At 37.6% G+C, this 144,179-nt stretch overlaps 2 protein-coding genes and 1 pseudogene across 2 annotated transcripts; 2 read left to right on the top strand and 1 right to left on the bottom strand.

Annotated features, from left to right (window-relative positions):
- Positions 1 to 11,999: 11,999 nt before the first annotated feature.
- On the bottom strand, positions 12,000 to 15,026 carry LOC128320988 (stonustoxin subunit beta-like; annotated as a pseudogene).
- A 25,443-nt stretch (positions 15,027 to 40,469) lies between these two features.
- Positions 40,470 to 51,948, top strand: ufm1 (ubiquitin-fold modifier 1). Its single transcript, XM_026941565.3, has 7 exons — positions 40,470 to 40,502; positions 40,605 to 40,682; positions 40,762 to 40,818; positions 43,722 to 43,779; positions 45,623 to 45,662; positions 47,308 to 47,340; positions 51,307 to 51,948. Coding segments are annotated over exons 2-7 (276 nt in total). The 5' UTR covers positions 40,470 to 40,502; positions 40,605 to 40,680; the 3' UTR covers positions 51,393 to 51,948.
- Positions 51,949 to 77,133: 25,185 nt separating this feature from the next.
- On the top strand, positions 77,134 to 143,259 carry frem2a (FRAS1 related extracellular matrix 2a). The gene is made up of 24 exons (XM_026942055.3): positions 77,134 to 82,245; positions 85,798 to 85,887; positions 94,008 to 94,154; positions 101,910 to 102,140; positions 107,133 to 107,258; positions 107,828 to 108,079; positions 114,618 to 114,767; positions 117,380 to 117,589; positions 117,739 to 117,936; positions 119,200 to 119,367; positions 120,054 to 120,236; positions 120,732 to 120,862; positions 122,872 to 123,030; positions 126,224 to 126,527; positions 128,966 to 129,097; positions 131,086 to 131,417; positions 133,660 to 133,852; positions 134,581 to 134,685; positions 135,175 to 135,302; positions 135,585 to 135,719; positions 136,783 to 136,909; positions 140,191 to 140,378; positions 141,214 to 141,360; positions 141,567 to 143,259. Exons 1-24 carry the CDS (start codon positions 77,277 to 77,279, stop codon positions 142,068 to 142,070), a joined length of 9,309 nt encoding a protein of 3,102 aa, XP_026797856.3. The 5' UTR covers positions 77,134 to 77,276; the 3' UTR covers positions 142,071 to 143,259.
- The last annotated feature ends 920 nt before the right edge of the window (positions 143,260 to 144,179 follow it).

The raw sequence follows: 144,179 nt of genomic DNA, 5'->3' as shown, positions 1-144,179 counted from the left end.
CCTAAGATCTTCTAGACCTTAGCCTAGAAGATCCAAATGTCAAGTCACTGAAACAGCAGGGGATAAATGAAGTGCACTAACAAGTGCACACACACACACTATATAGCTAAAAGTTTGTGGACACCTGAGCATCACACCCATATGTGGTGTGTTATATATATATATATATATATATATATAAGCATCAGGTAAATTTTTCACTCTGATCCCTATTGATCATGGCATCTGATAAACATTTACATCCTCAACAGTGCTTTGTTCCTTGATGAGTGGTGAGTATACTGACATCACCCAGCTTCCAGGCTTTAAGAGAAGTTTAGGTAATGGCTAAATTATCTATATTTAAAGTATTTCTGAATGTCAGAAACCAAAGCACATTAGCTGGATCCTTTCATGTTGAAAAGTGGGACCACTTAGTGGGTATTTGGATGGTAATTCCAAGTGCAGCATCAGGGATATTGATCTTGTTATTGTTATTATTATCTTGTTATTCCTCTGAAGGTGCCTGCCCTTTATCTAATTTTTTTTTATTAATAGTTAACTTCAGTCTACATCACAATATTAAAAACTCACAGCCTATTTTATGTCCCTTTATTGGTTAAATGTGACACTTGACACTCCAAAATGTTGGGATGAAAGTGTAAATTCTTTTTTTTTTGTAAATTTAGGCTGTTCCTACCTCAAAATACATAATCATAGACATAACCATCATAGGAGAGTAGGCAAGGCGACTACAACTTCACCAGGATGTTACACACAGCCGATGAAGCAATTATGTCCAAGATGACCTGTTTTTGCAATTTTTACAACTTCTACATTTATTGCTGACAGGCTCAGCATCAAGAGAAATTCATGGCACTGAGAACATTGTGTTTCACAACTCGGTCATTGCTTGCCAAGGAGGGGTGCAATGAGATTAATGACTATTGATTGGAAGCTAGGTGCTCATTTAATCACTATTTGCTGCAAGCAGACAGCTTTAATGGAACATTATAAGATAAAATTTAGATTTGAGTGCAGCACCCTTGCATCCTGTTGTAATCTGAATTTGCATGTAAAACAATTAAGCTATATTTTACTTTATACATGTAAGGTTGTAGTTACACAGAGATGTACAACAGAGAATATTTGATTTGTTAAGAAAAATAAAAAGGCTAAGCAAATCTAGTATCAGAGATTAAGACACAGGGGGATTTAAAAAACAGAAGCAAGAAATGATGCAGAGTCAAAAACAGTTAAGAGGCAAAAACAAACAGCCCACTGTCATCAATCTTCACATTTATATGTTACACCGAGGACAAGACAAGGCAGCAAGGTGACACTAATGCCAGGCAATTAGAGACAGGTTAGGTTAATAATTGGGCAAGGCAACGGATCAGTACTCTAAGGATGGTGTTCTCTGGTGCTCTCAAACTGGAAAGATGTCAGTTGTAGCTGTGACACATGCAGTATATTACTTTTGCAATTTACACCAGTTATGTTGTAATTGCATATCTAGTCTAATCTTTGGTGTTGTATTTTTGTCCTGCATATTTCAAATCTTAAATCAAAAAATGTGTGTATTAAAAACATATTCATATAATTAGACACAGACAAGGAGGATCTCAGAGTAAGATATTAATACAGAGGTAGTGTGTCCCCCAAACTAAACCCACCATACATACTGTCTTCTTTGCTTCACAAGCCTGTAAAATATTAGTAAATGGGCCAAGCTCCAGCTTGTGAGACAAATTGTGACAAGACAGGCAATTAGGATGTATTGGAGGAAAAGATGGTGGTAAGCACTGCACAGCGCAAAGGCGGAAAATATGATGGGGATGGCAAGTGCCAGTTACTTGGATTTGGGGGTGGAATTATCTAAGGTGTCATGAAAATATTATGACTATATCTTGGTTCCAAAAAAAAGGGCTCAAAGTCAGCCATTTTCAGTCATCTTCAGTGAACCCTAATTTTAAAAAAACAAAAAAAAACCTTCCTGTATGGTCAAGCCTGCACTTAAAATGTTGACACATTTATTTCCATGACCATTGCAATCTACAATATTTTAAAATTGTCTAATTATACTATAAAAAAAAAAAAACTCTGCACCTTCTCAGTGCATCACAGCCCACTCACTAAATGAAGCACAAGGCGCTAATTAGCAAATCTGTGATGCAGTACAAATCTTCTGGCTTCTTGTCATTCCAACCTGATCGTGAAAGCTAAATATAGCACACGAAAATGTGATGAACTGTGAAAAAACAGCAACAACAATATATTCAGGGTGCTTATTCACTGGGATAACTGGGTAAGTATAAAGAAATGAAAATACACTTGGTAAATATGAGTATAGTATGATTTAGTTAGATATTCAGCAATGTACATTAACTTATTAACTTGTTCAGTTCATAGATATTGTCACAAAGCATCATTCAGATGTGTTATTCCTAGTCTGAACACTGGTATGGATATTATACTGTGTGTCAATATAAATATATTACCATATATATGCTTTGAACATATGTCAAAACAGACACCATATGCACAGAAATGCATGCTAATGAACTGTCATTATAGAGACCATTTGCACCTTCTACTTTAATGAAATGCAGAGATATGTGGCACTGTGATATATTAGCACATTGCACACTGGCTCACCAGGGAGCACAACTACTGCACTGTCTCTGGGTAGAAATTGCCCTTTGACTCTAAGACCTTCTTTCCCTTACTTGAATTGTGAGCTTAACCAAAGGAACATCATTATAAAGAAACTACTCAAAGATTAGTTACCCTCTATAAGACTTTGTAATTTATACGTTTACTTTATTGCTCTATTGAACTTTGATTCTAAAAAATAAATGAAGTCTAATGATTTAAACCTTTTTTTGGAAATAAATGTGTGTATTTTTCTGAAAAGCATTGTCAGGATTTTGTAGCGGAGGCGGATGCAAGTGCAGATTTTATTTATGTGAAGCATAAACAACCAATACAGTGAAAACAAGAACCATAAACCTGAACAGAGGACACTAGGAAAAACCATCCAGCCTAAAAATGAGACTGTAGCAACATACAACCACACACAAACACAAGAACAACAAAAGCTTGAGAATAAGATGCTGAAAAACAGGAACTTATATACAGTAGTGGTGCTAATCAAGGGGAAACGAGACACAGGTGAGAGTGATTGAGACATGTGACATGCTGGGGCTGATGGGAAGTGTAGTTCAGCGCCTCTTGGGTGCTATCATGACAAGCATATATAGATTTTGCAGTGTTAAACCAAGTTGCCAGGACATCATTTGCTTGATGACCCAAAATGTGTTACTTCTTATGTTCTTGTGTTAACAATGTTGTGACAAAAATTTCACTTTTTATGAAACTGAAGTTTTATGCTAAATGCTATTTAGTGCTTTTTCTCATGTTATTCATATATGAAAAATCCCATAAAAAGTTGCCTGTTACTCCTATTTGCACAGCATCAGTTACATAATTCTGTCTTTATCATCCATTACCAGACTGAATGAGTGGCTTCCATCAGTGCTAATACTGGCTAGATGTTGGGTATCTGGTAATATGCCTGAAATATTGTTTTAGTCATGTCTGTATTGGATATCTCAAATCTTTCAATAAAGAAAGCAGCATAGCTGTCTATTAGTGACCTCTATTTTATACTGAATTTAGCTTTATATGATATGAATTCTGGGCACATTAAAACAGGATGTTTTATATTGAACTGGGAAAGCTACAGTATCTGGGATCTATAGTTTGCAAAATTGTTTATAAATAAAAAACATAAATGTGCTTGCATTCATCTCTATTGCTGTGAAACCCCTAAGTTGATTCTTTTGCAAAGAGCCATGGTTACCGTATCCAATTTTTAGCTTATTAATGAAACATTACACATTTTCTGCACACTGTGGCAGTAGCAGGGTTTATGGCACCGAGTTTATTGCTCTAGTTTATTCTGCCTAGTGAAATAACAGAGCTTGTTTTTAGAATTGTTCGATTAAGTTGTGGTCCACAAGACTCTTATCTGTCTTATCTGTTTCTTGGTAGGTGTAATAGCATGATTCAGGGAATTATATTTCATTTCCTTTTCCCTTTCAGTCCCAATTTTCTCCACCTTTGCAGAAGTTACAGTGTCTGTTTCTTTGATGTTCATTCACCACAGTATTTTTAAGGCTATATTTAACCATGTATAAATGATTTTTTTAAAAATACTTATCTGGGTTCTTTCTTTATTACTTAATTTTCTATGCCATTGTCTAAATATCCTTTATATTTAAGAAAGGGGGGGATAAAATGCATTGTCCATGTGTACAAATTCAATGAGTAAAAAGAATAAAACATTATACCTGAAAAAAAAAAATTCCCATACCTTATTTTAAGAGGTTCCACAAAAATATGGCATTTACCACTTAGGAATTGAAGCCATTTTAAGCAAAGTACTTCCATTTTCAGGGGCTCAAACGTATTTGGACAATTGACTGACAAGACGTTAATTGACCAGGTGCGGTCCATTCCCTCATTACTTCAAGACAAATGAAGCAGATAAAAGGTCTGGAGTTGATATCAGGTATTGAGTTGGCATTTGGCAGCTGTTCGACTGGAGCTACCAATATGAAGTCCAAAGAGATCTCAATGCAAGTGAAGGAGGCCATCATTAGGATGAAAAAACTAAAAAGACCTATCAGAGAGATAGAAAAAACCTTAAGAGTGGCCAAATCAACAATTTGGTACATTCTTAAAAAGAAGGAATACACTGGCGAGCTCAGCAACACCAAAAGGCCTGGAAGACCACGGAAGACAACTAAAGTGGATGATCGCAGAATCCTTTCCTTGGTGAAGAAAAACCCCTTCACAACATCAACAGAATTCAAGAATACTCTGGAGAAGGTAGGCGTATCATTGTCAAAATCTACAATCAAGAGATGCCTTCATGTATGAATGTAATGTAAATACATAGGGTTTACAACAACGTGCAAACCACTTGTAACATTCAAGAACAGGAAAGCCAGATTAGACTTTGCCAGAAAACATCTAAAAAAGCCTCCCATGTTCTGGAATAAGATTCTTTGGACTGATGAAACCAAGATTAACTTGAACCAGAATGATGGGAAGAGAAAAATATGGTGAAAGAAAGGAACAGCTCATGATCCAAAGTATACCACATCATGTGTCAAACATGGTGGAGGCAGTGTTATGGCATGGGCATGTATGGCTGCCATTGGAACGGGCTCACTGGTGTATATCGATGATGTGACTGCTGACAGAAGTAGCAAGATGAATGCTGAGGTGTATAGGGCTATACTCTCTGCTCACATTCAGCCAAATGCTACAAAACCGATAGGATGCCTTTCACGGTGCTGGTGGATAATGACCCTAAACATGTATGTATGTATGTATGTATGTATGTATGTAAGTATGTATATACTATTTCAGGATTATGATTTATGTTAAATTGGAGTAATTGTGATTTGCATGAGATTTATGTAATATATTTTCCAGCCTTAAACTGACTGTCCAATAGTGTGGACACTATGCACAAAAGTGTTAAATAATGACCAAAGAAAATAAGGAGGAAAAAAAAAACAGCAAAATATGGAGACCAAATGTCATGACTGCTTACGTGGAACTGTTTTTTTCTCCTTATCACCATGTGGCAGTGACTCTTACTGGGTGTACTGTCACTATCAATAAAAAAGCAGTGCTACTGATGGTCAGCATCTCTAAATAATTCATAATTCCTAAGCCATAAAAAATAGAATATATATACCAAGTTTTATCCATAATAAAATCAGTCATAAAACAGATATGTTCATACCGTCACATCTTTTTACACTTTCACATTTATACTTTCAAAAAGCAACAAAGATTTCTCACAAAGCATAGTTATCTCTTTCGTTTTATGATCACTCATGCATTAAGCTAATTAATTAATTATCCATCCATCCATCCATTCATTCATTCATTCATTCACTCATTCATTCAGCACTTTGAAATAATAATAATAATACCTTCAATGCAATATGATCCTAGCATATTTAAACCACTTAGAACTGTTCAAGCTTTAGATTGGATTACGTCATTATCAAATGGGCCACAATTTTTACAGTTATAAACTTCAGTATAAACTTCTGTTTACCTTAGCTAGATATCAGCCTGAATCTGTAGAACCTCACCACCCAAAGGTTGCAGCTGGTTTGAAATGAAATTTAATGGAAATCATTTTGCTAGTGTATAGTTTCTTCGTTCAAGTATCATAATGCTCTCTGATTCTTCCTTTTTGGTGAGGAACCACATCTATCTACTGCCACAAACTGCCACTTAAAGTATTTATTGCCCTAATCAGTGCTGGGTTCTGGGATTATGTGAAATAAATGTAAATATTCAGTACAAAATGTTTTATTTTTCAGTGTTTGATGTTATCGTTACCTGTTAGATGCCCTTAAATAAAAAAAAAAACTCCCATTCTTAAGCATTTCAAAATAAGTATAATTTGTGCTAACTGACCAAAAGCATTTCAAAGTGTGAACGTGAACAATGTGAGGCATTTATGTTTTCAAGTAGAGTAAGATTTTATAGGCATCTCATTATGTATTCATGGAATTTATGAAAAACACAAAATATTTCTTATGTACGTGACACATTCTAGTGAGGAATTGCTGCAGAAAAGTACTAATTGGACACATTCTGCACAATAGACTGAATGCCTGTTCTACCCATTTGTTCAAAGACCTGTGCAATTAGGGCTCAGGAATAGCATTTTTTATGCTATTCAAATGCAAGCACTTCAGTAGCTGTCAGGCACATGTGAACTTGTTTTAACAGTTAAATTACACACTCCCAATCCTTTTACAAAGGAAATGCTGCACTTGTGAAAATTATGGGGGAAGAAAACACAATTAAAGTCAATAAACTGACATGTTACAGGAGTGAACATTTTTTTTTTGGAAAATGTGCAGTAAATATGCTAATACTTCATTTATTAGGCATTGTGTCCACTCATTTGTTGCCTAAAACTCTGCTCCAAATGTTTTTGGTAGTATACAGACAGGTGACAGTGAAAGGAAAAACCTGTGGCGCTATAATGAAGTGGGAGGCATTTTTTGGCATGGGTTGTATCCTCTTGTCCCATTATAGTGAAGAGTCACTGCAAATCACTACAAATCAAACATTACTCTAATACAATTGTGCAAAAGTTGTTCTCCCCATAGTCTCCCTGCTGAAAAATCCAGCTTGGCCTGACTAGCTACCAGCTGCCAAACAGAAAAATGAAACAGATTCTAATTTGCAACCACTAATGCTACATCATAGAAGTGTTTTTTTTTTAAATATGAAACAACAGTAAGCCAATTAGAATATCTCAAACATTTATTGATTTAGTCAAGTAATAAGGAAGCAGGAAAATAACTTCCAGGTGGGAAATGTGGTCTACCAGCTTGACCAGCTCTGCATGTGTTTTGGCGGCTTGTTGCTGGTCAAGCTACATTATTCCCTGTTGTTCCCTTTATTTCTCTTACAAGTAAGCAGGTAAAGGGTCCCGAGTTGACTTCAAGTGTGGCATTTGCATTTGGAATCTGTTGCAGAATCATTTGGAGTCCAAAGAGCTGTCACTGCTAGTGAAGCATCCTATCATTAGGCTGAAAAATCAAAACAAACCCATCAGAGAGGTAGCAAAAAACATTAGGTGTGGCCATACATTCTTAAAAAGAAGGAATGCACTGGTGAGCTCAGAAACATCAAAAGGTCTGGAAGACCATGGAAAACAATTGTGGAAGATGACAGAAGAATTGTTTGTCCTTCATTAATCCTAATGAAGAAAAAAAAAAAACCCTTCAAAAACACCCTCTAGGAGGGTAGGTGTATCTGTGTCAAAGTCAATAATGAAGAAAAGACCATTGGTTAAGGCTCAGAAACAAGAAGACTAGATTAGAGTTTCCCAAATATATCTTAAAAAAAAAAAAAAAAGAAAAAAAGCATGTAGGATGAATTCTGAAGTGTATAGGGCTATATGATCTGATCATATAGTATAACGTATAGTATAACTGTCAATGTCCAAATATTTATGGACATTACTGTAGGTTTAGTAAATGCAAAAATTCTTAATATAATAACTATATTATATTATATATTACAATTATAACAAAATAATAATAATAATAATAATAATAATAATAATAATAATAATAATTTATTATTTTACATTTTATAATAATATTACTAATTACTACTATTACAACTACTACTACTACTACTACTAATAATAATAATAATAATAATAACGTTTACCTTGCACCTCCGGGGTTGGGGTTTTGATTCCCCGCCTCCGCATTGTTTTGCATGTTCTCCCTGTGCTTCAGAGATTTCCACAGGGTCCTCCGGTTTCCTCCCCAAGTCCAAAGACATGCGTTATGATTATTAAAAATTGTTAAAATTGAAATCACTGCAGGTTTGTTATAATGTTTAAATATCGCTTGTGCCCACATTGTTTCTTTTTTCCCCTGTGTCAGTGCATTGTACTTTTGCACAATGAGTCAGAAGTATTTTGTACCGACAGTCACAGAAACCATCAATATTAGGCAGGAGGAAATTGCTATATCTGCTGTCGAGAGTATCAGCAGAAGTGACTGGACAGACCGCACAATATAGCATATCATTAATATCAGATTTTATAGTTATATTGCAGGAAACCATGCAGACTTGAAAAATATACTTTGTGTATGCATTTAGGCAACTTGTAAGGAAATTGCAATAAACATTATTATTCCGCAAATCTATCACATTCTTTCAGGTGAAAATAAAGCATTAAAACAAGTGCTGTGCTCTTGTCAAAACTTTATTCAAAGAATTCCATGTCACATTTTTTTTTCCCTCTGGATAGCAGTTGGTTCAAATGATAACATAGTAACTGATCATGCAAAAGTACTTCATTCTACAGCAATAATGTTTATAAAGAAAAAATAAAGCAAATTATTTTAAACAACAAAAGAGATGCAAAATTATTTTAATTTTGAAAGGGAGATTTATTATGCAGTTTATTCACAAAATTGAGTCATAAATATTATGATTAGAGGTATATTGAACATTTACATTTATCTGCATGTATATTTGCACCTTTGGAAGTATATTTGTATATTTAACAGAATTCACTGTTTACATTTACTCAGATATATATTCATTCAGATGTTTACAATATATTTTTCACTCTGTTTATTTATATCTATTTATTACAAGTACACTGCTGTTACCTTCGTACAAATTCTGTTCTATATTGCGCTGACTGCATTGACTGTAAACACTTGATAAGAGAGAAGAGAAATGGTATTTCAATTCCTCTGTATGCACATATGGTGGCATTGACAAATAAAGAACCTTGACCTTGACCTTATGATTAACTCAAAATTTTAAATGCTAGTTTCTTTAAAATTTGCTCAGCCCTAAAGTGCATGTGGTGCCACAAAGAAACTCATCCGACTCATTATAGTGTCTTTAAATTCCTTAAATTCTGTTATCAGACTGGAATATAAGACTTTAAATTCTCTAAATGTAACCAGTAAAAAAAGCTACTATCAAAGAAGTTAATTGGTCACTAATTTTAGATTGTTTTAAAGTACAAATGTTCAACCTTTAACATCTGCCTTAACTCTGAGTTGGTTGAATAAGGCAGCAACAGTGTTCTGGCAAAGGTGATATAAGCTTACAGATTATACATGGGTTAAATAAAATATTCTCAGTATTTTGTAGAAATTTACTAGTGTTAATAAGACATCTTGCAAGCATGCTAAAAGTTTTATTTTTAGTGAAATAAAAGTTAAAAACATTTAGCTTATATTTGTAGAATGGAAAAGAATGACTCTACTACTGAGCTTTTCAAATTACACAAGTGAATTTGGTAGTAATGGTTGTAAACACTTAAAGTACATAGCGTTTGAAACATTTCGGATTTTCTTTCCCAGATCTTACATAAAATTAAATTAACTAAAAGCATACTTTTGAACTATTGAACCTATATAGTGCATTTACCTATTGTGTCATTAAAATATAAATATATAAATATGCTTTTTCTAGCACTGGATTAATGTGGCATATCATATCTGATAATTAGTTTATTATCTAAAGACCCATAGACTGCTGTATTTCCTCTTTCATAGGCACTTTTATAAAGAATAATACAAGTCATACATACTTGTATTATTCTTTATGAAAGTGTTTATCATTAGTATTTAAAATAATAGCAAAACATTTGCATTCCCTAATGTCTAACAGTGATGAGCCAAGATAGTCAGATGAACACCACTAATGGGATCATTACACGACTTCACACAAGAAAAAACAAGGTCAAGCTCAAGGGCCCTGGTGACAGATATGTCCTCAATTCAGGGATGAAATATGAAGTGTCATATTAGCATTATCCAGCTGAAAGGAAAAAAATACAGAAATATATATATATCAGTTGTCCTAATAAATTAAATAAGTTCAAGCACTAATTTTAGATCTGAGAACTCTGTTATACTTGGTAAACAAGTTAATAGTAAATATATTAGTATAGAATATGTATATAACATTTTACATATTTCACATATCAATATAGCAAGCATATATTTTAAAATAAACCTTAAAGGATAGAAGGGGAACTGGCCAAAATGATGCAGACTCATCTTTTTTGCTATTAGATAAATATTTGCACACAATAATTTTAGAGCAATCTGACAATAATCATGACAGCAACTTACATGAATAATGCCAAATGTATTCATGAAAACATCTCCAGAGATATGAAGTGTGGACGCATTGCTCATCGGTATACATTCTTGAAACTTGACATAATTGCCGTCCATTTATAATTACCTAAACAGATAAGAGAAAAGATTTGAATGTGTGAAAATGTTAATGACTTTACATTAACTATTTATCCTCTCATTTTGCTTCTTTAAACTTCTTACATCCCAGAGTCCTGGTTTGAGAAGCATGAATATATCAAAGGCCTCCCCTTCAGCAAATATCTGATCTTCTAAGAAGTGTTGATTCTGCCATTTCCCATTGCTGCAGCTGTCACAGACCACAGAGTGTAGGTTGGTCTTAAGACAATTTGACGATTTGAAGCAGATCAGTGGTCCGGCACTGAGAGTACACTCCCAGTCGTCAGGAATTGAATCCAGGTCGTGGCGGTGAGAGCACAGGATCCTTTATTGCTAGACCGCTAGGGAAAACTGCATTTATTTCTAGCAAGAAGCGAAATTATTATTATATACAATAAGACAATTTGAAGCTTGAAATTAGTAAACATGTCTAGAAATGGGTTATTAATCAAATCTTCACTTGCTAAGATAACATTTTTTTGTGGTACTTGTGAATGAAAATCAAAAATCTATTCATTTACAATGATCCAGATCCCTGGACAGTTTAAATTTTTCTGAACATTTTGCTTTCCTTTCTTCCAAATTGCTATACCCACTATATGAAAACTCGAATAACCTTTGAAACTCTGACTTACTGGAACAGTACCAATGGCGTTTATAATGACATCTCCATTAATGTAAAGTGTAGGCACGCTTTCCACTGGCATTTGGTGTTTGAACGTGCAATATCTCTGGCCATTCCAATATACCTGAAACAAAAACAACTGTCAGGATATTACTTACATTATTTACTTGAATTTGTCTACTTATTCATTTAATCTGCATACGTCATAGCCTTCTTTTTTGATGACAATGAATATAACAAAGGTTGAACCTTTGGATAAAGAACACCCATAGTAATATTGTCTATCTTTCCACTGTCCATTCTTTAAAGTGTAACAGTCAAAATTGTAATTGGGCTTAAACGTTAAATGGAAAGCGATGTCATCAAGAGCTTTTGTCCCAGTCTTAAGATCAAAGTCAAAGCTGTGAAAAAAAGCAAAAAAGTATAAAGTATAAAGCATATTATCAGTAGGTGTAGATGTAAATAAGATGTAAATAAGAGTGAGAAACAGACCTTAATTCAAAACTGGCCTTAATTAAAAGAAAGAAAGAAAATTAACTGACCCATTTCTGGCCCAAAGAAAATTTGAATTTTCCGTGAGGGGAGTAGAGGGCAGAGTCGCTGGCTTCACTCAATCCCACTTCACTGATTGCTCTGTACCGGATCCAGCATTGACTTGTAAGCTCAAACCCAGTCAGTGTGAAGTTTTCCTGAACATCTGGAGTCTCTATGGGTTCCCATTTTTCCTCATCATCCCCTGAATCAGTGGCTTGTATTATCCTGTATTCCACTCTGAACCTTATTGTTGATCCAGTTGGGGACTTCTGGATCTTCACGATCAAATTTCTGTTCTGGATGTCCAACTTGGGTGCAGGTGGTTTGGACACGGGCCGAAACGTGCTGTCCACCAGTCTTCCCTTACTATATAGGCAGACGGAGGTTTCAGGATTGGAGGGGTCTGAGAGTGAGACAATGACAAACCTGGTTTGTGTCTCATCTTTATTAGCCTGGAAAAAACTTCTGAAAAGAGAATGGTTATCTTTCATCTTCTCAATTACTTCATGATTTTGGAACCAGACCTGGAAATCTTCAGCTGACTCAGGAATTGTTGACAAGTTTTCAAATTCATCTACTTTCAGAAATTTAGTCAGAGTTGACAAATATTGGTCTTCATTCTTTAGAGAGGTGAAGCAAAAGCACACCACAGTATCAACATTGGGATCAATGAGAATGTTGTTGAACAGGGCTGAGTATTTTACAACTGGTACACCACTTATTTGCTGGGTATAGAGAGTCAGCAGATTTTGTTCACTCTGATTATACTCTAACCACTGATTCAGCTTCTCAGCTCTAAAGGGGGACGTCCGATGGATAGTTACGATGTCTGCCAGTTCCTCCTCCTTCGCCTTTCCACCCCAAATAGCAGGAATGAGCTTACGCGTGGCTTTTAGAAACATCACTTTGTAGTCTACTAACATGTCCTGAAATGTCTTCAGCGTCAGTCTGACATCCTGGAAATCATTTATTTTTGTGTTTGTAATCAGGTCATTGCATAGAATCTCTGCATTTCCCAGTTCCTCCGAAACAGCGTCTGTTCTTGAGATCAGCGTCTTGTGAATCTCCCTCTCCAGTATAGCTGCTTTTTTATTCAACAGAGCAAGGGGATAAAGCCAAACCTTCATTGGCACAGCATCATTCTCCCTCTCCCTCGGCAGAGACGGAAGTGTCTTGTACGCCTGCAGGGCTTCCATGTATGTAGTGGGGTTTATCTCAAGCTCGTAGTCACCGTAAAATGTACATCTGATATGCTCAGACATTTTTTTTCCCTTTATCATTCATGCTTAGAGCATGACGGAAAGTGAAGGAATCTTTCTGACCATTACATATAGGTTTCCCTCGATTTCTTCTTTGTCCTCATTCTCACTGGCTGTTAGATCAAACACCATGAAAGCCTGAGCTCCATACAGTACAGCTGTAACAACATGGGTGGCAGTTCCATCCTCAAACACTTTTGGGTAAATGATGTTGCGCAGCTGGTTCATAATCAGTTGTTCATATTTTGTTGTCTGGTAGTACTGCAGAGAAATCCGGCTTTGATGTGCTGACAATTTGTTATCACATATGTACCAGGCTTAGCCAGCAACATCCACCAAACCACCCAGGATGCTAGCTTTAAGTGAGGCTTTATCACTGAGAGTGTCAGAAGCAGTAAAATTTAGATGTGTCTTGGGCTGTCGATATGAATCCACACTATAACGTAGTGATTCTTTATCCCATAAAGTAATACCTGAAATGAGCGAAAGACTGGAACTCATACTTCTGTCACAAATGGCAGCAGTCAAACTATTAGCTGTGTTTTTAAAATGAATTGTCAGATCAAAATTGTTTTGAAAGTCACTTGGTTGTCATTTCCGTCACTATGGATTTGTATACATTATGTCATGCATGATTCTATTCCTTTTTATGTGCTCACTCATAAGCCTGTGTTTGAATTGGAAGTATGTAATAATTGTTAAAGAAGTTCCCATCCAGAAGAGTGAGGATTTAAAGCCTGCAGGATACTAAGTTAGCAAAGTTAAATCCTACAAGTTATGTAATTTCTAATATGGATTCATAGTATACTCCACTTCTGGCACACTATTACTTGTTCCATAATGAATGCACAATGTATACCACAAAGTTTGTTTCATACATAGCTTCAGCAGCATGGTAACATACTGAAGAAGAAATGTTATTTTATTACACACCTACTACTGACCAACTTGAATATATGTGGGCAAATGAGAATATTGCACGTACCATCTACACTTTATATACACTTCATATATTTCCTATTTATGTGACTTGTGTAATTTTGTGTGATTCGGTGTATCTTATGGTATTATTGTCTGTATTTATTGTCCATATTTATTGTTCTCTTTTAGTCCTCATTAATTCTATCGTTGTCTTTAGTCCCTGTCAATGTATACTACATATTGCACAGTAGTTTCCTGAAGCAGCTGTGTTTCGTTTTTATCCATTGCCATGCGATGTGCTAACAATGACAGTAAGGCTGACTTTGACCAGGGCTGCCATACAACAACTGAGCCCCAGGAGCAAGATCCTAAACCTTCAGTTGCTTGGATTGTATCCTCTCATTTATAAATCACTTTGAAATTTAAATCATATGCTAAATTTAATAAATGCAAGTGAGCAAAAAAAAAAAAAAAAAAAACGGTAAAACACTAATTTAAAGCTCATTTTGTTAATCACTTGGTCTGCAGGATAAGTAATGTGATTTTCAGTTATCTTTCCTACTAATACTTGACAGGATTAAAGGCAACTTTGCTTTTATCAATTATTTGAGAGGCTTATTCTTAATACATGCTTTAATAAGGCTGAAATGGAACATTTGGAACAAGTACATTACTAAGTAGTAATTGAGTTATCATTTATTTAACAGTAAAATAACACTTGGATTATGGAATTTTGAAGAGTAAAGGGCGTTTACCTGGAATGAATTTGTCACTGCGGCAGTCATACAAAGTGCCAGGATGCAGAGCCCTTCCTAAAGCTGGTATTTCAATGATCTTTGGGTCCATAACTGTCAAGAATACAATTACTAAAAGTTTCATGGCATAAGATCAGGCACATTGTTTCTATTTAAAACCAGTGCTGAAGTGCAGAGCCAGAACAATAATAAATGGGTGAATCCTTCTTCAGAAACAATGACTGTAGGAGCATAATAATAACTGTATAGCATTAATAATATAAGAAATAATAGAATTAATAATATTAGTAGCAGTGATAATAGTAGAGTTATCTCACCAATAATGGGTTTTTCTCACAGATAAATAATTTCAGTACAGGCGAGTATAAATATTTTGTTGTTGCCAGCCTCACAGTCTTAACCAGCTTACTTTATTTTATCTATGGTGTGTCAGGCTTTTATAGCCTCAGTAACGTTTCACATTCAGTTTTTTAGAAAAGGGCACCACAGAAATTCACTTCCAATTAGAGCAAATAACCTTTTTTTCAACCTGAGGCCAATCCACCCACTAAAAAAAATTGCTGTGCTTCTCTCACACATTAGGTGTAGTTTCACAAGCTCTAACCAATAAATACACAATACAAATGAGAAAAGAGTTAAGAATTCAGAAAAAAGTTTATCAACACTAATTTAAATATGACTATGTGGTTACAACACAAATAAAAGAGATGATTTTTTGCTATAAAGTGGCTATGACAATTAATATATACTTGTCTGTAAGTGAAATGAAGGATGTTTAGTTGAAACGTACATCTTTATTATATAAAACAAATTTGAACAAATTACTTCTAATATCTTGTCATGCTTAAGACTGCAAATCCTACAACATGTGTTCCAGAGCATCAACCCCAGACTGTTTCTGTTAAACCCAAACCATGGGAAGTGGCCTGAGGTGAGAGATTATTTTGAGTCTAATGAGGAAGATTGAGCGTGCCACCAATTGCTATCCGCAGATGGCAAAATAAGCTTCATTTTATCTATTGCTTATGTAGCGAGAACCTCTCTGGATTTCAGGAGGAAATGGAGTTACTTCACATACACTGGCAAGCTTACAGTCCAGAATAAAATTGAGTACTGGGTGGCTGCTGTTAATATCCTGATGCTGGTGGGTGAAACATATTCACTGATTCAGCACCTCAGGACCCACATCTTCCAAGTCCTTCCCATGATGAATCACCAGAGTATTAGTTCTAGCAGACAAACTGTGTTCTTCAAGCATTACCCCTCAGTTCAGTGTTATGATTTATTGTTTCTCACAGTGTGTTATCTGTTCATCTTCGTGCTAACATGTTTTCATGCTTTACTGAAATCCTGAGAGCCAATTACTCATTTTAAGTAACACTTGCTTTGAAAACTCCGGCCTTTAGTCCTCATGCTTCCTGACTAAAGGATTACAACATGTTGCAACAACATGGTTAAGCATTTTAGAAAGTCTTTGCATGAAATTTCAATAACTATTAGCTATCTCATACAATCCACTGAAATCTTTTGTTTTATTTATGTCTAGCCATGGATATGATAGTCATAGAAAATTAAGCTTAATTGGATTTTTTAAAAAATGTACTCCAACTCAGCGCTTCAGTTGTTACTATAATATTATAATGCACATTTAACAATACAGTGTCAAAAACAGATTGTGCTTAAATAGAAAAATATTTAATATGTGTTAAGACATTTCAAGTTGGTTAAACTTAGAAACAAAAGTTCACCTGCTACCTTAAAAACGCGAGTAAAATCAACTTGAAAATAACCTGTGTTTCAACTCAAAGTCAAGTCAAGATAATGACTCAAAGTCAAGACAATTAATTACCTTAAGTTTAATTTTTGAAAACTTATAAACTTGAGTTCAATATCCAAAACTTGGCATGACAATTGGAGTTAAAGAGAAGAAATAAGTTCACATAACTTAATGGGGCTAGTGTAGAGGTTCTCTTGGGAAAGCACCCGGTTAGTGATATTTGCAAGCAAAATATGTGCTTAAGTAAATGAGCAGTCTCACCACAGAGCCTCGAGGAACTCCACATTTTATTACTGTCTTTTAATATATGGTTGGTTGCTTCTTCTTGTCATCTCAGGGAGCTTTTGCTTCTTCATGTCATCTCAGGGAGCATTTCCTTGCCTCTCTCGCCTCTGGCTTGTCCATTAGGAGCTAAATCTGAATATAAATCTAACATAAAGCTGCCTTGTGAATATTTATGCCTACTGTTAAAGGTGCTATATAAACTGAATTGAATTGAATGAATTGAATTGAATTGAATTGAATAGTATATTAGCCATTCTTCCACATAGTAGCACTTGTTTGTTCCAGAGATTAATTGCCAAGATCTACTGTCCCAGTAGACAAAGTCTGTTAATGTATTCCTCAGTTTAGTGTTCAGTGATTTCTTGTTTTTCAATAGTTATCTGTCACGTTATCTTTTTCATGGCACAATCATTATCTGTCACATTCATCATTATTTCACTATGTTCAAGTTCCTACCTAATTCACTGGACATTACCAAATGTTAATTATTACAATCCTTCAGTAGTGCTTCAGAAGTCAATATTGCTGAATACTATACACAATCACTCTCAGAGTACTACATACAGACTGTCCTGTGATTTCATGTTGACCAATTTTTAGTAAACTTGCTGATTTTACGTAAATAAGCAGTCTTGCCACAGAGCCTCAGGGGACAATACATTTTATTAATGTTTTTCAATTAAAAAAAAATCAAGCAAAACTTGTTATATTTATTATCATTCAGTCATTTCAAATCACTCTGTGGTATTGGTATAGCAACCCTTAAATACCTTTATTTCCATATGCACACACACACACCCACACACAGTATATATGTTTCAGGTGAAGGTCTTCCTTTCATGGTGAAAAGTCCACCCAACATTCAAATAAGCTGAAAAATAAGCAAATAAGCTGAAACATCAGTGTGTGTGTGTTATATATAATATATCTGATATGTATAATATATCAGCCATATAATATATTCTAATGGGACTGACGTGCTGGGCTCAAGCGAGGCTGCCATATATATATATATATATATATATATATATATATATATATATATATATATATATATATATATATATATATATATATATATATGAGCCCAGCACGTCAGTCCCATTAGAAGCTGACAATTTTGACCAATTTTTGCATTTCCTAACAGTATGTTTATGTTTTTCAGGTTAATGTCAGCTTTGAAATTTGGATAATATAGTATAATGCTAGCTTTTGGTACCAGGGTTTAAGCTATATGCCAGCTTGTGAACTTTATTCTTGTGCTACTGTACACATGTAAATATTTCAGATCAGCTTCATTGTATACACAGCTAATGATATTAGGCATCCTAATTTACACTGCGTAAATATTGGATAATCACGTCCTTTAAACTAATACTGTAGGGGTGAGTGCCTTTTCTTTTGGAAATCCACTGTTTTCTTCTGGTTTTATTTAGATAGGGAGAAAGGGAAAACATTGTATCTTTCTTTTCTTTTGTTTTTGAATAGGGAAGATGGTCACAAAGCTCCGTTAGTCATCCTTTTGTTTGTTATTTTGGAGTTACTCATCCTGATGCATATTATCCGGCAGCAATCTCCTTTTTCCTATGTTCCGATACATTCGCATTGAAATGTATAATCTGGTGTCTGTTGTCTTTTGATTTATGTTACGACCCTCCCCACCCACAGACAATGAGCTCAATGTAAACTTGTTTTATTAAAGATGAACAACAAAGGTTGTAACACTGGTTAGCTAAGGAATTAGCAACAAATGGAAAAGAAGATGAATATAAAATATTTGGCATAGGTGCAAAAACTACAATACAATGATTTGAGATACGGTGGATATTAATAGTCTGCACACCCCTGTTAAAATAAACTAATGAAACTAATGTAAATCACCTGAGATCGTTTTCCTCTTTTAATGTGATATAGCAACCAACAAAATTCAAGTAAAAAACAAATAGAAACATTCTAGGAAAAATTAAAAAAAAAACTTACAAGAACCTGGTTGCAAAAGTGTGCATTGTGCTCAAAATTAACCAATCACATTCAAACTCATGTTTGTAAAGAAATGTAATTATCATACACCTGTAATCATTGAGGTGATTCTAATTAATCCCAAATAAAGATCATCTGTTTTTCTAGGATTTTCTTGACATATTCTTCATTCCATCTGGTCTGCAAAAAGCTGACAAAGCATGTACGTTTACGTGCACATCAATATTCCAATATCAGTCATTCTAATTAGTATTGAGGCATGTAAACACTGCAATCCTTTTGCCCCATTCAGATTAAGACAATATTCTGATTCCCCAAATTCCAATTCCCACCCCTACAATATGCCCATTTTAATGAAAAATTTGTTGCATGTGAACACCTTATTCTGAAACTCCACTGAAAGGAGATATATGCGCATGCTCAGTCCACAAGGAATTGTGAGTGCTAACAGATGCTTAGCTATAGGCTAGGTATTTAGGAATGGCAACTCAGGCATACATACTACAACCATGTATACAGGAATATTCTGATGCTTCTATGCATATAAACACTGTATTTGGAATATGCCTGCATCCTGAATATAGACCTTAAACGGAATTTGATGTGCATGTAAACATAGCCGTTATGACATGTGACAACAATCTCTCTGATTCCTCACATGTCTGGGCTATAGAGTAGGGTGGCTAGATTGGAAACCCTTTCTCACCAAAAAAAAAAACCTTCCAATTTCACCTAAATTTTGCCAAAACTATGTGGCAAAATGTGTTATAGTCTGATGGGACCAAGGACCAAGAATTTTTTGGCCATAAATCTATTTTGGCACAAAACCTGCAGGCCTCTGTTAAACACTGAACAAAGAACGATCTCAGTCAGAGCCCAGGTCTAAAGCCTACCGAAAACCTGTGGAATGCCTTGAAGAGGGTTGTGCACAGGAGATCCCCGCACAGTTTGATAGATCTGGAGCATTTTTGTAGGGAGAGTGGAATTAATGTGCCAGATAAAGATGTGCTATGTTGGCAGAGTGAGTGCTGTATTACTTAACAAAGCATTAGTTAAGGGATGTGTACACTTCTGCAACCAAGTTATTGTTGTTTTCTTTTTCTTTATTTCTGTAAAATGTTTGTTACACTGGAGCTTTGTTTTTTTTTTTTTTGCTATCTCATATTAAATGTGGAAAAAGGTCTGACATGATTTATCTTGGCTTCATTTTTTGTGTTATTCTGGTAGCAGGTCTTCTAGGATATTCCAAACAAGAGTATTTTGGTTTGCACTTTCCCTGCTTTTGACATGCTAGAGATCACTCTACTATTGCCACACTCTGATTTGTCACCTTTGCCTTTGTACATTGTGGCTACACTTGCAGCTCTCCAATTGTGTGGGATGTAACCTGTCCTCCACATTTCCTGAGCGAAAAGATGGATAACTCTGCTTTTGAGCAGATAACAATCCAAATACATTTGGAAGCCAAATGTCTTTTATTTGGACTTCTTTTACTGAAAAACTATTTCCATGTTTTACACCTACAGGCTTAGGGACTAGGACAGGAAACTTTTTGGGCAAATGACCCCAAACTGACAATATAAATATTCTGTGACCCTAAGCTTTGACCACACTATTTTTTTAAACTCCACAGCTATAATTTAGGACTGTATGTATACATACAGTATGTATTTGTAACATAAGTAATTGTACACACATTTAATTTAATTAAAATATTAAATAAATATTCATTAAAAATGTAAAAATATATTAGTTTTGTGCAAAAATTTTCAAATAAAATAATAAAAATCCACAAGCAAAATATTAATGATCAAAATGTAAAAAATGTTTTGCAAATGTAAATAATGAGAATCAAATCATTGATTCTTCAAAGAATCAAAAAGATTGCTTTTTCAGAAAGATTGCTTCTGATTCACACTCTCATTTTGCTAAATTTTTTCTGTTGCAGTTTTTTGCTTCTGCAATCTTTTTTCTGCAATCTGACTTTTGGCACATTTTTTATGGGGGGGTGGATCTCAGAAGAAGGCATTCACCATAATTTCTATTAGTCAACTGATTTTGGAGTGGAAGGTGCTCTGTGAGTTAACTACGCATGCCCCATTAATGATGGAGCGTCCTCTGACATGGCGGAACGAATAGAGTCGAGTGCTCAGCAGAAGGGGAACTGTATTGTAGTCGCATTAAAAAGCTGACAAAAAATAATGGGTAGCTACTGAATTGTTTCTAGATGCATTCACACATATTTATTTATCATACAAATGTTTTCATTCCATCCAGTTAATTAGCAGTCTAAAAAGATAACTAGGTGACGAGGCTGAAGCTGGCTTCTTATTCACCAGCTTCTTCTTCTGATTTTTTTTGTTTCCACTTTCTGCCTAACTCCTGTACCTAACTCCTGCTGCACTAAGCTTCATTTGTTCCGCCATGTCAGAGGACACACCCAGCTTCAATGGAATGGGCGTGGCTAACTTTCAGTGCACCTCCCACTCCAAAATCAGATGACCAATAGAGATTTGAGGTGAACGCTTTCTTCTAAGACCCACTGAATAAAGCTGAATAAAGCCATCTGTTCTCTCACGATAGCTCAAAACTAGAATAATATCAAATTGATTTTTTTAAATGTATATATATCCCTCTTCAGGCTCCAGTGCTGTGACTTGAATGAGAAGGAACTGCAGACAGACAGTCAGAGAGACATAAATTTGACTTAGAACTTGGATGTTTAAAGGAACATGACTCTAGTGAATATGATATTTGCACGAATTTTACAGCACAAGACGATAACGTTTTTAAGAGCATGATAATATCTTAAAAATAATGGAAAGTAATAAGATTTCTTTGCCAATTTAACCCCTTAAAACACTTACATTCCTCAGTCTCATACCTACACATCTTTCCTGCATATTTTTTCTTCAGCCTAAATCATTCATAATAGTTATTAGATACTAGAGGAACCAGCCAGCTCAGGGTGAACTTGATCTTGAGCTTATTTATTCTGCTGCTAACACAGTGGTAAAAAAAGAAGGGATAAAAACACTCTCCACTTCTTTCATAAACACAAATACCTTCACCTCACTGAGTGAGAGAGAGAGAGAGAGAACGAGACAGAGAGAGAGGAGAAAGAGAGAGAGATCACCTAGCAACCTTTTACAACTCTTCCGTCGCAAGATATTTTTGCAGTGTTTGAAAAAATTGAACGTTTTCATCTTTCTAACACATTTTCACCTGCAGAATTACAGTGTTTGTTTTCAAATGCTACAAAATGTACACTAATGTAAAATTACTCACATGCACAGTACAGATCTGGTAGCTTCGTAAAGCATAATCAAAATGTTGCATATGCGCGCTGCAGATCATGCAAGAGGCACAGATTGGTCAATCCCAGACCTGCTTGAACGTACACAGTGCTGTCTAACTTCATTGCATTTATACTGGACGTGCATTATTTCCCACCATAATGCATTAAAGGATACTTTGAATTTATGTCTCAAAAGACCGATTTTTTTTGCATAGCTTACAGAATGCTCATCTAATTGACAGTCTTGAGCCAGCAATCCAAACTCCTCTCATGGTAAAATTATGAGTAAGAAATATGGTTTGCCACTCTTACTATTTACCTGTATAAATGAAATGACCTATAATTCCATATATTATTTATTAGTCCTGATATACAAAATTTTGGAAAATGTATCCTTTCTTTGAAAAATGCAAACACTTGCTGCTACAGAATAAGGTCGGCTCCCCAACAGCGCCACCTAGGAGTCTAATTCAAAAGAGCACGACAAAAGTAAAGAGCTGACTGTAAGTGCATATTGTTGTATTATTATTAAACATTAATTTGCTATAAATTAATACACAGTCTCACAACCCAGGTCCTGGAGTATCCCCATGTCCTGCACATTTTAATGTTTTCCCTGCTTTTACACACCCACTTCAACTCTGAGGGATTTTAATTAGTTGATTATTTGAATCAAGTGAATTATGAGCAGAAAACACACTAAGATATGCAGGACTGGGTGTACTCCAGAACCAGGGATGAGAACCTGATGATTAACAAATGAGTTCCTAGGGTCCTTTCTGTCTCTCTGTTCCCTTCCATGCTCATCTGTACCCATTGGTCACAATGAATGAGGCCTGGCCACCAATTAAAACCTACCCTTTTTTCAATTAAATTCAAATTGTTTACATTCGAATCTGGCGGAAAAATTTAAATCTCTTAAATTGAATTCACTATTCTTTAGGCAGGAGCGAAACATGGGAGGCTGTGCCGTCAGCCTCAGGCAGGAGCGAGACGTGGGGGGTCGTGCCATCAGCCTCAGGCAGGAGCTTTGCTGGAGAGGCCACACCGTAGGCTCTGGAGGGAGCTCAGCTGGGGAGGCCGTCTCCTCGGCCTCTGGAGGGAGCTCAACTGGGGATGCCAGCTTGTCAGCCTCTGGAGAGAGCTCGACTGGGGAGGCTGGCTCATTGGCCTCTGGAGGGATCTATGCTGGGGAGGCCACCTCATCGGCCTCTGGGAGCGCGGCTGGGGAAGCCGCTTCTTCTGCCTCTGCTGTAAGCTTGGCTAGAGCTTTCATCTCCCCTTCGTCTCCAGCCCTCCCCTTCGTGTAGGCACTCACGGTTGGCTGACTTGGTTCGGCCGGCGAAAAGGTTCTTCCCCACACACACAAAAAAAAAAAAACTGGGCAGCTGAAACACCCTTCTTAGAGGGTTAACAAACTCTGTGGTGTTTTTCAGGCTAACCGGTCAAGCACGCCATTGGGTGACCAGACTTTCAGCCCAATAGCGTGCTTGACCGGTTAGCCGGGACAACATGAACCGCAGCCATTCTCTCTCCTCAGGCTTGGGGTCCACCAGGCTTTCAAAATAAAATTGGCACTGTAGCAGAAATCCATCTGGTTCAAATTTAGTGCCATTGAAGGGAGGCGAGGTGTCCATGAACCATCTTTGGGGGAAATGGATCAAGTAGAGAGCTGGCATGATGATTCTAGTGTGACGCCACTCCATTTGTAGGCAAAGTATTCTGTCAGTAGTCTGTTGCGGATGCAAGTAGAGATACTCAATGGCTTTATTAACTGTAGCAAACAAGACAGAGACGTAACCCAAATACGATGTCAAAAAACAGGCAAGGGTCAGGCAATGAGCAAACAACATGAACTGGACTAGGCAGAAATACAAAACGAGAAAGCAAAAACTAGATTAAAAAAAAACAGTTAGACAAACAGGAAGGCTTGGTATCGACTGGTACACAATGACAGAGTGTATACTTTGCGATGAACAAAGAAACATGAGGGCTATAAATACACAAATTAATCAAGGGGCAAACAGGTGAGAGTAATCATGACACATTAGGGAGACAACCAATGACAAGACACGGGTGGAGACAAGACATGAACCAAAACAAAACACACACGTGACAAGGTAAACAAACACTTGACAATGCAGTTGAAGTATGCGCCGTGGAGCTGTGAGGAGCTTCTTGAGAGCAGGTCTCTGTGGGTGACTGAGAATAAGGAAAACTTTGGTTTCCTGCAAATTGTCCACCCTACATATTAAATAGTAAAGATTCCTCACTTATGTCATATCTACACAAGTCAGTCTAGGGGTAAATGTAAAATCTAGTGGCAACAGCCATCCCTATAATGATGCACAAGATTTTGGTTTATAATATTTAATATTATGTCTATATAGTGTAGACAAGAAAAAAAAACAGCATGTTCTCAGTGCAACATTTTATGTAGCCAAATAGAAAGATTCAGTTGCTAAATTCAGCTGCTGTGTAACACACTCCAATGCACTCCAATTCACATTATAATCACAACACAGAATAAAGCAAGACGATAATAAATGTTTAGCAAATTTCATAAATACACTATATGGCCAAAAAAAAATAAAAACATCACTATCAAATGTGCTTGTAGAACATTACATTCCAGATTTAATCCCCCCTTTCCTGCTATAACAGTGAAAGGCTTTACACTATATCTTTGAATGTAGCTGTGAGGATTTGTGCCCATTCAGTCACAAGAGCATTAATGAAGTCAGGTATTGATGCTGAGTGAGGAGGCCTGGGGTGCAGTCAGCATTTCAGTTCATCTCAGACGTATTCAGTTGGCTTGAGCACAGGGATCTTTGCAGGCCACTAAAGTTTTTCCACTCCTTGGCAAACCATGTCTTTATGGACCTTGTATTGTGCACAGGGGCAATGTCATGCTGAAACATGTTTGGGACCTTTAGTTCCAGTGAAGAGAAATTGTAATGCTAGAGCATACAAAGACATTCAATACAATTGTGTGCTTCCAGCTTTATGACAACAGTTTGGGGAAGAACTACATATGGGTGTGATGGTCAGGCGTCCACAAACTTTTGGCCATAGTTTATATAGCAAAAAACTAAACTGTAAATCTGGGCAGGCTGTGTAACCATGCCTATAACACAGCTTCAAAAACAATAAAGAATAGAACTAAATATATCAAGGATAATCATGAGCATCTGAACTATCAGTGAAAACAGCAAACCCCCAATAGTGTTAAGTATAAACCTATATCACCCTCATTCAAACCGTTTACCTGGTTATGTACATCTGAAACGAAGGAAAGAAAGAAAGAAAGAGAATCAATCATTATTTTAAGTGTCAGAAATGTAAGTGTGTGTGCTGTGAAATTCACAGTATAAAGGAAATGTGTCTCTTGGATGTTATTCTAATATTGTGACTTTAGATAAACAATTTCTGTCCAGATTTCTTAGAAAGTGACCTGTTAGATTTCCAGGAACTTGCAGTAAAGACCAGCAACACGTAACTTCATGGAAAATACAGTTTATTTGCAATACTATACGGATTAAATGACTGTGTGTTACACCTAAATATTGTTAAGCAGTGCAATATCACACTCAATACACTTAATGGATCTGATTTTACTTGCTAATATACTTTACCCAGTGCCTTAATCCCAAAAGAGCAGCAGTGGTGAGGAAAACTCCATGTTACCTTTACCATCTCTGTGTTCTGAACTCGCGTTCAGGAAAAGAATGAGGTAAAAAAAAAAATCAATATATCACAATGCTAGCTGTGACATAACTGTAATACGTAAGACCAAATTTTATGTAAAATGGGTAAAACAGGTAAAGTCCTTGTCACATTAACTAATCAACCATTAAGGCTATGTAAGTTTCCTGCCAACAAGGCTGCTGATAGAGAGGTTAAAAAGATGCAAGATTTGTAAGGATACATTCTTCACATTTTTCCGTAAAATGTCACTCCTGGATATGGTTCAGGAACAGGAACCTGCAAGTCACACTTAGAGGCACAAACATAGAATAGCATACCATAGCAACTTGCTCACTCATCTGTACATTTTCTCACACCAAGCCCAAGTCCTCTGCCATTTCTAAAGTCTGCCTGTGAAAGTCCATGGGTATGTTGGTAAACAGAGTTTCTAAAAATACTAGAAAAGTGATTAATTAATATGCTTAAATAAGCACATTCTCATATATTTCAAGGCCTCACAGACCTGAACCAGGTATGTTTTGGGTGAGGAAGCCTACAGGTATTTAATGCAAAAATTAACAAAACAAACAAACAAACAAACCCATACTCTACTGCTCATTCTTCTTTTCCCCCCAATTTACGCCCTATTTCTTTCCCGATTTCTCCACCAACAGCTACAACCAGGTAGGACAAAGGAGATCACGTCTTTCCTCCAAGCCAGCATCTTTTTGAACTGCTGCTCATGCAATGTCAGGGGGCGGCGTAACACACACGGAGGAAAGTGCTATCCACCCACTTCCAAGCACACAAGCTCATAGATGTCTATGATTGGCTAGTGCCAATGTGATTGAAAAGGGAGATGGTATGCCATCCCTCCCTCCCTGAGAGCATGGCAAATTTTGCTCTCTTGGACTCCCGGCCACAGATGGCTGTGGCATCATCGGGATTTGAACTCGCAAACCTGAAAAGATGCTCTGGTGTGTGGTGTGTGATGTGTGTCCCCATGGAGTATGGGGCACCAAATGTAAAAGTTAATTACTGATATTTAAGTCCTTATGAATTACCCTTTGTAAATACAGTGGATATGTTTATTTTTGTATTTTTGTTCATAGACTTATAAAGATGCTAACTGCAATAGCTTCAGTATGCTTAATGGATGATAAACTGTTTAAAATGAGCAATGGTGCGAGAGGTACCTCTTCTGGGGACAGTGGTTGGAGCAGGAGCACGGAGCTTGAGGAGTCACTCCACATTAGCTCAGAGAGCTTCCTGAGCATTTCCAGAAGCATTACACTTCTGTACTTCAAGCTGCTCTATAGGAGCTCTTCTCTTTTTCCTGTAAGACCAGAGAAAAATACACATAAGGCAAGATTTTTTATATTCCTTCCAACTCGCATTCCATTTTTCTTTACTATTCAGTACTCACAGAGATTTTATCAAGGGAACTGCACAGTTGTATTATTTGGCCCTATTTATTATTTGAGTTCAGGATGATAAACTTTGATAAACTTGCACTATGATAAACTTGCCCTGAAAGGCAAAAATAAGCAAAGGACAGAGTTCCTTACTGATCCTTGGCTCCGTAAATTTCCTTATTGTAGTATCAGAGAATTACACCAGATGTCCTTATCATTCCCTATTATTCATAACAAACCAAGTTTTGTGTTTAAGTGACTCATCTGTTTACTATCTACATTATTTTCTCCTCAGACTTAGATTTAAGTCATCAATCTTTGAACTGAGTCTACTATGGAACGTGACTATCTAAAAGGTGCCTGATGGAGTTTATATTAGAATTGATTGGACTTTACAGGTCAGAGCAACACTTTTGATGGTGTTAAATACAAGCTGTTCTGATAATGTTAGTATTTACACACCAGATAGAGCTTTTATGGAAGCTGTAGAAGGAGCATCCTGAAGAGGGGATGCCTGTGGAAAGAGGCGTGTGGTGGATTTCATTAGAGGTGGCAGTAAGCGCTGGCTTTTCTGTGAAGGAAAATAAGCATAACACAATAAGCATAAAGTGGGATGAATAATTTGGTCATTTTTATCAGCACAAGGTAATGTGCTATACCAGGGCCATTTTTTGCTATAAGCTTTATAAGTGATCACTTAGAGCCCCTGAACCTCCTCAAGGCTCCCACTATTTTAAAAATAGATATAAAAAAGCACACTTTACTAATATTTGGCAAAAGGTTTATGTCACATCGTATCAGGCAGACACAGGAGGCCCCTTCGTGATGCAAAAAGTACAGAAACTGAAATTTACTTAACTAAATAAGATAACTAATGTGACTAATGTCAGAAGATCACAAAGAAGTAGCAATCATGGAGAGTTCATATCCATCTAGTTTTACAATGACTGTCAGCAGGGCCAGCCTGTGGCATAGCCGACATACGCGGCTGCCTATAGAGCACAAAATGACAGAGGGGGGCCACACGAGATCACTGTGCCCTGCTTTACCCATATACTGAGCAGCATTAATGGTGCCAGTTAACATCCTTTCAATACTGATTAAATTTAAATGGCTTCAATAACATAAAGTTGACATAAATGAAAAAAATTATGAGTTGATAATGTCATGTTGGACTAATTTAAACACTGCCTGTCCTGCATCATGATCTGATTATGATAACGCCATAACGCATTAGTTATGCATGCCGGCACCGTTACCATACGTATTAGTTCTGCCGCTAGCACTACGCGATTATACTCTACGCATAATTGGATCCTCATGGTATGTTGAAACAATGAGTGAAAAAAGAACAAAATTATCAGGTGTACAAGGCAGGAAGAGGCACAAAGAAGAGGAGCAGAAAAGGAGCAATGTAGAGCTAAGAATCACAAGTTAACAACTGTTCATGTCAGACATTGATATTTATTCACTATTTTGAAATAGCTTATTTAGAACCTCTTAACTGGCACAGATACTGTAGGCTGTTTTTTGTGTGTTTTATTCAAGTTAAGTGCAATTTAAGTGCAGTGTATAGTCTTTAAAATAATCTTAAGCTTCTATGATGTTGTTTTAATTTCAGTTATACTGCTGCTTGCTTTCACTTCACCAAAAACTCCTAAGTGTCTTCTTTGGTAAGAGACCATGATTAGGCCTGTAGTCTAAAGCATTCATGAATCGCAATCATTTAAGATTAGGCATGTCATTTTCCAGTCTATGCTCAAAAATAGGGATGAAAGGTAAGAGGCTAATTAGACTAACTAGCTAGGTAGCTGGCTAACATCTACAGATACATTCAATTATATAGCCTATATTTTGTAGGTCTATTTTGGTTACATATGTCATATTGCTTTCTTTTGTTACCCTTTGTTTTATTAGCTTTTTGTGCAACCATAGGCACACTAATGAATATGTTAGAAATAAGCTCACATCTAGGAAGAGCAGTCGCTCCAAATTACCGCTCCAAGTTTCTCATCGCATCCTGATGACTGCATTGCTCCAGCCTTTGTTTTTTTTTTGTTTTTTTTTACATTTTTTTCTAAATATCATTTTTAAGTATATTGTTGCATGACTTACAACAATATTTTTAATGGCTCTGGGGGTTTTAAGAATTTTGCTGTGATGTTTTTGCATGGAGCATCTTCAGATCAGCTTTTATCATAAATATGAGTATAACTTCAGAAAGAAAGATGGAATATTATCAGAATGATTAGGATACTGAACTGATTAGGCCTAGTTATATAGCCTAATATAAGAGTTAGCCTGATGTTAGCAAACTTGCCAACTGGTTTACACTATATCAGTGCTTCTCAACTGGTTTTTCTTCAGGACCCAAATTTTATGTTGGACAAGTTGCAACCCCACACTATACTAAATTTGTTTATCAAATGGAAATAAGGAAGAAATGCATATTGATTATGCATATTAATGTTACTGATACTAATAATAATTATTCATTGCATAGGCTTAATAAAGTTGGATAATAATCATTTGATTTGTCTAGTTGCAGTGTATAATCGTTATTTGCTTTAATGTGTTACCATCCTCAGACATATCTTGTATACTCCTCCGTATGGTGTGACTGGAGATTGCAATTTTTTTCAACTGATTTGAAGCAGATTTTCGCAGAAGCCAAAGACCATGTCAGGTGCTACTTCTGTCAGCCAAGAACAGAAAGTCCGGTCAGATGAATTCTGCTGAGGCACACAGATTGTAGGGTCAGAGTTTGGCGCCATTGTTCACACACTCACCTGTGTAATTTATGTATATCTGGAGGATTAAATGCAGCATTCACTAGATGGTGCATCAGAGCCAGAACATTCTGTCTGTCAGGTTCTAAAATCCAACTGTAAAATATAGCGATTCCATGCACAGTGATGTAAGAGCTCTGTGTCCCCCCAAAAAAACTTTCCTCCCTGATCGTGACTGCTGTCATACTGTCGCAAACTCAAAACTCTGACCTTACATTCAAAAGTATTTACTAATCTAGAAAATCCAGAAGACTGGCACTCAAAACAGACCTTTCGGGACATTTGCAGGCATGAGATGTTTTTAAAATTCAAACACCAACTGTAACAGCAAAACTGGTTAGTCTTTGTACTCAATAATGTTCTAGAATAGTACATAACTATGTACTAGATTTGAGACACAACGCTAGTTTGTTTAGCGAAGGTAGATGAACGGGGAAATTTGTCCAATTTTATTGCAGAATTCCTATGCTTGTGCAACGTGTCCAGATATAGAAAAAAAACTAAAATAGTGCGTACCCTATTAATTTAATTATGGCATGTTTGAATGTGACTCTCCGTAACATTTCAAAATATTAGCACATAAAATCGGTCATTTCTGGTATTAATTTGTACAATTAATGAATGAAACAAAAGAGGAGATTGTGAGTTTCTCTTGCGACCCCCTTTGGAAATCAAGCAACCCCATATGTGGTTGTGGCCCCTAGTTTGGGACCCAGGCAAAGTGACATCCAGTGGGTTCCCTGACTGCAATGCATATTACTAGTGATTATAGTATTCTTTAATATGATGACCCATAGGGATTTGGCCATGATTGTTAGGTAATCTCCAATAAAGAAACACTGCCCTTACAGCCTATAGCCCCAGGTACTGGAAAATGTTGCCTCAAATGTTTAGCTATAATTATCTGCTTTTGTGAACACACAGAAGAATGCTACAAAACAGACAACAAACGCACAATGGATAGCACTGTGACGTTCGGGTACTCTTTGTTGACTAAGAAATGTTCTGGTGTAATGAATTGCTTATAAGAGTAGCATTTCACCATCAGTTCTAAAGCTCTACTGCTCTATCTGTTTGCTTAGAGTACACATGAAGGGTGCAGCTTCAAGACACACAACAATAAGAAATATGAAATGAAAGCTAGGAATAACAAAAATGTGTAGGTTTGAAGGAGCTTATTTTTAGAGAAGCTCAGCATGCACAACTGAAGTATGGTCCCTTATTTGGTAGATAGCTGAGTCATGTCACAGCTGTTTGCCTTTTATATTTATGTTTGTCTCCAGCACCTTCCCGATCACTAAGGCAACAAGCCTGAGAAAGATGGATAGGGAACGGGTAGGGGGGCGGCGGGTTGTGGGGAGGCTTCAAACTCATTATTAGGGTAGTTTAATGATCCATTCAGCCCAGTTTCTAATAAAAATATGTCAAGAATAACTCCTTCGATCTTTGCTATATATTAATGTGGGTTAATTAAGAGTGTTATGCTAGACTATATAGACATTAGATACAGGGAGTTAATTTTCATTAAAATAGTTCTTCATTATAATTTTGTTTTTAAATGGGTTTATTTATGACAGTGACAGGCAAGTTATAAATAGCTTCACCTTGCAAAATCACTGGAGAGCATTTTGTAGAAAGGACAGACAAAATGTAAAAAAAAATAATATTAATAAATAAAAAATGCACAGACTCAGGAGACAAATGCAAGGCAAATTTTACATATTTATTTTAAGAAGACACAGTCCACAGTAGAAAGCAACATACAGACATATAGGCTAACAGACATGAATGAAAATAAGTGTCCCTAACAACAATTTGGGGCTGGTAGTGATAAATTGGACTGGATAAAAGCACTCAAGATAGGGTAGTGGTAGAAATCCTTGCTGAGACCAGGGTCCAACACTTGTAGGGAAACTTCCTTGCTCCCCAGGGTTATGTGTGCTGATATCTCCACCACTACAGTACCATAGAAATACCTTCGGCACTGCAAATTCATGAGTGAGTGGATGATTTCAGTGCGATCACGGCCAGCCTGAGGAGCAACACATAGACTAATGGAAAGACACAATAGGAACAGAAAAGACCTAAGTGATAAGTCACCTGATTGATCTTTCAGAGGACTCACTGACCTTGGGGGTAAGCTTATAGCAGGGTGTGTGGAGATTCAGGTCCCTGATCAAAAGTCATACCTGAAACTCTGGCTGGAACTAAAGGGCACATTGTAATGGCGGTTGTTAACATAAATATAAGAAACCTAAATACTGTATTAGCTGCAAATGCTAACTACTTTCATATTTCAATGATCCTGCCATATTAGCAGCTCTACACTGGTAAAATCTGCAGTAAAATCAGTTCACTTTATGCTTGTGCTTTGTTATGGATACATCATACATTTCTTCATGAAATTAAAAAATACACACACTGCGAATTGAACACACTGCGAATTTCACTGAGCCTAACTGCTGGAAATTTGGGCACGGACGTAGGATGCGGGCTAATGTAAATTTAGTGTGTGACAGAAATGATTGTGAACCAAGACGTTCTTTTCTTCAGCGTTTTCTTGAGTGTTGAAAGTGTTTTTATTTTTCCTGCTATCAATACTTTCAAATCTACTAACACTTATTAAAAACAACCAAACTAGCAATAAATAAGACCAAATATTCCAAGAGGATTTTTTTATATAGCTGTAAACAGCAATAAAAAGATGACAAAAATCACAAATATAAGCTTCATATAAAAATACCTTTACAACAACATATTCAAATTGATCAAGTAACATACAGTAATGTAAGTCTCATTAAGACAAACTTTCTGCAGGAACAGGCTGGATTGGTCAAACCTTCTGCAGGAACAAGGCTGGATTGGTCAAACCTTCTGCAGGAACAGGCTGGATTGGTCAAACCTTCTGCAGGAACAGGCTGGATTGGTCAAACCTTCTGCAGGAACAGGCTGGATTGGTCAAACTTTCTGCAGGAACAGGCTGGATTGGTCAAACCTTCTGCAGGAACAGGCTGGATGGCCAACAGTGTCTGCTGGGGTAGGCGGGATTCCCTTCGAATTCTTTCAGGAGCAGGCCCGTGGAAATGTCTTGTTTGAGGCCATCTTTTGCCCACTTATTGCAAGCCAAATTCCCCTCAGCCTAAAACTGTTGGTGGCGATCAGGCTCATTGTGATCGTAGGTCTCTTACCTTCAGGGCCAGCTTCCTCTCCTCTCTTGTCTAATGTTCTAAGCCAATAGTAGGATGACCTCAGTCTGGACTACTAGGTTGTTTGTACTCAAGATTTAGATTCCCCATGGTTTCCATACCTCATTAGGAATGGTACAAAAGAAACAGTTCAGGCTATTACTCAGACCGAGTACCTGAGACACTATCTGGTTGGCAGATATGTTGGCCCTCCCCATATCCAGTCGCCTTATCCAGTCACCAGATCTCTGCATAATCGTCTGATGTCTGTAGTCTCCATGGCACCCACCTGGGATCTTGCATGTTCTTAAACCAGGCTTTCATCAGTTCTTCAGCAAGACTTTCGGCATACCACCTACTGTATGAAAGCTTCCAGTAGGTGCGATTTAATCCCACCAGCACACACACACACATAAGAACACACACAGTACACCACTGGTCACTCCCTCATAAACATTATATTAATACTCCTGGCTAATGTATTAAAATTGTAAATTACTCTGCTTGCATGAAATGCATAGAAATACCTGAACATTTAAGGATTTGCATTTACAATTTATACAACTCTTGGTTAATCTTCTAATGGCCACTTTGGTGAAATTTTACACAACATATCCGTAATAAACTAATGCATGACTCTCACTGCCAAGTACAACTGAGTTTAGAATCACTATTATAAATGTGTTTCTCAACCGCCTCCAGGGAGGCTCCTGGCTCTGAGCCCTGATGTTTCTGGCAGCAGCACTTGCCTTCAAAGTATGACTCATTATGATCGAGCTTCCAAAACCCTTTACTGTCAATCTCTACGCTGCCTCTGAAGATTCACTCCCATTCTTGCTCATTTCATTGCAATATGACAGCACCTCACAGGAATGAATATATACTGGTATTACAGTATCCTTTGATAAGGAAATGTGAAATGGTTGTAGGATCAGTGTTAGGCTATATTGGTATAAATTGTGACATCATTAAAACTTGTATTTCCATATGTGATGTGTCCTTTGAAATATGCAGAATAATTGTAAATAAAGTATCCCAGCAATTTCCCAAACCAATTTATTACTGGCTATAAATGGCCATGGCTATATTACATTAATTGAGGCCATCCTCTTTGAAAATATAATGTAAGATGCATTAATATTTTCCCTACAGGAAGTAGGCATTCTCTATCCACAGAAATAATTATGATATATTATACCCATATTCATATTCTTATTCATATTCATATTACCATTATTATTATTATTATTATTATTATTATTATTATTACGTAACAACTTCCCAAATTCAGCAAAGGGGCCAGCAGAAAACTTTTAAAGAATAGTATACTTTGTAAATGCAAATCTTTAAATGTTTTTTCCATAATATCAAGAGTATCTAACATTTTTATCACATTATCCAGGAGGGTATTCCATGAAGCAAGCTAATAAAATCCAGGCTTATTTAAAATAGCCTCATTTAAACTAGCCAGCCATAATATAGGTGCCTTGATAATGTTGGAAGCCAAGGAAATGTTGAGCAAGTAAAAATGGGAGTTTATATAGTTATGTAAAATCTATGTTATACATTACATGTTTAGAAGATTATTTTGCTTAAACTAATGTTCAGTAGTTCGGTAGTAATATTTTTCCTGAATTTAGCACTTTTAATAGTTTCAGATGTGTGGGTTTGCAAAATTTAAATTAAATCACTGACAGAAAAAGAATTTACCAGAAAAACTAAAACTGTTCCTAAAAATAAGGCAAATATTGTTTGTATACTGTAGGTATTTTACTTATAGCTACACCAATTGCTAATTTCAGACCTAGGCTTATTTTAGATTTTTTTTCTCAGTAGCCAAGAAGCTAAGGCCCTTAAAATGGGCAATGCTCACACGAGCAGAGGAGCTGGCCCTGTCACAAAGCAGAAGGTATTAACTGATGATATTATCTGAGTTAACCACCTCCTGGGACATGGGTGGCTACATAAGGGTTAGCCAGATCAACATCATAATCAATATTTAATCTTTTGCCAATTGGGGGATGCTGTGTTTAGACCGTGCTTGTATCTTTTACCTGGGCAAAAAAAAAAATCTTCTACCTGAGCAAAATGTAATCACCATCCTTCCAAAGTGACTGACAAACTGCCTGTCACATCAGACCCTCCCACATTTGTATATCATTTTTGCCTTTTTTGCCTTGATTTTTCCCAATGGCTCGAAGTAGCCAAGATCCAAAATTATGCATTTTTATTAAAAGATAAAAATGAGGAGACTGTGTTGGCTACTTCAATGAGGAAAGAGGAAAGAGTTGCTGTACACTTCAAGTTTAACCTATTAACACTGTGCACGTAAGTTTAACCTCTTACCTGCTTCAATGCATTATATAAGGTCTGTCTGAACAACCTAATAAAAAGTGGGATCTAAAGATGGAAGTTATTCTCATTCAATTATGTTAATCTAGACTCGTTAATCCTCAAGTCTAATTTATGGTCATGGATTGGCCTTGGCCATTTGTCTTCTGTATTACTAATGACATGGGAGAGGGCACATATTAATTGTCACCAAGCCCTATTAATTAAAAGAAAAAGAGTTCCCTACTGAACTGCACTATATTGTAAAACAGGGTTTTGAAGTCTAAGCCAATATTATATTATTAGCTACACATTAATGCTGTGGAATTTAACTGTGTGATTCTCATTAAAAATAAATTTAAAAAATAAAGTTTCTCATAAAAAATAAATACTTTAGAGCAGTAAACAGTAATTTAGTACTTGGTGTGACAACATTTTGCTTTAAAAACTAAAAAAGGGGGGGATTAACATCAGTACTGTCAGGTACAATTTGTTCAGAGTTACAGGAAAATTGGCTGGTAAATTTTTCTGAGAATCACCCACAGTTCTTCTGGAGACTTTAACTGTCACACTTGCTTCTTTTTTTGCATGCAAATCCCAGCAGCCTTCATTCATTTTTTGTGTAAAATGCGGTCTGTTATGTAATATATTACTGGCATACAAACATTTTTCTGTAACATTTAATTTTTGTTGAAAAAGTAGTAGATAGATGCTCACATAAAGAAAATGGCATTCAATAGTAGTGCAAATAACATGGCTAAATAAAACATGTTGACCTCTTAATGGAATAATACCCATGTTGATCCCTTAATGGAATCATCTCCAGGGGTGGTTTCATGCACAGCTTTCATTTTGAGAATTTTGATATGCTGATAAGCCCGTTTTACCATCTTTTTTTTTAATTCTAATTTTTTCCTCACGGAATTCCCCAGGACTGCTGGAGGTATCTGTCAATACATTTTCCATTTTTGCAGGAAGAACACCCAAGGGCATCACTCGAAGGAGAAAACACACACTGCCTCAGGGTGCACACACATGCTCCAGTCACTAATATTGATACAGGCCTTTGTGATATGTCTGACAATCCTTGAGCATTCAGCTAAAACTGAAATGGTATTCCCTGTTTTATCACTGAGGTGCTTCTGTCACCATCCCTGCTAAAAAAAAGTCTCTATCTGGGTCTATATGGGTTGCGTGACACAATTTCTGGCTGCATCTATAATCAACAAATCCTAATCTTCTGTCAAAAATGCTTGCTTTCTTCTTCATGTCGTCTTAAGGACATTTTCCTTGCCACTGTCAGCTTTGGTTTACTCATTAAGGATCTAAATCTACATCCAGACTTCTGTAAAGCAATATATAAATAAAAATGAATTGTATCAAGCTTCATGCATACAAACTGCACAGTCTGCACGTGTTAAATAACACTTTCCATAATTAACTTTTCGTCCTAGAGCTTGCACATGTTAGATCAGCTGCTCTGTCTGACGTGTCACTTCCTGTTAGGACTGTCCACACATCAGCCAGTCATCCAGATACGGGAGTACACACAGACCCTGGCACTGCAAGGGCTCTAGGGCATCTTTCACACATTCTGTGAACACCCAAGGTGCTAAAGCTGACTCAAAGAGAACGACTCTGAACTGCTATATCATGCTGCTTTTGTGGAAGCAGAGAAATCAGCTATGCTCCCCAGCAGTTGGAATGTGGAAACATGCATTGTGTTTGTTCATCACTCACATCACACATAGTCATTTTAAAAAGTCTCTTCTATTTCAAATGGAGTGGATTCCACCTCCTTTTATTTGGAATCATATAATATCTCAGAACAACCTGGTCAGACTCTCTGGTCCATTTCTATAGCTGTTTTTCTAGAATAAACTGTATTTCCATACAGTCAGTATTGGCTTGGATCTTGTACCTCTGTGCAGTGGACCTTTGTGTTTGGCAGTGAAACTGTAAATGACCCTGTAGATAATGTGTTTACTAGCCACTGCTCTGCTGTTATCAAGCCCTACGGCTTCAATTGCTCCAGTTCCCATAGTGGGCCACTTCTTTTCAGAACAACACCAAGATCCCCCAGTGCTTTCAGGCTTGGTCATGCTGTGTTCTGTCCAGAAACCACCTTTTTGTTCTGACTGCTATGGCAGAGCCAATGTGGCCCACGCTGTATCCCATGTAGCTCCCTCTTTGTGCATGTCCACAGCATCCGCACTGCTACACACAAACTCAAACGATAGGCCATGTGTATTGTTCAGCAACACAGTCAGTTGTGGCAAAAGGTTTTTAAGGCTTTAAAATGTTTTAGAAATTTCCACAGCTTATCGTAGCCAGTTAGCTAATGACCCTGAATATCAGCTCCATTATTGTTAGATTCTGGCAAACCGTTTAGCGTCTCAGGAAGGGTAGACGAGACCACACACAAGCTGCTGAGCGAGTGCATAGGAGTGTTGAACTGTACTGGAGATATTGTTGAGCAATGGAAGGAGCACTTTTAGGAACTCTTTAACCCAGTGGTTATGCCTTCCCTTCAAGAAGCAATGCCTGAAATTGCTGGTGTTTTGGAGTCCATCTCTGTGGCTGAGATTATTTTGGAGGATAAAAACCTGGCAAGGCTGAGTGAGAGGATATGATATTGCCAGAGATGTTGAAAGCACTGGACATGTTTGGGGTTGTTTGATTCTTCTGTGTTGCTTGGAGATCTAGGCCAGTGTCTCTGGACTGGAAAAATGGGATTTGCTGAGTTGCTATGATATATATCAGCACCTCCAAGTCTAAGAGTATGCTTCTTTCCCAGGAAAAATGGGATGGTCCCTTCAGGAGGAGGAGAAAGCCCTTGTCTGGAATTTTATTCAGGAGTGAATAGTGAAAAAAAGAAGGTTAGATTGACAAACAGATTGGCTCAGCGACCGCAATGTTAGAGTCGCTGCATCAGTCTGTGGTGGTGAAGCAGGAGCTTAGTTTTTGGATGAAGCTCTCTGTTTACTGGTCAATCTACATTCCTATCCTTACCTGGTCATGAGCTTTGGGTAGTATATGAAAAAATATGATCTTCAGCTAAGGGGATTTTGTTCCCAGAGGTGGAAATGAGGTTCCTCTGCAGAATGAATGAATGAAAAAGGAAGTGTGAGAAACAGCCTCAGCACCTAATGAAAAATAGGATAAACAGCCATAATAGCCAAAAAAGGCACTCATCCCTACAGGTAGTCATGGAATGTACAATTATCTACCTTATACAGAAGTAAATATCGCATGTTAGACATCTATTATCTTATATGGAAAGAATTACATATGATCATTATAGGTGTCATAGGAATATTAGAGGTGAGTTTAGAGCTTTTATATACATTATTTATTAAGTTAGTATAAAGCTGAAGGTCAGAGCTTGGCATATGGTTAAACAAACTAGATATGTTAGAATAAACTTTGAATATACGAAAGGATGTCAGCTATTAATCTGGAACAATGTAATGGGCTCAAACTTGCTGCCAGAAACCTCCCTTTTGTATTCTTCTGCTGTGATGACATTATTCCTGTCAGTGAATTTGGTTCTCTTCTGCTATATCCTAAACATGCAATAGCTACAGATAGTTTTCTACACTTTTTTTAACAAAGGTTGGGTTCAATTTTTCTACCCAAATGCTGGATTGAGTCTATTGGGTCACTTTAGTGGGTTATTTGCATAATGTTGGGTATTTCTGTTTCTTCCCTCCGAAGCGTGCTACACAATCCTCAGTGGTGGAGAGCGCAGTGTGGTGAGGGAGAACAATGATTACAATAAAGACAGTATTGAGAGTGGTAAAGGATGTTTTCTACCATCTGTTATATTGTGCCTGAGCTGCATGGAGCACAGCTTAGCTAGCTTCATGAGACTGGCTTAAGCTGCATGCCTGCTGTTGACGTTTGCATTGTGACCCTGCTAGTTTCACCGTATGAAGCATACCTCCAGATATAAAAATGCATAGCATAAATCACATGTGCTGTGTATTTTTTAAGCCACAGCTCTTAATAATAAACTAATCGCCCATGTAGAAATTACAGTGTCTAGCAAATATTACAGTGTCTAGCAAATATATAACAGGCTATATATTTAACAAAAAGAGGGGAAAAACTAACAAGAACATTGTTATATATGTTAAGTACATTTCTTAAATTCTGTATGATTCATTAGCAACTGGGAATTAATATTCTGTCATATTGTTTTTAGATATACTAAATTCTGGGCAACCTTTTATGAATGAACATTTATGAATGAAACAAATAGACCTGTATTAAAATCACAGGAAGAATTAAAAATTAATAACAGGTAAGGCTAACCAAAATGATTATTATTACAATAGAAAAGCAAATATTTATTTATTTTCTTCACAAATAACTATAATATCCAAATTTCACAAAGAAAACAAATAACTAGATATATAATTTAATAAATAATTAAATGCATATTTTCACTAACCCTACAATGTAATCGATTTCTACATAATAATAATAATAATAATAATAATAATAATAATAATAATAATAATAATAAATAAATAAATAGATTTAAACTAATCCTAGGGATCTAATCTACAGCTGAATTTCTGTGAAGCTGCTTTGTCTATTGTTAGAGCGTTAGAAAAATTTAACAGAACTGACTTTTAAAACATTTGTTTTGCTTCAGAGGGTCTGCTAATCTCGTATGTGTTATGATTGTGTTTCTGATTTTCCCCTACAGGTGACTTATAAGATAATATTTACGGTAGATGACTAGGTGTCTCCAGAACTTGCCTGACTGTAATTACAAACGCTGCGGTGATCATTTGCTGTTTAATGTGTTGGTGCGTTTAAACTGTTCTCAAAGAAAGTAAATAATATGTAAAGAATGAAGGAAAAAAGAGTTAAATAATAAAGACGAACAAAAATCATTCTGCTCTTCGTAGGTTGACGTGTTACATCAGGACCCCGCTACTTCCTGTTCGGCATAAACACATTGCTCTGCTCTCTTGAGTTTAAAACATGTGAGTGTAGTTATATTATTTAACAGATTCAGTTAAATGAATGTGTGATTTACTGAACATGTGTCTGTTTATGTTTTAGGTCTAAAGTAACTTTTAAAATTACTCTGACTTCGGATCCTCGGTTACCCTACAAAGTGTAAGTGTGAGCTCATCATTCAGCTCAATTCATTTTACTGGATTCATTTAACTCACTCAGTGAACAGCTCTTACTGTCCAAACTGTCTTTCCGGGTGTCACATGTTTATTTGCTCGACCAGTTGCTGATTTATTAACTGATAGATGGGGCTGCTTGTATGTCTGATTTTAGCCGGATTTAAGCAGCTAGCTAGCCAGGTGTAGCTAAGCAGGTGTTATATGTTTACTGGTGTTTTTAGTTTAAATATTACAGCGAGGTGCCATATCCAAATATCTGAAAACACTTCTGCAGCCCAAAACAGAAATGTAACTTGCTATGAGAGGCAGCTGCTCTGCTCCAGTATGCTGTATGTTTTACCTTCCAGGGTACACAGAATGGGACAAAAAAAACATCCTGTGATGAGAGAGGAGAATGACCAGACTGGTCTGAAGTGTATAGTAACTCAGATGAGGGCTCTTTACAACTGTGGTGAGCAGAAAAGCATCTCAGAAACACACAACACATCAAACCTTGAGGTGGATGAGCTACAACAGCAGAAGACTACATCAGGTTCCACTTCAGTCAGCCAAGAACAAGAATCTGAGGCTATCATGAGGCTGAGCTATCACAGACTCACCCAAGCTGGACAGTTAAAGACTAGCTGATTTATTATTATTATTATTTTATAATTTTTTTTTTCTTGGCTGACCAAGAAAAAGTGAGTGGAACCTGATGTGGTCTTCTGCTGTTGTAGCTCATCCACCTCAAAGTTTGGTGTGTTTTGAGATGCTTTTCTGCTCACCATGGTTGTAAAGAGTGATTATGAGTTGCTGTATCCTTCCTAGCAGCTCGAACCAATCCAGCCATTTTCCTCTGTCCTCTCTTATCCACAAGGCGTTTCCACCCACAGAGCTATCACTCACTCACTCACTCACTCAATGTTTTTGTTTTTTGCACCATTCAGCATAAACTCTAGAATGTTGTGTGTGAAATTCCCAGTAGATCAGCAGTTTCTGAAATACTCAAACCAGCCCATTGGGTACCAATATACATGCCACGATCAGAGTCACAGAGATCACACTTTTTCTTCATTCTGATGTTTGATGTGAATATGAACTGAAGCACTTGACCTGTATCTGTATGATTTATACATTCCACTGCTGCCACATGATTGGCTGATTAGATAACTGCATAAATGTGCAGGTGTTCCTAATAAAGTGAATGGTGTGTGTGTGTGTGTGTGTGTGTGTGTGTGTGTGTGTGTGTGTGTGTGTGTGTGGTAAAGGTAGTCAACAAAGTAGTTTCCAGACTTTCATCAGCTGTGAAAGCAGGTGCTTCTGAGGCTGTAGTGAATCTAGACGTATGGATGTATTTTCAAAATATTTGATGATGTAATAGCTGTACTGAAAACATAATATTCATTCCATGGGATTCTAATGTCTAAGAGTGTAAATGAGCTGCTTCTCCATACATTTCTTCACTACGTTGCTCCCAGCACAGCAACTGGCAATGCATATATAAAACACAGTGAAATTAAGAAATTCTTGGGTAGCGATTGAAAGTAGGTCCCGATATATATATATATATATATATATATATATATATATATATATATATATATATATATATATATATATATATATATATAGATTGTGCAAGAAATTGCAGCGTAATTTAGAAGACATTATATATGACATTTCATATCTATCTGCTGTTTGTGCATTTCTAGGAAGTTAGAAGTATAAAAAGAACATAATTTTGCAGTAAGAGGTGTTATTGCGCTGCTCTACTGTTCATGTGTAGTCATCTGTATGCTATGGTTTTGTGCCGTTCAACAATTAATCTGATTTTCCTGCTTTCTTTTGACGTATCATAGGAGAGCTCTGATTGGATCACTCTATATAGGCGTGTCTCTCTATTTATGAGCTGTGAATTTAATGAAAAGTGGCCAGGGGGATTTTTAGTCATAAGCCAGTGAACGTCCTATTCTACAGACACATTAGTAAAAGCAGTTGTGTAGTAGAACATCATCTAAAGATTATTAATTCTTTGTTTTACAATGTTATCATTTATTGCGTGGTCATATTTTATACCTGTCTCTCTGGGCACTCAGAGCAGAAACTGATTAAGTACATTATGAAAAATCAAATAAGGAGTTTGATGCATGTCATGAAAATCCTTCACACTGTTAGATTGTTAATAGTGCCTAATCACGATTATTCGATCTGATCAAGATTATTCCAGATGATCATGCTTATTTGAGATAATCTATATTATTTCATCTTAATGGGATTGTTTAATCTGATCTGGATTATTTGATTGGGATTATTTGAGCTGATTGTGAATACTTGAGTTGATATGTATCATTTGAGCTGGTCGGGATTGAGATTGATCGAGTTTATTGGGATTGAGTGGGTCGGGATTATTTGAGCTAATCAAAGTATTTAACTATTTTTTTTATCATGCAACAGGAATATTTAGTGCAGCTGTAACTTCACTGTCTCTAAACTTGTAGATGACAAGTTTGCAAACTGTTTTTGCCATAATCCATCATTTATTTACATAGTTTTTACTATGTATGCATGTATGTTGATTGCTATTACACAGAGTTACAAACTTGCTGAATATGCTCTACATTTGGCGACTTTGCAGTGTGTTCTCCACTGGATTCTAGAGAGTGAGTCAGTGTGTAATGTTACACACTGTCAAGGCAGGTTTAAGCTGCTTTTTATGCATATTGCTATTACTTTTAAACACGTCTGTGTATTAGGTTTATGTACTTCAGATCTTTTAATTTTCCTTATGTATACTTTCACCTGCCTTCCTCATGTCTGCTGTTTTAAGCCATTCATCTCTTTAAATGAAGTGGTCATGGATCAGTATGAAGCTACAATTTGATAATTACTCCTCATATTGTGTTTCAGATTAAGTGTACCTGAAAGCACGCCGTTCACAGCTGTGCTAAAGTTCGCAGCAGAGGAGGTAAGACAGAACCATGTCGTTTCATTACTACACCCTGAGTTTCTTTATTTTGATTGGGTGTGAGGATACAACTGTATGATGATACACTGGAATACTTGTATATCCTTAACATTATGTTGTAGAGACATGCAAGCAAACAGTGTTGAGATAAACTACAAGATTTTTAAGTGTCATCTTTTTTTTTTTTTTTTTTTTCTTTCCCCCTTCCCCTAAAGACCAAACATAGGGCAATAAGTATTTCTTAATTTTGATAAATTGCTTAGCTTGCTGTCTGCTTAGGTCGTTCTTCTAATTCAAAGAGTTGAATATGAAAACTAATAATGCGACATAGGAATATCACATCATATTATTTTTTTTTTAATACTGTCCTACCCTTCATTTTGATCCTGAAAATCGATTTAGTCTGATTGTGGTGAGCTTGCTAGGAGTGTTGACTATATCCCTCTCGGCTTAATGATCCAGTGCCTCATTTTTACATTAGTCACTTACATTTAAATGCAGTAAATATTTCCACACACACAGGAAGCTTTAAGCTGTCTTCCCTAACAGGCAAACAGTAATCTTCCCTTTTTTTTTTTTTTTTGTTTCCCTTTTTTTCGACAGCATTGATTTGTCGATATCTGTTAAATGGAGCGGTGGCTCTTTTCTCCTTTTCCTCTCTGACTCACTGATTTGTCCTTATATTCCCCTTAGTTTTTGTTATATTGTCTTTGACAACTCTTTCTAAAAGCACGCTTCTTAGAACGGCGAGCAAGCTGTCTTTGCTCATCAGTGCAAATGTGTTTTCTGCAAAAAGTGTAACAAGTCGGTTTAGCATCTATTGATGGAATTTTAAATGCACAAACTAATTAGTACAAGCACTAATTGGCACTTTTTCCTTTTAACTCCTCACTCTTACATCTTTGTTGCTTTCCATTCTTAGTCGCATCTGGTTTTTTTGGCTTTGCCACACAGTTTTCTGAATTTCCTCCTGTCCCTTTGACATTGCTCTGAACAGTGTTCGTCTGTGCACTGAGAGTGTGAAAGGCAAATTGTGGGTGACCAGCATCACACTGATTTTTAATCCTTTTTAATCCTTTTTAAGATACTCTGATAAACCAGATACTGTGATAAGACACAAAGCCCAGTGATTGCACCTATCATTTCTGCACCTCTGATTTGTTCTGCACTGGCTTCATTGACGTCTTGCAGTGCCCCAGTTCTGCATGGTATTTGGAGCACTTTATTCTGATGACTTCTCTCCAGTGCTTCCGGAATCAAATGCCAAGGTTGACAGGATCACAGTAATCTCAGGGGAAAGTGTATAATGGAGAGGGGAGGCACTTTCTCCCTGAGGACTAACACAAACTGACTATATATTTTTTCAGCTGCACACAAAAACACACACTTCCCAAAATAAACAGTTATTACCTGCAAATGATTATGCATTAGTTTGAATTCAGATTCTGCGAGAGGCAGACAGCAGGCAGTCATCACCCTTGTTTTGCTGCAGCTTCACACCAAAAATGTAATTGTGACTTCTGGTGTGTTTTCCAAGACCCCTGACTGAGAGTTCACTTTCTCAAACTGCCTCCTGTTTTCGCTCACACTCTCTCCCCCGCCCCTTTCTCTGTCGCTTGCTCTCACTATTAAACCCTGAGAACCTCTTTGGTATCCTTGTCTCTCATTCAGTTATCTTACCAGAGACCTCACATTACCTGCAAAGATTACCTGTTTTTCTCTCTCTGAGAGAGGACATGCTGTGCTTAGTGGCAGTATTTATCCTGTTGTGAGTGGTTGTTGGAATGTGTAACAATTTTCTTACATATCTTGCTCTCTCTCTTTCTCACCCTTCCCTTTGAAGTTTAAAGTGCCTCCTGCTACCAGTGCCATTATTACAAATGGTGAGTAGAAATGTTTTTCCCCCCTTGTAGCTTTAAGAGACCAAGATTCACAGAGTCCAGTAGGAAATAATGCAACAAGCTCTGTCTCCCACATACAACATATGTCATACTTCAGAGAAACCCCCTAGTATATTTTATCTCGTTTCAGAAAATGATTGACATTTTGGTTATGCAATTGAGGGTCAGGGCTATGGGACAGGGGAGGGGGAGGAGAGAAAAGAACCTGACATAACCTCAAACATTAGCAGGGGTGGAGAAGATTTACCAGGTTTAATCTAGTTGCTATTGTATATTGAAAAACATACTTAAAACCCACCATCCACCCCTCTCACCATCACCCACATCACAGCTCCACCCCAGCACTCCTGCATCACCACTACCACTGTCATCATTGCCCCTCCAACAGCACCAGCACAGTCATCTCCACCACCACTACCATCATCCTTAGCACTACCATCATCATTACCACCATTATCATAATCTCCACCACCATTACAACTATTATTACCTCCACTACCATCCTTACCACCACCATCATTGCCCTACCACCATCATCATTGCCCTGCCACCACCACCATCATCATTACCACCATTCTTACCTCCACTACTATCCTTACCACCACCATCATTGCCCTACCACCATCATCATTACCTTGCCACCACCACCATCATCATTACCACCATTCTTACCTCCACTACTATCCTTACTACCACCATCATCATTGCCCTGCCACCACCACCATCATCATTACCACCATTCTTACCTCCACTACTATCCTTACTACCACCATCATCATTGCCCTGCCACCACCACCATCATCATTACCACCATTCTTACCTCCACTACTATCCTTACCACCAACATCATTGCCCTGCCACCATCACCGCCACTGTCATCAATACCACCATTATCATTACCACCACCACCATCATCATGATCATTACCACCAACGTTATCGTTACCACACCTACTACAACTACCATCATCATTACCCCCACCATCATCATTACTACAATCATCATTCCCCCTCTATTATTATCACCAGATCCACCATTACCACCACCATCATGATTACCACCATTACCACTATCATGGCTACCATCATTACCCCCTCCATCATCACCTCCTTCACCATCACCACCACACCCAATGCTCCTACTAGGTTTACTTGTGGGAAACATTAAGTTACAGTTCCTCAAGTCCTGGCATCTTCACTGCTTAAATCATGGTGTAAAACAAGATGGTCATAAAAGCTATTCCAGTGCTGGTGAGATATGTTTGGCCCTGACCTGCCCCCTAGTGGACAGAGCTTTTAATCCTGCAAGAGGTACATAAGCGAGTACATGCACAGTGATGCTTGTTTAGCTGCAGGGTAGTTATGTGTCAGGTGTAACCCTGGTCTTATACTTGTTACACTTTTGGCACTTTATGTAGTCCAGTACACAGAGCCCCAGGCTCAGCATAGATGTAATAATACCTGATTTGATTTGACATGCCTTGGCCCTGATGTTTGAGGAGGTTGAATCAGTTGTCTGAATGTTACTCAGCAGTTTGTCTTTCACTGACATATTGTTTGCTTTCCAGTGTGGTAGCTTGTTGCACATGAATGCCATTATAATGATTTCCTACTTTTTTTCTGTGCAGATGGCATCGGAATCAATCCAGCACAAACAGCAGGTTTGTCTCATCATGTAGAGTTGCACAGTCTGAAGCCTTCCCTGTTTTCTAATTGCAGACCAAGTTCTTCCTCAAAGCCAATACAGAAATGGATTTCTTTCCCAACCTCAAGTCTGTTTGAGCTGTTTGAAAATTTAGCTCATGCAAACAGATGGGGTTTTCTGTTTAGTCTGTTGGGTACAGGCCTCTGTTAGCTCCCTACTGGCATTTAGGAAGACCAGATGATATTCTGAAAGAATGCTTCTCTACAGGGATTATGTAAATTTCACATATTACATAATGAATATTGATGCTGTGCTCTGAGCAGGCAGTGTGTCTTTTCCTCACGTTATGCGATCATTTCCCTCTCAGAAAATTATATTTATATTTTTTTCTATTCTGATTTGTTAGGACCCCACATAAAATGGCCCTTCAGAAAATGTGAGCTGTGTAAGCTTGAAGTAAAGGCTGCTAGGCGTCTTTTGTTGAACAATTGGTTGGAATGATAAATTGGGGCCTTTTGGTCTTAGATAATGTTTTACGTCTGGAATGCTATTCTTCTGGAATATATTTTTCAACCGTTTTTGAGATACATGCAGGTCTGCGTTAAATTTCAGATGTCGGTATCTCCATAATTATTAAAAATATACGAAGTGGACTGCTTAAAAAAATACACCGGTTTTAATTCTGTGTCATAACCACTAATATGTGCACAAACACTTCTGCCTTATAACTGAAACGGCACTTCTGCTTCCAGCTTTTCACTGTAATGGCAACAGCACTATTTGCGCTATCTCAGAATGGAAATACGTCATAGCCCTGAGTCCATTACAAAGCAAAAGGATTGTAAGCACTGCATTTGTCTTAGATTAAAGGCACATTTGCTTAAATGAAAAAAAAACCCTATGATAATTCACTTAATTAACCTAAAACCCTTTATTGTAACTCCTTTTATAGTTACTCTTTCATATCTTTACAAGCTCTTCCTGTCCTGTCAATGTTCTAGACTTTTTCTACATAATTATACTGTAGATTGCACTTGACACATGGTGTAACCATCTCTGTCTCTGTGGTGTTATTTTCTCCAGTGTTCTGACCCATGTGCTCAGTGTAATTATGGAATAAAAGCATAGATAGATCCCTCAAATTGAGACCATTACCTCAGTGCTGGTGCAGTATCATTCAGGTTATTTTGACCTCAGACTCTAAAAGACATAGGTTTTACTCATGTTATTAGAGGCACAGAAATTCATCTTGTATTACCTGAGCACTGTATTCATCAGAAAGTCAAGTTCACCAGCATGTATCAGTGTGTTTTATATGGCACTGAGATGTTTTAATTTTTATTTGTTAATGGGCCCAGTAGCGCTTAATCCATAGTAAGCCTTGAAGTTAAAGGGAAAATGTAGTGCTTTTGTTTCCTTACAGTAACATTTGCTGTAATTAGTCGAATGCTTTATGAAGAATTATTTCATTCACAGAGCTGGCAACCTTCATACATTTTGTGTATGGACTCCACATTTTAATACCGGAGTACGTTACAATCTAGAATGATTGACAGTTGTGTAGGTGGTTTGGTCTCTCCAGTATTAACTGACACCCTGTGGAAGCTCTTTGCACATCTCACATTAGTAATCCCCCATCTTGTCTCAATTTTCTCACTTGACAGTTGTGCCCTCGATTTCTGTCAATGTAAGAGAATCTCTCCCCCTTATCCTCACCCCAACTCACTGCAACACAGAATATTCATTAGTCAAATTCCCTGCAGGTGTGCATTCCTTACCACTCACCTCCTCCGGCTCTGCCCTCCATTCACAAAACACGCCCCCACGTCCACAAGTGTGTATTCACTCACCATCCACTTTAATAATGGAGTTATCCAATCAGCCAATCATGTGGCAGCAGCACAATGCATAAAATCATGCAGATACAGGTCAAAAGCTTCAGTTAATGTTCAACATCAAACATCAGAATGGGGGGAAAAATGTGATCTCTGTGACTTTAACCGTGGCATGGGTGTTGGTCCCAGATGGGCTGGGTTGAGTATTTCAGATACTGCTGATCTCCTGGGATTTTCACACACAACAGTCTAGAATTTATACAGAATGGTGCAAAAAACAAAAAACTTACTGTGTGCAGAGGGTCTGCAGGCTCTCAGCACAGCTGAAGACTGGAAAAAGACCATGTGAATAATTTTTTTTTCTTTTCTTTTCCCTAATCTTGAACTGTCCAGCTTGGGTGAGCCTGTGCCCATGATAGCCTCAGATTCCTGTTCTTGACTGACAGGAGTGGGACCCAGTGTGGTCTTCTGTTGTTGTAGCCCATCCACCTCAAGGTTCTTGTTTTGTCCATGCTTTTCTGTTCACCACGGTTGTAAAGAGTGATTATATGAGTTACTATAACCTTCCTGGCAGCTCGAACCAATCTGGCCATTTTCCTCTGACCTCTCTTATCAACAAGCTGTTTCCACCCACAGAGCTGTCACTCACTCAATGTTATTGTTTTTCACACCATTCTCTGTGAACTCTAGAGACTGTTGTGTGTGAAAATCCCAGTAGATCAGCAGTTTCTGAAATACTCAAACCAGCCCATCTGGTACCAACAACCATGCCACAGTTAAAGTCACAGAGATCACATGTGGAGAGTGAGTGTGTATATGTATACAGTATATTACTGTGTGTATAAAAGATTAAAAAGGCCTATGAAGAAGTGCTGACACTTGACAAATCATTTTAATGGTACTGATATTTAGACAGCGATTAAAAATGCTGGTTGTTCTCTCGAACAGTGGTCAAACATATCAGGGTAGAAAGTGTGTGTGTTTACAGGGTTTTTCAGTCACCGCCTGATGCTGAGGGGAAAAAACGTTGCCGCTTGTCTGATTTTGTTAATATGCAAACACTAGTAAATGTTTACATGTACACTTTGTTCTTAATTGCTGGATACATCATCTTTTTTCCTATAAAAGAAAGACAGAAAGAAAGACAGAAAGAAAGACAGAAAGAAAGAAAGAAAGAAAAAGATTTTTCTATTGTAAACATTTCTACTGTCTTGCATGCAAACTTTTCTTGTGTCTACATCTCAAGTAAAACAGACAAGCAACAGGTTTTTCACCCCAAGCGACTGGTGGTTACAGTAAAACCCAGTGTACACACACACACACACTACAGTTTCTATATTAGACAAGTGTTTTGGGAAAGAACTACTCCCCAAAATGGTCTGCATTAAACAACTGCAATAATAACTAAATAAAGTTATACATTTCTGTCACGTATTTCAGCCCACATCACTACATCCATTTCAGCTCAGGACTGTAAGGTTGAAAGGCAGTCTCTGCCTTTCTCTACCATCTATGCATCTATAGCACTTTGTTTTAAAGGTACAGCTAAGACTATTTAGAAGAACGTTAGGTATTTTTGTTAGATTTTTGAGCCAAGCATGTTTCTATTCATTTGTTTCTATTAAAAAAACAGTTGGCAAGTAAAGGTAAATCATTGTGTTCCTATCTACTAGAGGAGCAGCAAGTTTACATAATTAACAGAGAAGTAGACAGACATGTGCTGATAATGAGCTGTAGCTGAGAAAGTTCTAGGCAATTACTGTGACGTGAAAATTGACATCGTGAACACTAAACAGTCAGAGGCTGAAACGCACGCATGGTGTTATTTAAGCAAAAGTCTATTTCCATCTTATCCTCTCTTATTTCTAACCTGAGCTAGGCATATAAATCTGTATTGAGGTATTTTTGTGGTATTTTAAATTTAAAGTCTTTTCTTTTGTTGTTATATATATATATATATATATATACATATATATATATATATATATATATACACACACACACACAAAATTTGCATAAAATGAAAACTCCATTACTTAAATGTTGGTTAAATGTCAATTCTTGTTGATTTTAGTCTGTGTATTCAGACTGAAACTTTTCAAAAATGATCATGATTCATCTTTCTATTTTTGTCTCCAACTTGATAGGAAATGTTTTCTTAAAACATGGATCGGAGCTTCGAATCATTCCCCGAGATAGAGTTGGAGCCGGTCGATGTCCAACGAGTATCTGAGCGATCAGGGATTATTCTTCATCTTGGATGACAAACATGCTTGTGTATTTATTATCCAGCTCTGAGGTGTTAGTGTGCTCCTGTCAGCAGGAGCAGCCCCATCTCAGTCACCCAGCTATGTGGACTCCCCCCCTCAGTGATTCATGCTTCTTGGACAGAAGACCCAATGCTTCTTGGACAGAAGATTCTAATACATTTTCATTTTGTTCATTAATTCAGATAACCACAAGTCCACCCATCAGCTTTAATCTTGGCTTTGGCACAGTATTCAGTTCAATTTTTAGTACATTGTGTATATGAATTGTACTTCCGTCTTCATGTCTGCATTGAGTAGCTTTATGTCTGAGGTTTGTAACATTGGTCAGATTAAATCAAAATTGTTATTTTTGTTTTGTTATATTTCAGAGCTCTTGGCAAGTGGTCCACTTGTTCTCAAATCTACATGAAATAATGGCTGTAATGAAATTGCAGAACTTGCAGAAACATTCTCTGCTCAAATCAGCAGCTTTTAAGAGAGGAATAAAATATATTATAAGTGGTTTACTTCCATCATCAATCAGTGTTTGGTGTTTTTTTTGTTTCACAGTAAATTGTCTAAAAGGCATACATGTTATTGTCACGATTCTATTGGGCTTAAAGTAAGTGCAAAAAAAAGTCAAAGTAGATGCATGCACAACAGTGTTGTAAATCTTTGTGGATGGACAAAAATACCACATTTTCACCAGAAGTAAAATGACTGAAGGATCAGGAGACTAAGAGCCAGGTTATAATAAAAGAGATGGTTTATTACATGCACGAAGACAACCTGGGCCCTCAATAGTCTAATATAAATTAGATACAGTCGACTTTTATGCTAATGTGTACGTGCAAAGGAAACACTTAAGAAAAAAATACCCGAGACTAATAAGGGGAAAACATAAGAGAAAAACATAATCAAGGACGAAAACATTGTGACCAAAAAAAAAAAAAAACAGGTAAGTGTCTTTTATGAGTGAAAAAAGGACAGACACTTGTGCATCAGGAGGAAGCAAAAATCACATCGTAAATCATCTTAAATGATTAAATCATGTATCATCATCATATAATCAGGGAAAAATAAGAAATAATCCCACAACAGGGATGATTATTTTTGTTGGCTTTTGGAGTTACAATGAATAATGAGTTTTATTCAATGATGTGTGTAAAACTATTGGCATGTTCATCTTAGTCAGCTAGTTTATGTCCTTACCTTAGTATTAAATTCTAATAGAACATACATCCACAGTATATCAGTACATCTATAGCGTTTTTCCATGCGTTACATCTCAAGGTAAATGGCTTATGAAGGCATATAAGTGCACAGCCGTCTGCTAAATGACAATCTCCTGCTATTTCTTTTCTTTTTGTTCCCTCTCACCCTCCAGTAATGGCCGGGTCTGGTATTCAATAGCCTGTCATAATGGAACTTTCATTTGTTTTAATCAGAGTGTGAGCAGTGCCCATTGCCTGCCACTCATTACTGAGAAAAACGGGGCCATTATAGATTCAGTAGGACTGCTATTATTCTAATGTACTTCCTGTTGCGTTTAAGAAGCCATCGCTTCAGTCAGTCTGCCTTTGCTTCTGCTGTGGGTCTTTCATTAGCCTTGGAATGAGACGTTCACACGGCTCAGGTGTTTGCAAATGTTGTGCTCTACAAATAGAAGGCTTTTTAAAGAAAAAAAACAACGAAGCAATGTGTGGTGTGGTGTTTAGTTCTTTTTTCAGTACTTCAGTGCATATAATCAATACATTTGTCTTGTTACTTCATGCAATGAATAAAAAAAAAAACATGAATGCCAGGCACAAATGTCCTGTATGTGCACAACCATGCTATGATTTACATAAAATTCAGGTCCACGTTATGAGCTCAATCATGCAAATCAATGGCATGAAACTGCTGAATATTTATAACATTGTACATTGATTTAATAGTGAGCAGTATGATACTGCTGTGAAGATTTGTGTGAGATCATGTTCTGGTTGTGAGGGCTACACAGTTTGTCAGAAAACGCAGAAGTGTGACAAATGGTGTGAGTCTGCAGAAAGCAAAAAGCATCTCATAGACTGTATTGGGTAGCCATCTGTGTTGTCACCAAATCCTATCTGAAACCACAAACAAGAAACCAAAGAAATGCAAATCAAACAGCAGAGATGCATTGTGTTTATGTAGCACCTCACCATGCAGGTACAGTAGGTTTCTACATATTGCAATGAGAACATATTGTATCAGTGTGTGAGCAGTGTGATCAGTGTCAGTTTATTATGTTCAATTAGCCATACTATATGCAAGTTAAGGCTGTATTTTTTTTAGCCTATTTGCTGTACCAACTACTTATGAAGATGTGTGTGCTCATACTGTACTGTCCTTTAATTCTGCACTTTTGAGCAAAGTTCACCGTCTCTTCCAAGTTTCATTTGTGTTGCGTAAGTGTCATAACTTATGATAAATGGATCCTTGAGTGCTTCCTGAAACATAATATCCACAAGGAGTCTGGAGATGGGTCCAAACATAAAGTAAAATGGATCATCACTGGACAGTTTTGGGTTAATAATTTGTTGAGGCCATTTACTATGTCTGTTCATTCATTCAGTTCCACCATTCCCCGCGGGATGATAACAGGTTGTGTGTGACTTTTTGACCCTAGGCAGCTTGAGTAGTTCTGCAACGATGCTGCTTTCAAAGTTCGCACCTTCACCATTAGTGCAATCCATTAGTGCAAAACAGGGGAGTGTTTTTTCTGGTTTCAGCAGAGAAATGTCCGAGCCAGTTTGGAAAAGTGGTCTGTAATGACCAAAACATCCTCAGTTGTTTGTTTACTGTCTTTGACAGTCCAGAAATCAATGGCAATCCCATAGGTATACCGATGGATGGAGATTCAAGCAGCAGGCTCAGCAGTCTTCCATCAGATGCATCTCTGATAGCACCTTACATACTCTTTTATATCATGCTCCAATAAAGGGTTGCCTTGCTAGATAAACCATTCTGGCCTGACCTTGGTGTCCAGCTAAATCATGTACTCCATTCATACCTAGTCTTTTAGCTTTCTCCATAAAATATGCTACAGCTTTTTATATAGTTCTGTAAAGCACTCTGGCCTGCAACTTTAATCTGTCGAACTGTTTAACTGCAATGTCCTCGAATCCATTTTGCCTTTCTTCCATCTCAACGGTTCTTTTTATAGATAACAGGATGTTCCTCTTCCTAAAGTCAGTTGTGCATCATGTGCTGAAGATGTAAACTGGTGTACACTCTGGACAAGCTCGGTTGAACTTGTTTCTTCCACTGTTCATTTACACAACACTTTGACAGCATCAGGATTAAAAGAATACTGTTCATTAGTTTGTGTTGACTCATAAATTTTAAGATTAATCTGTTGTGACTGAACCTTTAGACGGAAAGCATCCTGGAATGCCATCTTCCTCAATTCCTTCAGCTTCATCAAGCAAACTAAATTATTGCTCCCTGACTAGTCTCACTGATTGGGTAAATGAGTCTCTGTTCAGTGTATGCGCTACAGTGTTGTTGCTCCCTGGAAGATATTTTAAAATCAAATGAATAAGGTGCCGATTTAATGACCCGGCTTTGTTCACAAGCATCCAACTACGGCATAAGATATGTCAGCGGCTTGTTATCTATCCATACAGTGAATGGCCTTTTAACCAATGGCTGAACATTTCACAGACACTCCACTTCAGTGCAAAGAATTCAAGCCAATGGGCTTCCTATCTCTCCTGTGACTGAGTTAGAGTATTACTTGCAAGTGTAAGAGGGCTAGCATGAGTTTCACTGGATAGAACATGAAGCAATATAAACAGAGTCCGTCCAAAGAAGTAATGGACAAAATGAATGTATGTGAAAATCCAGGTGAATAAGAACTGCACAATTTAGGAGCTTCCTGGGAGAAAGTAATGCATTGTCACATTCTGTGTTACAAAAAGAAGGTTTGCGCTTCCTGAATGTGAACAGTGGCTTTTCCTTTTTCTCCTGCCGTTAGTCTTATGCACAAACACAGCCCATAGCCTCACCACAATCTAAAGAATGCTTTGAGAAAACATCTTCATACTCTGTCAACTGAAATAAGCTGAACTAAGTCTCGCTTTGGTTGTTTGCTGACCCAGCATGCCTCAGGTATGTTTATAGGCAAAGTCAGATTGGCTGTGTTTAGCTGCTCTCCCTGACATACTCTCTGAAATAATACAGATTTCTGCAGCTAAACATTGCAAGACACTGGCTAATTTGTTATTCCTTTTCAATGTAATGGGCTTTTCAGTAGGATTCGTGGGCAAAAGGGTTACAGCTTGTATAAGTATCACTGTGACAGTTTTGTTTGGCATTCTTCACCTCTCCAGTGTATAACACTCACCATTATATCTAAAAACTGTTCACATTCTCGTGAGGATGGAGGGCCATGGTGAGAAACTTTTTGCCAGTAGGCATCATTTCCTTTAATAAAATGTATCAACTTAATCACATTTGAATGCCCAGGTACCACCAGTACTGGAAATTCACACTCCATCCCCTAGAGCTTGATTTACACATTATAAATGTACTTGTGCTGTGACTGCTGCCTGCCACACCCAATCAAGATAAATTTGTTCACTTAATGGCTTTTTTCAGATCTGACATCTGCTTCCAAGAGCTTCTCTTCTCAAACTGCAAGCCATGGAACCAGAATCAAGCATGCTCTGCAAATGATATTGACTTCCAGTGGTTACAGAGGCATGAACCAGCTTGCGGTTATGTTTTCTATCTGTTTTGTAGAACTAAATGGCTATCCACAAAACGTTGCATTTATCTGTAATTCTTCAAGATACAATAATTCCATCATTTGTGAGAGTTTTTATTCTAGTTCACCCTCATACCCCTTCCTCGAATGTGGGTTTACTTGTTACTTGTAACGGCAGTGACCTGTGCATCCCCAAGTCAACAGATTTGTCTGAATTTAGATTTGTTGAGACTTGACACTCCCTTTGAATATGGCCTGCTCTGAAGCATTTAGATCATTCTGTGAAATGATCTATCATACCTTGAGTAAGGCCCTTAACTCTCAACTGCTCAGTTGTATAAAATGAGATAAATGTCAGTCACTCTGGATAAGAGTGTCTGCCAATTGCCCTAAATGTAGATGAATTACATACTTGCCGTTTCCTTGGCTGGACTGCTTGTACTTTGGCTCCTTGCATATTTTGTACAAGAAACCTGTTAATATGGTAATTAGAATTTCCATGCAGTTACCCTTGACTGTGGGATTAGAAGGTGCTGTGGTATTGCCTATGGCCTCCATTTAGGGGACTGGCAGGGCATTGGCTCTATACTATGTCCTTGCCTTTTTTGTTATCCATCAGCTACATTGACTGCTCTGTTCCACCAGATCAAATAATCAATCGCTCTTTCCCCACCAGGAGGCAGGGTTTAAAAATCAGCAAGAGGCTTAAACTAGCATGTGCATTCGCTAAACTGCTGCTTAGGTATGTCGATTAGGGTTGTCATTGGGTCTTGTAGAGGATTTGGGGCATGGCAGAAATTCTGTGCGGGAATGGACAGAGCAATGCTGTCAGGAATATGGGACAGAATGAAGCTCCCTCACCAAAGGATTAAAGCTAATCATTTGCATTTGTTATATCAGTGTATTTCCTGGTTATGCTTATGGTCATTTCAAAACACATTTCAATGTGATGATGTCAATAATCACATACAAGTTCAGGAAATAGTATTTATAGAATATGCCTTTACATTCTGCTGTGTGTGACCTCCACAGAGGTGACACATGCACTTACACTTACACATATAGAGCAGGGTCAGGTAACTCCCTGTTTATTGATATTTCTTATCTTACCATCTAGGGTGAAAAATTCCTAGGTGATCTTCCCAAGAAGGGTAATCTCCAAACAAGTATTGTTTTATCTCATCCTGTTGTAAAACAGGTCAGCTGAAATATAGGGTTATCCCATAACCTATAACCTAACACACATACAGTGCCGATAATTATTTATGTGTCAAATAACATTGTTTTGCACAATAATTGCCCGAAGTTATCATTACAATTCCTCCAGATTTAACCACCCCAAACGTCAAATGAACACATCCCTTAGTTTGTTTTAGCCACATTTGATTGGCTACCAGCTGCTGTGGTGAGAAACAGGATAAACCAATTGGGATCAATGCATTTTTTCCATTTCTGTTTGAAAGCTTCTAGTCAGATAGGTACACTCTGAGCACAGGGATATTGAGCTGAGAGCCAGTGAAATAATGGAGGTTTACTGTAGGAGGAGAAAAAAATATTAGAAAAATTAGAAAAAATATTAGAAAAAAATATTAGAAAATTAGATGCAATGTCTGTTTCTCCCTGTTACTTGTATGCTATTTGAAACGGTCCTAGGTATTTTATTTCCTATGCCTACTGATGTTATTAATATGACAGGACTGGTGAATGGTAAATCTTACCTTAAACAATTAAAGGACAAATTATGAATAGCACCACTGTTTGTACTACTGTCTGGCATCCACCCAAACTGCATGAGCACATCAGTTTAATTGTACAGATCATGTGGTGATTAGTTACCTTATTTCCTTACCTCTCCCTGAAATGAACTCCTGGCTATACCACTGAAGTATGCTCATGCTCAGATTACACCCTCCCATCTATCTCCCACATACTGTTAGAGAGTCTGTAGATCAATCACAGTGGAGACTATTTCTATCTATCTCCGATGCTATTCCACCTTCATCTTATGCTTGCTTTGGGTCCATTCATTTCATTAGTGTTTTAAAGTTTTTTGAGCTTATTGCTTTGTATTGCATAATAGACTTGTTTAAATAATTTCTTCTCTAAGTACTCAGTCATTCTTTCTAGGAAATACTGTGTTAAATGAATACATAGAGAGAGTTGAGTATAAGGCTCTGCTAGACGTTTTTAAATGAAGCCTAAATGCTTGCATGTTTAAAGTAAACCGTTGAGCTAGCAAAGCTTTTCATACAGTACATGCTTAGAGTTAATAGCCTCTGAGACTGGTTTGCACAGTACGTGCTTAAAGATAAATAGAAGCCTCTCATACTTGTTGCACAGTAAAGTATATATATATTTAAAGATAAATGAAATCCTCTGAGATTTTTAAGTCACATTATAGTGAAAAGCTTCAAATTACAGATCAATAGACACACATATTAGTAATTGAATGCTGAGAGGGAGAATACATTTGGAATATTTTATCTGAAGTTCATTGTTTGAAATTAGTTACATGGACCTTAACAATTGGAGTCAGATATTTACTTCATAAAATTAACACATTGGCTTTAGCTTGACAGAAGTTTTTTTTCTCCTAAGGTCTCACTGAGGGGTTACTATGCAAAGGTTCCCCCCAATTTTCTCCCTAATTTGGTCAATTCCTAGCCATCAGGCAGCTCTCCCATATCACATGATGGCAACCAACCAGGGAGAGCGAAGGCTATCCTCGTGCTTCCTCTGAGGCATGTGAAGCCAGCACACCCAGAGGAAAACACTATCCACCCACTTCTGCATGCATGAGCTCACATGATTGATAAGGCAGAGAGAGTATGCCGCTATTCCTTCCTTCCTCCCTTCCTTATCAGACTGTCACCTGCATAATATGGTGGATCAGAGTTCATACCTAATGTGACACCTGCTGTATTTGGATTGGACAGCTGTGAGGATAAAGGGAATGGGCAGTAGTGGTGCTATTAGCTACTAGTTTGTTTTTGCTGTGCATTGATATACTTGCCTATTTTTGTGAAGAGATTACCTACTGCTAGACTTACTTAAGGCAAGCAGATCATTAGATTGATGAATATAGTCAGTAGGTACTGATGTTAAGCAGAGACCAGGTGAATCTTCCAAACCTGTTCTCTTTAAATGAGTTTCCACTATTTCTCTGAAAAGCCCCACTCTCCCATTACTTACTCATGACTGCCATGACTGCTTCTATTATTTTTAATAAAGGAAAGTCATTGCTACTAAAAAAAATTTGTATAATGGAGGTATTGTCAGCGGACAGAGACTATACTGACCTAGTGGTAGGTACTGGTGAGGATCTGGGTCTCCTGCAGTGCCGTTGTAACTGCGGCCTGTGCCACCTCACTGTGATATGCAGTTTTCCTCTGCTTTGTGTGGAAGAAACTGCACAGTAGCGGTTGCACAGACTACTGGTCAAGTCAACTCAGTGAATAATACATTCACTAGATGCTACTGTGGGGAGTTGCAGGCAGATGGTAAAGAAAGAAAGTTTAAATGCACTTTGTTAGTCTGCAAATATTTTAGACATGATAACGCCAATTCTACAATCAGCTGCACAAGATCACAACATTATTTTCCCTTTTGCTTAAGAATCATATCAGCAGCATGCCAGCTCAAAAGTAGCATTTAAAAAAGCCTTTATGTATTTTGTAGCCTGTGTACGGCTGTTAACTAAAGTGTGGTTTGACATGTTCTTTGCAAATACTTTAACTACGGTTTTGCTTTAAATATGGAAAAGATAATGTTTTGAATTACTGGTCAACTAGTTAAAAATTAGCAGTCACGCTACGCCTAATGCACAGGAGTCAAGACTGACACATCAATTAATTATTACGGTGTCTGTCAGGAAAAAAAGAGACAGATTCATCTCAGGGAGAGGAAGTACATTCAAGAACACAGTGCCGCTAGAAAGTTTTGAACCCTTTACAATTTTCTATTAAATGTGATCAGAATTTCAGCTATTAAACAAATGACACAAAAACATGATAGTTTTTACATTTAGTTATTGAGCAAAATTATCCAATATTAAATATCTTTGTCAGAAAAAGTATGTGAACCTTTGCTTTCAGTAACAAGTGTGACCCCCTTGAGCAGCAAGTAACTGGTGATCAATCCCGCACAACAGATTGGAGGAATTTTGACCCATTCCTCCTTACAAAACTGCTTCAACTCAGTGATGTTGGTGAGCTTCCTTGCATGAACTGCTCTTTTCTAGGTCCTTCCTCAACAATTCTATTGGGTTAAGGTTTGAACTTTGATTTGGCCATTCCAAAATGTTACATTTCTTGTTCTTTAACCATTCTTACTTAGACTTAATTGTATGCTTATGGTCACTGTCTTGCTGTATATCCCAGTACGGTTATACTTCAGTTCACAGACAGATACCCTGATATTCTCCTATAACTCTCCTGTAGAACTCATAGATCCATCAATAATGGCAAGCTGTCCTGGACCCAAGGCAGCAAAGCAGCCCCAAACCATGATACTGCCACCCCCATGCTTTACGGTTGGGATGAGGTTCTTATGTTGTAATGCAGTGTTTGGTTTTTGCCAAATATAACGCTTTTCTTTTAAACCCAAAAGTTCTATTTTGGATTCATCTGTCCACAGAACATTCTTTCAATAGGCTTCTGACTTATCCTCGTGGTCTTGAGCAAACCTCAGACAAGCAGCAGTGTTCTTTTTGGAGTAGTGGCTTTCTCCTTGCTATAATGCCATGCACGCCATTCTTGTTCAGTGTTTGCCTAATGGTGCACTCATGAACACTGACAGTACTCAGTGCAAGAGTGGCCTGCAGGTCCTCAGATGTTACCCTGGGGTTCTTTGTGACTTCCCATAATATTCTTTGCTGTGCCCTTGGAGTGATTTTGCTAGACGACCACTCCTTGGGAGAGGAATTGTGCCTCACAGTGGATTGGTGGAGGCTAAACTCTTTTAAAAATGGTTTTGTAACCTTTTCCAGGGTGGTGAGCATCAATAACTCTTTTTTTGAGGTGCTCAGGAATCTCCTTTGATCGAGGCATGGCACACTTCCATAAACCTATGTGGTGGAAACCCAAGTTTATGTTCTTGGAACATGGGAGGACCTGCAAACCTCATGCCTGATTGCCAGCCCCTTGATTGAAACACCTGACTTCAATTACTCCTTTAAATGAACTCATACTCTTAGAGGTTCATGTGCGTTTCCCGACAAATATATTATGTATTATTATAAATAAATGTACAACTACAATGTTTTCCGTCATTTGTTTAATTGAGTTCTCTTTATCTAGTTTTAGGAATTTCAGGTCAAATTTACGTGGAAATACAGAAAACTGTAAAGGGGTCACAAACTTTCCAACTATACTGATGCAGATTTATATGAATGAAAAACATAATAATAATAATAAAAGTGGCATTTTATTTCTACTACACTTATAGGCGTAGTGCATTCTTTAAAAATTCTAACAAGATATCTACAGGTTAGCTTTTACTTTTTGAACAACAACAAGCAACAAAAACCTCTATATTGTTTTATTAACCAGCCAAAGGGTCAGTATAATACAATAATTGTAGTGGGTTGCTAACCAAATATCCTCTTTGTGGCGCTCTATATGAACCTGTAAGCAGATTTACTGAACTCATCTGGATATCAGACTGAATTGTTTACAGTTTCCAATATGAAAAACTTATAATGAAAACTGTGTAATGAAAATTTATAGACATATGACCAAACTTCTCTGTAGGGTTGGATAGGGTCTGCATGCAGTGCAGATAAGTTATCACCTTCTGCCCATATTGCTTTTTTCCCAACACAGCTCGGAAAAGAAAATTGTGGCCTGATTATAACCTGTCTCCTCGCTTTGTGCTCCCCCGCAGAATTGTTTTCTTGAGTTCAGAACGGTAATTAATTTGGCAATTTGGGAAGAGAACCAAACAAAAGGAAATGCAATCTTAGCAGAAGCAAACTGTTTTGCCCTGAAATGAGTTTAGCTTTTAAGCTGTTGTGCTTTTGTATTAGAAGTGGATACATAGTGTGTGGCTGCACATTTTAATTAGAGGATTCAAACTGTTTCATAACTGAACAAACTGGCGCACATTAGTGACATTTATTACCATCAAAGTTGGTATATTTAGGTTGATTGAGTAACAATAAACAGTATAAAAAACTAAATTTTTGTAGCAGACATTCTTAGATGATTAATTCTTTTGTTTATTTATTTTTCAGTCTTATTTTTAATAAAGGGGCACAAATTTCTCTTCCTCTTGTTCAGGCTTGGTCTTCCAGTTGTCCCAAATATGTGTATTTTTAATCATCATCGCTTAAGCAATTTCCAGTTACTGTCCTCCTTTCTAACTTATCCATCACCAAAGTGTAAATGTGCTACTTTAATTAAATGCCCCAGTCTCTCTTTTTCATGGTCTGATTGCTCCATCATAGCACTTCATTTTGAGCAGTCACCTGAAGAGATGAAAGAAATCCTTCAATCTACCTCCTGTGTTTTTTCTCTTTCTGTATTCCTGAGATGTCCTGACCTGCTTTAAATCCTTTTAGATGAAAATGTCAGTGGTGAGGTAAGTGTGCTGGTGCTTCTCAGAGCTGCAGGCTGGCTTTAATTTTACCCTTCATGACACAGTGTTGTGGCCTCTGCTGCAGTAAAATGCAGATCTGAGGTTGGATGTGGGTTTATCTTAATAGATAATGATTGGAGTTTGGAGAATGGGGTAGGGAGGACGGTTCTAGATCAGTGAAAGAGTGTGGCAAGGGCTTCATTTTGAGAAGACTGGAGGATCTGTGAAAGTGTGGGTGATAATGAGCCACTTGGGTGATGTGATGAAAAGTGTGTGCGTGTGTGTGAAACAAAATTTATTCATCACCAACAAGTATTATTCAGTATCATTAAATTTTCCACGCAACAATGTTCATACAGTATATGCAGATATTCTATCATATCGTCCTTACACTGTATTCTGTACTATCGTGCATATTGTACTGTATTTCCACTGTTATTTTGCATATGTATAACATTATGCTATAATGCATTGTATACTATCCTGCATACTGTATTATTTTTCACTGTACCACAATTTATTTAGCTTCACATGTGACCCACCCATGCATTTGCCAATTTGCAATAGTTATTTCTGCCTTATCCATTTTGTTCTGTTCTGCCAACTATCTGTACAGTTTGGTGCCCTTGCAATTATTTCTTGCTGCTTGATGTACTCTTATTGTTATTGTCTTTTATGTGCAATGTGCTTCCCTTTTCTATCCTTTATATTGCACATTTTCTTCCTTTATATTGTTGTCAGTAGGAGCATTCTGCTGTAGTAATCCTTTGTATTTTGAATTCTGTATTCTGAATACACATGACAGTAATGCTGACATGACTGGAAAAGGTGATTTACTGTCATATGACCTCCATCTTTGTTTTTCACACAATTGCCCTCAGTTTGATCACAACTATTCTTTGAGGATTCTGTGCTTCAATATCCACTATCCATAAATGTTGCTTGCAAAATTTTCATCTGTAATGTTGTACAAGCAAAAGAAATTATCAACAGTTTATATATTACTAAGTAGTGAATAGAGAATGAAAATTTTGAAGAATTTGCCAAGATTATAAATGTATATCTACTACAGTAGATATAAAAAAAAGTCCACACACCCCTGTTAAAACTGTAAATTGGTTTTTGTTATGTAAAAAATTAAACCAAGATAAATCATGTTAGATCCTTTTCAACCTTTAATGTGACATATCAAGTGAAAAACAAATAGAAATGTTTTAGGAAAAAAGATATAGTTTATAGTGGGGCATGTGACTGGGCTTAGAATTAACCAATCACATTGAAACTCAGATTCATAAGTAAGTATCGTACACCAGCCATCAATGAAGTGCTTCTGGTTAACTCCAATTAACGATCAAAGATCTTAAAAAGCATGTATGGGATCTCACTGTCGAAAGCTATCAATCAGAAGAGGGGTACAAAAGAATTTTCAAAATATTACATGCACCGTGGAACACCATGAAGGCCATCATCAACAAGTGTAGAAAATGGGGCATGACAGTGACATGATCAAGAACAGGACATCCCTCCAAATTTCATGAAAAGGCAAGAAGAAAACTTATCAGGGAGGCTGCAAGAGACTTACGGCTCTTAAAGGAGCTGCAGGAATATCTGGCAAGTACTGGTTACTCCCTGCATGTGACAACAATCTCTTGTATTCTGGGCTATGTGGTAGGGTGGCTAAACTGAACCCTTTTCTCATGAAAAAAAATTTCCATGCCTGCATAAATCACCCCAAACCATGTGGCAAAATGTGTTATAGTCTAATAAGACCAAGGTAGATCTTTTTTGGCATAATTCTAAAAGATATGTTTGGCAAAAAAAAAAAAAAAACAAGACAGGTCATCACCCAAAGAACACCATACCCATGCTTGAAGCACGGTGGTGGCAGCGTCATGCTATGGGGCTGCTTCTCTTCAGCTGGGACTGGGGCTGTAATCAAGATAATGGGAATCATCGATAGAGCCAAATACCAATCTATTTTGGCACAAAACCTGCAGGATTCTTTTAGACATCTGAAGAATTTCACCTTCCAGCATGATAACAACCCAAAGCACAATTCCAAGTCAACAAAGGAATGGCTTCAGGAAACATTTTGGATTGGCCCAATCAGAGCTCAGATCTAAATCCTATCGAAAACCTGTGGAATGACTTGGAGAGGGCTGTGCGAAGGAGAGCTCCTTGCAATTTGATAGATCTGGAGCATTTTTGCAAGGAAGAGTGGAATAAAAATGCCAACTCAAGATGTGCAAATAAAGTTGGTAGACTCTTACCCAAAAAGACTGAGTGCTGTATTACAAGCAAAATGTGCTTTAACAAAGTATTAGTTAAGGGGTGTGCACACTAAAGCAACCAGTTTTTTTCTTTTTCTTGACACCCTCTTCCCCTCCCCATATCACATTAAAGATGGGAAAAGATCTGACATAATTTATCTTCATTTTTTACATCACAAAAACCTGCAATTTAAAAAGGGGTGTGTGGACTTTATATCTACTCTACAGTATATCTGCAAGATATCATAAGACAGATTATGACACTCTAAGTCCTTCTTTCTCTCTCTTTCTTCTCTTATGAAGAAGGAAAAATGTGGTCAGTTAAAATGGCTTATTACATTTTAGCAGAAGGCATAAGTGCCAAGCTGCCTCTTCAAAGCTGTGTCTGTAACCTCCAGAGAATGAGGTTAGTGGGGATGTGGGCAGACGAGCAGCCGCTTGACAACCAGAACACTCCCATTTCAGCATTAATGACCATTACACAGAAATGAGGGTGTAACTCTATACCATTATAAGTGAATTCTGTGATAATTAAAACTGAACTAGTCAAGAGAATAATGTTATGGAGTTATAACAGCATAATGACATCATGAAAATGTCTTTTGAAATTGTCTATCAGATTTTTTAAAATAAGACAGCTTATTCAGAGGAAACAAACAAATTTGTACAAACCCCCTTTCTGGAAAAGGTGGGATATTTTCTAAAATGCAATAAAACAAAAATCTGCAATTTGTAAATTCTCTTGAACCTCTATTTAACTGACAAAATACAAAGAAATGACTTTTAATGTTTTGGCTGACCAACTTGATTGTATTTTGTAAAAACAAATTTTGAATTTGATGCCTGCAACACACTCAAAAGAAAGTTGGGACAGGGGCAAAATATGAGTGAAAAGTATATAGAATATTCTCGTTACACTGTTTTGAAACATTTGACAATAAGCAGGTGAATTGGTACCAGGCGAGGGTATCATGACTGGGTAGAAAAGGAGCATCCACCAAAGGCTGACTTTGCAAGCAAACATGGGTCATGGCTCACCACTTTGTGCCAAACTTTGTGAGAGAATTGTCAGTTCAAAAAGAACATTTCTCAACACAAGACTGCCAATAATTTAGGTCTTTCACCATCTACGTTCACCATCTAAGTTCTCTGATCCTGAGCTCATCTCAGATGGCCAGAAAGACAGTGGAAATGTGTCCTGTGGTCAGATGAGTCCACATTTCAGCTTGTTTTCTGGAAAAACAGACATTGAATTCTCCAAACCAAAGACAAAATGGACCATCCCAGACTGTTATCAGCGAAAGGTGCAAAAGCCAAACTCTGTCATGGTCTAGGAGTGCATCAGTGCCCACGGCATGGGTGACTTGAATACGTGTGAAGGTACCATTGATGCGGAGGCGTATATTGGGATTTTAGAGAGACACATGCTACCGTCAAGGTGATGCAGAGTGTCACAGAGTGTGTGTGTGCTTGACTGGCCTGCCAGCAGTCCAGATCTGTCTCCTATTGAAAATGTATTGTGCGTCATGAAGAGGAGAATCAGACAACAGCAACCACAGACTTTTGAGCAAATGAAGTCTTTTATCAAGCAAGAATGGGCAAAAATTCCACTTGCAAAACTGCAACAATTAGTATCCTCTGTTCCCAAATGATTAAAAGGTAAGGTGATGTAATACAGTGATAAACATGTCCCAACTTTTTTGAGTGTGTTGCAGGCATCAGATTCTAAATTTGTTTATATTTACAAAATACATTTAAGTTGGTCAGTGAAAATCTTTTCTTGGTACTTTTGTCTGTTAAAGAAAGGTTCAAGAGAATTAACAAATCACAGATTCTTGTTTTTATTGCATTTTAGAAAATATCCCAACTTTCCCAGGAGTGGGGTTTATCTGTATTGTTTGTTCTATATTGCTTTAAAAAAAAGAAAAAGCATTTTAGCATTTTTCTACTCGAGCAGCCAATACTGGTACTTCTACTATAAGTATGTTACATGACACTGAAGATGTTGACACACAGAAGTATAGTGTGCAGATACTAATACTCGGGAATTTATATTGAATTTTGTGATGCACACAAAAATGATGTTGGGATTGTTAATTGTTTAAATGCACATGCAGTATAATCACAAGCAACATAGCATAACAAATGATATGATGCCATGCTCTCTAAGGCATTTTTCCACGAAATGTTTCATAAACATGAAGTGATTCCCCAGAAAGGCAGCACATGAAACTGAATAGTTGTGTTTCAATCAATTAATATTTTGCATATACACTGAAGATGGAAGCAAAAGGCCGCCCATTGTGTCAATATTAATTCAAAAACCTGTTTTTATTTAATACCTATCTATGTTTTTGGCTTGTTTTTTCCCCAGTGATACTGTAAGTTAAGAAACCTATGAAGGTTATTATAACTATAAGGAATATAATTGTGTGCAACATTAGCCATAAAAAAGCCTTAACTGAACTAAACCAATGGAAGCAGACGATTCAGGGCCAATGCTCATTTTTCATCTGTCAGTATCTAAATATTTCATCTCCAACATCCATTGCATTATTATGTGATCAATAAAATAACCCTTAAGGTGAAACCTTTTCACTTACATGTAGATTAAATTTAAACATAAATGTTAGCTAATCTTCTAAAGACTGTATACAGTATATGCTGTATTTTTCATTTTCTATGACATATACTAGATCTACTAATCGAGATCATTTCAAACAAGGTCATTCACTTCTTCGACCACACATGCAAACTTGATTAGAGTAGTAGTATTTTGTTGTTTTAGATAAATGGAAGCCCCATGTTTGAAGAATTTGAAGTCAATGAATGTGACACAGACAAAAAAAGCATAAAAAGGTTTCAGAAACTAACTGAATTGTACATTCTTTCTATAAAGGACAACATGAATATAGTGTGGGCAGTGGGTGTTGCAGCCTCAAAGCTCTTGGGTCCCTTGTTTAATCCTGTGTGGAATTGTGCATGTTCTCGCTGTATTTGTGTGGGTTTCTTCCCCATCTACAAGTTCTCTGGTTTCCTGCCACCATCCAAAAACATATAGGTAGGTAGATGGCAGGATTGACTGGTGTAAATTGCTGAAAAACATCAATATACGCTTTGATTTTTGGCATCCACATCAGATTATTTGCTGCCAACAAATGTCTTAAAGCAGATTGGACTTTTGTAGAACCAAGTGCAACAACATCAACAACGGTTGTAATAAAAATACACTGAATTGTATGAAACAATGCTAGAGGGTAAATCTTTCAAGCAGTAGATTCATGCAGTTGTGTCAGGAGAAATTCCCCTCCTAGATTTAGTGTGTATCCGCAACATGTCATCAACAGTGACTGAGAGGCGATTATGCCATTGATGAGACCTTGTGATAAAATCACAAATCGTTGCTCAACGCTAGTAGTTTTGTTATTTAGTTTAGTTTATTAGATTTCAGCCCTCCCAGTGAATATCACCAGCAGTCGCCACTGGTGGATTGGCTAAACTAAATTGTCCCGAGGTGTGGTTGGGTGTGTAAATCTGTTCATGTTTGGTGCCCTGAGATGGACTGAGTCTTGATGATTTCATCCTTATTATTGTGTCTAATTTGATCTGTGAGTCATAAAGGAATGGAAAACTAAATAATGAACAAAATGCATTTACAGGGAATGCTTCTAATCGTGTTATCTAATCTTGTTTACCAGATCATATCTGAGTATGTTTGAGCTTAAAGATATGTTGTGTTGCCAATAAGATTGATAGCAGTTTCAAAAATGGAAAGAATCCAGAGTCATGTCAGATCATCAACAATACAATCCAGATAACTCAGTAATCCAGTGATGAAGAATGGGTTCCTGGCATTTTGAATGTCCAGTAAATGTAAGTATAAGCAACTGGACTTGTTACATTGTTGAAGACATTTCACCACTCATCTGATGAATTGGAGAACTATTGAGAGCATCGTGACCAGCTGTCTCACTGTCTACTATTGGAACTGCACCATCTCAGACCACAAGACCTACAGCAGATTTTGAGAACAACTGACAAGATCATCAGGGTGTTTCTACCCACCACTAACACCTCCTACCGCAAACCCTGCATCAGCAAGGCCAGCAGCATTATTCTGGCAGAAGGTACCAGAGCATCTGTGCTGCCACCATCTGAAACAGCTTCTTCCCTGAGGCAGTCAGACTCAACACACTACTACCTCCAAATACTCACCTGGACTAATCAAACCCTTCCCAACACCCATGATTGTACAAACATCACTGCACACCCCCACTTTATAATAATGCTGTGGGACACTTTCTTGCTATTATGAGACACTTTCTTACTTGCTGCTAAACGTCTCTCCACAGTCAACAGTTTACAGACTGTTTACACTGGTTTCTCCAATCAAGGTTCAAGGGTCAAGGTTCTTTATTAGTCACATACATCCATACAATCCACACATACAATCTAACACTGTTCTGTTGTCCTGTCTTCCTGTAGACTACTGCTTGATACTGCATGTTATTTTCATTAACACATGCTTTTACCTTTACAAGTTAGGCAGAAAACAATCTAAGCCTAGACTACGGCCGTTGAGTAATGGGATCTTAACTGATGACATTCCACCGAGTAGCACAGAACCTTGACTACTGAGTTACCTCGGTCTGCAATGACAGTGATCATAGGCAGTGTAGTCTTGACACTGCCCTGCAGATTATTGAATCATTCAGCTGCTTAAGTGCTTACGTGGGTTTATTCAAAAGCCTAGAAAAGAGGATGCCTTGAACACACTAGTTTATTGGGGTCAGCAAAGTAAACAGTTGGCACATTTGACACTTTTCTCATCTATTCTTTATGGCTTTGTACTTCCCCAGTGCATTTTCTCAGTATACTTCTCCTTCTCTTGTAAAAGATTGCCCATCTGCCTTTTTCACTGGAATGAAGAATTGATCCCAGGATCACATAATCTTCTCAGTGAAGACACGGCTCACACATTCTTCTCTTGATAAATGGTTAAACAGAAACAGTTTTCTGCTTGCTTTTCCATTATCAGTGAGCTCACAGGTGGAGCCTCAGTGGGGCCCATGTGTACAACAGTCATATCTGCCCACTCTCCATGCAGACCCAATTAGATCTTATTTTAGATAGCTGCTTCTGATGGAAATCTGTGGTTCCTCTCCATGCTGAGTGAGAACTCTGAGAACCGAATGGAGAAGCTTTTATTTCACACTGTTTCGTGGCTCTTTCTTTTCTTTTTCCTTCCACCCCCAGTCCTTTTTTATTCTTCTCTGTTAATCAAATGTTCTTTAAATGTCTTTTGTTCTTGTGGGAGAGTTGTAAGAGAAGTACATAAAAGCCAGCATGCTTACAGCATGATTACATCTTCATCTTTCAAGTAATTAAGGATGCACAATAGTCCAACATTGCCATCTTCTGGTACGTTAGGTACAATTTTGCAGCATTTAGAGCAGATTGTTGATTGGTGCATAATGAATTCACAGTACAAAAACCAATATCAGCATTTTATACAGTGGGGTCCATAAGTCTGAGCCCACATGAAAAATCTTTTTTTTTTAATACTGGAAATAAGAATTTTTAGAATTTTGAAATATTTAAAACAAAGAAAGTAAATGTTCAATATCTTGAATACATAATATTCAAGATTCTGCACTATTTCGAGATATATATAAATGTAAGCAAATTTGTGATATTGATCATGTTAACTGCTTTGTACAAAAGGTCAGATTTTCCTCATGCCTAATCTCTTCTATTGAAGCACGTGTTCAGACGACACTATGAAGGATTGATCTAAAATGGATCATAAGGTTTTGTACAAACTTGTGGAGTCCATGCCAGCTCGAGTGCACACTGTCATTAAAGCAAAAAGGAGACGTACCAAATACTAAGAAATTCATGCAATTCATGTAAATATTTCAAAGATTCTACTTTTCACTCAAGTTGTTGTCAATAACATAATTTGTAATGAAAATAATTTTTGTATAATTTTGTATTAAATTAAAAAAGATTGCAAAATAGAAGCATTTTCACTAGTGCTCTCATTTTTTTAACTCCACTGTATGTCACAGCCTGGGGTTAAATTGGTAATTAGTAGGTGGAGTCCTACTTTCAAGGATGCCAATAATCCAAGGACACTATGATTCAATTGTATTATTGTATGTAGTTCTCAGCAATGATATCATGAAAATTAAAACATTTTTAGATAGATATGTTTATGTCCTAAACAGCATAATTTAACTAAGTAGAATTTGGGTTACCAAAGCTATCTTTGTCTGTCAGTTTTGAGATCTGCATTACATTATCATAGTTATTAACACTATATACCATGCTAAGATGTACATTTCCGTCAAATTGAAGTACTGGACCTCTTCATATTAACCAGAAGTTGGTACGCTCAGCTTTCTGGAACTCCCTATCAGTTGAATTCTGTATCACATTATCTGCTTACAACCACACCCTTTTTTAAAAAAATACCGTTATACTTGTTGATGTCTAGTGTCCATTTTATCCTGGATCCAGGGCCTATCCTGGAAACATAGGCATGTTTTTGAGATGTTTGCAGAAACCCACAGGACCTGGAGGTAATCCATGTGGACTCAGGGAGAATGTGAGAAACTCCACAATGACAGTAACTGGAGCTCAGAAGCAAAGCCAGGACCCTGGAGCTGTGAGGCAGCAACACTAATTTTTACAGCTCCATCTCTAGCATGACAGTCATTAAATCCAGGATGGTGAGGAGCAACACCTGAAGCCAGCCACTGCATCCTTCTGAAATGCTACTAATACACCACACTTGGAGGAGATCACTATCTTCTAGTCAGTATATTTTTAGAGACATGGAAAATGGGAATGCAAAACAAAGCCAAAGCTCTCACACAGAGAACAGGAGCAGCTATCCTCACTTAGACTCTCAGGCGCAGATGGTCGTGGCATAATCAGGATTCAACTTTGCAGCCTTGTTCTCAATAATAAGCAACTTCATGTTTTCAAAGAGGATGCTATACATTCAGTGGCAGTTCAAGGACAAGTGAAAGGTATCCTCAGTGAGCAATGTTAACTCGTAGTTGAAATGCACACTGTGGTCCTCTGACTGACATAAACACACACAAGCAGCTGCACTAAAAATAAGCCTAATGAACACCATTGGGACTGTTTCTGTGGGCGTTAATGAAAAAGTTGTATGTGATGTTTCAGCACCGTCCTACGTACTTTGGATTATCTCAGATCTTATTAATTGATGAGCTCTAGATTCCCAGAGAGACACACAGAATTTTTAGTCACTTTCTTTTGTAAAAACTAAACGAACATGAGATGGCCAGTACAGTAGTGCAGCAGCTAGCATTGCTTATGATTTCTTTCCATCTCCCAGAAACTTGCCAGTAGGTGGACTGGCATGCTGTAAATTGGCCCTAAGTGTGTGTGCATGGTTCCCAGATTCACTTAGCCCCTGACCAGGATAAAATATTTACTGAAATGGTCACTGAAAAGGAATAAATGAATTAAGAAGTAACTAAGCACAGCTAATAAGCAGACCTGCTCCTATTAAACTAAGGTGTACCTTATTAAGTAAGCTGTTTTTACTTTGGGAGTTTTGTCTGGGATTTTTATGTAGCTCAGTGGTTTTCTTTCATTCTCTTCTGTTTATCATGCTTTTACAACTCGCTTCATTACATGACTAAAATGGGATTCACATTTAAAGTCCACCTCACTGCAATTTTCTAAAGTTGGAATGGACAGAAGTCATGAACACAAACATGCTCAAAAATGCATTTAGTATAATACAGGCAGTTTTACAGAAGAAGGAAGAACATATATCTAAAGAGAGGTAAATGCAGGGGCAATAGACAACGTGATGATGGTTTAACTACAGAGCTGTGTGTATCTCTAAGCAGTTATTATTTTGTCTGTCATTACTTTGCAGCAAACTGTTCTTGTGATTACAGCCAACACCGTTCAAGGTCGTAGTGCATTCTCACGCTGCCCTTGTGCACAAATCTATTCATTAAATGGACTGTAAATATTTCTTCATCTTTTTTTCTTACACATGAAAGAACAGTAGAAATATCACTTGGTCATAAGTGACCTAATGCATCTGAAAATTCAATGATGGGCTCTGAAATGTGCTATGCTCTCTGTGGATGCTTTTAACACCTCTAAGGTGAGAAAAGCACAGCTTGGTTTAACAAAAATCCCTTATATGTGTGCGCTTTCATCTGTAATATTTTCAAAATATTCCATTAAATTAGGGGGAAATGTGATTAGACAAAATATGACAGGACTCATTCGCTTTGGAGGTCTTTATCCTGGTTGTTATCCTAAGCAAAATAAAGTAATTAGGGAAGAGTGTAGCTCCTTGCATTATAAACAAGATAAGCAAGCTGTTCAAAGTGCTTATTTGAGGTTCAGTTAAGTAAGAAGAATTTGTAATAATAATCTTTATTGGCTATATAAATTCCATGTAGTCTTAGCAAATAATCTAGCTCATAAATGGAATGGAAACCAAAGTTATGTACAGAAATAATAATCATACAGAAATGTTCCTTACAAGACCATTTAATTTGTTCATGAAAGGATTTTTCGCCAGCCTCTGAAAGCATACCGTTTTACAATGTTGTAACTGGTGTTGTAATTACAGAGAGCAACTGAAAATGCCATAGTTAAGAGCAAAGGACTGTGTGGGTAATTCAGAAGAAGTCCTAACAGCTGGCAACTTTATCCCGGTTTTTTTTTTTTACTTGAACCTGACATCAGTTCACTATAACTATCCCCAAATGGCAGCTCAGTAACAGTATTGAAAAAAGAATGGATGGAAAAAAAAAGCAGTGAAGTTCCCCACTAAACCCACTCACCACTCACTAACCTTTTTTTTTTAAACCTGAATAGACATGGATGCATATGGATGTATAGTCTAAATTTTTTATAGCCTGTTTGCCTCACTTCCTTATGCACCACTACCTGAGGAATACTTTTAACGAGCTTTGACAGTCTCCTTTCCAAAATAGATCAGCCAACCTTCCATATGCACATGTAGGAATAAACGTTATTATTATGTTTCTGTTATGTTCCTTATCTTCTGTTTTGGTCAAAATGACTCATTCATAAATATAACATATTTCATTCATTCATCTTCAGTAACTGCTTCATCCTGGTCCGGACTTTAGAGCCTCTCCGGAGAACACTGGATATGAAGTGGGAAATCATGCTGGATGGGATGTCAGTCCATTGCATGGCACAATGCACAACCACATTCACACACTCACTTACACCTAGGGGCAATTTTTCCATCTACTGGCATTACACCATTTCCACACTAAACTCACTCACCCCTGATTTATTGGAAAAAAGCCTAAATCAACCTGGAAGTGTTTTAGATGAATTCTCCTAATCTATTATAAGCCAGTCTACCTCACTTCACACACAGCACTGTAAGAGGCTGCTTATAACAAGCTGTGACATAACAAGCTGTGACATTCGTTTCCAAATATATATAGCCAAACCTTCATATGCAGTAATATCACACTATGAGTAAATAGTATTATTGCATTTCTGTTACGTTAATCATATAAAATCAAAACCATGACCATGAAAAACATCTGTACACTCCAGAGATCATTTTAAGATCATTTGTAATTGAGAGTAAGAACATATAAATGTGTTGATAAATAAATTTTAAAATATATACAATTTATCACAATTATGACAATATAAATTATGATTTGAAAATTTCTTATTTGCTCTCATACCTGTGCACACTGGCCTGCCAACAGGAGGATCCTCAAGCATCTGGAGGTTTTTTTATATATATATGTACTGATTATATTGCTAATAATTGAGATGCATTTAAGCTGTAGATATTTATTAGTTACAGATATTTATAGATATTTCCTATTTTCTATTTTGAAATATTTTTGCCGAATGTATTCTCTTTCCCCTGTTTGTCTGAGCCACCAGATGCCTTTTTAATGAGGGCTGGGAGATGATTTGAGGTTTGTAGGAAAGTTCCCAGCACACAGAGGTGACACGGTGCTGGATGTGGCCTCTCATTCTCTAATGAGGTAGCTGAAAACGGAAGGACAAAGAACAAGGACCCTCCACAAAACCTGACAGCTGGTGAGCTCGTCCTGGAATAACAGAGTGAAAATCAAACACTGGTCCTAACCACAAGGAGAGCACAAGCATATTATCATGCCATAAGTCAAAGCCCTGAGTTTTAGACTAACTGACTGCTATTTTACCCCAGTGAACCAGAGGCAGCACGTGAAGAAATTCATTTCTACTTTATTTAAAGCCAGATGCATGTGTTGTTTTGGTTCTGCTGCCGCAGCTGTCGAGTTGTGGTCATGTGTGGAGTCCAGGCTGGTGATGTCCTTGATTGAGTCCATGAAGCATAGCCAGGAAGTCTGTGATTTTAATTTTAATTTTAATTTAATTTTTTTTGGTTGTTGTTACAATGGTGGATGTCACAACCCACCATTATCAAAATTATTATATTTATTGTTATATACTTATTGTTGGTTAGGCCTTAGTGCCCTGGCTGTCGCAGCCCAGGTTCGATTCCTGGACAGAGAACCAACAAATCCCTAATGGGAGCAGCTGAAGAAAAAAAATGATTACTTATCATTATTAGCTGGTTTGACTAGTCACTTGAATTGAATGGGTTTCATACAAGTCTCAATAACCTGAAAACAAGCAGGACTAAATAATATCAACTTATACCTAATATGTTCTCTCAGAGGAAGAAGCTCTATGGCTCTAATAATTAGACAAATTACTGTAGTACATGTTTATATCGTGAGCCTAATATTTGAATAGTTTGATGATCTTAATAAAACATATCTGTACTGAAGGGGGTCAGAGGAGTTTATTTTAAAGCCTAAGCTGCGAGAAGGTTTGAGAACCTCTGGCTTACTGCAATACCAGCAGGTGGAGCCAGAAAACACACAAGAATGATAATGATTAATACATCCATTCGCATTCAAATGCCTTTGTGTTTTCACTGTTTTATTATTTAATTAATTGATAAATCTATGTCATGGCTTGGTTAAAAAGTTTATAAATGCTCACAGAACAGGAAAAGTGACGTTTACAGATGTTATGAAAGCTGAAAAATTATATATGCTATCATTATTTTTGTGTTTTTAAAGTAAGTTATAATGGTGTATCTACAATAAATGTATGTGCATATATGTGTATTTGGTCATACATTTATGGTTGACACACCATTATGTGTGCATATACACATATCTGCACATATATTTACTGGAGATAAACAATTGTATGTGCATACACACATATATGCACATATATTTATTGTAGATACACCTTTATATGTACATATACACATATATGCACATATATTTATTGTAAATACACCTTTATATGTACATATACACACATATGCACATATATTTATTGTAGATACACCTTTATAAGTGCATACACACATATATGCACACATATTTACTGTAGATACACCATTATATGTGCATACACACATATCTGCACATATATTTACTGTAGATAAACAATTGTATGTGCATACACACATATATACACATATTTATTGTAGATACACATTTATATGTACATATACACATATATGCACATATATTTATTGTAGATACACATTTATAAGTGCATACACATATATATGCACACATATTTACTGTAGATACACCATTATATGTGCATACAAACATATATGCACATATATTAATTGTAGTTACACAATTATATGTGTTATGTTTGCAGTAGACCTGATGTGTGCGTTTTAAAGGAAGATAGGAAAGGTATCTAGAGCACAGGTTCCCAGCCCAGGTCCCGAAGTACTCTTTAGTGTTTACCCTGCTCTATCACACCCACTTCAACTCAGCAAGGACTGCTAATTAGCTGATTAGTTGAGGCATGTGTGTTGGGAGCAGGGAAAACACTAAACCGTGCAGGAAAGGAGGTACTGCACGATCAAGAATGGGAACGTGTGATCTAGCCGTACAGGTCAAACACAAGCCGGTGGGCGTGTCCTCCCTGTTCCCGCGTCTCAGTCAGACAGGCTTATCCAATAGAATTGGTCAGTGGGCGTGTCGTGCCTACTCACGCTTCTCATGCCTCCAGTCGGACCAAGTTAAAAAGTCAGTGCGCGCGCTAGTGGCGTGAGAATGTCGCCAATGCGCACTCGGGGTTTTATAAAGTTTTACTAACCGGTTTTCTTTCCAGATGTGGATTTTATGAGAGGGGTCATTCGTGTACGGGTGAGGTCCTTTGTCCTGTGACTGGTGACAGGCTGAAACATGATGGATCTCTGTGTGTGGTTTATTGTCTTGTCCTCAGTGGCACGCCACGCTAGCAGTCACGGGCTGTCGTACGCGCACAGAGCAGAGCTCTCCGAGGACTCCATACTTGTAGCGAACAACAGGATACGCGTGCCCTTCGGCAGATCGGTGTTCATTGATCCCATCAATGATTTGGTGATCGAAGTGCAGCCAGGAGACAGGTGCAGCTTAGTAGTGCTGGATAATGATCCGCTGTCCCAAAGACCGGGGCATCTTTCTCCCAAAAAGTTCCCGTGTGAATTCGGACCTAATGATGTGAAGTACTCGCATTTGGGTTCCAGGAGCCCCGCCGAGGATAGAGTGAGACTGCAGCTCAGGTACGATACTCAAACTGAAACTGTCATCATACCTTTCATGCTGGAGATAGAGGTCCTTTTCACACAGCTGGAGATAGTTACTAAAAATATGCCTCTCACTGTAGATAAACTCCATGGCATTAGCAATTCAATTGACAGAAGAATACTGGAATTTACCTATGATAGAAACTCTGAGCAATGTGAGGTCACATCATTGGCTGCTAGCAGTGCCCTGCCTAGGTATGGTGAAGTCACTGATAAGAGTAAATTAGAGAAAATGATGGATTGTGATGCTTTTCTCAGAGCTGATATTCGCTACAAGCATACTTCTATTCACAAGTCTCCAAACAAAGACTATATCCCAATGGTCGTGGAGCTGAGAAACAAAGAAAATAATTTACTGAAGCAAGAGTTCTTTCATATCATGATACGCATAAGAGAAGGGCTGCAAAACAGTCCCCCCAAACCCAGCTTTGTGGCCATGATGATGATGGAAATTGATCAGTTTGTCATGACTGCTTTAACTTCTGACATGTTAGCTGCAGAGGACACTGAATCTGATCCTGATGATCTTATTTTCAACATCACCACCCCTTTCTCTTTTGAAGAAGGTTACATTGTGAGTACTGATGATAGAAATTTACCAATAACATCTTTTTATCAGCGAGATATAAAGGATCTGAAGATAGCATACAAGCCCCCATCTATGGACTCGGACACAGAGAGAATATTTCAAATTGAGTTTGAAGTTTTGGACACAGATGGTGGAGTTTCAGAACCTTTTGCTTTTATGATTGTTATAAAGCCCATGAACACACTTGCACCAGTGGTGACTAAAAACACAGGGCAGCTACTATATGAGGGTCAGTCCAGGCCTCTGTTCACTCAAAACAATTTAGAAATCAGCGACGAAGACAACCTGGATAGTGTAAGGATAACTGTTGTAAATGGTCTCCGTCATGGCGATCTCACTATTCTTGGCTCCAGCACGAAGTATTTCACACCAGCTGATCTGCAGGTTGGTATTGTTGTCTACCAGCATGATGGCAGTGACACATACAGTGACAACATCATTTTCAGAATGACAGATGGCAAGAATGAAGTGGAGTTTTTGTTCCCTATTACGATTGTTCCAACTGATGATGAACCCCCCATTATAAATGCCAACACGGGATTGGTGGTATTTAAAAACCAAATGATTCCCATTTCACCCCTAATGCTTAGTGCAGCAGATATTGACTCTGAAGATTCCACCATTGAGTTCACCATTGAACCTCCACTCTCAACTATTGGTGAAGTGTTGCTAAGGCAGTCTGAGGCTCCTGAAGATCCATCCTCATGGAAATTCAATACGGAAGATGGGTTATATGAGAAAGCTGTGACAGAGTGGCTACAGAAAGACATTACAGATGGGAAACTTTTCTACAGACACACAGGGCCCCACATCACTGAGACAGTCACAGATCAGTTTATCTTTAAAGCTCAGGATGATGCTGATCCTCCAAACCAATCAGATGAGAACACATTCTTCATTAGGATTCTCCCTATTGACGATGTTCCGCCTGTACTTTTTCCTGGCACGTCTTTACAGATAACAGTCCATGAGTATCAAATGACTAATTTTAACAAGAATGTCCTTCGTTACACTGATTTGGATTCTGATGACAGAGATCTGAAATACACAATAACCCAGCCACCAACTGACACAGATGAAAGTCATCCAGTCAGATTTGGTTCAGTAGTTTTAACAGAGCACCCAGACACTGAGGTAAGAGAGTTCACTCAAGCACAAGTGAACCATCATAAGATTTCCTACAGCCCACCAGACATAGAGCTGGGCATAACAGCCCATGTTGCACAGTTCCATTTCACAGTTGAAGACACTGCTGGAAACAGTGTAAAAGGAATCTTCACCATATTGGTGCAGCCTGTTAATAACAAACCCCCAGAGATAACCAACACCGGTTTCACAGTCTTTGAGCGAGGTATGCATATACTTACAAATGCTGAGCTTGATACTACTGACCTCGATACAGACAGTAAACAGATTTCCTTTACTTTAAGTCAGAGTCCACAACATGGTCAGGTCCAGCTTAGTTTTGCTAATTTGATTAAAGGGAATGCTTTTAGCCTAGCAGATATCTCAGAGGGCAGAATTTCTTATGTCCACAATGGGGATGAGACGACCAGTGATGCTTTTAAACTGGATGTCAGTGATGGTGTCCATACTGTACCAATTACAGTAAGAATAGTAGTGAAACCAATTGATGATGAAATGCCAACTCTGACTCTCCAAGCAGGTACTCTTGGCTCTCACCTGTCTGTGTTGGAAAATGGTGCTACTGAAATCACAGTCAGCGTAATCCAGGGGAAAGACGAAGACACAGATGACCTCAGGTTGACCTATATTGTTGAGGATGCCCCTGCATATGGGGAGATCCTGGTGAATGGAATATCTTCCAACATGTTCACCCAAGCTGATATAATCAATGGTTTGGTAAAGTATACCCATACAAGTGGTGAGGTTGGGCTTTCCTCAAAACAGGACCATTTTAACTTAACCCTCACTGACATGTCTGATGAGTGGGCTTTAGGAGGAAATAAAATCACTGGAGTATCTGTTCATGTTACCATTCTTCCAGTGGATAACCAGGCCCCAGTGGTAACAGTGGTTCCTCCATTTAATGTCACTGAGGGAGACAAAAACATAATTGGAGGCCACCAAATAATTGTTGAGGATGCAGACACACTCATTGAAGATATCTTATGTACCATCATTGTCCAGCCAAATTCAGGTTATATGGAGAACATCTCTCCAGCACCAGGTTCTGAGAAGTCAAGGTCTGGCACAGCTATTAGTGCTTTCAGTATTAGAGATGTCAATGATGGCCATATCCGCTATGTCCAAAGCATACATAAAGGCATTGAACCAGTAGAGGATAGATTCACATTCAGGTGCTCTGATGGTGTTAACTTCTCTGAGAGACAATTTTTCCCAATTGTAATTATCCCAACCAATGATGAGAAGCCAGAAATATTTATGAGAGAGTTTGTGGTTATGGAGGGCATGAACATCATCATTGACACCCCCATTCTGAATGGAGTTGATGCTGATATTCCTGTTGAAGATTTGACTTTTATCATTTCGGAACCACCCAAACATGGTTTTATTCTTGACCAGCTGATCACCGGTTCTTTCCCAGTTACTAACTTTACTTTGGAGCAAATCAAGGAAGCTTCTAGCATTATTTATGAGCATGATGATTCTGAGACCACAGAGGACAAATTTAATGTTATTCTCACCGATGGAAAACATAATGTAGAAGGTACTGTTATGATTATGATTATTGCTGTTGATGATGAGACTCCAAGATTGGCCATTAATGATGGTTTGGAAATTGAAATTGGGGAGACAAAAGAAATAAATAATAAGATTCTGAAGGCAACTGATTTAGACTCTGAAGATAGCACACTTACATTTATAATTCGGTATGGTCCAGGTCAGGGAATTCTGCAGAGGAAAACAAAGCATGGATCGTTTGAGAACATCACAGTTGGGATGGACTTCACACAGATGGAACTAGACCATGGTCATGTTTTCTATACTCACAATGGACAGGAAGGTGTTCGGGACCTTATAAAGTTTGATGTAACAGATGGTAGTAATCCACTAATCGACAGATATTTCTACATCACTGTGAGCAACATTGACAGGGTGTTTCCTGAGGTTGTTAGCAAAGGAGTATCTCTGAAAGAAGGAGGAAGTGTGATGCTTACCACTGACCTACTGAGTACAAGTGATCTCAACAGCCCAGATGAAAATCTGGTCTTCACTGTCACCAGAGCCCCTGTGAGGGGACACCTGGAAAGCACTGACACTCCTGGAATGCCCATTGTGTCCTTCACTCAACTTCAGCTGGCTGGAAGTAAAATCTACTACATCCACACTTCAGATGATGAAATCAAGATGGACAGTTTTGAGTTTGAGGTCACTGATGGATATAACCCTGTTTTTCGCACCTTCCGTGTATCAATAGTTGACGTTGACAACAAAAAACCTGTCCTCACAGTACATGAGCTCCTGGTGTCAGAAGGTCAGTCTAAACTCATCACACCATTTGAGTTGACTGCAGAGGATCAGGATACAGCAGAGGAATTCCTGAAGTTCACGGTCACTCAGTTGCCTATCCATGGCAAACTGCTCTTCAACAACAGCCGTCCAATTACCTCCTTCACAAAGCAAGACCTGAATGAAAACCTAATCAGTTACAAACATGATGGCACAGAGTCATATCAGGACAGCTTCTCTTTTACTGTCACTGATGGAACACACACTGATTTCTATGTATTTCCTGACACAGTGTTTGAAACTCGCAGACCTCAAGTCATGAAAATCACTATTTCATCGATAGACAATGGTGTACCACAAATTGTGGTGAACAAAGGTGTTCAAACGTTAAAGGTCTTGCCAACGAACCACCTAGGTTATCCTATCACCAGCAAAGTGCTAAAGGCAGAAGACAGAGACAGCAGCCCAGATACCCTGGTTTTTCACATCACCACACAACCAGAGCATGGCTACCTGATCAACGTTCAGAAGGGGAATGATTCCATCAGTAGATTTACTCAAGGTAAAGTCACATTTACAATATATAATTGTCCTGCTTGCATTTATTTGTCTCACCATATTTGTGAAATTAGTTTACAAAAGACACGATGCCTTATGTAAACCTTGTTTATATTTGATGTGCTGACAAACCCAAGACCCAGTTGTGCCCTTTTGTAATATTTATTACAAAGATAATGTGTATAAAAAGTCACAATGCTTGATTTTATGTGAATTAAGTCTTAATACGTGGAGAATAAAGTTGTAATATTTCAAGAAAAAGGTCATATTACAGTATATTGAGAAAAAAGTCATAATATCTAATATTCTGAAAAGAATGTTGCAATAGTTTGAGAATAAATTCATAATATACTACATGGCCAAAATCTAGTGTTAAGCCTCCCAGAAGAGTGGAGGTTATTATAACAGCAAAGGGGTATGAAATCTGGTCTGTTCAGCAAGAACATGTGAGTGTGATGGTCAGGTGTCTACAAAGCAGAGCAATGTTTGTATGGTAAAATGTGGAAAGTTGAGGATTTCGTGTAGTTATACTGAATTATACTGCTTTTGTATTGGTTTTACACCTAAAGAAATACTTAATCTGCTGGCACGTCAGCACCAGATTATTATTATTATTGGAATTAGAACTTTGAAACAACTGTGCAAGAAATTGTATTTAGATATTATTATTTAGAAGCAAGAATATTTAGAAGCAAGAACCAATTGAACTTGGAGGAAATTTTCTCTTCCGTTGAAGGAGAAATCATAGGCAGTGGTTGCCTTCAAGGCTATCAGTGGATCTGCGTGAACCTCCGCATCTGAAGGAGTGAACCTCTGGTGTGCAATCAAGCCCCGATACGTTGTCCTGTAGTTTCACAGAACAGCGCATTGGGGCTCGATTGCACACCGGAGATTCACTCCTTCAGGATCAATAATTTTGATTGTCATTTTGATTGTCATTCTCACTGTCTCCTGTGAAACTATGTAACCTTTATGAATGCAGATGTAATCATTGAAAGCATTGAAGGCAACCACTTCCAGCGATTTCTAGTGATTTCAGTACTTCAAGTATAAGTACTTCACCAACTTTATTCTCGAAATCCTGACTTTTTGTTTTTTAAGCAGTGGACCTAAAATGCCATCTTACAACAAACAACAGAGAAACCATGCAAATTTGCCTGTATATTTCCATATGTACAGTAAATTTAAATGCAAAAGTACAAGAATTGGAAATTAAACTGTATACCACAACAAACCAAAATGATTTCTCTGAACTATATGTGAAAATATAAATGTTCAAAATGTATGAGAAAACATATTGAAAATTTACCTACTTGTTCTGTAGATATAATACATTTAGCCAATTATTTTTAATGCAATACGTGTATATGTGTACATTATTTAAATTCAACATTTAGACAATCACATTTTTATATAATTAATGATCTTATGCAAGTTTAGTGCTTATTTTGTAAACACTTAAAGGCAAATGACTTAATGAAAACGGAACATTAACCTTTAACTGTTAACCACACTGAAGTGTCTGTGTGTTAGCCCTAGGCTTAAGTACTTGATGGGACAACTGGATCATTTACTTATGTTAATAATTAATTAAGCATACTTTCCCTTAGAACATCTCCACATGGAGTCCGGAGCTTTGACAAGGAATTTTAATATTTATTCTTTTTAGACTATCTATTATCCAACAAATAAATGGAAATGCTATAAATACTTAAATGTTTGAAATATGTTGCCCACAAGGAGCCTTTTATTATCATCTCCATTTATTATCCTATTTAGGCTCAATAAGGAATTTCACATTAAGTTCTTACAGAATGTGTTATGATCATTTCATAACATCAATACAAACACACATACCCTTCACACAGTTAACCATTTCACTGCTGAATGTTTTGCACATCTTCTCAACAAACTTCATGGGGGAGTTTCACCTACCTTCTAAATCAAAGCTACCTGTTTTAAGTAAGAACTACTTATTAAAAATACATTTTGACTGAGAAATAAATTTATTTATGTGCATTCATTTAGCTGTTTACATTTGTCTTAGAAACAAATTTCAATGATAAACCTTTGTCAGAATGTATTTTAAGAAAATACAAAATACTGTACATTGGGGTCCAAAAGTCTGAGACCACATTGAAAATCTGAGATTTTTTTTATTTCATTTAATACTAGAAATAAACAGAAAGTTTTAGAATTTTGAAAATTCTAAAACAAAATAAGGAAGACTATTCAATAATCAAGACTCTGCACTATTTCAAGATTCCTATTTAAATGTAAGCAAATTTGTGATATTGACCATGTTAACTGCTTTGTACAGAAGGTCAGATTTTCCTCATGCTTAAGCTCTTCTATTGAAGTGTGTTCAGACGACACTCTGAAGGATTTGATCTAAAATAGATCATCAGGTTTTACACAAAAGTGTGGAGTCCATGCCAACTTGATTACACATTATCATTAAAGCAAAAAGAGGATATACTGAATACCGAGAAATTATGAAATTCATGTAAATATTTCTAAGATTCTACTTTTCACAAGTTGTTGCTGACAATATCCTTTTTAATAAATTCTGTTAAATTGAAAAAGAATGCCAAACAGAAGCATTTTCACTCTTGGTCTCAGACTTTTGGACCCTACTGTATATATCTAGTGTGTCCAGACTTTTGAGTTGTAGTGTAAATCCGTTGAATGTGAACGTGTGCTAAATTTCAAATTACAGAATCAAATTGAAACATTATTCAACTGAAGAATAAACACATTTCTACAAGCATAAGTGTGATAGTGTGAGACTGTGACACTAACATGGAAGCATGTCTCGTGGGAAAGAGACTTGGAAAACAGTCGCATCAGAGCAAACGTTGAAGCAGAAGGGACGGTGCCTTTTTTTTTTTTTTTTTTTTAATTTACAGAGCCCTCTACTCTTGGCCTAAAGTGGCAATGTCACAGCCTTAGAGGCATAAAAATAAATATTTGATAATGAGAGGCCACACTATCACAATGAGAGTAGACATTACTTACATGAATTGAAGTTGGCTGTGTGCATAAGGAATCATAGCTTTACGATTTTATGAAGCTTCTTCCTGTGGTATCAATAATGCATGCCATGGGGAATGGCATGGGGTGGGGAATGGAGATGCTGCTGGTATGCATTCCCAGGTATTTTTTCCCCAGTATTTTATTAATGCTTATGCAGTTAATTTGCGAGAGCTTAATTTGAGAGATGGCGTGAAACAGAAGTCAAAGAAATGGCTACTGGAATCCTATCTTTAAAATTCTTGGGCTTGTCTGTCATTAGAAAAGGATACATCACCAGCTCAAAAAAGGATCAGCTTAACTGTCTTTCCAGCTTAACTGTGTTTCTTAATGCACTGATTTCATTATCTATGTATGATAATTGCCAGAAAGATTAAACCTGAAGTGACATGCTAAGCTTTTAGTTCATTGTAGAGTACATTCAACATTTTGGTGCTGCTTGTGGATCTTTAGGTATGTATATATGTCTTGGATTTGTTTTGTACTGTAATTAACCTTTTAAGATTTATTTTTGTTTTCTCAGTGGACATTGATGACCTGAAGATCTGCTATGTGCTGAAACATAATAACAATGCCACCAGTGACAGCTTTATTTTCTACCTTGAAGATAATGGTAAGTTTGCTAAATGCTTGAAATGTATTTGTTTTATATTTATTTATATTTATTTAACAGGTTAACTTTAATTTTAAATATTTTTTAGATAATTAGATAATTCATTTTTAATGAAACCTTTTTACACAGAATCTCCAGAGTACCAAAATTGTAAACCTAATACATATAAATCTATTTTAGACATAATCATACATAAATTATAAAGGCTTTGGTTGTATTAGCTTGAGGGTTTGAGCAAAGCAGTTCTCTTTAGAACCAAATAGTCATGAACTTTCTCGTACTTTAGATTCATTTGATGCAAACAGATGACCGCAAACATGCCAGTCCATATTGGCTCCTGTACACGTAATCTGTCTGTTTGGATTATCTGCTTCCTCTCTAAAGAGAACAAACAAATCAGAAAGCCTAATTGGGCTTTATTGAAAGTGGCTTTTCTCCCTCTAGCAAGACCAATATTAGCCTTGTGTCTGAGTCACAAAGTCAGACAGAGGGGCAGCTTGTTAGAACGACCCTCAGTACAAAAGAGCATTTGATATTTAAGACCGGAGGACAAGATAGCAAATAATTACAGCTTAGGTGTAGGAGGAAAGACTGTTTTCCTGCCGAGGGTGACAATTACCCTGCATATTACAGGGAACCTTTAAGTGTGAACTGCTGGATAAACATATACTTTTGGTATACAAATCCAGATGGCTTAAACTGTGTGTATTTTCCTGTGAAAGTACTCTGTTACTATACTTTTTCTTATGCCCACACATGTTCTCATGGCTTTTATGTGAGAATTTGTTATGGCATAATTGTGAAATTCTCTCTAATTCTGCTGCAGGTCTAGTGTAATTAACCTTGAACAGTGCCATGTTGGAAACAGTTTGTTTAAATGTGGCTGGTCTTAATCATTAATTTAGCTGTTTTCTTTCCTCCTCCTACTTTGCCATCTCTGGAGTGGTTTGTCCTTTCCCAGTAATCCCTCCCTGAGGGGAAATATTTCATTTCTGTGTCTTTTCACCTAGAGAGACCTACAGGGAAAGAAATAAAAAGGGTTTAACTTTTGGTATGTACTGAGGCTACATACTGCTCCAACGTGACCCGTGGGTTCTTATGAGATTCACTTCTCTGAATGTTCAAAGATAGTCTCACTTCGCCAGGCCTGAGGGCATTTCTTTTGACAGAAGCCCGTAACTGAAGGGAAGTTTCTCATCTTTTTATTTCTAGGCATTGAACCAGTTCAAAATGGCTCTGGCTTATCCAGATTCATTCTACCAGTGTCATAAGGTGCTTTCTCTAGAGACGCTCTGATTCAGACATCATACTGTAATCTGCAGGTTCAGTTAGTCGCAGCTCCGACACTACAAACACTTGTAGTATTTTCCCATATGGAGTTACCGAGCTTATTAGAGGCCAAGTTGTCCTGGGAAATGTATTCTCGACACTGAAGCTGAGTTCACAACCAGTTTAACAGCTAAAGTGGGTTTGAGTGATGTTCAAGTGGCGTACTAGTGCGCTCAAGTGTGCAAATTTACACAACACTTACACACATATTAACTACCCACTGCTAGGATATAGCCTTCCTCTCTCTTTCTTTCTCTCATTCCCCCTTATCTCTGTCTTTATCTCCATTAGCTTCAGGCTATGGCCCCTAGACTTGGCTTCAGTACCTTTGTTCCTCTATGCAGGTATACATTCTCAGACAGAATCTCTGAGAACTGAAGCCTGAGAGGCCCTAGTTCAAAGATCAATCCAGATAGTGCTTTTCCTAATATGCCATGTATCATAACATCCCAAATTTCTCTGTATCTAATAGGTCAGAGACTTCATTAGGTCTCATAGGGGTGTAATCATTGACAACTTGTATAAATTCTTAGGAATTTCTCCAAACCTGAAACCCTACTGGACAGAAACAATTGTTCCTGAGGTGTTTAGACATTTAGATGCTTAAAGAACTAGACTCATTTTAAGCATATAAAGTAAAACATTTTAGAGAACAAAGTTATAGTCTCCAGTGCTTGTTTTTCATGGGTACTGAATGGACCTGTAGAAAAGGTTTTATTAGTTATTTTAATATGCATATCGCTGATTTACTGTTCTTGTAGCAAGAATGCTTCCAGGCTTGTGCCGAAATAATGTAATTAATTATTCAGTGAAACTTTCACTGTTTACATATTTTATATATATCCAAACTGTTTATCATGGTTCTGCTTTTGCCTTTCTATCTTAATAAATAGTTGATGCTAATAGAAAAAAGGAGTGCTTGGTTTTAGATTAGTAGTCTTTCTCTAAGGCCTTTGATGCACCTGGAAAAATACCTGCAGAGATCTCTAGTGCCAAAGGGCTTTTAAACATTCATACGTGCCATTTAGTAGCAGGCAAAGACTTCAGGTTAAGTGATTTATGAATAATTGGAGTGCCATACAGGTTTGGGGGTCTGTTTTGGGTGTTTTCTAGTGCCAGTAACTCTAAGACAACAATTTGTACGTTCCTGAATGAGGAGAGGATAATGATGTAATGTGTGAAATTGTAGCTTAATATTGCATCTATAATATTGTAATATAAAATTGTATAATATAATTGTACCTAGAAAGACCAGGGTTATGCCCATGTGGCATTTGGTGCTAATGTTTTATAGCAGTGCAGTAAACGCTCAACAGTCCTGGAATTATGTCCAGTGATCTTCACTGTCTGTCTTGTCCCTTGTCTCCGTGTCTTCAATAAGGAAAGGAAAATGATATTCATTTGGTTCCATGGATAGTCGTAGCAGAAGTGGTGCTTTTCCTTCCATTTTTCAGAGAACATCACTAACATACTTAGAAAGCAGTTTGGAGTCGTCCTATAAGTTTAGCATTATTGACAGTCTATTGTAGGTTATCTGCTCACTCTGGCATTGAGGCAGCTCCTGTGCCATAGACTGGAATCACATTAGATAAATAATTTCTTGGGAGCACTGTTTTTTAGACAGTTGTAAAGTTGTTTCAGTGGATAGTATGTGTATCTTTGCTGCAAAACCCTTATCTGCTCCGTAGCTGTACAGGGATATACTCTGATTGCTTTGTACGACTCTTCTTAAGGGTGGTGCTCATAGGGATACCTACATGAGCCTTTCGTGACTACTTACACAAACCCATATAAACATTCAGCATTAGCTCTCATAAAGACTTGACATAACACCTTAGTGGGACATAACACCTTAGTCATGTGACAGGTTTTTGGTAGCATAAGGTAGTGTAGTGACACTTTCCAGTTTGACTTACATTAGAAGTCATAACTAACATTTTGTAGTTCAGTCCACTTCTGGTCACTACATTAAGTCACTTAATGTCACATCAGCAGCATTAAGTCACTTACATAGCTTGACATAGCTTATTAAGTGAGGTTAAGTAAATCATATATGCATTCTTTTTTGTCATGTCTAAGTAAAATGGGTTTTTATGAAAAACTGTAACAGGTTCGATAACACTGAAATTACACTTAAGTATGTGAATAAAACAGAGCCCGCTTTCTGTTTTATTATTTCAAAGATGGAAAGTTCAGCTGGCACTTGCTCTATTTTATCTCATTTCCTCACAACCCATTTGCTTTTTGCCAGCTGAGCCCTGAGAACATGGCACACAGAGGACAGGAATGTACTGAGTCTCTTACTCACTATTTAACAATTACAAATAGCTCCATTAGCTTTCTGTATGCCCCAAACCCACACATCGGATTTATTGGTGGAAATGTAGGAGTTCAGACACTTGAGGTGGCTCATTTAAGTCAGTTTGCAAAAGGAGGGACCATTAGCAGTGTGCGCAGATAGATGTAGTACTAGTAGCAGAAATTACAAACTGTACATCATGATGGTGCTCTGCTGCTCGGAGTTCCTCTGTGCATAAAACTGAACAAAATTAGGAAAAATTCATGAATTATGAAATATTAAATGTTTAATCAGCATCTTTTATGTTCAATTCAGCACTGAAATAAGTAAGAATGGGTAAGGCTAGGTAGACATTAGTAAACATTACTGAGAAGGATTGTACATATAAATAAAGATTAAAAAATATATTATATAAAAGACAAGCATATAAAATATGTCTTTTGGCAGTGAAAACGTAATTTTGTGACACTTTCAGATGTAGCAGTAAAACTGGCTGTGACTAGTCTAGAGCCAGTTCAACCTTAGAAAAGATTTCCTGATCATTTGCGTGAGTCTTATAGTTTGACCAATAGGTTTCTGTTAACTGTAAGCCTTGTTACAATTTTTCCCAAGCATACTGTTATGAAAAAAAGTTAATTCAGATACTATGCAAGTTTACAGTAGTACAGTATATACTGTGTTATACAAGTTTCCAACACGCATACTAATATATACTAACATACTCGGCATGGAAGGAAACATACTGCAGTTTATTTTCCATATATTAGCCTGACAAAGTACACCCTGATTTATTAAAATCTGAAATAATGAGTACTCATTTGCCTGTGCAATGGAATAAATAGTTTATTTAAAGGGTGGGAGCTTTGCGGGTGATTTACAAAGAATAACTGCCTGAATTACATAAAATGCGAAGTAGTAGGAGGGAACAATATTCAAAGAATAAACTGTTTACTCCTGAAAGAGAAATTTGAAATCATAGTATAATACTGACTAAAGGCAATGAGACAAAAAACACATTTTTGGCAAAAAAAAAATAAAAAACTGTATGAATAAACGAATAAAAGAGTATAGACATGAGTGTGCATTAATAAAGGCTCTGGTAAAATGCTGTTGGCATCAGATGTGCAAATGCGGTGAATATCTAATAAACCATCATTTCCATTGGTAATAATAAGTGATGACTTTGGAAAACATTCCAATAGTTTTACTGAGGCATAATATAAATATAATATGGTACAGCTTTGTTTTCAACTGACAGAAACAGGCTTTTAAAAATTTAATACGTGGTCTCTAGAATTAATTAATTTCCACACATATTCAAAGTGAATTTAAGGCTTTGTAAATCAGGTGTAGGTGCAAAACTAATTAATTTTCACTGACATGGCCTTGTGTTTAGCACCTTTATGTATAAATCCCCCCAAATGACATTCAGTAAGAAAACAACGGACTACACGTGCTCGCATTTTGCTCAAATGTAGTGAATCATCCTGCATGATTTTTATGGATGTAATTAAGTTTGCTAATGCTTTTACACATAAACATTAATAACTAAATGTATATTGATTTGATTTTACTGTGCAGCACTTCAGCCAACACTTCTTGTCTTTTTAATATGCTATATAAATACAAACCTGATTTGACTCCTAGAACTTAAAAGTGAAGAAATTATTATAAACATTAAAATGAATGGCCAGTTTTATAGCATTTGCATGATAGCTAGAGTTTGATTAATATTTCTTTAAATTAATCAAAGCATACATTGTAGATAAGCTGAAAGTTTGCTATGTAACGTCCAGTCATTAATAGGTAAATACTGTAGTTAGTATACTAAAAGGCTCTTTAAAGAATTCAGTGTCAACTCAAATTGTTTCAATTTATTCTGAAGCAAGTATAGAACCTGTACGTATAGGGTCGTGTTCAGAGTTGAGTTAAACACATAGTGAGAATTTAATATCGAAATTGTGCACATCAGTATTCAGAGCTCGGATGTAACTCTGGACTTTACTCAGCATTATTCAGACGTTTATGTAAGACCGTGTGATTATGCACAATTCCGAACTTGGACTTTGATCGAACATGCCCATTTTTCTTGTTCGATCAAGTGAGGTGAAGTATTGAGTTCGTTGCCACTGTGTGACAGATTGAGGGTAGAATGAGGGTGTGAGCCATGTCATTAAAATATAAATATAACATAATAAATCCAAATTTGCAGTGATTAATGTGATCATTACAGTTAGTACTATTCATGCCCCAATATCCTGGCAACATAATAGACTTGTATTAATATGTTTATTTCAATACTTGCCATCTTCTCATTCATCATCATTTATTCTTTTTTTATTGTTTATTTTTAAATCGTCTGTATTTTTTATATTACGTTATATTACAGTTGATGACAAAAACAGTTTCTTAGAGTAGACTCTGCTGAAGAACCCAGTCTCAGATGCTTCTACTTCAAAAAAAAAAAAAAAACAACTTCAGAATAATTTGCATAATCTGAATGAGACTGACATAAAATTGATTTATGCAGGTGTGTAACCCCTTTCTGAGCACACATAACTTTCCCTGCATAAAAATGAATGAACTTTTGAACTCGACTTGCGAACTCTGAATATGGCCCATATAGTATAAATACTATACTTATATAAGGGAGCTGTTTTACTAGGTTTGTTGGTGAGTTCAGTGATACTAGAGGTGTTTGGACATATGGAGATGTTTGAAGTCTGTGAGGAGCCCTGTAACAATATTTTGGACAAGGCTTGAGAGTGTAAAAATCCAGCCTGCAGCCAGGACTAGCAAATCACCACGCACAGGATAGGCATGGTGGCTTATCATTATATGCCAAATTTAAGGCTTGCATGAAACAGAGGGCTGAAGTGAAATAGAGATGTTTTACATGCATGAGGAATCGGCAGGACAGAAGCTTATCTTGACCCACATATGGCTGCTTGGTACATGATAGGAATGGATGTGTGGGTGACTCTGATCACTTCTAGTCATGCATAAGTGAGAGAGAGAGAGAGAGAGACAGAGAGAGAGAGACAGAGAGAGAGAGCAGTCATGTCTTGAAAGTTATGAAACTGAAAGTTATTTTGCTAAGGCAAATATTTGCTCTGAAATGGTCCAGCTTGTCTCTTGGCTTCTTCTCTCATTTTTATGTTCTTGGAGATTGTCCTTCTGCATTTAAATTCTTCCTTTATATTTAATCTATAAGATCTGGGATCTGGCTTTAAGTAGGCGATGCCGAAGTGCTAATTTCAAAGGCAAGCCTTTACCACCGTTCACCAGGGTCTAATTACAGTAGTTATAATTTGATTAGGAAAGGAATCTCTAGGAGCATTGTAATTTGATTTTGCTTTAGTTTTATTCAGATTTTGATTTGGATTTAGTCTGCCAGGATGTGATTAAAAAATGATTCTTTACACAGCTCTATGCTATTTCGATTCTTTTATTTCTGTAGCCTGCATGAGATTTTTTGCCAGTATGGTATGACCACTCATTACTTTTAAAACTCAATGATTTTCATCCATTATGACAAACACTAGGCTTAACGTACCCTATGTTTATTTTGCATCTGAAATGTTTAGTGCTATTGACATTTTTAATTAAAAAATGTTTAGTTTCGTGTGTGTGTGTGTGTGTGTGTGTGCGCACTTTAGCAGTACTGGAGCATACAATAATTGATTTCCACTAATCCCCAATATTTCAACATTAATATTATTATATTATACTGAAAGACATTTTAATTACAATTTTAATTAATTACTATTGTCTATTGACAGATGTCAATAGTAGCTGCATGAGCAGATAAAATTTTGATTAAAAGTAAACACCATAAGAAAATACATTAAAACTTGTGTTTATAATATTACGTTTTAAAAGCAATAAATACGCCATACAGGAAAAAAGACAATACATGCTATAAAAAGTAAAAAAAAAAAACGCTTAAGGAATGGGTTTATAATCGTATTATGGTTTCCTAAAATGGAATCAGATAAATTCTTTAGACCTATAGATTTATAAATTATAACATTGTTTAATCAAGGAATAAAAACCCCAAATTTTTAGTAAGATTGTGATGTTTTGTGCATCAAATCTTTCCTGATAATTGTAGTGCATATAAGAATGAAGTATTTTGCCAGTCCCTAAATTTGATGGTACTGATCTTTACTCTAATTTGATCTACTACAACAAGGTCAGGTACAAAGAAATGCTTTTTTTTTATTATTATTAACCCAAACTCAAAATATGTATTAAAAAAACTGATGAATTATTTTTATAAAAATAAATAAATAAATAAATATTTTTTAAATGGAATAAAAGCTGTGAATTATAATACCATTATGTTATGATGTAACTTTGCTTGTGCTAACTAACAAATTTGCAGTACCAAGCTGTTCAGATCTTGATTTTGTAGACCACATTTACATTAACCATGTGAATAAATCAGGAAAAATATATGATCTGAGGTGGAATTTTTGTCACTATTCAGGAGGGAATAAGCTGAAGGAGCAGCACTTCCGTCTGGACTGGTCCTGGATTTCTCTACAGAAACAGAGCTACGTGGTGGACGAGCAGGCCGGGGTGCTGGAGGTTGTACTCAGACGCAGAGGATACCTGGGGGAAACTTCTTTTGTAGGTGAGTCTGTGATGGTTATACAGTCAGCTCAGAAAGTATTGGAACAGCAAGGCCAATTCTTTGTTTTTGCTGTACACTGAAGAGATTTGGGTTTGAGATCAAAAGATGAATATGATACGACAGAATAGAATTTCAGCTTTCAATTATTTGAAAATAATATGATATCTGATATTTACATCTAGATGTGTTAAACAACTTAGAACATGGCACATTTTGTTTGAAGCCAGCCATTTTTCAAGTGATTAAAAATATTGGAACATGTGACTGACAAGTGTTTCTTGTTGCTCAGGTGTGCCCTGTTAGATTGATTGTTTGAACAATTAATAGCTCTAATTGTCTACTTTGCCTGTGAAGACTGCATTTGTTGTTAAAAAGGATAAACCAACATGAAGACCAGAGAGCTGTCTATGGGAGAAAAACAAGCCATTTTGAAGCTGAGAAAAGATGGAAAATTGATCAGAGCCATTGCATAAGCATTGGGCATTGCCTGCACAACAATTTGGAATGTCCTGAAAAGGAAAGAAACCACTGGTTTACTAACAACCAGACACTGAACAGGTCGGCCAAGGAAAACAACAGTAGTTGATGACAGAAACATTGTGACTGCTGTGAAGAAAAACCCAAGAACAACATTCAGTGACATCACCAACAACCTCCACAGGGCAGGGGTGAAGGTATCACAATCCACCTTTCGAAGAAGACTTCGAGAGCAGAAATATACCACAAGATGCAAACCACTCATCAGCAGTAAGAATTGGAAGGCCAGAATGGAGTTTGTAAAGAAATACAGAAATACAGAAATGAACCACAAAATTTCTGGAACCAAGATTATCCTCTACCAAAGTGATGGAAAGGCCAAAGTGTGGAGAAAAAAAGGATCTGCTCATCCTTCCAGGCTCATCGGTCAAGAACGGTGGAGGTAGTGTCATGGCTTGGGCTTCTGGAACGTGCTCACTAATCTTTACTAGCTATGTTTCCATCCACATATTTTTATGTGAATTTTGGGATATCACATCAAAAAAAAAAAAAAAAAACGCTGGATGGAAACAGAAGATGTGAATAAAATCTCCAAAATGCACATGAAATCTTCTGTGCTCAATTAAAGCGGATAATTTTTTTATTCGTTAAGAAGATGTGCATAAACTACGTTGGAAACACATTTTTATGAAATAAATTCCTCGATGCGCATCAAAAAGTTTGCCTCGACAAATTATGTGATTGAATATTTCACTCAGAAAACCCATTTTGTTGACATAACCCCTGTAACCCTCAGCCAGAGGCAAAATAAGCATATCGGGTCCATCCAGAACTCCTTATACTTGTGGTACATGGTGTGTGGTGTAGTTGCATTTAGTTAACTCATGCGCTTTAGCCAGGTCTGGCAATTTTATGCAGTTGCTCATCATGTGTGCACGAATGGCCTGACACACAGAATACACACAACGGTGAACTGTGGTTTTGCTGATGCCAAATGTCTCCCCCACAACTATGTATTCAGCGCATGTGGCCAACTTATACAGCGCAATGGCAAAGGTTTTTGATGTAATCTGATCTAACTGAGAGGTACGTCATCATGGAGCAAGACAATAACCCAAAATACACTGCCAACACAGCAAACGACTTCATCAGGCCAAATCATTCACCAAACCTTAACCCAAATGAGCATGCCTGAAGAGGAGACTGAAGGGAGAAACCCCCCAAAACAAACAACTGAAAGAAGCTGTGGTATAAGCCTAGAAAAACATCACAAATGACGAATACAACAGTTTGGTGATGTCAGTGGGTCACCAGCTTGATGCAGTTATTGCAAGCAAGGGATATGCAACCAAAGCTTAGGTGTTATTTACTTTAAGACTAGCTGTTCCTATATTTTGCTCACCTAAAAATTGTATGGTTTGCCACCAAAGGTGCCACATTCTAAGTTGTTTAACACATCTAGATGTAAAAATCAGGAAATGAAAGCTGAAATTCTCATCTATTGTCTAATATTCATCTTTTGATTACAGAACCAAATGGCTTCATTGTATAGCAAAAACAAAAGAATTGGCCTTGCCGTTCCGATACTTTCAGAGCAGACTGTATTTGTTATCCTGCTATTTATTCTGTCATTTACCTGTTCACTTGGATTGCCAGCAGCCTAAGCCATAACCTGAGGCACCACGTTTATTTTTTAACAATGTTTTTTTTTTAATTAATTGCACTGCCTGTGTTTTTCCATGATCCCAAATGAAAGGTGATGCAAATGCTTCAATCACTAGACCCTGGCAAAACAGGGTCTAATCTTTTGTATTGAAGTGAGACTGAATTCATGGTGTAGGCTGTTATTGCTCTGGCTTATCCAGTGGTGGTTTTTATCCAGTGTATGAGATTGTATGAGTCTTAGAGGCTGAGATGAAAGCTTGTTGTATCTGCAGGCTCTAGAGCAGTCAGAATAATTGTGTGTGTGTGTGTGTGTGTGTGTGTATGTGTGTTTGTACCTGCTTATTTTACTTTGCCTGCCACCGATCACAATCAGAATCACATCCATATTCATATCACTGGACGATTTGATTTATGCTGTGTGTGTGTGTGTGTGTGATATAAAGAGGGTGTATAAGAGGAAGATTTTGCATAAAAAAAACAAGCTAATAAAAAACAACAGAGGATAAGAAAAGGCAGCGATTACAGAAACATAGGGAAAGAGAAAAGGAAAAAACGCTCAAACTAATGGGGGTTGAAAAAAAGAAATGATGTTTCTCTCTCACTTTAGGGAGCTGGAGACTAATTTAGCCCTCTGTATGCTGGCTTTAATCAATAAGCTCATATTTAAATAAACAACTCAGTCAAGCATTCAGCATATACAACCTTCATTTCTGCCAATCAAAAACAGATGTTTATCCAACACTACCAGGAAATGTTTTATTTCAAATTACACTATATGGCCAAAATTATGTGGACACCTGACCATCACACCCATATGTGGTTCTTCCCCAAACTGTTGCAACAGAGTTGGAAGCACAGAATTGTCTGAAAGGTCTTCGTATGTTGTAGCATTATGATTTCCCTTCACTGGAACTAAGGGGTCCAAACATGTTCCAGCATGACAATGCCCCTGTGCACAAAGTGAGGTTTATAATGACATGGTTTGCCAAGGCGGGTGTAGAAGAGCTCAAGTGTCCTGCACAGAACCCTGACCTCAACCCCACTGAATACCTTTGGGATGATCTGGAACGCTGACTGAGCCCCAGGCCTTCTCGCCTGATATCAGTGCCTGTCCTCACTAATGTTCTTGTGGCTGAATGGACACAAATTCCCACAGCCACGCTCCAAAATCTAGTGGAAAACCTTCCCAGAAGAGTGGAGGTTATTATAACAATAAAAGGGGAACCAATGAGATATCGCACAAGCAAGAGTGTGATTATAATACTGGCATGGCTCTGATTTGTCTGCAGACACAAAGCCGTAGGCCACGTACCATAGGTAATTGCAGCCATGCTAATATTCAATGTAATCTCGTATAATTGTGAGTGTGATATTGCTTTTATACAACAGTTCTCTATACAAGAAATTAATATTGAGTAAGTGACATTTCGGACACAATATGGCCAAATGTTCTCTTTCCACTAACGGAAATAGATCCCGAAGAATCTCACTTTATAGCACGTTGGCTAGCTAGCTCACATTGATTTGTACGTTCCTGTTAAAGGTGCTTCCAGTAAAATTGGTGTCCCTTCTTGCATTTCTGGTGACCTTTCATATTTTAGGCCAAAAGTTATATTCCTGAAAAGTATCATTTGCTATGTTCGCTGATGATGTCACTAACACTACTATAGTAATCGTTTCGAACTAGGAAGTGGAATTATTATGTGGCAAACACAGACAAGCGGAGTGATACACACAGTGAAACGTCCCGGTGTGGTTATAAGAAATATAGGCCCTCTTGAAAGGCTGCTTGATTGGAGTTTGCATGTTCTCCCTGTGCTTTGGGGGGGTTCTTTTTTTTGTATTTTTCTAATTTTGAACTGTCCAGTTTAGGTGAACCTGTGACCCCTGTAGTTTCAGGTCAAGTCAAATCAGGTGGCTTTTATTGTCATTTCAACTATATACAGCTGTAGAGTACACATTGAAACAAAACAGCATTCCTCCAGGACCATGGTGCTACATAAAACAACACAAAACTACATGAGACTACACAGAACTAACTAAAGACTACACAGACCTACGCAGGACTATATAAAGTGCACGTGTGCAAATGTGCAAACAGCACAAGTCAAGTACAAATTTCCTAAAACAAGACAATAGGCAGTAAAGGACAGTAAAGGACAGCGCAGCGCCGACTAGTACACGGTTCTAGTGTGGATAAAGTGGACAGAGTGCCATATGTAACAGGTTGTGCAAAAAGATACAACAATATAATATTAAAATGCTGTAAATGTAAACATAACATACTATGACACTATGTATTTACTATGATAAATACAGTGTTAGCAGCAAGAGTGCAGGTGGCCAGTACAGTATTTTGTGTGCCGTGTTTTAACAGCAGATTCCTGTTCTTGGCTCATGAATTTGTGATTTGTGATTTTGTAAGATCGTATGCTGTTTTTACACCTCCACCACTGGGTATTTTTTGGGTTGTCCGTCAGCACAACTGTCAAAGATTCTAGTGCAATATATCAAGAAAAATCAGTTGAATGTTATATGGAAATATCATTTAAACCAGCAGATGAACTGATTAGATTTTGGAATTGATTTAAACAGGGTCAAGGTCACAGCAAGGTCGAATGTCTGAAATAGGTTTTCTTCAGTAGCTTGCTTATTGTTTGAAGTATATTTTAAAGGTATTTCAGGCATACAAATTAGTTACAAGAGGGACTAGACTTATTGGTGCCTTCATCTGTTTACTTAGAGGAAATATATCTTAGAGAAAGTTGCTATATGAGTCGATATCTCTGCTAAGTGTGTGTGTGCCTTCAATTTTACTAAAAGCTACTGAAAAACAAATTAGTAGCTGCAGGTCCACTTGTGCAACTCTTCACAGATGTTCTGCTTTCTCCAGCATACACACCTATTCCCTTCCACTACTCTCCTGCGGCGTTCCTCTTCTCTGCCTCTTCACTTCTCCATATACTGCACTCTTAGCGCACAGAAAATCCCTCCTTCTGTTCAAAAGATAGAATTGAATGTGAAGCTATTCTTTCGCTTTTTTCCTTTATATTTACTTTCTTTCCACTATCTATATCTCAAGGCTTTCCTCTTTGAAGATTCCATTGTGTTTCATGTATTTTCTATTGTTAAGGGAGCACAGAGGACGTAGTAGAGGTTGAATGTGAAATGATTCTCATACTGCCTGGAGACAGTATACAGATGTAAGCAGAATTCAGATCATGGTGCTTATTTATCAAACCCCTCAGAAAAGGAATCTTAGAGCAGGCTTTTTAAAATTTATTTATTTATTTATTTATTTTGTTATTTGTGGCCTATAGGGTAGAATGAACTGATCCTAGACCAGCTGTTTTAGTCTCAGCTAACCCACTTTTTATCCTCACTGGTGGTGAATTTGCTTACTTGACATTGCTTTGACATTAATGACATTACTTCTAGTAAAATCATTGTTTTTTTTTTCTGATGGGGTTCTTGAATAATATTTTGACTGTTTTATATGACAGCTCCTTAAATGGTTTCTCCTTTCAAAATGTCTCTCATTAGAGTGCATCTATAAGATTTTATTTTTAAAAATAACATATGTTAGAATTAAATATATAGATATGCACTCTAATATTAACCAATTTTACCATCATAATTTAATTTTAACATCACACTGTCTGACACATTGCACGAGGAGGATTACTGAGCTACAGGCCTGAATTAAGCCTGTATCCTGAAGAAATTTAATTCCACCCAGCTGTTTGGGAGGCTCTGACAGAAGGGACCCTGCCAGCCCCTGTGCTTGAAGTGATTCTGATCAAACGCTTTATGGCAGATTCACCACAGATTGCCCCAATGGGAGGGGCGTTCTAGACTCGTCACTCCTTGGCAAGTTGCAGTTACAATATCGTACATTTTTGTATTCTGTCATTACACAACCTTCAATTTCCTGTACATCTTATTGTAGCCAGAATGACTAATGTTCTAAAATGCTCTAGAACGTCATCCATCCCTCATTAGGCATCATTTCAGGGGTACTGGTTAAGGTTCTATGCTTGTGACTAAAAAGTTAGTTGTGAGTTTAGATCTTAGAACTACCAGGTTCCTTACACCCCAGCCACTCCATCAGTGTGCTACAGTGGCTGATCCTGTGCTCTGCTCTTACATTTTTTCAAGTTAGGATTTGTGGGAAAAAATGTAGGTAATGGAGATGAAATATAACCTCTTCACTGATGGTTTGCCATTTTCCCAAGTCACCCTTTAAACATGTTTATAACATCAGAACCTTGTGTAATATGAACAGAAATTCAAGACACATTGATATAACCTTACAACAGATGCACATAGGAAGAATGTCAAAATAAAAAGTAAAACCATTGTCATTTTAAAGTCACTTCAGCTCTTTACAGAAAAAACAATGTTGATGCATTTGCATTTAAAGAATGAAAAGCTGGATTTGTGTTAATTGAATGTGCAGCTCCTTCAAATGCAATAAACTCCACTGTAATGCATTCCACTGTGCAGTGCTGTAAAAGTGGCTGAACTAAACACTCAGCACATAATTGTTTTTTTTTTTTTTTTTTTTTTCTTGCCCAAATAACGTGGTTGCCTTCGTTGAATTTTAGTCAAAACCATGCAGCATCTGTGTGGCACTGAAATGCAATAACTGTCCTATCACAAATTAATTTTAAGTGTGTTTGAGAACCTAGTCAGAAATATTTATCTGAGCTGCAATAAATCAATAGATGAAGTTTCAGGGTGTTTATGTATAACATGTCATGCTATGCCCCTGAAACCTTTGTCTTATTATTTTACAAGAGAGGATTAGCCAGAAAATGGGTAGATTGTTTCACCTGAGTGTTGCCAAGCTGTACAAACTCCATTGGGCTTCATGTCAGGAATGAGAGATTGATTAGGAGCGTGTCTGTAAAGCCAGATTTTGTAGAGGACGTGTGATTTGACAGTTATTACATTTCATTGTGACAGTTATTACATTTCTTTCTGGCACAAATCTGCACTATTTTGATTAAAATGCAATGAAAATGACCACATTATTTGGAGGAAAGCAATGAAGTATTTAGCGTATAGTGTCGTCGTTTAAAGGAGTGGAATGCAATATAGCTGAGTTGGTGGCATTTCAAAGTAATGTGCATTCAGTTCAGCATTTTATTCTTTAATTGCAAATCTCTGCATTGTTTTGCAATAAAGAGATTGAGCAATATGAAACAATGCGATTACATTTGACTTTTGTTTTTTGATTTTTAATGATGGTGTTTCAATGTGGTGGGAATTTCTTTCCATATTACAATCAATTTTGAATAGTTTTAAACAATTTTGAAGAATCACAAGAAGCAGTGTGACTGCTATTGTCAGGAAAATTAGGTACAGTCTTATCAGAGCATATCGATTCTGAAACTTAGAGAAGTAGCAGTCTTGTCTACATTAAGGGCCTTTTTCTGCAGGTAATTATGGCCTTACCAATTACCTCAAATTTAGCAAGATGTTTAGGGTTTGAGACCTACTAATGGAAGAAAAAAATCATTGTAATCTTTCCCTCTGCACAGGCTTAATGAAGCTAAACATGGGGCAAACCTTCCCTCACTTTCTCCATTTCTCTCATTTCTGTTGAAGGAATTGGCACTTTGGATGGCAGTGCTGAGAAGGAGAAGGACTTTCGGGGGAAATTCCAGAAACAGGTGCAGTTTAACCCAGGCCAGAGCACAGCTACGTGGAGGATCAAGATCATTTCTGATGGGAAGTATGAGCAGTCTGAGACCTTCAACATCATTCTGTCTGAGCCAGTCATGGGGGCATTGGAGTCACCAGCGGTGGCCACAGTGGAGATTGTGGATCCAGAAGATGGTAAACACAGAGAGAATTTAATGAATAGCTTGAGACCTTGCAATTTTAAGGTTCTGTATGACAATTCACTGATTTTAAGATATCAAGGCAAAACATTTTGATCAAAATGTTTTTAAAAGGTCAAAGACTGTATTTTTATATTAAGCAATATTTTTGCCTGAAAACATCTCATATATGTTGACTGGCATGTAATAGCTTATTTTGCAAAGAAAAAAGACAGATAGAACCTTATAATTCCAATGTCTCAAATTGTTTTCCTCTATGGTAGTTTGTTGTATTTAAATTAAATTGCCACTGATTATTAATTTTTGGCATGACAGCTGAGTGCTGAGTGGAAAAGCAAACATAAAGAGAAATAAACCACAACACTCAAGAACATTCAACATATGTCTAAGATGCATATGTCATACTTATTTTTAATGTATATATAAACATATTGCACATCAGTGCACTTAAATTACACATATAGATCGGTGACAAATTAAAGGGTATAGTGCTTTAGTAAGGTGTTGGGCCACCACTAGCCACCAGAACAGCTTAAATGTCCCTGTGCGTAGATTCTACACGTCACAGGAACTGTACTGAAGGGATGAACACCATTCCTCAACTGGTGTTTGGATGATGGTGGTGGAGAGCTCTATTTAAACATCAGTCCAAAATCTCTCATAGCTTTTCAGTTGTTCAGATGTGGAAACTGTGAAGACCATAGCATATTATTTTCATTTTCATGCTCCTCAACCTGATCCCTCATGTCCTGTGGATGGGGACATTGTCATCCTGGTAGAGACCACTCCTAAGACTTCATCATAGGATAAAGGTCATGAGTCAGAAGAACTTTTATTAATGTACATTGGACAACTAGACCCAAACTATGCTCCCACAACATAGCAGACTCTACGTTTTTTTCCTTCAGTTTGTCACTCTTGAGCAAATATTGAGTCCAGTAATCGACAATATAGTCATTAAGTACTAAAGTCATTTATCAGTCTGACAAGAGAGTAGTTCTGATTTGAATGACCTCTGAGTACTTATTTAGCAATACTACTTTCTACATAAAAAAACAACTGTTAGCATTCCACTCCATTTTGACCATAATGTCAGTACACACTTAATAATAGTGGAGTCTGAGTTACTGCACAATATATCTGGGGGATTTGAATTCCTTTTTTTGTTTCACAGCATGGATCCCAGCCTTCTCTCCATGGCACAAACACAAATACAATAAGCCTCATACTGAAGATGTATTTTTTTTTAACTAGTCCACAATTATCTAAGCACTTTATCATCCCTCCTGGCTATTATGAACATCCATTTTTCTTCTGCAGACTCATTTTCAAGCTTCTATTAACCACCCAGCATTAAGGCATTACAGAACATCTAGTCTGTTATGGTAATTTGCACTTTAGAGTGCATAGGAATATGGAAGGTGTAGGCATTAAGAGTTTTTCCTAGAACAACACCGATTAAGGATTTTGGAAGAGGACCTTGCGCATCAAGTACAAACACTATATATACACTATATAGAGGTATGTGCACAAAACACTGCTTTCTAATTAAGCATCAGAGAAGCTGCTAATGAAAATCTTTGTCGTGACAAACGTGCAGCTCAGCTCCAGTAATTTGAATTGTGTTTAGCTGTCGAACATTAGCCTCTAGGTGTGTTGACTTTAGCTTCATTGTTTGCTCCACTACCTTGGGAGTCTCGCATTCTCACTTTCATAAGCAAACTTAGATTTGTAGGCTATGAATAACCAAAGGCTTATTTTTATTTCACAGTGTGTATGTGCATGTTTTCCTTTATTGGCTTTGTGGAGTCTCTTGGTAATTATAATTCAGATCTATCACACCGAATGCAGCTGATGCGGTCTTAGAGTGAACTTATTTCTCCATGTTAAAAAAAAAAACTCCACGGCTTCCCCTGTGAGCTAATTACCAGTTTTACGGCAGGGTTTGTTGTTGCCGAGGCCACGTTCTCTTGGGAAGCTTACCGCGTTGAAGAGACGTGGCTCTCTGTAATGTCAGGAATGTAGAAGAAGGGAGACACTTGACTAGCCTACATGCTCCAGGCCTGCTGTTTTGCTCCAGTCTCTATACTTGGGATTAATTACCCTTTTAAGTGTTTGCGTTTTTGTGGTAGCCTGCAGTGTGGGTCTGTATTCATCTTTCCAGATGAACTCCTATCCATATTAATATTGTAACACAGTGCTGGGATTTCCATCGAAGTGTCTGACCCACTTGCCCTGAGTCGTGGCATGAGTATGAAGATTTTTAGCCATGCAGGACAGATGTTTTAACCCTCATCTGAGGGGTTCATCTGCTCTATGATTACACCACGAGTCTTCATGATTATAATGCAGGTTCACTTGCTTCAACTTTATCCAACGGCCAATGTGAGACAGAGCACGCATCTGAGGTTAAAAGGTTTTCTCTGCAAAATACATGCTGTTTTAACACACAGTCCATTTCTTGTGGCTCTGGAACAAGTATGAAAAAACGAAAACAGGGTCCCAGCATTCAGTAATTGGCTGTTGAAATTGATGTTGCTTTGGAGTTTGTATGAAGAACATAAAAAGGATTCTGATTTGAGCAGCATTCATTGAACAGTGGTGCTAATTACAGTTTTCTGTGCAGAAATGAAGACTGAGTCACAAATGTAAAAGGAATGCAGATAGAGTTCTTCATTATCAAAGAGTACACGGAGCAGGACAGTAGCAGTTATACCTAATTCATCTATCCATTTTTAACTTTGGCATGAACAGGCATAGTACCAGGAAAATTGAAAAAGAATTAGCATCATGTATGGTAGTATCTCTAAAATTATTTGTTTCAGATGTACTAAGGGTCTATGTGTGTGCGTGCGTGTGTGTGTGTGTGTGTGTGAAAGAGAGAGAGAGAGAGTGAAAACATGGTAAACTTAATAATCCCTGCAATGTTCAATGTGATTTAATAATGTCTTTCAAAATAGCTTGTTTTGCTTGTTTGTCTAAATAAATATGTAATTTTGAGCATTTACACCTAACAGTTCAAAATACAGGGCAGTGTGTATGCAAGTAGATTCATTTAGCACTCACAGTGTAATTTACTACATCTGAACCTCACTCCAAGGATATGACCAAAGGGCAGGTTTTACATTTACATTTTATATTTACAGCATGTAGTGAATGCTTTTATCCAGAGAAGTGCATTGAATGCATTGAAAAGCATGTCCACACTCGTACAAATAAACAATGGTCTAATAATACCGTAAGGCCGTACTAACCATACTATGTACTCTGACCATAACAAGACCATGACAAGACTATGTGCTCTGTTACATAGCAGTTAATGCGAGATAAAGTACAGCGTTTTTTTTCTCCAGTAAGTGTTTAGTGAAGAGATGAGTCTTCAGTCTTCATATGAAGACAGACAGTGACTCAGCTGTTTGGACAGACAGGGTCAGTACATTCCACCTGGGTGGCAGTACAGAGAAGAGTCTTGATAGGTTTTAAATTTGCATGAGCTCATTTCTGAAGTTTGAGAACAAAATAAAACCATTCTATACATGTCACTGCCTTTAATCAGTGTTGTACTTGACACATAATTATGCACATTACAAGAGGTAACTTGCATTTTCAGTCTTCTGGGAGATCCAAACTTTCCAAACATGCAAAACCTAAATATATAATTTGTTTCTTCTCCGAATGTTGCATGTGAATGACTTGTAAATGACTGCAACATGCTGACTAACTACACACATATGCATTTATCAAACAGCATGTGACAATTTATACTATTTATGTGAGATCTTAGTAAATCAGGGGCTTTGTGTTTGGTTGTATTAGGGAACTTCTGTGTCAGGTTTCAGAGCCGAATATGTTATTTATATCTATGTATATAGATACAATTGATATATCTAGATTGACGAATTTAAAAAATTGCTATTATCATTCATGATGTCAGTGGGTCCTTTCAAAAGAGGGAACTGAAAATTAACAACAAGAATAAAACATTTATTAGTAATTAGTATTGCTGTGGCCTCATAACTGCAGGAAATTCTGCAGGAAATATCTCATTGTTGCTACTAAGTCTTTGCGGCTCAGGCTTTAGCTTTGCAGGGAAAGTTGTGACACAGTTCAGGTGTAGTTTGATTCTCCAGTGTGAGAGGAAGGAAATATAACGTCTAGGGAGTATGTGGACTCAAAACTAGGATCTCTCTCTCGTTAAGACCTGGAGGTAGTGTGTCACTCCATTGGAAAGTAACAAGCATGATCTCCAATCTATACATTGTTTTTTTCCCCCCTGTATTTCTCCCTGTCTATACCCCTGGCCTCTCTGTGTCTGCTGTGAAGAAAAGCCAGCTATGGTGTGATGAACAGCCTAGAGATGTGAGTAACGGATCAGGATTAATGAGTACAAACATGGAGATCTGGGACAAGAGCAGAGAGCAGATTCTGAGAGCTTTTTTTTTTTTTTTTTTTTTTTTTTTTTATTGGTTCCATTGTGAATGATGGAAAATAGCTTGCATGTCACTTTGCTAATTTCACAGCATTGCCAAAAACATCCTGCATTTGACTGGCTGACCTTCCCTCCCTCAGTCAGTTTGATGTTCACAATAAAAATCTGTTTAAATATTCACTTGTTCCTGGCATTTGAAAATAGAAATACCTGAACGCACTCCTATTCAGCTAGACAGTTTCATCCACTGTGGCCAATAATAATTGTGGAATGCACAAAACCATTGAAGTATTGTGTTGCATAAAGGCCTCTAAAATCTAATATAAAAAAAAACTGGAACAGTGTGGGCTTTGCACCAATGAATTTTGTGTTGTATGCAAATATTCTTAACTCACAAAGTGAGGCATTTCCTCAACCCAAGCTCAGTAATAATGTTTTGAATAATCAGCCTATCTTCAATGGTTCTTTAAATTGGCTTCTTCTCAGCCGCAAATTTTTACTGTTGCTGACATTTTAGTATGCCAAGAGAAGAATAACACTTTCTCCTGTTTTTGGCAGAGTCTACGGTCTTCATTCCCCAGGCAAGACTTGTTGTCGAGGAGGACATTGGAGAGCTGCTGGTCCCTTTACACAGAAGAGGAGACGTCAGTGAGGAGCTGATGGTGCTCTGCTACACGCTGCAAGGTACGTTCAACCATCTGTGCCACTGTAGCAAATATAGATTGATGCAGGAGCTGGGAAGCCACAATAAGATCCAATACTTGTTATTGTGATCAAAATGTAGTTTTCTTTTCTTTATGCCATTTTATGACTTGAAGGCTTCTGATTTTTTTAACAACTGCAATAGATAAACTAACAGATGGTAGTCGGAGGCTAGCTGCTGATTTATTAATGTATGGAATAAAACACAATGGGGTGTGTTGTTATAGGAAAATAATCAGTGACAAGATGGTGTGATACTAAAACAAAGGTGTATTCCTCTTATACCACAGCAATTTGCCGACAATTACAATTTTTATTTTATTAGCGAACGACAACGCATTCTTTTTACTGGTTATAGTTACATTTAATAACAATAACAACGTTTCAATAACACGGCACAGCGGTGACACTGGAGACTAATTGTTTATAGAAAGCTTCACCATATCATGTTTTCTTTGTTAGATAATGACACTTTTTTAATTCCTTTATTATTAGCCCTAGATTATACGAAGCATCTGAGCTTTCTCTGCTGTGTGTGGCGTTGTCTACAGGCTCGGCTACAGGCACAGTCCCCAGCACTGTTCTGTCTTTCTCGGACTACATCTCCCGACCGGAGGGACAGACCAGCATGCTGCGTTTTGAAAAAGGAGAGACGGAGAAGCTTTGCCGTGTGGTGATCATAGATGACTCACTGTACGAGCCTGAGGAAAGCTTTAACGTCTCCCTCAGCGTGGTGTTAGGTGGCCGCCTCGGTTCTGAATACCCCAGCACATGCATCAGCATCCTGCCAGACCTGGACGATGGTAGGAGACTGCACACAAATGCGGAATATTTCTAAGAGATATCACAGGGAATATTATTTTATGGGAAAAATGGTAAATAAACAAAACTATAATTATGCCATACTTGATACTAACAATGAACAACAAATGTCAACAAATGAACTAGATTAACCAAAAATAATTCAGTTAAATAAATAGGCACTTTGGTACCACTTAAGTATTCAATTCCCAATATAATTCTAACAAAACTGAATGCTTAATACATAGCAAACACTTTTGACATCATCAAAGTTGAGAATAACAACATGCTAAAAGGAAAACGATACTGTTTTTATAGTGACCTGTCTATATAATCTCACATTTCTGTGTAATCAATGTATGGACAGCATCTACTTTTTGGACAACATGTACGGTTTGTTTTAAGACCCGATTTACCAGGTACACAGGCGTGTCTTCCCTCTAGAAGCTTTGTTTCCCTTTATACGCCTGCAAGAACGGTAACGATGAGGTTTTCATTCTGCTTGCTTCTTCGGGCTAAGGGGAATCGTTGTGTTCCAGTTGTAAAACATGGGACATTTGTGCTTTCGGCTCCTTTTGTTTTCCTGGTTTATTGTGCTCCTTCTCCAATAGGATAATAGCAGCTTATGGATTAAAGCAGGTCTGAGCTATTTCTAGGAGATAAATGGAGTTCTCAGAATGATGTATGTTCACCCTGTGTATCTAGAGACAGTATTGTGTGTATTTGTATGTGTGTGCATGCACATGACTATCCACTTATAGCCTGCATCCACGTTATAACCAGAACATGGATTAGCAAAAGAAATCTAGTGTACCTTAGGGCAAGCAGGTGGATAGTGGTGTGAATATTGGTTTTTTTTTTGGACTGTGGTCCACATGGAGCTGAATTTTACTTGTGGCTATGCTCTGGATTTGTGTTAACGCTAGATGGAGGAGGAAAGTGCTGCTTGATAAGAGCTTACCCTGGGTAGCTTGTTTTGACATGCTGCAGTATGTAAAGTGCTCTTGAACAACGAAAAACCCCTCAGTGCACACACACACACACACACACACACACACACACACACACACACACATAGATGCCCTCTAGGTGTTCGATGTTCTCAGAAATATCTCATTGTTTTCCATCCTGAGAGCTATAGATTGCATCTCTCACATATCTGACTCTCTTATCGTTGAATCTAAATGACAAACCCTGGAACATTATTTGAGTAGATTTATTGTAAAGGGCATGTTTACTTTAGTATGGTCTCTTATTAGGACATAGTATTTATTGAATAACTACAGTAGACGTTGCCATCACAGCCGCTTTGAACTGATGCTCAGAGGTACACTCCTGGGCAAAAAAAATTAGCCAAGCCCAAAATGGCAAATATTAAGCTGTGAATGGTCTTAACAACAAATCATTGGTCAGGAAATTAGCAAGAATTAAACAAATGCACTCCTGAGACCTCCTCTGCCATCGTTTGCTCATTTACTTTTGCTGCGGTGAACTGTTTGGGGAAAAGCTAGAAACAAGGAAATTCACTTATATAGTCTTATTGTACGCAAAGATAGAATCATAATAATGATTAAAATGTTTGCTGTAAAATTCAAACTAACACATGTCTGGGTGTACAAATTTTTTTAAGGGCCACAAGGCTTAAACATTTAAGTAAATCAAAGGGAAAAGCTATCCCATACTAAGTTCATTATCTATTTGTATAATTCTTGCTAATTTCCTGACCAATGATTTGTTGGTAAGACCATTAAAAGCTTAATATTTTGCCATTTTGAGCTTGGCCCATTTTTTTTTACCCAGGAGTGTATATTATTACAGAGACAAACATAGAGTAGTTAATGTAGCTACAAAATACTAAGAAACATGCAGTGAATATAACATGCCTTATGACCAAAGCACTCAAGTAAAAATTATGCAGCAAAAGGGTATTGCAATGAAAATGATGATGAAGATAACACCAAAAAAAACTAAGTTCATGAGTTTATAACTGATATAAGCTATATATAAATACTATATAAACTATATGTAATATGGAAAGATACACATAGCATTTTCTGCATTCAGTAGCATTCTCTGCTTGCTATATACACAGCTACACACCCCCACACCCCAGAGGAAGAATGTGAAGTGCCACCTCTCCTGAGGTGATCTAACATGGGCCTTCGGGTGTGAAAGGAGGGTTTGAAGGGTGAGTGATGGGGGCTGGTGTGTCCAGGTAAACAGATTCTCAGAACCTCTCAGGCCTTGCTGGCATTGGTCATTTTTGTGTGCATCAGACAATGAGAGTGTGATGGCAGTAAGGAGATCAATCTTGTTATCTCGACCTTCTGCTCTTGCCAAACTCAATTTCACCCCAATATACTTCTACATCTACTATTGATATATGTGTATTTGTGTGCATGTGTACTTATATACAGTAGGGTCCAAAAGTCTGCAAATCTGTGATTTCTTTTTAAATTAGAAATAAACAGAAGGCTTTATAATTTTGAAATATTAAAAAAAAAAAAATTCCTCATGCCTAAGCTCTTCTATTGAAGAATGTGATCAGATGACACTATGAAGGATTTGATCTAAAATGGATCATAAGGTTTTGGACAAACTTGTGGAGTCCATGCCAGCTCGAGTGCACACTGTCATTAAAGCAATGATTTGTCCTCATAGTGAATGATTCATTGCCTTGCTCTCTTTCTACATTTTTCTCCTCTTGTTCTTACTCTATAATGTATACAGTATACAGTAGAGACGCGTGCAAGGTTTCTCTTGATTGCAGAATGATTGTTGATACAGCTCCTAGAGGGGGGTTCTTAATCTGGCCAAGTGTGTGAAGGGATTTTTCTTTAACAGGGAAAGAACACTTTTCTGTCTATAAAAAGTGCTGTAGTTCTTACACCGTTCACTCAATTTGAATGTAATATTCATTATTTAATTTCAACTCCAATGTACTCTGTTAGACAGCTAAAATAACAATAACTTTGTCAGTGTCCAAATAGTTATGGACCTGACTGTATATGAAATGCATAAAATGCATAAAACAGTCTGAAACAGAATGCACATAGAATGGTGCAAAAAAAAAAAAAATCCACTGAGCATCAGATCTGCAGTGTGACAGTGTGACACATCTGACAGAAGTCAGGAGAATGGCCAGATTGGTTCGAGCTGACAGGAAGGCTACGGTAACTCAAATAACGTCTCTTTACAACTATGGTGAGCAGAAAAAAACATCTCAGAACATGTCAAACTTTGAGGCAGATGGGTTACAACAGCAGAATCTTCATCTGTCCAGTTTGTGTGCCTATGTTTAGGTTGGGCTACTGGAGCAAACCACTGATGATAGATAAAAAAAAAAAAAAAACGAATAGTGGGCCTCCTATTCATATCATGTTAATGTACTTTGCTGAGGTCCACATCACATTAAAAAATGCCCCTGCTTGCACAAGTGGGAAAAAACTGATAGTGTGACTTACTTGTATGAATGTATTTGTATTTGGTTACATCCCTAAGAGGTGGAAATGGCAGCACTGTCTGCATGGTCACTGAATTCTGCCTACTTCACTCGAGTTCATAATTGGTCTCAACTAGAGATGTGTGCGGGATTATTTTTGTTTATACCTCCCTGGATTATTTTCTAATGATATTAGTTGGTTCTATTTCCCAAAATATAAATATGTGAATATATAAATATAAACTAGTTGCCTCATTTAAACCACTTTGGCCCTTATGGCCAAATATAAGGACCACCAAACATTTATGTTACAAAACATGAGCTTTGTCCAGCGAGCTTGCGTCATAGGAAAGTAAAAAAAAACTCCAGGTTCACTTGTGCAACTTTTTTTGTTGCTTCCTGCAGGATATACTTGTTCATTTACAAATACATTATCTGGTCAATCCAAATAATGCATTCATATTCGGTTACGTCCTAGGACGGACGGCAGGATGGACGGATATTGACCTTTATTATAATATCTGAATATGTATTATAGATGAGCTGCATACTGCAATGAATCTGAAATACATGATTGTATTTTAATGATATAAATATGCATATATTTTTCTTTATACCTATCTTGCTATGACTAAACCTGAGGAAAAATGAAACAGGCAGTACATCAGTTGTGCATGGGACAGGATTTATTCATGTAAGAGTAGCCACTTGTGCTCTTCTTAACTTCACAGTAAACATAACTCACAGGTTTGACAGTTCACAAAGCAGTATAAGCAGTAGAAAGCAGAATCTGACCTGTCTTATATTTATGTAGATACACACAGAATAAAGACAACATAAAGACAACCTGATAACATTGGTTTACAAACCTCACATCTATGAAGAAAGAGGTGTACTATGGCATCATGTATTTATTGTAATGTATTTTCAATTATTTAAGTACATTAGGGAAACTGTACATACTATATTGACTTATTGGAAAGTATATTGTATAGTTGCCAGAGTCTCCTCTCTCTGTCTCTCTTGTGCCTTTTTCCTCTTTCTTCGTCCTCCTTCTCTCTGTGAACGCTAATGGATTTTTTTTTTCTAAAACAAACACTGCCCAAAACCCGTAGCTTGAAGTTGTTTGTCCATTAGCACTGAAGCACTCCTAAGATTAAAAGCTGAGTGAGCTGGTGTTGAGTGTCTGCAGAACAGGCTACATTCACTCCTGTCAATGTGAGGTTGTGTTTTTTTCTGGTTTTCTTTTCTTATCTGTCTATCAGTGTGTCCAACAAGACCACACACTAAGACAATGCAGAAGGTGTGCCTGGGACATCAAGTGAGGACAGGAAAGTTTATTTACTGAATTCTGATGGAGTCATTATTAGTCACTCTGCACTTGCAGTGACAGAAACACAGCTGCAGGAAGAAATGCCTTTGGTGCTGTTTCCTGAGCTGTGAAACATAAATATACACATTTTACATAAGCATGCATCTGTCCTCCATAGGTCTCTAGAATGTCTTTGGAGACCTTTTGTCACTTTTGCTTCTAATTGCTACCTCAAAGCTGACAGAGATCTGTTATTGCACTGGAGGCTGAATTATTGGTTTTGTCTTAAGTACTCAGACATAGTTCCTCAGAATCCAAGCGTTTCATCAAGTGTGAAGCATTTTAAATGAACTTTCAAGCAAATGTGATATTATACGTTAAAAATGACAGCTTTGATATGTAACCTTAGCATATTTACAAGCCTGTAACATTGTTTTTCTGAAATGTCTTTGTTCAGATCCCTAGCTGCTTCTGAGTCACAGTACTTCACCCTTTGTTGTAAAAATAGCAAAAGGTGTTCTAAGAGTAGAAAAGTCAGAACGGATAACTATTCATTTTTTTTATTTTCCTTAGGGTTTTTTTTTTGTCATCTTTTAAAGAAATACTGTCAAAATCAAACCAACCTGACTTCAGCTTGCCAAAGATAAACATTTCGAGCTCAAACTTGACTATTTTTTCAGCATCAGATGTACACTTTTATCTCAGGGCATGACAAGCTTGTGTCTGGGAGGGTCTCGGTGAAACAGACTTGGTATAGTCACTGGAGTGAGCCTTTGCACCGTCCATACATACATATACTGTATCTGTCTTACTGGGAAGCAGCTCAGTGGTAGCCAGGTATTGCACATTTCTAGACCTTCTGCTACCTTTAAAAAAGTTTGATTTGAAACTGTTTATACACAGAATATGTTTTTTTTTAGTGCTGAATTCAGATTTTTCAGAATTATTTAATTAACCCACTAATGAAATACAAGTTTACATGTTTCAATGCAACTACCTTTGGTCAGTGGAAGTCAATAAGCTATTTCTCTGTCTAACATTTGTGATGGCAAAGCTGTCTGGGTAAATCTTGGTAACATTTGTCTGAGCTTGCTTGAGATTTCAGCCTTTTACTGTACCTACAAACATAGACAGGTGACAAGCTAAATGGAAAAAAAAAAAAAAAACAGCATAATGTGACTTAGAAAGGTGTTCTACCAGAGTGAGCCACCAGAACTGCTTCAATCTGCCTTAGTATTGATTCTCCAAATCTCCAAAACTGCCTATAGGGATGGACATGAGTCTTCCAAAAGATATTTGCTTAGGTGGTGCTTTGATGCTGTAGTAGAGAGCAGTGTCTTACATGTCAGCCCAAAGTCTCCCAGAGGTGGGAGATCTGGTGCTATAGTCCATAGCAGGATTTCCACTATTTCTTACCTGTGATATTTTCAGAAAGCATGTACAAGTCATCATTGGTAGTGAAATGGTAGCCCTACAAGTAACCATTCTGGTGGAAGAGGTACCATGTCAGGAGTTGATGGGGAATACGGGCATTTCTACTTAGTATTGGCTTTTAAACATCTTTATTTTTTGTGCTCAGCTCTATTTTACTGTTTTTTAAGTGGATTTAAAAGTCATGAAATGCATTATGTCACAAAATTAGGGGCATATATAGCATCTACCCCTACTCTGATTGGGTATTTTTATTAAGGTTATCAACCATTACCTTACTTTATTGCAAAAAAAAATGAACGCTTCTGCAGTTATTTGGTTACTGAGACCACTAAAACATTTTGTTTTCTCCCAGCTCCTGTGTTCTACTTCAGTGATGCAGAGTACCACGTGGACGAGAGCCAAGGTCACATTGATGTGCGAGTGTGGAGGACAGGAACAGACCTCTCCAAAGCGGCCACAGTCACTGTCAGATCCCGTAAAACGGACCCAGTGTCAGCTGAAGGTACAGATCTGCACTACGTGTGCAAGAAGGCAGAACGAAAAAGTATTACAAATGACCGGTTTTTGTCAATATGAAACCAAATTGTGATTTTATTCCCTCTCACATTACCTCTATTGCTTATTTGTAATCCAACTTCAGCACACACAACCACACCTATCAAGGGTTTTGTGTGTCTTTTTCTATAAATATTTTGAGTCACGGCTAGTGGTGATATATAATGAGAGGGCTACAAATATTCTACTACAGTAAGTCAGTAAGTCACAGTTACTATTATGAAACCATTAGGGTTGAGCAATATGCCATGGGGTTTCATTCTTGGAATAAAACTATTATGCATGCACACAAGAGCACACAAACACTCATTGAAAGGCATTATCTAAGTCAAGTCATTCATCATGCTGTATCTCTTCCGAATAGCAAACGTGGAAAAAAGCTGCTCTCGCCATTATCCAACTTTGTCATTCAAACCAAGGAACAAAACCAAACAGTTTTGTCTTTTGTCCATTTGTGTAAATTGTATTTTGAGTGGACAATAAGTCTGTTTACTCCTAGTTTCTCCTTCAAATGTGTTTATCAAGATAGTAATCTGCTTCACTTTTCATCATTACACACTCAGTCACTGCAGATGATGTGTTATGGATGGCTCAGCGAAGCGAGCTTGAAATAAATTAGCCCCAGTGGCCACCAAATCTAAGGCGCTGATGTTATTTTTGCTTCCGCAAAAGTGAAAAAGAATCCACTTCGAGTCATTTGTTAAAAGCAAATAAGAAAATAAGGATCGCAAAAATTGAACATTTTTCCTTGAAAGAACAGGAATGCTTAGTTCTTGGTTTGATTTTATTCAAATCAAAATAGATAAATAGTACATTCATTCTTAAATAGCGAGCAGAACTACAGACTTTTAGTCTAAAGCTACAGATCTACATTTTAAACTGCATTTTCACTTTTTTTCTTTATAATGACAGCAAGTACATTCTGTTTAGTCCTGTTTTATATATCAAATCTGCTTAATTATTTATGTACCCCTTTAATGTGGATTCAGTGTAAGCAAGTCTCAGTCTAGTAAATGTTTCTAATGTTTCTAACGTTCAGGGATCACAACTGATTTCAATTTGCATCTTTAGACAAGTCATCAGCACATGGTTGAAACTGAGGTGTAATGATGTAAAATAATCAGTCACTGATTAAAGAAGGTTAATGGCATTTTTTCACATTTAAAATTCAGAAAATATTATTTAATTATTTAATTATTTAATTATTTAATTATTTATTATTTAATTGTTCTGCAAGAAGTCAAATAATGTTATCTACATTGCTGGGCAAAAAAGGGCCAAGCCCAAAATGGCAAATGTTAAGCTTTTAATGGTCTTAACAACAAATCATTGGTCAGGAAATTAGCAAGAATTAAACAAATGCACTCCTCAGGGCTCCTGTGCCACCGTTTGCTCGTTTACTTTTGCTGCAGTGAACTGTTTGGGGAAAAGCTAGAAAAAGGGAAATTCACTTATATAGTCTTCTTGTACGCAAAGGTAGAATCATAATAATGATTAAAATGTTTGATGCAAAATTCAAACTAACACATGTCTGGCTGGGTGTACGAAATTTTCCAGAAATATCTTCTGGGATGTTTTTTTTCTTAAAAGGTTAGTCATTATTTGGTTATTGCCACACCTCATGTAGCCCATCAAGGGCCACAGGGCTTAAACTTTTAAAGAAATCAAAGGGAAAAGCTATCCGATACTAACTTCCTTTATCTATTTGTTTAATTCTTGCTAATTTTCTGGCCAATGATTTGTTGTTAATACCTTTAAAAGCTCAGTATTTTGCCATTTTGGATTTGGCCCTTTTTTTTTGCCCAGGAGTGTATATCAGATTTCATTATGAGGAAAAAGGTAATAAACAGTTAGCATACTGTTATGTGTACAACCTGAAAAAACCTGGAAGCAGAATTTGCATTTAGTCATTTAGCAGATGCTCTTATCAACTGCTAAAGGATGTAAATCTAAAGCACCTAGTGAATATACAAGGATTTACAGCAAAGAGACAAATAGTTTGTGCTAGAGGGGTCTTGGTGGTGACCAAAAGACCAAACAACAATACGGAGTTCATAAACAGTAATACAAGGTTCAGTAGATGAATTCAAAAGACAAACAGTAGCAAAAAGAATTTCAAGCCTAACTACAAAAATACTAATTTTAGTAATAATAATAACAATAAAAATAATAAGAAGAAGAACAAGAAGAAATGCTAAAACAGTAAGTAAGAGAAAATAAACTCGAAGCATCATAGATACTGACTTAAGACAAAGGGCTTCAGGCTTCTGTGGAAATAATACAGACACAGGGCTGTTTAGAGTAGAGGGACAACCCTGTATTTTTTTATTCATTGAAGAAAAAATATTTTTCTCATACATTTTGCACTGCTTAGGAGTGCTGAGAGCTTTTCATAGCACCTTTTGAAGATTGATCACGACTCCTTCTGAAAGCAGATTACAGAGTACCAGAGAGCTAAGGATTGTGTTTGGCTGATGTTACTTTGACAACAAAGTGTTTAGCTTTTAGTTGTTGACTATAATCTTATGTGTCTCTTACTTCCCTTTTTTTTTCCTCTAGCTGGACTGGACTACGTGGGCATCAGTAAGCATTTGGACTTTGCCCCAGGGGTGAACGTGCAAACCATCCGGGTCACAATTCTGGATGATCTCGGCCAGCCGCTGCTTGAGGGCATTGAGAAATTCGAGCTTGTCCTGCGCATGCCCTCGAATGCGATTCTGGGAGAGCCAGCAAAAGCCACCGTCTTCATTAACGATTCCATCTCAGACCGTTAGTGTACTATTACATGAACCCACTGTAGACATCATTGTATTTGGCCGAGTTTCTACTCAATCATACATCCCTCTAACGTAGAAAATCTGTATTACAAAACATTTTGATTTGTAGATTGAATTCTTTATCAATCTCTAATGTTACAGTGCCAAAGATGCAGTTTAAACATCCTCTTCTGACTGGAGAAGAGAGCGATAGACGTCTCACTGCTGTGGTCCAGCGCAGTGGAGATATCACACACCGATCCACTGTGCGTTGTTACACACGCCAGGGATCTGCTCAGGTGGCCACTGACTTCGAAGAGAGACCCAACACTGATGCATCAGTCATCACCTTCTTACCAGGTAAAGTGTGTAGACAGTGCATACACTTCTGTAAGTCACCTGGATAAGGGAATCTGCTTAATGCTGTAAATGTAAATTTAATTTCAGATGCACCTCCTGTCTCTTAGAGCTGTGTAGCTATCAGGCCAATACAATCTGTCTGTACAGTTGCAGCAAGCCGATACCATGGATTGACAAATCCAAAAGAAGGTGGTTCAATTTGAAACACCTATGGCAAAGTAGAAGTCAATCTGTTTGTGAAAAGACAGACGACTCAATGCCCAAACTCAGTGTGGTTCACGGACAGGGCAGAGACAGAGGCATTGGACGAGGCTGCCTTGGCGCATGATTGGCCAAACTGAAAACTGTACGCTTTTACTGTGGTACACTGTCACTGTTATGGATGCCACTGCACATGTTGCGTTTAACAGACTATGCAACCAGTGATCGTGTATGCAATGAGTGTGGTTCTGTGAGCCCTACATGACCACTGCCCATCAGACCAGACCTACTGTCCCAAATGGTCAGGTGACTTTGGCACAGCAGACCACACACCTTGAAATTAGGGGTATGGCCCCTGAGAGCAACCCCAGCATACTGCCATGTTTACAAAATGTCAGACACATTATAAGAACCGGTTGTATTCTGGCAAGTGGAAGGTTTTCTCACAATGGTGTCACAGTAGACATAATTCCATTATCTTGCACTGTATGTGATGTTTTTGATTTGGTAAGCACTGTCTATGCGTGCTGTCTATTATTATCTGGTGAGGTGCATCATCAGGGTATATTATGACACCTTTGATAGGAAGTAGAATGGAACGGAATGGAAAGTTATGTATGTAACCGTGGTTCTACGAATGAGCAAAGGGCTGCTTCTTCTGCCAGGGTCACTCAGGCTGACAAGCGTGACATAGCGGGAGCCTTTTACAGGCTGCACATACAAGGTCACAGTTACATGCTGTATTATCTTCCGAATTTTGTTTTAGAAAGATAATCTGGAGAAACTTTTCTTTTCTTATACTGAAAATTACTGAAATTAAAACTATAACTTTATAAAACCTGCTGTGTCAGATAGACATCTGTTTCAGTTAGCCCAGAAGCAGATGATGGAAGACATTTTCAGCAGCTGAGAAAATTGAAGATATAATTTAATCTGAGATAAAATATACAATTAGAGATAAAAAGAGACCTTCATAGATGTATTTCATGGCCTTCCAGTGCATTTTGATGTCAGCTATATACATATGAAAGGGGTTGATCCTTCTGATCTCACACTCTCTAGGTGATACGGAGAAGCCGTGTGTGTTAACTTTGGTGGACGACTCAGTGTATGAGGAGGAGGAGGAGGAGATGAGGCTTGTGCTCGGGAGTGCTACAAGTGACTCCCCATATGGAGCTTCCACAGGCACAAAGAACGAAACACTCATCAAGATTAAAGACAGTGCTGACAGTAAGAAAGAAAGAAAACACTGTTCTATTCTTATTTCTTTTGTATATTTCATGAAAGTGAATTCTTTGTCAGAATTGGATGGGTCTTGCAAATTCTTGCACTGACCTGGAAGGAGCATTATTTCAGCATTTTCCACTTTTAATGCATCAAACCAAAATGCCTATAACATTTATAAATGACACAAGTAAAAACAATATAAATGTCAACAAAAAATGATTAAAACTATATCACATGGATGTCTTTGTACAGTAAAAGTTTGTTAAAGTTGTGAACACTTAGCTACAAGGAGAAGTAGACAGACAAGGACAGACAGATTACTGTTGTAGAGAGCTACAATAATATGTAACTAGCTATATAGTTAGCTAACTAGCTACCAGGGTAAAGTAATGAAGTTACAGCAGCAGTCAGGTATTTATCCTACAGTCATGTTGTCTTGATTCCTCAACATTTCATCTAGTGGTCAGTACAGTGTTGTAGATTTCCCCAAGGTGAAATGCTAGGTGTAACTCAACAAGAGTGTTTTAAAAACAGCCTTGTAGAGATAAAGGATAATAATTGTTGAAATGTACAGTATCTTCTAAAGATGCAAGTTACAGTTCTGAAAAAAAAAAAATAAAGAGATTGATTATATTTGTTTATTGATATAGACAAAGAATAATTAATTAAAATGTCACCCTTGTTTTCAGAGCCAATTATCAAGTTGGCTGAGACAAAGTTGAGTGTGAATGAGCCGAAAGAGTCAGGGAAGATAAGCATTGTGCGGATCCCTGTGCGTCGAGTGGGAGATTCCTCCAAAGTGTCCGTGGTGAGAGTACACACTAAAGATGGTTCAGCTGTGTCGGGAGAAGACTATCACCCCATCTCTCAGGGTGAGGAAGCTCACAGTACAGCAGACTGAAGCTACATTTTATCTCTTTTCAGCCTTTGTATCCGGATAATATCTGAGACTGGATAAGTAGTTATGAATTCAGATAAGTCCTATGAATTCAATATGCTTAGAGCATATTTATGATTGTGTTTAGATTGCAGGATGGGATTGATTTGTTCCACATAATCACTATTTTATACCTTCTTAACAGGCTACAAATAATCTCTAACTGTGGTTAAATAACATCTAAATGAAATTTTATGCATCAGCACAAGGTTATATGTTTTTAGACCAATGGCAGCCCTAGTAGAATTACAAATGTGTATTCCAAGTCAAGATTAGACTACAGAAGTAAGTTTTTTATTTCATTCTGGTTAAACTTTCTGCCCCATGGCATACATACTGTATACTGGAGAGGTTTTGTCCAGAATCCCCATATTTCTTTACATTTCTACCCACACTGAAGAAGCTGGCATCTGTGTGTGTTCGTATGCAGATGTTGAATTTAAGGAAGGTGAAACAGAACATTTTGTGGAGGTGGAGGTCCTGTTTGATGGGGCCAGAGAAATGAGAGAATCCTTCACTGTCCACCTCAAACCTGATGAGAACATGGTGGCCGAGATCCAGGTATAGCGATCATTCTGTTTAATGTTGCACTTTGGAGTGTCTGTATTAGACATCTCTACGTATAAAAAGGTTCAACTGGCAGTACAGGCTTATGTGATTATGCCGCTGCTTGTCTAATATTCTAATATAAGACACCTTGCTTTTTTTATTTAATGTGATTGTTTAACTATACACTTCAAAGCTGTGAGAGAGATATTTGAAGAGGAAGGAGACAGTTGTTTGTAATAAAATGGCCTGTCTAATCACCAGAGCTTAACCCCACTCAGGCTACTCTGGGAGGAAGGCTCAAAGGGTTTGAAAGAACGAAAGGTGTCTAGGATCTCAACAAACCTCTAGGAAGTCTTGCAAAAGGTTTGGCAGAACAACATCTGGAAAAATCGCATGTGGCACAGCAGTTATATCCGTCAAGAGAGCTTTTTCATGAATGTACCGTTTAATTGTTGTCTAATTAATGTCACAAATATGTAAGTGTTATATCGTTTTCTTCAAAATGAACCTGGTTAATCTTTAATATGTTAACTTATTGCAAACACAGAATGTGCTCATGTATGGAAAGCATTTGGAAAAGCAAGGTGCGCTCAAAATTTGATGGGTAGCATGTTCTCACCGATTTTTAAAAATAAATAGCACTGGGTATTTTTTTGAGCCATAACATGCATTGTTAAACACAGTTTCAAAGCAAAACTTATTGCTGCTTTTTAAATGATAAATATATACAGAATACCATATACACTCACTGAACACTTTATTAAGAACACTATACTAATATTGGATAGGGCCTTCATTTGCTCTAAAACAGCCTCAAATCTTCATGGCATGGATTCCACATGATGTTGGAAACATTTCTTTGAGATTCTGGTCCATGTTGACATGATTGCATCAAGCAATTCCTACAGATTCTTCAGGTGCACTTTCATGCTATGAATCTCCTGTTCTACTACATCCCAAAGGTCTTCTACTGGATTCAGATCCAGTGACTGGGAAGGCCACTGAAGAACACTGAACTCATTGTCATGTTCATGACACCAGTTTGAGGTGACTTTTGCTCTGTGACATGGTGCATTATCATGCTGGAAGTAACATTAGAAGATGGGTAAATTGTGGCCATGAAGGGATGCACATGATCAGCAGCAAGGCTGTGGCATTCAAGCGATGATTGATTGGTATAAACGGGTCCACAGTGTGCCAAGAGAACATTCCCCACACCATTACGTCACCTCCACCAGCTTGGACTGTTGACACAAGGCAGGTTGGGTCCATGGATTCATGCAGTTGGGGCCAAATTTTGACCCTACCATCTTTGTGCCTCAGCAGAAATCGAGATTCATCAGACCAGGCTTCGTTTTTCCAGTCTTCAGCTGTTCAGTTTTGGTGAGCCTGTGCCCACTGCAGCCTCAGCTTTCTGTTCTTGACTGACAGAAGTAGCACCTGATGTGGTCTTCTGCTGTTGTAGCCCTTCCGCCTCAAGGTTTGATGTGCTGTGCATTCTGAGATGCTTTTTTGCCCACTGCAGTTGTACAGAGTGGTTATCTGAGTTACTGTAGCCTTCCTGTCAGCTCGAAACAGTCTGGCCATTCTCTGTTGACCTTTCTCAACAAGTCGTTTCTGTGCGCAGAACTGCCACTCCCTGGATATTTCTTTATTGCACCATTCTGAGTAAACTCTAGAGACTGTTGTGTGTGAAAATCCCAGGAGATCAGCAGTTATAGAAATACTCAAACTAGCCCATCTGGTCTCATTCTGATCGATGTGAACATTACCCGAATCTGCTGGTTCATATCTGCATGATATTCTGCATTGCACTGCTGCAACACAATTGGCTGATTAGATAATTGCATGAATGAGTAGGTGTATAGGTGTTCCTAATAAAGTGCTCAGTGAGTGTATATTCCCAGGTACCCTGTGCAATAAGGTTAAACCTTGGTATTTGTGTTTATTTGTTTATTTATGTCTGTACAGTGATGACTAATAAAAGATCAGATTTTATTAATTCTTTTTTTTATTGGCAGATGTCCAAGGCCATAGTGTACATTGAGGAGGCCAACAGCATGGCTGATGTCACGTTCCCCTCGCTGCCACATGTCGTGTCTCTGCTGCACTATGATGATGTCAGAAGGACTATACACAATGCTCACCCACCAGCCGGCTATCCAGTGGTCTGTGTGACGGTATGTCTATAGCGTGTATAGCGCTTAATTAAAACAATACTAATTGTTTACTGAATACTACTGAAGCCCAGGCTAGGCATAGTTTATGCACAACCTGTTTTAATATAATATGCATGAAAGTGAGTGTTTGTATTAAAATTTCAAAGACTAACCATCAAGGTTATTACATATGCAGTGTTCTTAAAAGCGCCCTTGAAGTACAAAGGAACAGGCAAATCCTTGCCCTTCTATACACAAGTTGGCAAACTGTAAAGGCCTTAATATAGTCACACAATATGTAATTATAAAGTGTACGCCTTCTAAAGCAAAAGAAAGAGAATGCAGAAACCTCACAATTTTTTTGGAGTAGTCTATTTTCAACAGTAATAAGGATACTCGTTATTATTCAGGATGTTGTGCTGTATGGGGAAAAAGGGGAAAGGTTTTCGTTTAGGTGTTAAGGCCCATAACATCAGGTGGAATGGGTTAATGGGAATTGACTTCTACGGAAATCATGAGGACCATAAGGGAAAGGCAATCGACTAAATCATATTGAGCAAGTACATTATAGGGAATTAGTATTTACAGCGCCCCAAAATCCTCATCATATGTGTTCATCGAGTGTGTGTGCTGTATCTATGCATTCGTGTTTACTCAGTGTATCTTCTCTGTCTTAATGCCTGCGTCATTTTGAATATGAGTAGTAAGTCAAGAGAAGGACTTTTGTTATAGTGTTGAAATGTTACAACTGTATTGCAATTCGAATGTAATGCAACTAATTAATTCAAACATAACTAATTAACACTAATTATTCCTTATTCATTGCAAATATAGTTTAATCAAAGGCTTAATAATAGTGAGTGAGGACACTGTGTTTTTGATTAGAACTGATGAAGCCCTTTGGATGCAAGGCAAACCATCTTCAAGACTCCTAGGACTTTATATTCATGCAGAGGAAGGATAATTTGCAGTTTAATGCTGGTGTTGTTGCTGTTTTGATTCGGGGCCAGTCTTTTTTTTTTCACATTTGCTTGCTGTTGCTTTTCTGTGGTCATAAATTAATGCCCTGTGCTGACGTAGATGGAAGGGTGCAAAAGGAGGTGTGACATTCAAAATCTGTCAGTGCATTACTGCCTCCTGAGACCACCTCTTAGCACAGGCAGGAGATAAAATGGTATTTTCTTAAAAAGTAAAAGCACAGCCTTATCATTCCTGTTAATTTCTTACAACCCTGTTTTGTGCATGTTCACTCTTTATATCACCCCACTTCAACACAAATATGCAACTTCTCCCAAATCCTAAACTTGATAAATACTTAATTTATCTGTTACAAACAACAAAGAACAAACAACTCAGTCGTGGCTACTAAAGGCCAATTCACAATGAGCCTTTTTATATGGTTTAGTCATACTATTATTTTAACTAGTGTTTAAATCCACACTAGCTGTGAGATGCATTGAAAAATTCACACTCATCTGTAATGCTGTATTTGTGTTACGTGGGAAAGTGAAGCAAAACCACATAGATCTCCATCCAGATCCATTAAAATTAATGTTACACTATTAAAATAACCAATCTATTTACATAGTTGCTGTTAGGATACCAATAACACTCTCATTCAAACGCACACTTTACCTTTACAATGCTCTCAAAATATCAAAAGACCCAAGAACACTACACTCTACATAACTGCTGTTGTCCAGCATATTACCTATAAATCTCTGGCACAGGGCTTTAATTTACATGCTACATGTAATTCATTGATTCATTCATCTTCAGTAACTACTTTATCCTGGTCAGGGTTATGGTGGCTAAAGAGCCTATAACACTGTGCGCAAAGCAGGGAAATTCACCCCAGATGGGATGCCAGTCCTTTGCAGGGCACCTGCGCACACACACACACACACACACACACACACACATTTATACACTCATTCACACATTCACAATTTAGCATAGCCAATCCACCTACAGGCATGTTTTTGTTCAGTGGGAGAAAAACAGAGAACCTGGAGGAAACCCACATGAACTCTCTACACAGAGAGTAACCCAAGGTCAATGTTGCCTGCAGTATGTTGCAATTTGTTAAAAAAAAAAAACAGAGAAAACCCTTTCAACCCTTTAGATAACAGGTGTACATACAGTACATTTACTGACTCAGGAGCATCAGTTCCACTGATAAAAACACAAACAGCAGACAAACTGTTACAGCTCATATACAGTTTTAATTATTCATATTCTGTACACTAAAGCATGAGTCTTGTATGTTTAGTGTTTGATGTTATATTGGGAAACTGTATTGTGTGGAAAAATGCATTGTGACCAGGGTACATCTTGTGTAGGAGTGTGAGACTCATGTCATGTTGACTCTCTCTGTCTATGTTCATCACTGACCTTCTGTACTTTTGTTCATAATGCCTTTTGATCTCTGTATTAACTTGGTACATTATATGGCCATCAACTGCAAGCCAGATCTCCTCGCCCAACATCAGTGCCTGACCTCATTAATGCTCTAGTGGCTGAATGAGCAAATCCCCACAGCCGCGCTCCAAAACCTAGTGGAAAGCCTGTCCAGTAGAGTGGAGGTTAATATAATGGCAAAAGGGGACTAAATCTGGAATGGGATATTCAGAAAGCGCATATGTGTGTCATAGTTAGGTGTCCACAAAATTTTGGCCTTATAATGTAACTGTAGAGTTTCCCCTTTCAAATGTTTGTGGATTTGGAACTGTTTGAACTGTCAGAATGAAAACATGCACACTTGCATTTGTGACACTACCACTAAAATATCCCCATAAACTCTGGTGAAAGAGAAGACAGAAAATAGATTTCTTCTAAGTCTGTAACTTCTGTCAGCCAGTTGGCTTTCTACCACTAAAAATGTATAGAAAAATGAAATGAAAAATGAAGTGAATAATTGTATGTAATTATGAAAATGTCATTGTGCTGCAATGTGCACAGTCAGTTCTTAAAGATTTGATTGGTTATTGCAGCAGCTCACCTAACCATACCACTTGATAGATAATGTAGTCATTCAAACCCAACCCCTTTTACATTTGCTCCTCTCTGCTTCAAGTTACCTCCTCCATGAATGGTCAGGGAGATACCAAAAATATGCAATGTTTCCCTTGTTATTATACATGTGCTATGATCCTGCTTAAATATCCTTAACTTACTGCAACTCAACACTTCTCTTCTTTTTCATCTTCTCTAGGCATGCAACCCCAAGCACCCAGAATATGAGAAAACAGGCTCGATATGTGCAAGTGAGCACATCAATGACACGCTAACACACTATCGCTGGCTTGTCAGTGCCCCCACTGGGTCGGACGGTGTCACCAGCCCTATGAGGGAAGTAGATATCGACACCTTTTTCACCTCCTCCAAGATAATCACGCTGGACTCCATCTACTTCCAGGCCGGCTCACGAGTTCAGTGTGCAGCCCGTGCCGTTAACTCAAACGGGGACGAAGGCCTGGAGCTCAGCAGCCCCATCGTATCCATAAGCAAGGAAGAAGGTCAGGCAACATGCAAACTTCCTGATCATTTCAATACAGTGTTACTGGACTTAGTGGTGGAACAGTATACAGCTTCACATTTTCAAAGTAGTTATGTAGTTATGTCATCATATTTCATAGGAAATATATACAATCCATAATTATTGGCACCCTTCTTAAAAATAAGCAGAAATGATTGCATAAAATAGACATTGCACACAATAATTCAAAATTTACACTTAAACAAGAGGTGAAACTATCTATAAAACAAATAGTTGTTGACCTGGACAAATCAATGAATGTATATAAAAACACACACACACAGTTATAAATACCCTTAAGCACAATTAGGACTATAACAGTAAACATCACATATCTGAAACACTTGGAAATTCATCAGGATTTGGACCCAGGAACAGCAGTGGCTCATGACCATAGATTTTTGTAGGGGCAGGACAACATTAATATCCACATAGCCCTTAAAAAAATTAAGCTGAGATATAAGCTGAGAGTCGAGAGTCGACAACTTCCAGAATACTGTCTAGCAGCTCTTTTTGAGCAGTTTTAGACATGCCTTTGTTCAGCTGTGTTTGATACACTAGGTCTGTTTGCCAGGTTTCAGCGAAAGTGCCATCCCAACTATATCTGAAAAACCACACAAATGACCTGAAACTAGTACAAAAAAATATGGGCAATGGAAAAGGAAGACATCTTTCTTCTTTTTTTAGATTTTGTGTGGGAAACGAGTATTTCACAAATATTTCTGATGTACAGACATTATCCACCCTTTCCTTCTCCCAATCTTTGCAATATATCTTACAATAGAAATGGTTCTGGCTGCCCCATGATTGCGCACCATCTAGAAAGGGGAGCAAAACAGTGGAAGAACAGCTTGTATCTGTCAATATCAGTCATTCCGTTCCCCCACACAGTGAAGGAGGCAAAACATTTTACTGAACTGCACAGTTTAGTTGTTTCGTGTGGTTGTCAAGTTCAAAATCAACCATTAAATGCAATTCCCATATCAAGTCAAGTCAAGTGGCTTTATTGTCATTTCAACCATATACAGCTAGTTAGTACACAGTGAAACGAAACAACGTTCCTCCAGGAGCACGGTGCTACATAAAACAAAACACATAACTACAGTAGACATTGCATATATTTACATAAAGTGCACAGTGCAAACAGTACAAACACTATCAAAACAAGACAATGGGCACGGTGAGTTACAGTGCAGCCCTGACTAGCACACAGTACTAAGAAAAATGTGACTCTTATGACAGTAGTGCAAAAGATTCACAAGATAAGTTGCTGAATTTAAACATAGCAGCCAGGTGGAGAGTATAAAAATACAGCATATAATAAATATTTATAGCACCAGAAATTGAATACAAGTGTGTGCAAAAATTGCAAAGAGGATGCGGTGATGCTCACTTGAGTGTGTCATCAAGTTGTTTGGACACTTTACAAGAAGGAAGCCCTTCCTGAGATCATCTCACAAAACGCAGCATCTAAACTTCACAAAGCGTTATTAGGACCACAGACTGGTGGTTCAGGGACCCTTGTGCGGTTTGATAGTATTTCATCCTAATAGCTAGTTGCCTCTGTCAAGAGGTTAGGACTGAGCCCATGAACCCTACTGAAAACCTGTGGTCTGACCTAGAAGACCGCAATTTCTATGCACAAACCTAAAAATATATAGGAACTTCAAATGTTGAAAGTTGAAATAAAGGAGCCTACCAATATATACCAATTACCAGTTAGCATTCCAGTGTATTATTTAGTTATTAATTTTAAAGCATAATTCATTATATATATATATATATTATATATACATATGTTTTATTCAGTTAATACAGTAAAACTAATAGAAGCATATGTAGTTGCTACTTTGAGGAATGTAAATGTGGACCCACCGATGGGTGTAAAGGGGTAAAAGGCTGTATAGTGTATATTATTTGTCTGTATATTACGTTACATGAATGCCTTGATTATCAGATAATCAACACTTGTCAAAATGCTGTGAACCTGAAAATAAATTGGTGGGCTCATCAGAAGAATCATTAGCATTTTGTCAGCCTCTTGAAGCATGAGTACTGTTTTAAAGCTTAACAGATAATTTGCCTTCTCAAAAGAGACATTTTCTAGAGAAAGATTATTCTCCTGCTATTTTTTTTATTTAATCTGCTCAAAAAAGAGTACCTCCATAGCCATGTGTTTATGAATAAGAATCACGCTTACATAAGAATTACTCTACGATTTTCATGCAAACTGTAGCAACTGTGAATTTGATAGCCTCACAAATAATGTACAATTAAAGCAAATCAAGGAACAGTGATCTTGGAATTTACAGTGTCATGATGTTTGAGTTCAGCTGATTACTGCACAGCTGTAGGCTACACAAAGGATTTCAATATGACTTCAATATGCTAATCACTTTGTTTGATATTCCTCAACAGGGATGTGTCACCCTCGTAAAGTGGGCACAGTAGGTGCTGAGCCTTTCTCTGCCAAGCTGCACTACACCGGCGCTGAGGACCCAGAACATGCCAACCTCATCAAGCTTAGTGTCACCATGCCCCACACAGATGGTGAGCGGTTGTCTTGCTGATACTGTTGAAGACAGTTTTGTTTGCCAAGCTGCACATCACTTTGTTCTTTCACATATCCCACAGGAATAGCCAGGTATTAATATTGGATTTATGTTGGATTCATTGCTTTTGAAGGTAAACACGTATATCACGATTCCAAGCAAAGGCCTTTCCTTGTGTTGTTTTAATATTTATTTGGAGATATCAGAGAAATTCAGAGGCTGCATTATCATAATTAAGACACATCAAGGCAACATCTGTTACTTTTTCACACATTTCAAGGCTGTAATATAGGCCACTGGAGGGACCGCACCTATAAATAGCGAGTATAATTCTACTTTATTACACCTCTCTACTTTACAGCTGTTCAGTACTTTATAATGCCATGGCAACCAGCAATGCTTGCAGTTTGTATGTAAGCTAGGCATTAAAGTGACTATACATCTACCTGGTGAGAAAGATTTTAAGAGACTGTTAAATTATTATGCTCTGACAAAGCATTTTTCCAGCCTTTTGTGAAACAGCTGAGCTATATGGATCATACAGGAAAAATTACCCTAAAGCGTTGTTTTCAGTCCTGGCGATCCACTGCATCTTATATGATTTCCCTGTTCACACACACACACACACACACACACACAGCTGTGAAGGATGTTTGGAATGAGGTTAAATACACCAGTTAATGAAACACACCTAATGAAATTATGGGGTGTGTGTAAACAGCGATGGAACAGGAGATACATAGGAAGTAGGAAACAGGAAGGAGGAAGCAAATCCAATGGAGGAATCAGGAGGCAAAAGAGAATATAAATTTTAAAAAAAAGACCAATAGGATATACAGTATGTATATATCTGTGACAAGTCTGCTTGCTTCACATAATTTTAATATAATTAAATATAATTACACTTCACTTTATTAGGAACACCTGTACGCCTGCACATTCATGCAGTTATCTAATCAGCCAATTATGTGGCAGCAGCATAGTGCAAAAAATCATGATGATACAGGTCAAGAGCTTCAGTTAATGTTTACATCAAACATCAGAAAGAAAAAAAAAAATCTCTGTGACTTTAAACGTGTCACGGTTGTTGGTGCCAGATGGGCTGGTTTGAGTATTTCAGAAACTGCTGATCTCCTTGGATTTTTACACACAACAGTCTCTAAAGTTTACTCAGAATGGTGCTAAAACCAAAAAACATCCAGTGAGCAGAGCTTCTGCAGGCTGAGACCTCTTGTTAATGAGAGAGATCAGAGGAGAACGACCAGACTGGTCACAGCTGAACCGTGGCGAGCAAAAAAGCATCTCAGCATGCACAAAACATAGAACCTCGAGGTGGATGGGCTACAAAAGCAGAGGACAACATTGGGTTCCATTCCCGTCAATCAAGAACAAGAATCTGAGACTATCATGGGCACAGACTCACCAAAACTGGACTGCTGAAGATTAGAAAAAAATCACCTGGTCTTTTTCCAGTCTTCAGCTGTCCAGTTTCAGTGAGTTTACTACATCCTTCCTACATCGACTACATCGAACCAATCTGGCCATTTTTCTCTGACCTCTCTTACCAACAAGGCATTTCCACCCACAGAACTGTCGCTCACTCAATGTTTTTTGTTTTTCACACCATTCTGTGTGAACTCTAGAGACTGTTGTGTGTGAAAATCCCAGGAGATCAGCAGATTATAAAATATTCAAATCAGCCCTACTAACAACCATGCCATGATCAACATCACAGTGATTTTTTCTTCATACTGATGTTTGATGTGAACATTACCTGAAGCTCTTGACCTGTATCTGTACCACATGATTGGCTGATTAGATAACTGCATGAATGTGAAGGTGTACACGTGTTCCTAATAAAGTGGATAGTGAATATATATACTGTACATGCTGTATTCATGCTGTGTATTTATAAGATAGGATGAAAATAAAGTTGACCAAGTTACATGTGTTACATTAATTTTGAGTGTGTTCACTTGGCATTAGGCATGCTCCCTGTGCTCTCTACTCGTGCTCTGTCCAACTTCGAGTTGACCCTGAGTCCGGATGGCAGCCGTGTAGGGAACCACCGCTGCTCCAATCTGCTGGACTTTGATGAGGTTCCCACACGCCACGGCTTCCTGACGAAGGCCACGAAGAGTGCAGAACAAATTGGAGAGAGCGCTCCCTACCAATATAACTCTACCATGAGGGGCCTGAACACGCTACGCTTCTACAGGAACCTCAATCTGGAGGCCTGTCTGTGGGAGTTTGTGAGTTATTATGACATGTCTGAGCTGCTCACAGACTGCGGCGGGAGCATCGGGACTGACGGACAGGTCAGCAATTTTAGACTACTTTTATAACCAGAACTGTCTCAATATGATAACCCTTTAGTTGCTCTCACGCAGCAGTGATTTTCTGTGGAGAGTGATAAAGAAAAAAGGAATAATGACTGATAATCAATATCCATATCTATTTCAATATACATAAATAAGACAGTACCATTATTTATACAGACCGCAGTTCTTTTAGCACTTGAAACTGGCTTTGATGAGTGACTATTTTGTACATTTAAACTGTAAAGAACTCATGCTCTATAATCTGTTTTATATTGAGCTGCTGGATGCAGAAGTAATTTTTATCTGCTGTTATTGTTGCACAAATCCATTTACATACGGCTCTTAAACAGGACAATCAGGCTTCCATTATCTCACATTTTCAGCTGGTAAATATTTTTCTCATGTAGACTAAATCTGATAACTTGCTGCCTGATGCTGAGCTCAGTTCATAAAATCTTGCCTTGCTGGCAGGACTGGAAAAGGGCGAAGCTTGTATAAATCAACCATTTATTTGCAAAGTGCTGGAAAAATGCATAAAGGTGCAATAGAGTCATCAGGGGTGGAAAAATCATAAATTCATTATCTAGCCCACCAGGCAAGTGAAAGCTTCAGTGTGCTTGCCCAGTCCCATGTTACCATATTATGCTTGACCAGAGGCCCAATTAACTAAGCTAAATGTCTCTGGTGATGAAGCTTATCGTGTTTTCACCTTCAGCAAAAAGACAGAAAGTCTTTGGTTAGTATTTTAAGTATGAGCTGTAGTGTTTTGTTGCATGTTATTTGCCATATGTTATTTGAGTCTGATTAGCACCTTCATTTTCACTCGAACAAGTGTTTAAATGCCAGGCGACTGCGCGTCAGCATTAGTGTTATAACAGTGTTTGTGCTGCACTGTGCTCATTACGTGTTTGTGCTCAGATATGTGATTTGCCTTTCCCAGGTGCAGGAGCTAGTGATTTGTCCGCTCTATGATTCATAGAGTATATAAAGCTTTTAATAAATGGCACATGAGACAGCTAAATCCATGGCACTCTCTGTTCCTTTTGCTCAATTTCCGGAAAATTTCATTTTGTCATTTTATTCAGGACTTATAATTCCAGGTTCCAGTGTAAGAAAAGACATTCTTGTAGCCAAGCAACTGCCTCGCTGCTATTGTAAGACTCAATTTTGTGTCCCACTGCCCTTTTGTGGCCACTGCCCTTTTTTCAAGTGCTCATTTAAGCATCGTTATTGTCCTTTCAGGGTTATCTGGGTCCTGAGTGCACTGCAGCTCTATACAGCTGTGAGAGAGCTCTGCTGGAATCACTGGGCTCAATTCATTAACCAGAGCAGTCAGATGACTTTCAAATCATTTCAGATTTTTTTTTTATTATTTTAATCTTATGATCTACCACATAACCTTAGTTACTGTACCTTTCCAAAACTGCATTGTACCATTTATTCATGTTTATTAAGTGATATAATTTTTTTTTATGTATTTTTGTGTTTGTGTCTTATGTGCAGTCTTTCAGTCATTGAAAAATGCTATATAAATCCAGTGTAAGAGTAATCATAGTATAATTCTGTTTCTAAGGATATTGTGCTATGTTACCTGATTTAGTGCACTGTGCCATGTTCCTGTTCTCTTGCAATGGGAAGTGCAGACGTATTTCATGGAGATTTTCCTTCCTTTCTTGAGTAATTCTATGCTTGCAGGTGTTGAGGCCATCCTCATTAGCATCAGCCCGATTTTCACTGCATGGTCCTTTGATTATAATTGACTATGTAAATGAGAAAAAAATGTTTCTTCCAATCAAGCCTAGATTATGTCTTGAGGCAGAGATCTTTTTTTTTCTGACAACACGAAAGCTGTGGAACTTTCTTTTTTTGTTGTTGTTTTTTGTTTTGTTTTGTTAAGACACTGAAGTTGGTGGGTGGCAAAATGCTGATGACTAGAGAACTCCAGTGGAGCATCAGAGTAGCTCTTAAGTGGTTAAGGGTTTATACCAGAATTTAGTCTTAGTGTTATAAAAGTCACTATAGGGACCACACACATGTTATTTATGTTTATTTATGTAGGCTTGTTGTTTTATTATTTGTTAGATTTGGTGGAATATATTAATCTATTAATCTGTGATAATAAAATTTATGTTCTCTTTTTACATTGTTTTAACAAATGTCTTGTAGAATGAAGAGTCTATTCTATCTATTCTTTATGCTATGGTGTGCATTTCAGATTCGTTCTGTTTGTGTTTGGTAGGTGCTAAATCTGGTGCAGTCCTATGTGACTCTGCGTGTCCCCCTCCATGTCTCCTACGTGTTTCACTCGCCCGTGGGCACCAGCGGCTGGCAGCACTTCGACCTACAGTCCGAGCTGCGGCTTACTTTTGTTTACGACACTGCCATCTTGTGGAAGGACGGCATCGGCAGCCCTCCTCAAGCTGAACTGAAAGGCAAGTCTAGATAGATGTATATATATAATATCAAATATTAAAAGGACATTTTTTGGCTGGGAGTTGTTCTTTATACAATATTTATCTCATTATTTACTTCTTACAAATCATCAGCCTGATAGCTACGTTACCACCATCTGTTGTTGTTGTTGTTCCTCTTTTGGCTGCTCCCGTTAGGGGTCACCACCACAGATCATTGGTCCACGTATTTGATTTGGCACAGTTTTTGTGTCAGATGCCCTTCCTGAAGCAACCCTCCCCAATTTAATCTGGGCTTGGGACTGGCACCGAGTGAGAGCACACTGTTGCATGCAATCCCAGTGGCTGGGGGTGGTTCCCTGGCCGGGAATTGAACCCGGGCCGCAGCAGTAAGAGCACTGTGGCCTAACCACTAGTCCTCCAGGAACCCATTAACACCAGTTTACATTATTACAAAGCATTTGAATGATCTCTAAATGGAAATATTTACAGATATTATGGCAGTGATGGCGCATTGGTCAGCTTTCTGTGCTACAGACCAAAAAGTTATCGGTCAAATCCAAGACCCATCAAAGAGCCACTGTTGGGCCCTTGAGCAAACAGTTAGTTGTTTAGCTATATGCTTAGACTGTGTTCTGCATTAAAGCAAATGTTATTCAGTTGTTTAAAGAATTTAAGTGGATCTGGACTAAATCCAATGTTACATGGATTTGGTGCTGACCTGCTCATGATGCGTTGTGTTTATGTAGGAGCTCTTTACCCAGCCAGTATGAGGATTAATGATATGGGTCGTCTGGTGGTCAACTTCCGCACCGAGGCTCACTTTCGGGGACTGTTTGTGGCCTCGCATCATGGTGAGATTTTTTTTTATTAATTAATAACAATAATTTATTAATTAATAACATTAATGATTTAATAAACTGTTACATCCCACAATTAAGTACATTTTATAAAGGAGAAAATTTAATGCATACAGACAAATTAACCAGGTCAAGAAATATTTTTACGTCATTATCTGACTCAGTCTCATGAAGTCATTATGGCATTTATTTGTTCTTTTACCCAAAGTGGAACAACACTAAAATGTTTTTTTTTCCCATCATGAAACTTAATGATTGGCCAGAATATCTCAAATGAACATAAAAAAGGATGTCCATTGCTAAAGAATGAACAGAACAGGATGTTTATTGTTGTCCGTTCTTATCAGCAAGTCTAAGAGTGTCTGTGAATGAGTCTTAATTAGTCTCTTCAGAAGTACTTGTAGCTGCTTGCGTCTTTTGTGTCCCACTTCAAAGCTTTTCTCTGCCTAAGGCTGTGGCTTTATCTTTGTCTCTTTCATCCAGCATCTTCTTTGACCTCAGTGGTCATAAGTACAGCCCACCCTGGGTTAACCTTTAACCTTTCCTTGGTCAGAACGGAACCCACCTACAATCAGCCCGTGCAGCAGTGGACATTCACTTCAGACTTTGCTGTGAGTGTTGGAGCAGACTGGCTAAAATTAATGACTAATATGCATAGTTTTAGCACTGCTTAACTTTATAATTCAACATCCTTCCTTTTCACTAAGTAAGATCCACTTTAAAGGATGTTTTAATCACTTTCAAGCATAGCATGATTTGTTCATACAAGCAAGGAGATGAGTCTTTAAGCATCCTCATTAGAAATGGTCTGATTTGTCATCCATACAACAATATAATCGAACAATATAATAATCTATACTTTTCTGGCCGTTTCGTGGTTATGTGTCACACAGGTGCGTGATTACTCTGGTACCTACAGCGTGAAGCTAATCCCCTGCACCACGGCCCTAAACATCGAGTACACTGTTCCTGCAGTGTGCAATCCCAGAGAGCCGGTCACATTTGACCTGGACATCAGATTCCAGCAGGTAAAAAAAACAGTTTATACACTATATGGACAAAAGTTTGTGGACACCTGACTATCACACAAATGTGCTTGTTGAACATCCCATTCCAGATTTGGTTCCCCTTTGCTGTTATAATAACCTCCACTCTTCTGGGAAGGTTTTCCACTGGATTTTGGAGTGTGGCTGTGGGGATTTGTGCTCATTCAGCCACGAGAGCATTAGTGAGGTCGGGCAGTAATGTCGGGTGAGGAGGGGTGTTGTCAGCTTTGCAGTTCATCCCAAAGGTGTTCAGTGGGGTTGAGGTCAGGGCTCTGAGGTCAGTTCTTCCACACCATCCTTGGCAAACCATGTTTTCATGGACCTCACTTTGTTCACAGGGGAACTGTCATGCTGGAATCCTTAGTTCCAGTGAAAGGAAAGCGTAATGCTGCAGCATACAAAGATGTTCTAGACAATTGTGTGCTTCAAACTTTGTGACAACAGTTTGGGGAAGACCCACATATGGCTGTGATAGTCAGGTGTCCACAAAGTTTTGTCCATATAGTGTGTACTGTACATCATTGCTGATCCGCTTGTTTGGGTCAAAATATTTTTATTAAAATGAAACAGTACTAATGCCATTTTAGACACAAAAAAGTGTTTGGTTCAATATCCTTTAAAGAAAATGTTAAAAAAAATTATATACATATTAGATTTATTTAGCTTTTGTTGATTTTAGCATTTAACCTGAGAGTAACATGGTGACACGACAAAAATGGATAGGATGCTGTTAGTACCTGTGATGCCATTTTAATTGTACAATACATGACTGCCATCAGGAGGATCCTATGGTATATGAAGGGATGTTGTGTGTCCATTAAAAGAGATGGTCTGAGCCAATGGTGATTTTCAGTGCAAGTAGTGAACAGGAAAGCAGCGGAAGGTTCCTGATTCTTTATCATATTTTGGTTTTAGTTTCTTTCAGTTTTTAGGAGTTGGCTATAAACTTGCTGTGATGCCATATATTTCATTCACCTGGTAACACCCATAACACCATGTTAACTGTAATTTTGTCATAATAATTATTTCCTTTTGCTTTCTATAGGTGAGTGATCCAGTTGCTGTGGAGTTCAATCTGAATACACAGATGTTCCTGCTGTCAAAGAGATCTGTGTGGCTCTCTGATGGATCTATGGGCTTTGGACAGGAGAGCGATGCAGCTTTTTCAGAGGGTATTACCACAGGAACATAACACACATACAGCACAGCTCATTATACAGTCCCCTCCGAAAGTACTGGAACAGCAAGGCAGATTCTTTTGTTTTTGCTATACAATGAAGACATTTGGGTTGGAGATCAAACGATGAATATGAGATAATAGATTAAGATTTCAGCATTCCTTTAGTGATATTTACACGTAAATGTGTTAAACAACTTAGAACACCTTTTGTTTGAATCCACACATTTTTCAAGTGGTCAAAAATATTGGAACATGTGACTCAAGGGTGTTTCTTGTTGCCCAGGTGTGCTCTGTTAGATTGATTGTTTAAATAATTAATAGCTCTGAATGTCTACTCTTGGTTTGAACCCTGGATTTCGCCTTTGAAGACTGTATTTGTTGTTAAAACGGATAAACCAACATGAAGACCAGAGCGCTGTCTATGGTAGAAAATAAAGCCATTTTGAAGCTGAGAAAAGAGGGAAAATCAATCAGAGCCATTGCACAAACACTGGGCATAGCCAGTACAACAATTTGCAGCGTCCTGAAACCGCTGGTGTACTAACAACCATACATGGAACAGGTCAGGCCAAAAAAACAACAGTAGTTTATGACAGAAACATTGTGAGAGCTGTGAAGAAAAACCGAGTCAGTGACATCACCAACAACCTCCACAGGGCAGGGGTGAAAGTATCACAATCCACTGTTTGAAGAAGACTTCGAGAAATATAGCGGCCATACCACAAGATGCAAACCATTTATCTGCAGTAAGAATCAGAAGGCCAGATTAGAATTTGGATAGAAATGGAACCAGGGTTCTGGAACCAAGATTAACCTCTGCCAAAGTGAAGGAAAAGTGTGGAGAAAGAAAGGATCTCCTCATGATCCAAAACATATGAGCTCATCGGTCAAGCACGGTGGAGGTAGTGTCATGGTTTGGGCTTGCATGGCTTCTTCTGGAAAGGGTTCACTAATCTTTATTGATGATGAAACTCATGATGGTAGCAGCAGAATAAATTCAGAAGTCTACAGAAACAGTCTGTCTGCCAATTTACAGAGAAATGCAGCTAATCTAACTGGGAGAAACTTCACCATGCAGCAAGACAATGACCCAAAACACACTGCCAACACAACAAAGGACTTCATCAGGGGAAAAAGTGGAAGGTTTTAGACTGGCCATGTCAATCACCAGACCTTAACCCAGCATACATTTCACCTCCTGAAGAGGAGACTGAAGGGAGAAACCCCCCAAAACAAACAACAACTGAAAGAAGCTGTGGTATAAGCCTAGAAAAGTATCACAAAAGAAGAATGCAACAGTTTGGTGATGTCAGTGGGTCACCAGCTTGATGCAGTTATTGCAAGCAAGGGATATGCAACCAAATATTAAGTGTTATTTACTTTAATTTACTTTAAGGTTATCTGTGCTTAAACTTTTGCTCACTTAAAAATTGTGTGGTTTGCCACCAAAAGTGCCATGTTCTAAGTTGTTTAACACGTATCTAATAATCTAGATTTGAATATCAGGAAATGAAAGCTGTAATTCTGATCTGTCATCTTATATTTTAATGAAATAACCCAAATGTCTTCAGTATGTATTAATTTTTTTTAAACACAACAAATTGTATCTGGAACTCCACTGGACTTCCAGATACTCGGAACATGACTTTCATACTTTTGTAGTGTAGGAAATTAGAATAATGTGAGGGTCAAATCCAATATAAATGGATTAGAATTGACCATTTGTTTTTACATGTGCCACACATTAAAGTTGAATCAAATTGATTAGTGTAAATTTGTGAGATTATGAAGATGGCATAACTTTCATGCTTTTATATTGTATTGATTTGCTGTGATTGCTTGGCAAAATCTCCAATAAAGCCATGTCAGCATTCCTGTATTTAAAGACCGGTAAAATGTTCATACCTATTTGTTTCTAGCTTGGTTCACAGCATTCCTGAAAGTTATGGCAAAATTATCTGATAGTAGATAATGCTTTAAATAATTATGTGACAAAATTCTGTGCTATCTGGCTTGCAAAACATTGATATAATTAATTTAATGTAAAGCCTGGGCCACACTACAAAGTTATACAATCCTGACCAATGTTAAAAATAATAAAAAGAGAATGAGAGATTTCACAGATTCTTTAATCCTTCCTTCATCAAACCCTCTCACACTACAAGAAAGACCCAGTATTAAACAGCACATACAATACTTTCAGATGATTCTCTCTAGTCAATAAGACCAAAGATCACAACTCTTGGAACCTCAGATCACACAGAATTTCTCATCAACCAACATGGCTTCAGATCAAAACAATCCTGGCGCATAACAGTTCAGCTCGAATTTTCACACGACAGTGGCCATACCTGACACAGTACAGGATGCTGGTGTGTAAATATTGATTATGTTATGCTCCGGCCGAATACATTTAAAAAATTATTTATTAATAATTAGGTCAAATTATTTATTACATATTGATCTTATTCATATACCATAGTGTTAGAGGTGGGCTTGGTTAAACTATGTTGGTGCAGAATGTGACATACAGAGTATTTTGAGAGGAAATTTGATACGGTGACATGCATTGAATGCTTGTGAGACTGGGTTGTTTTTGTTCAGGTACCTAGTCTTACTGTCAAGCATAGCATTTATTTAATTCAGTCTAACAAAGCATCAATAAAACATATCTCCATTAGCAATAAAAAATGAATGAACAGAGGGGGGTATCAAAAGCAGAGTCAATTCGCACCCAGGGCTGACTGGATAGATGCATGAATGAGTAGATGTTCATGGCTTTAGATTGAAATCAATAGTATTACAAGTCCATGTGAAACCTGTGGCGTGTCATTTCATTTCATGAAAATTGTCAGTTGCTAAAAATCAAAAGTAACAAAAAAAAATGTATTCCGCAAACATTTATTAGGAATGTCCAATTACTATGCGAACATTTTACAGAGATTGTCAGCAACGATTGTCAGCAATCATTTTTATTGATTTAGGTGTTGGATATCCTTCTGTTAATAGAGTTCATTGTGACAGCAGGGATATTTGTGCTTCTGATAGAAACAAAAGTGGAACATTTTGCTGACCTGTAATTTGAATCCAAACATAGTATAGAATACCTTTAGTGTCGTCATACAAGTTCAGTAAATTAGGTTTGCATCTTCTGTTGTTATAAGTATAGAGAATATGTGTGTTATAGAAATAATGTCAAGACACAAAAAAACAAAACCATCACAATTCTAACTAATTTAAATGGCAGAAACTGACCCACGTTTCCTCTTGCAGGTGATACAATCTACGGGCGAGTGATGGTGGATCCGGTGCAGAACCTGGGAGACTCGTTTCACTGTAATATTGAGAAGGTTTTTTTGTGCACTGGAGCAGATGGATATGTGCCCAAGTACAACCCCACCAAGTTCGAGTTTGGCTGCTTGGCAGATTCTCCTTCCCTACTATACAGATTCAAAATAATTGTATGTATATAAAGTAGCTCTCTACAGAAATACTGGTTGAATTTTTTGCATTTCAATATTTCTTGTCATAATTCTTAGTGATAAATTTAAAAGTAAATGTTAATATTTAAATTTAATTTAATCAATTAAATGAATATTTTATAAATATGTAATTCTTAGTGATAATTGTACATATATACCTTAATGTATGCATATCACAGAATATAATAAGTTTTATGTGGCACAAATGTTTGCCATACTGTCAGGACTTAGTAATTTAAGAGACAATGGTTAATAGTTATCATGTAAAATGAAATCTGTAGATTAGTGTGTGCCCTGCAAAATATGTAAGACATGACATCAGGAGGCTCCCAAATGGCACAATGGAAAAACATTTGCCTTTTCTTCGGGGGATTGTGAATTCGAATCCTGATGATTCCACAGCTATCTGTGGCCGGAAGGGCCAAGGAAGCAAAATTGACCATGCCCTCTGGATGGGAAGAATGGCATACTCTCTCTCTCTCCCCTTTCAGTCACAGCAACCTTAGCCAATTGTGGGTCTCTGTGATGAAAGAGAACAAATAGCACTTTCCTCCCAGTGTGTTATGCTGCCATGTGATGCAACATGAGCAGCAGTTCGAACAGATGCATTTGGCTGGCTTCACATTTTTTTTAGGAAGCACGTGTTAGCCTTCACCTCCCCGGTTTGTAGCTGTCATGTGAGAGGAGAGAACTGGCTGGTGCTTGGGAATTGGCAGGTGTCCAGATTGGAGATCAAATGGGGAAAAACATTTTAAAAAAAGGTGATATCAGATAAGGGTTTAGTATTTCTGTGACTCATCATCTTTGTTTACAGGATAAAGCACAGCCAGAGACCCAGGCTCTGAGTTTTGGTGATATGAACTTCAACGCTGTGCTGGCAGTAGACGACCCATCAGCCCTCTCTCTAGTGAAGCAGCCCGGCTCAGATGGGTTCAGACTGGACTCAGCTCCCTTATTCCAGGTCTCCTCTGTGATTACCAAATGTTTTTAGTACAAGACAATGAAATACTTTACAGAATCATTATACTACAGCAACAATAATTGAAAATGTGCTTTGAGTTGACTTTAGTGTTTTAATAATAATAATAATAATCATCATCATCATCATCATACATGATGATAAAAAATATATTGATTCCAGCTTTAATCTCCTTGTCGCTCTGGCAGGTGGCAGCAGGCCGTGAGTGGTACATCCACACCATTTACACTGTGCGCTCCAGAGACAATGCAAACCGTGGCATCGGCAAAAGAAGCGTGGAGTACCATTCCTTCGTGGCGCACAACACTCGTGCTAGGCGCTCTAACCAAGACGTGCCTGCTATCGCTGAAATGATCAGTGCTGAGAACAATCGAGGCACCAACATCATGCACATTGCTCTAGAGCGCCAGCAGGCAGTGCAGGCTGGTGAGGTTCTTCCTGAAGGCCTGGTACAGCATGAAATGACCAAACGTAGCACTGAGGAAGAGGCAGTGCTGGCAGCGGGGATCTCAATTGGGCTGCTGCTCTTCGGCCTCATCGTAGCTGTGCTTTTTCTAATGCTGCGTTCACAGAGGAGACCAGAAAAGGAGGTGAGAAAGAAATCAGCGAAGGAGGGACCAACAGTCTCTGGCAGCATGCAGCCGGTTATATTGAGGAGCGGTTTTGAAGGCAGCGATGGCTCTGAGGTGTGACAGCCGCAGGATTCAGTCCTGATTATTGTGGGCCATCTCGGACGAGTCACAATGCTCTGTATTTGCAATTTAACAAGTGCCTCAGAAAGATTCAGTCCTGTGGAAGGTCCGTCAGGTCTGTCTGTCCAGCTGCATTCTAAACATCTGTCTGAGTGGTTTGGATTAACTGTGCTCTTCGAGTACTGTTTCAGAACTGGCCACAACTGCGTGCTCAGAAGTTATGCTAATTATTGTGGTTTTTAAGATGTATATCTTGATTTCAAAGGACCAAGGATTACGTATTAATTTACATTTATATCACAATTGTTAAATATTGACAAATTGTATTAAACTTTGGGGATATGAAATGGGGTTACTTATTTAGAATAACACAAAACAGACACTCTAAGGGTAAGCCCAGTAGGAAGATAGGAACTGTTATAGGATTGATAAGAAGAAAAAGAAAATTGAAAAGGATAAAGAGGAAAAAAGTAAAGGAATCAAATCAGCTCACCAAAATTGTATGGTCATTTACATTAGGTTTCCAGTTACAGTTTCCATGATCAATAATCAGTAACAGAATACACTTTAAAATGTGGTTACATTATGTTAGTAGAGAGAAACTGCTGATTGTGCACAAATACCAAACTGTAAGAAACACTGAATGTCTGCTGCGAGTTGTTTACATAGCTTTGTGTAATGAGCCATACACATATTTATGTTTACATGAAGTGTACCATATTTTATGTCTTCTCTTTTTGACATCAGTGTTCATTATCATTACTTGTTATGTATTTTATGCACATACAACTGAACTTGGAGTAATAGTACTGTATGTATTAAACGTCTGATTAATTGTCGAGTGTTGATCCAGGTTTATTTATTTCCTGCTGTGTGTTCCCACATACAACAGGGTCATACGTAATGAAAGGTTCTTAGTATAATAAACAAACAATGTAATCATAATGTTTCCTTTACACAATTGTACGTTATAATAGAGAACAAGTAATTAATGATTTGGTTAGCATACTGCTTCAATAATTCATAAATATGGAAAATGTTGGTGAATTGTGCTGTGTCCTATTTGTAATATAAATTGAGGAAGTACAGTGTGCTATATATTTGAAAAGTATAAAAGCTTTACTTGCAAGTCTGCAAGCTTCATGTCTGCCTTCCTGTATTAAAGTGAAAACCACCCAGTCCTGTGACTTTTTTTTTGTCCTGATGCACAGTTCGACTCTGAGCTAAACATATTTTCTTAATAGACATGCCATCATTTCACTAATCAGACAAGAACATTAATATATATATATATATATATATATATATATATATATATATATTTATATATAATTGTATATACCAACTTAGTAACTCTGTAGCTAGTTTCTGACCCAATGATCTACCCTCAGCTAAGTAATGTACATACATGCATGCGACTGGATAAGCTGAAACAGAGGATCTTGTTACAAAAGCTGAGTGGTTCGTGTTTAGAAAACTGGAGAGGTGGAACTATGGCCAGTTTGTTAATATGTTTGTTAACTGTACTCGGTTCAGTCTGCTAAAGTCCCTATCCAAACCTATCTGTGGTCTGCCAGTTGGCGACTCTTGATTATAGATTGTTTCATGTCCAGGAAGTGACGCTGCTGTTCCTAGAACATATCCAGCTGGCAGTAAACATTATTCTTGACACTGGCACTGAACTGTACTCCAAGTGCCACTTTTTAAGGGACTTGATTTAATGATTTTAAATTATTAAAAAAAAAATTTTCTGTATTTTTATAGAGCTGGTTTTATAGATATTTAATATAATCATGTCTGAAAGATTAAAATGTAGGGAAGAATAGTGTGCTTCATCTGGTTAGTGACAGTGTATCTTCAAATGTACAGAGAATGGGGCTTTGAAACTAAATATGCTTGTACATTGTCATAGGGTGATGTGCTTATGTAACTGGGAAGATGGTAAGTGAAAACAATAAGGAGAATTTCATTATTTGTATTAACGAAAAGCAGTTGTTGAACAGAAAAATTAAGCACATGCATGTAGATGACAGCAAAAATTAACAGTAATAATGTTTAAAAATGCACAGCTACATGCATATACCTATAGCGTTATAGGTATATGACTGA

This window comes from Pangasianodon hypophthalmus, chromosome 17 (genome assembly GCF_027358585.1).
Source record: "Pangasianodon hypophthalmus isolate fPanHyp1 chromosome 17, fPanHyp1.pri, whole genome shotgun sequence".
Classification (NCBI taxonomy): domain Eukaryota; kingdom Metazoa; phylum Chordata; class Actinopteri; order Siluriformes; family Pangasiidae; genus Pangasianodon; species Pangasianodon hypophthalmus.
The sequence above is the reverse complement of the archived record's forward strand: the minus strand, read 5'-3'. Positions and strand labels throughout refer to the sequence as shown.

Bases quoted from the DNA above. Each gene is read 5' to 3' on its own strand.
- ufm1 (XM_026941565.3), top strand. The intron at 43,780-45,622 runs GTAAGACAGAAC...TTCCCTTTGAAG, and splicing joins TAAAGTTCGCAGCAGAGGAG to TTTAAAGTGCCTCCTGCTAC. The intron at 45,663-47,307 runs GTGAGTAGAAAT...TTTTCTGTGCAG, and splicing joins CAGTGCCATTATTACAAATG to ATGGCATCGGAATCAATCCA.
- frem2a (XM_026942055.3), top strand. From the start codon at position 77,277: ATGATGGATCTCTGTGTGTGGTTTATTGTCTTGTCCTCAGTGGCACGC. The intron at 117,937-119,199 runs GTAAAGTGTGTA...CACACTCTCTAG, and splicing joins AGTCATCACCTTCTTACCAG to GTGATACGGAGAAGCCGTGT. The intron at 133,853-134,580 runs GCAAGTCTAGAT...GTGTTTATGTAG, and splicing joins TCCTCAAGCTGAACTGAAAG to GAGCTCTTTACCCAGCCAGT.